The sequence below is a fragment of the Hyla sarda genome, unplaced genomic scaffold (assembly GCF_029499605.1).
Source record: "Hyla sarda isolate aHylSar1 unplaced genomic scaffold, aHylSar1.hap1 scaffold_18, whole genome shotgun sequence".
Lineage (NCBI taxonomy): Eukaryota > Metazoa > Chordata > Amphibia > Anura > Hylidae > Hyla > Hyla sarda.
This window is the reverse complement of record NW_026608445.1, coordinates 1,147,019-1,270,000: the sequence shown is the minus strand read 5'-3', so window position 1 is coordinate 1,270,000 and position 122,982 is coordinate 1,147,019. Positions and strand designations below refer to the sequence as shown.

The following is a 122,982-nucleotide window of genomic DNA, read 5'->3' as shown; positions in this document are numbered from 1 at the left end:
AAAAGACATGGAAAGCCAAGACATTGGCTGAAATATGTCAGTAATTAAAAAACAATTCAGCCCCAGCAAATTAATATAAGCTGGTTTATTTTTCATTGATTGCATACAAAAAGGTCTCATTCTCAAGGTGTCACACAAGACACATCTAATAATGGGTAAAAACCATGACCTTGGTTACAAGCGCAAACATAATGAGTCATATGTACATAAAAACATAAGATGTTACATTGAAATGTATTTGACATCTAATACTGTAAAAGGATATTTTAATATGTATGATAATGTAGTACGTCCTTCAGCGTCAATAATACTGAAATTTATATATGGCCTCCTAAAAGAAGCACATTACTTTACAAATAAACAAGTGATCCATATATATTGTGTTTTAAGGGTAACAACAATAGGGGACAGAACACTAACAATAAGGGACAACCAGGCTTATATGCCAGCCCTACCTTATACACAGGGCTGTCGTTAGGGGGGTACAGCCACAGGGAAGTGGAATTCCTATCGCCCGATGCCTGGGAAATGCAGTTCCGGGCGCTGGACAGGTGAATTTTTCCAGCCCTTAGCCTTCTTCGGGCAAACAGGGCCGGACCTGACAGGTGCGGAGGCACTCAGCAGTCTGTATGGAGCTGGCTCCTGACTCCTGACCACTCTATACTCTGCAGCCCTCAGCTGTTCTCAGTAGCTAGGGGCCGCCGCTAATAGCCAGCATGCAGTTATCACCACGGCTGGCTATTAACCCTTTAGATCACCGCTATCAAAGATGACAGCGGCGTCTAAAGGGACATGTGAATGCCCCTGGTGGTCTTTTGGGGTGGATCGACAAGCCCCCCCCCCCCCGCAGCGTAATCGCAGGGGGGCAATCCACTGTGGAGGTAGCCGGAGGGCTTACCTCTGCTTCCACTTTACTACCCTTTGTGCAAATTCATCACCTCCTCTTTACCACCCCTGTGCCATTTAATCCCCCCGTGCCATTTATTTCCCCCTTTATCCCACCTGTGCCACATCATCTCCCTTTATCCCCCTGTGCCACTTTATTCCCCCCTGTACCAAATCATCCTCCCCCTCATGCCACATCACTTCCACTTTCCTCCTCCCTCTGCTGTTCTCCTTCGCACTCAGCGGGTTTGATGTTATTCTGATGTCCTCTGCGTTGCACTCACTGAGAGTCTGTGAGCAGCGGCGGCTATGGGCACTGATGAGTGAAGCTCCTCATGTCACTTGTCAGTACCTGAAGCCACTGCTACTGCTCTCAGTAAGAGCAGCACACAGGACATCAGGAGAACCTCAAACTGCACCTGAGCCACTGCACCTGAGCCTGCTGACAAGGTAAGAACAACAGTGGGAGGAGGTAAGTTGAAGAGTGATGTGGCACAAGGGGTTGGGGGGATGATTTGACACAGGTGGAATAAAGTGGCACAAGGGGATAAAGGGGGAATAAAATGGCACAGGGGAGGAAGAAATGGCACAGGGGGTGGTAAAGAGGGGGTGATGAATTTGCACAGAGGGTAATAAATGGGGAATGAAATGGCACATGGAGGATCAAGTAGAAAAGATGTGGCACAGGGGTAAGGGGGGGGGGTTGAATTGGCACAATGCACAGGGGGAATAAAGTGGCACAGGGTATAAAGGGGGGATGAAATGATACAGGGGGTTGAAAAGGGGTGATTAAACGGCACTGGGAGATTCTACTGTAATATTGCTTTTTAATCATATTTTATAGGTAATTGCACTCTGGAGTGAGTACAGTACAGTATTCAGTCATTTAGAAAGATTTTTGAGACGTTTTTCCAATAGGGGACATCTCTCAATAGCGGACACTTTTTTATTCCCTGTGAGTGTCCGCTATTGGGAGATTCTGCTGTATTTGCCTCGACCAGGTGCTCCTCACAAGATTTTTGACAATGGAGTGAAAAGAAAAATCAGAAGAGTTGTCCAGGAGCCAAGGACCAGTTGTGGAAAACCTCAAAAAGATCTGGAATTAGGTACTATTGTCTCAAAGAAGCATTTTGTGAGGAATATGGGGATTTATTCAATAGTTATTTCATCCACTGTATACTCTCTGATGGCATTGTATCCTCTGTTTATTCCTCTCATAAATCAGAAATCAAATAAAGAGTAATAGACATCAATGCTCCTCAACATTCATAACGGCTTGTCTGCTGGTAAAAGCAATCTGCACGTTCCTTGCAGCCGATGGTTGTAGCAAAGCAAAATTGCTGTTTTTCAGCCAAGAGTCAGGGAGACAAGACTAAACTTCTCAAGTGCCACAGCCTGGCTTCCAGAACCTAGATTCCCTGTAAAGTGTTACTGTCATTTAAGTTAACCTTTGACATTTTACACAGACACATCAAAAGATTAGATCGGGCGGTGTCTCAGTGCTCAGATTGTTAGATATAGGTGGGTAAAGAACACAGCAGCACATTTCACTTCCTGCCTTGGTGCTCAATCTGCTAAAGGAGGGGGGCTCTATTATACCTAAAATGGAGCAATAATTGAATTGAGCACTAAGCTGAAGGGGGTAGTAGTACTGAGACCCTGAACAATCTAACTTGTTGACATGTCTGTGCAACATGAATAATATAGAAAAAGTACTACTAGTATAGGCTTATAAATTGTGTTGTAAGTGCTTTTGTATGGAACTGAGCCTCTCACCAAGCACACTTTTTTGGAGAGAGTAAAAAGGGGCTTGAGAATTTCTTTTCTTTGTGATCACCTCAACCACTGATTCTTCAAATGTCTCCAACATGACATAAGTGTAAGCCTATATTAGTCATAACAGACGATGTGGGCATGTAACTACTGTGCATGTTTGTGGGTACTTGGAGATCATGGTTTACCTTTACAAAACCCACTGCTCTAATTTAACATACCTAAAAAAAAAAAAAGATGACTTTAAAAAGTATCATTGTGGCTGGTCAAACATCCAGGGCCTATCTGAACCTGGCTTGTAGAGTTGAATTTTTATTAATAAAGTGTTAAAAAAAGAAAAGAAAAAAAAGACTCTCTTTTTCCATTGAGGTCATCACAGGATGTAGTGTAATAAAGTCGAGCAGGCAAAAAATGAAACTTAAGTGTAAAAGCAACATTTTATTCTTAATACAGAACATGAATTTGAATTATTTGTAAACAACCTATGTATAAGATAGAATATACATATACATATCTAGCTATAGCTTGTCTGAATTTGTGGACGAACTTACCATAACATTTGACAAAAGTCCCTTTCAGTCCCAGGAGTATTCCAATAAATGTATTCTAATGGGTCAAAGTAAGATACTTTTCCCAGCTAGCTAGTGGTTAATGATGTACCATATGTGTCCATGTGTAAGACTATATGGCAAGTCTGAAACACAGTGACATCAGTTGGTTATAGCAGGAGGACTCTAATATGGGCGCATGATTGGAAGCCACAGACAGAGGACTGTAGAACAACAAGTACCAAGCAAGAACAAGAATGCAGACATAAGACTAAAAGGCATGGTTGTGATGATTTAGCAGTTTGTGGTTTAAATTTCTATTCAATTGATAATTGAACATAACAACAGTATAATATAAATAATGGTTTTCAATTTGTAGCTAAGGGCCCTATTACACAGAGAGCTTCTTAGCCTTATAGACCAATATCGCCCTGTTCAATAGGGCTAGCAATCAGCTGACAAACAAGCAGACACCTATTTTGTTGGCTGATCACATTGTTTTGATGTGTAATAGATTATTCATTGTAGAAGCAGAGAATTGCATGAACAATTCAGGGATAATATATGTGGGCCTCCTGCATGATAGTGTATTCTCCCAGTGTGACTGTTCCATGTACCATCCTCAAAAAGTTGTCAGGTGGCTTAGTTGTACTGAAGAATTAAAAAAATGTATATATGTGCATTGCACTAAATTTAATGCATACAATAATGTAAAGGGTTAACATTATGTTACATTTCTGTATGTAGAAGAATCATTCTTTGGTCACATGATACTCCTAGCCAATGATTTCAGAAGAAGTCCTTATTCCAAACTCTCGATCACAGGAGAAAAGGGTAACATCTCCTAGCCCTGCACTTGCTAAAACTTCCAGTCAGTCACTGTTATTGACATATATACTTATGTGGGGATCCACGGGGTGTGATGAGGTGAGGTGTATGGGGCCGATGTTGTATTAACCCCTAATTGTTTGTGATGCCAGGGCCTGGTTTTCCCGGTAACCACCCGAACAGAAGCACTGCTATCTCTAGGTTAATCAGGGTAATAATAGTCCAAGACCAGGTTAGGGTTAACGGTAGATTTACTGAGGTAGACAGATGGTAATAGTATTAACAGCTAAACCAGGATCCCAGAGAGGTGACCAGTAACACAGAGGGGACCTTGCAGCTTTCTGGGATTGCAGTGTTTGGACACGCTGACTATAATAGACTTGACTATAGACTTGACTGTAGGTAGTGACAACAGACATAGATGACTTGACTTACTGAAATGTGGCTGTAGGTTAGGATTGAGGGCTCCAGATGTGCTGAACATTTTCTCTGAGATGTCTGGTCTTTACTGTATCTCAGCAAGAGCCATAAGAGCAAAAGAAGAAGAGAGATTGCAGCTCCTCCCTTCCTTATAAAGGGGGGCTGTGCAAGGAGCCCATAGGTCAAGCTGCAGGTCACCTGGTTAGCAGGTGCTCCCTGGGTAACAAACACCTGACAACAACATCATGTGACTAACTCAAAGGTCCTTAAAGGTCCTTTATACCTAATACATCAAATATACAGATAACACAATGGGAGGGACACTGCAGGAGAGCCCCTAGGACACAGAGGGACTCAACCTGACAGGGACCATATCCCATACTGGGATATCACACTTACAACTAGGCCACAAGTTTTCAACCTAGATAACATATGTTTACAATCAAGTCACTGTTCCTATGAATGATATGAGTATATTGTTCTACACAGTTCCTGTCCCCAAGAGGGAGAACTGACTTCATTAGAGAGGAGAAAGTTGAACAAGGATCTCTCTGAATTACACTAATCTTTTCTTCGACCTACAGTCAAAGTTAGTTCTGCCTGTCTGCCATGTCAGGGAGACATCCCTTACATCTTCTGAGTGAAAAGAGAAGTCTACATTTTGCACCTTGCATTACAGTAAGTCAACCTGTGAAAATCATCTAAAGTAGTTTCAGTAACTTTGGAGTAGGAACCAGAGAACATACACCTATATCTGTATCCCATGTGTACATGCTAATTAGCACCTGCAAATTTAGCAAAGCTGCTATGAAAGATGAATATTTGGTCACTGTCCTTTTAATTAGTCTCCTGGCTGAGAAGCTGTAATATTCCAAGCTGAGCCAAAGCAATTGTTTTCTATTGAAATTGCACCATATTTTTGAGTAAAGTTTTACAAGTTATTTCATGGAATTCTAACTTTTACAGGTCTCACGCCGGAAGTTTGTATACGGGAACACTTCACTAATGTGGTAAGCCAGAAGGGTAGTGATATAGGGGTGTTGCAATGATGCTACAAGGTCTGGTGGTATTAACCCTTGGATTGTCGTGATGCCAGGGTGAAGTTTGCTTAGTATAGAAGGCCCTGCCGCCAACCGGGCCAAAAATGTAAGGGAATAAATGGAATGTCCACAGCAGAATTTATGAGATAACTGGAACTTTTACTGAACTTCTTATGCAAACAGTCTTTAAAGTTAAACAGTTTCTCCTGAGGCAACTGGGATGCAGGTTCCTCACAGGCTTGGCTGGGACTAATAGACTTTAGCTTTAAGCAGGCCACTGTGCTACTAATTGTATATGTTGAGTTGGATAGTAGTCACAAAGAATTTGTAGATAGAGCTTTATAACTCACGGTTTTAGTGGCTGCTGGATCTTTAGGCTTTGGCCTAGTTGAGATGAATTGAGATATGCTGATTGTGCTTGCTTGATAGTCCGGAACGAAGAGCAGGAACCAAGAGCAGAAGAGAGCCAAGAGAGAAGAGTGTGAATTTAGAGACTACAGCCCCTTATATAACAAGGGGGCTGGACTAATCCCATTGATTGTCAAGCCTGGAGGTCCTGAACCCAGAGAACTCTGGGTACATCACATGACATTATCACATTACCCCAGAAGGTCATAAACATTTATACCATCTCTATATACATATTGTACAATATACAGAAACACATTTATATGAGGCGAACAAGGGGCAAGCCCTGCAGGAGAGCCCTATGGAATGGAGGGACACTAACTGAGAGGACTCAAGACAGGGACAGGACAAGGTCCTGTAATGGGACACCACACTAACAAATTATGGTTGGGACAAATTATTTACAACAAATACTGGTTTAGATAAATCTCCCCCTAAGTTCCTACCTTTATTAGTATTTGAAGCTGTTAAGGTCAGTGGATCAAAGGAGGGTGGTGTGTCAAAAATCTGAAGGAATATAGCTGTTCTATCTAAGCTACTACTGTATTGTCATTACTTGCACTGTCTCTATGGGAGAGATTTATCAAAACCTGTCAAGAGGAAACGTTGCCCATAGCAACCAATCAGATCGCTTCTTTCATTTTTCAGAGGCCTTCTCAGAAATGAAAGAAGCAATCTGATTGGTTGCTATGTGGGCTACTCAGCAACTTTTCATCTACGCTCTCAGGTCACATTTGGTAGAGATGTTTACCTAGGTCCTTTCGGCCTGTCACAATTGCCCTCTGATGCAAGGCTGCAATATGGTTTTGTATCAGTTTTTCCCCAAACAAAACTAAACAAAAAACTGACAAAACCATATGCAAAATTGTGCAATATAAAAACAGTTTACGGTTTTTATATCTGTGAAATAGTCATTTGACAGCCGTCCACAGATTCCTGCAGCTGGGGTTACTACTACTGCCAACATAGAACAGTCTAATTTCCATGAAGGGAGTAGTAGTTCCTCCAGCTGCGAGTGGCTGGTGAGACTACAGTAGGGCTTATACTACTACTACCATCATGGAACAGAGTCTGTTCCATGTTGAGGGTAGTAGTAGAGGGGCTGAGGGATTGATCACATCGGGTATCACTTCTGAGACCCACTACGTTCATAACTTATTAACCAGATATTTATTTATTCAACTCAGAACTTTATATTCAAATACCCTGCTGGGAGCCCTGAATGGCCGGCACCAGGTCCATTGATGAGAGCAGTAGTAGGAGGGAAGGCTCCTGCCGGGGAAGCAGGCGACATTGCACTGCGTTCCCCGGTCGGCTATCCCTGAAACCACAGTCCGCACAGTATAAGTTTAAAAACCCAGCCGAAAGACATGAATGGCCACTCTGTGCCCCCCTCCCTGTATTTGAATATAAGTACTGAGTTGGAAATATACATCGCTGGGGAGCGGAGGGGTGCAGCCCGCTGCACGCTCCCCTAGTTAATAAGTTATGATCACTGCGGGTCTCAGAAGTGAGACCTGATACAATCAATCCCTCAGCCCCTGTAGTACTACCCCCAACATGGAAAAGAGTCTGTTCCTTGATTAGAGTAGTAGTAGTCCTGCAGCACTGCAGGAGTCCCAGGCGGCTGCAGTGTAAACTGTAAAAAAAAACTGTACAGAACCATGCACAAAACCGTGGTTGACTACGGTTTTGTGCATGCCTGCCATGTAGAGGAAAACATCTTAAAAACAAAAAGAAAAGAAAAAAAAAAGAGGAAAACATCTTGCATGGTTTTCTATAAAACAAGCATGCCACCACTACAGGTATACAATGTCCCCCTCTTCTCTCCTTTTGTTCTGCACTGCAGCTCATAGGTGAACACACAAGGGAAAATGTTACTTTTAGGGTCTATTCACACGTACAGCATTCTGCACAGATTTGATGCACAGGATTTCAAGTCATTCAGGTTACATTGAAATCTGCAGCAGAAAATCCTGCACATTAAATCTGTGCAGAATCCTGTACGTGTGAATAGACTGTTAAAAAGAAAAATTGCTGTCAAAATAAAGTAGACATATGAAACTATATATTTTATAAACTATTAGTATTGTATATATAAACATATATGGCACATTACTTTAAAATAAGAAGAAAGATAAACTTCCCAAATAATATTAGCCTACTTTTACGATATAAATGTAGTACAACTTTTGACAAAGAAAAAAAAAATGTCAGAATTTCGTAGATTTGCTAAACATTTACAGTTATTCTCCAGCAAAATCACACATTACAAAGTTAGTACAGCTGAAAAAAGACACCCGTCCATCAAGTTCAACCAACAATCCAAATTTACAAAAAACTTGGTCATTTAGTGACATACAGACCTGGTCAGCCTTGTCATTAAGGGGTTAAAAGGGACTGACAAAGGATGGGTGTCACTAGTGAAAGGAAGTAGTTACCCGTTTTTTTTCCCTCCCCTTCCTTCCCATCTCCATGGCAATGGATCCCTAGGTGCCGCAGTGGATCCCTAGATGCTCTTAGTGTTGCGGAAGGAGACGACTCTAGTTGTGGCATCTGCAGGAAGGAATAGGATGATACTTAAATATTTCATAGCACTTGTGAAGAATAGATTTTGCAAATACATGCTGTGCCCTGTGGTACTTCATCACTGTGGCGCCTACAGGAAGGTATAAGATAATAGTTAAACAAGGCATCCTAAAACTTGAGATGAATACATTTTGCAATGACTTACTGTGACCTGTGGTGCTTTATCGCTGTATATCTGTGTAAGTGTTCTAAAAAAACATATTCTGCAATGTGCTTGGCTAACTTGGGGATAATAACATAAATGGCCGCCAGCGAATCTCATACAGCCTGTGTTTCTAATGGCTAAATGTGATGCATCTACTCAATGACTACAAGACGCCTGAAGGAAGGCATAAGACGATACCTGCATAAAGCATCCTGACACTTGAGATGAAGGATTTTGCAAAGACTGTGGTACTTCTGATGTGATCTGTGGTATGTCTGCTGTGACCTGTGGTACGTCTGCTGTGGCCTGTGGTACTTCTGCTGTGGCCTGTGGTATGTCTGCTGTGACCTGTGGTACTTATGCAGTGACCTGTGGTACTTCTGCTGTGACATGTGATACGTCTGCTGTGACCTGTGATGCTTCTGTTGTGACCTGTGTTGCTTCTGCTGTGACCTTTGGTACTTCTGCTGTGACATCTGGTACTTCTGCGGTGACCTGTGGTGCTTCTGCTGTGACCTGTGGTACGTCTGCTGTGACCTGTGGTGCTTCTGCTGTGACCTGTGGTACTTCTGCTGTGACCTGTGGTACGTCTGCTGTGACATGTGGTACTTCTGCTGTGACATGTGGTACTTCTGCTGTGACATGTGGTACTTCTGCTGTGACCTGTTGTACGTCTGCTGTGACCTGTGGTACGTCTGCTGTGACCTGTGGTACTTCTGCTGTGACCTGTGGTATGTCTGCTGTGACCTGTGGTACGTCTGCTGTGACCTGTGGTACTTCTGCTGTGACCTGTGGTATGTCTGCTGTGACCTGTGGTACTTCTGCTGTGACCTGTGGTATGTCTGCTGTGACCTGTGGTACATCTGCTGTGACCTGTGGTACGTCTGCTGTGACCTGTGGTACTTCTGCTGTGACCTGTGGTATGTCTGCTGTGACCTGTGGTACGTCTGCTTTGACCTGTGGTACTTCTGCTGTGACCTGTGGTATGTCTGCTGTAACCTGTGGTACTTCTGCTGTGACCTGTGGTATGTCTGCTGTGACCTGTGGTACGTCTGCTGTGACCTGTGGTACGTCTGCTGTGACCTGTGGTACGTCTGCTGTGGCCTGTGGTATGTCTGCTGTGACCTGTGGTACTTATGCAGTGACTTGTGGTACTTCTGCTGTGACATGTGATACGTCTCCTGTGACCTGTGGTGCTTCTGTTGTGACCTGTGGTGCTTCTGCTGTGACCTTTGGTACTTCTGCTGTGACATCTGGTACTTCTGCGGTGACCTGTGGTGCTTCTGCTGTGACCTTTGGTACTTCTGCGGTGACCTGTGGTACTTCTGCGGTGACCTGTGGTACTTCTGCTGTGACCTGTGGTACTTCTGCTGTGACATGTGGTACGTCTGCTGTGACATGTGGTACTTTTGCTGTGACCTGTGGTACGTCTGCTGTGACCTGTGGTACTTCTGCTGTGACCTGTGGTACATCTGCTGTGACCTGTGGTACTTCTGCTGTGACCTGTGGTATGTCTGCTGTTACCTGTGGTACGTCTGCTGTGACCTGTGGTACTTCTGCTGTGACCTGTGGTACGTCTGCTGTGGCCTGTGGTATGTCTGCTGTGGCCTGTGGTATGTCTGCTGTGACCTGTGGTACTTATGCAGTGACTTGTGGTACTTCTGCTGTGACATGTGATATGTCTGCTGTGACCTGTGGTGCTTCTGTTGCGACCTGTGGTGCTTCTGTTGTGACCTGTGGTGCTTCTGCTGTGACCTTTGGTACTTCTGCTGTGACATCTGGTACTTCTGCAGTGACCTGTGGTGCTTCTGCTGTGACCTGTGGTACGTCTGCTGTGACCTGTGGTGCTTCTGCTGTGACTTGTGGTACTTCTGCTGTGACATGTGGTACTTCTGCTGTGACCTGTGGTACTTCTGCGGTGACCTGTGGTACTTCTTCTATGACCTGTGGTACATCTGCTGGGACATGTGGTACTTCTGCTGTGACCTGTGGTACGTCTGCTGTGACCTGTGGTACTTCTGTTGTGACCTGTGGTATGTCTGCAGTGACATGTGGTACGTCTGCTGTGACCTGTAGTGCATCTGTTATGACCTGTGGTGCTTCTGCGGTGACCTGTGGTACGTCTGCTGTGATCTGTGGTGCTTCTGCAGTGACATGTGGTACGTCTGCTGTGACCTGTGGTACATCTGCTGTGACCTGTGGTACTTCTGCTGTGACCTGTGGTACGTCTGCTGTGACCTGTAGTGCTTCTGCTGTGACCTGTGGTGCTTCTGCTGTGACCTGTGGTACTTCTACGCTGACCTGGGGTACTTCTGCTGTGACATGTGATACGTCTCCTGTGACCTGTGGTGCTTCTGTTGTGACCTGTGGTGCTTCTGCTGTGACCTTTGGTACTTCTGCTGTGACATCTGGTACTTCTGCGGTGATCTGTGGTACTTCTGCGGTGACCTGTGGTACTTCTGCTGTGACCTGTGGTACTTCTGCTGTGACATGTGGTACGTCTGCTGTGACATGTGGTACTTTTGCTGTGACCTGTGGTACGTCTGCTGTGACCTGTGGTACTTCTGCTGTGACCTGTGGTACATCTGCTGTGACCTGTGATACTTCTGCTGTGACCTGTGGTATGTCTGCTGTTACCTGTGGTACGTCTGCTGTGACCTGTGGTACTTCTGCTGTGACCTGTGGTACGTCTGCTGTGGCCTGTGGTATGTCTGCTGTGGCCTGTGGTATGTCTGCTGTGACCTGTGGTACTTATGCAGTGACTTGTGGTACTTCTGCTGTGACATGTGATATGTCTGCTGTGACCTGTGGTGCTTCTGTTGCGACCTGTGGTGCTTCTGTTGTGACCTGTGGTGCTTCTGCTGTGACCTTTGGTACTTCTGCTGTGACATCTGGTACTTCTGCAGTGACCTGTGGTGCTTCTGCTGTGACCTGTGGTACGTCTGCTGTGACCTGTGGTGCTTTTGCTGTGACTTGTGGTACTTCTGCTGTGACATGTGGTACTTCTGCTGTGACCTGTGGTACTTCTGCGGTGACCTGTGGTACTTCTTCTATGACCTGTGGTACATCTGCTGGGACATGTGGTACTTCTGCTGTGACCTGTGGTACGTCTGCTGTGACCTGTGGTACTTCTGTTGTGACCTGTGGTGCTTCTGCAGTGACATGTGGTATGTCTGCTGTGATCTGTGGTGCTTCTGCAGTGACATGTGGTACGTCTGCTGTGACCTGTGGTACTTCTGCTGTGACCTGTGGTACGTCTGCTGTGACCTGTAGTGCTTCTGTTATGACCTGTGGTGCTTCTGCGGTGACTTGTGGTACGTCTGCTGTGATCTGTGGTGCTTCTGCAGTGACATGTGGTACATCTGCTGTGACCTGTGGTACTTCTGCTGTGACCTGTGGTACGTCTGCTGTGACCTGTAGTGCTTCTGCTGTGACCTGTGGTGCTTCTGCTGTGACCTGTGGTACTTCTACGCTGACCTGGGGTACTTCTGCTGTGACTTGGGGTACTTCTGCGGTACCACAGGTCACAGCAGAAGTACCACATGTCAAAGCACATGACCGTGCGGCGTCCCTGGTTCCTGCATCCCGGCACGCGCGGCCCCGCTCTCTAGGGCGTGCGCATGCCGGCTTCAGTAAATTTACAGGGCCAGCGCACCGGTAATTGGTGCGCTGGTTCCACACCTACCATTGTCAAATTCCAATAAAAGGCACCTGCCCCTTCCTGCCCTTGCCGGATCTTTGTGCCTTGTGCCTCTGAGAAAGCGTTCCCTACAGTGTTTATTGCCTTGCCAGTTGCCGAACCCTTTGCTACCGTATACTCGCCTGTGAACCCTTGCCGTCTGCCCTGACCTCTGCTACGTCCGACTACGCTCTTGCCTGCTCCCTGTGTACCACGCCATATCAGCCACCAGTGAGGTTGAGTTGCTATTGGGGGATACGACCTGGTGGTTACCGCCGCAGCAAGTCCATCCAGCCTTGCGGCGGGCTCTGGTGAAAACCAGTAACCACTTAGAACTGGTCCCCTGGTACAACCCGTGTCATCGCCTCTCTGGTTCAGAGGATCCACTACCAGTCCTGCCGATCCGCGACAGTAAGATCCGGCCATGGATCCCGCTGATGTTCCTCTGCCAAGTCTAGCGGACCTCACCGCCATTGTGGCCCAGCAAGGTCAGCAGCTGGCCCAGTTGACTGCCATGATGCAACAGCTCCTGCCTGCTCAGCAACAGCCTGCACCTCCACCTGCACTTGCTGCATCACCTCCGCCTGCGGTTGCCACTGGAGTCAGAATCCATTTGTCTCTTCCAGACAAATACGACGGAGATCCTAAACTATGCCGAGGGTTCTTGTCTCAGTGCTCTCTTCACCTCGAGCTACTGTCTGACCTCGAGCTACTGTCTGATCAGTTTCCGTCTGAGCGAGCCAAGGTAGCCTTCATCCTCAGCCTGTTCTCCGGGAGGGCCCTGGCCTGGGCTACGCCACTTTGGGACCGCGCTGATCCAGCCACTGCTTCTGTCCAAAGTTTTTGTCAGGAGTTTCGTAGTGTTTTTGAGGAACCGGCCTGGGTTACCTCTGCAGAGACTGCCTTACTAAACTTGTCCTAAGGAAATTCTACCGTGGGTGACTATGCCGTCCAGTTCCGCACCCTTGCTTCCGAGCTGAAGAAGGGACTTAATTCTGACATTAAAGACGTCCTTTCTGCAAGGGATCTACCTACCACCTTGAGTGACCTCATCCTGCTAGCTACAAGGATTGACAAACGTTTTTCCGAAAGACAAGAGAAACTCCATATTGAAAAGGAAAAAGCTAGTCCTAAACGTTGCCCTCGTCTGACTCCAGTGTTCCAGCGTCCACCTCTACCTGTCTCTGGGTCTTCCGCTGTGGAGGCCATGCAGGTGGACCGGTCTTGCCTGACCCCGCAAGAACGGAGCCGTCGAAGAGACGAGAATCTATGTTTGTACTGTGCTAGTACTGAGCATTTCTTTAAGGACTGTCCTCTTCATCCTCCACGTTCGGGAAACGCCCGCACCTAGTGAATGTAGGAGAGGCATTACTAGGTGTGGATTCTTCCTCTCCACGCCTCATGATATCCGTGCAGTTGTTCCTTTCATCTAAGTCCTTCTTCTCTGCTGCCGCCTTCTTGGACTCTGGCTCAGTCGGCAACTTCATCCCCGCCTCCTTGGTCGACAAGTATCAAATTCCTGTTACCGCCTACCCAAGCCGTTCCTAATTTCTACGGTCAACGGGGAGAAACACTCTGCTACGGTACAATACCGCACCCAGCCCCCGCGGATGGACATTGGGATATTCTATACTGAGACTCTGGAATTTCTTGTTCTTCCCTTCTGCTCATCCAAACTCCTGCAGGGGTTACCATGGTTGCAACGCCATTTTCCTATCTTGAATTGGTCCACCGGAGAGATTCTGCGTTGGGGTTCCTCCTGCTCTGACCGGTGCTTTAAGCCTTCTCAGGCCATGTCGGACTATGTATGTGAGAATTTACAGAGAGGATTTATTAGAAAGTCTTCGTCTCCTGCTGGAGCCGGGTTTTTCTTTGTGTCCAAAAAGGATGGTTCTCTCCGTCCCTGCATTGATTATAGAGGACTCAATAAAATCACCATTAAAAACCGTTACCCTCTGCCACTAATCTCTGAGCTCTTTGACCATCTCAGAGGAGCCAAGATCTTCACCAAGTTGGACCTCCGCGGGGCTTACAATTTGATCCGCATTCGTAAAGGAGACGAATGGAAGACCGCATTTAACACCCGGGACGGTCACTTTCAGTATTTGGTGATGCCTTTTGGACTATGTAACGCAGCCGCAGTCTTCCAGGAGTTTGTGAACGACATCTTCCGGGACCCTCTCTATACTTGTGTTGTAGTATATCTGGATGATATTCTTATTTTTTTGTCCAATCTGGAGCAACATTGAGACCATGTCCGGCAAGTTTTCACCCGACTCAGAAGTAATTGCCTCTATGCTAAAATTGAGAAATGTCTGTTTGAACGTACTTCCTTGCCATTCCTGGGGTATATCATCTCAGCCCAAGGTCTGCAAATGGATCCTGCCAAGTTATCCGCAGTTCTAGACTGGCCATGCCCCTCTGGTCTCCGAGCCAGATCCCTCCAAGCCTTTTTTTCTTGAAGTGGATGCATCCTCGGTGGGAGCTGGAGCGGTATTAACTCAGAAGTCTTCCAGGGGCAATACTATAACTTGTGGCTTCTTCTCTAAGACCTTTTCTTCCGCCGAGAAGAATTACGCCATCGGGGACAGAGAACTATTGGCTATTAAATTGGCCTTGGAGGGATGGAGACACCTTCTCGAGTGTGCTCCTCACCCTGTGACCATTTTCTCGGACCATAAGAATCTAGTCTACCTCCAGTCCGCTCAGAGATTAAATCCCTGTCAAGCACGTTGGTCCATCTTCTTCGCGCGCTTCAACTTCCAGATTCACTGCCAAGAACATCAGGGCTGATGCCCTTTTTCGCTCTTTGGATGTGGTGGGTGACATATCTACTCCTCAACACATTGTCTCACCTGAATGTCTCATCTCCATTGCACCTGTGGACTTACGGCTTCTTCCTCCGGGTAAGACCTATGTTCCTCCTCGCCAGCGACTGCAAGTTCTCTGGCCGGTCATCCTGGGATTAAGAAGTCTCTTCAATTAATTTCTCAAAGGTATTGGTGGCCTTCGCTTGAGAGAGACGTCACAGAATTCATTCAGTCCTGTGCGATCTGCGCCCCTGACAAGACTCCTTGTCAGAAACCTGCCGGCCTTCTTCTGCCTCTTGGTGTTCCAGAGACCCCTTGGTCGCACATCGCCATGGACTTTATCACAGATCTCCCCTCCTCCCATGGTATGACAGTCATTTGGGTCGTGGTTGACCGATTCTCGAAGATGGCTCACTTTGTCTCCCTGCCTGGTCTCCCGTCAGCGCCTCAGTTGGCCAAACAATTTTTTCTTCACATCTTCCGCCTCCACGATCTTCCCAGACACATCGTCTCTGACCGGGGGGTGCAGTTCGTTTCTAAGTTATGGAGGGCTCCCTATGGTCAACTCGCGAGTCAAGCTGGACTTTTCTTCCTCGTATCACCCACAGTCCAACAGCCAAGTAGAACGGGTGAACCAGACTTTGGGAGATTATCTACGCCATTTTGTGTCCGCCCGCCAAGATAATTGGTTGGACTTGCTCCCTTGGGCAGAATTCTCTTATAACTACAAACAATCTTCCACTACGAACAAGTCTCCATTTTTTGTGGTTTATGGTCGTCACCTTCTGCCACCTCTGCCTAGGACCTCTACTCCCTCCTCTGTACCAGCAGTAGAGGATCTTCTTCTGGACTTCTCATCCATTTGGCGAGAGACTCACTCTGCCCTCCTCAAGGCCTCGGCCCGTATGAAGCTCCAGGCCGACAAGGGTCCCTCCAGAATTCCGTCCCGGTGACAAGGTGTGGCTCTCCTCGAAATACATCAGATTCAAGGTACCAAGTTACAAGCTGGGTCCTCGTTACCTAGGTCCCTTCAGAGTTAAGAGCCGCATTAACCCGGTGTCTTACCAGCTCCATCTTCCTCCCTCAGAATTCATAACTCTTTTCATGCTCCCTTCTCAAACCTGCTATCTTTAATCGTTTCTCTCCCAAACTTCTTTCTCCCACCCCTGTCACTGGTACCTCCGATGTTTTTACTGCTAAAGAAATCCTAGCCTCCAAGCTTGTTCGGGGGAAAATATTTTTTTTGGTCCACTGGGAAGGCAGTCTCATTCTCAACTTTCTTGGTACCAAAAAGAGAGGGAGACCTAAGGGGGGGGGGGGGGGGTACTGTCACAGCGAGCGCTCCAGCCTCCACCTCCGGACCGGAGCGCCCGCTGCCTGTGTCCTCCCTTCTGGGGTCCCAGCATCTCCCGGTCAAACACACTGACCGGAGCGCGGGTCTCACTCAGCTAGCGTGGTGGCTGGTCCTTGCTCACGCGCCGTTCAACTCACCTGCTCCCCGTGCGGCGTCCCTGGTTCCTGGGTCCCAGCCTAGAGAGCAGGGCCGCGCGCGTGCCGGCTTCAGTAAATTTAAAGGGCCAGAGCACCGGTAATTGGTGCGCTGGTTCCACACTTCCCATTGTCAAATTCCAATAAAAGGCACCTGCCCCTTCCTGCCCTTGCCGGATCTTTGTGCCTTGTGCCTCTGAGAAAGCGTTCCCTACAGTGTTTATTGCCTTGCCAGTTGCTGAACCCTTTGCTACCATATACTCGCCTGTGAACCCTTGCCGCCTGCCCTGACCTCTGCTACGTCCGACTACGCTCTTGCCTGCTCCCTGTGTACCACGCCATATCAGCCACCAGTGAGGTCAGGTTACTATTGGGGGATACGACCTGGTGGTAAGTCCATCCCGCCTTGCGGCGGGCTCTGGTGAAAACCAGTAACCACTTAGAACCGGTCCCCTGGTACAACCCGCGTCATCGCCTCTCTGGTTCAGAGGATCCACTTCCAGTCCTGCCGGTCCTTGACACTGAGGAGAGGTCTTGGGAACCGGAGGAGAACATCTTGGACCGCAACCTTATCCTCAGGTTTCTGGGCACCAAGAAGAGGGGGAGACCTAAGGGGGGGTACTGTTACAGTGTGCGCTCCGGTCCCCCCTCCTGGACTGGAGCGCTCACTGCCCCTGTCCCGGTCTACTAAGTCCCTGCGCGTCCTGGTCAGACTCGCTGACCGGGAGCGCAGAGTGAACCCCGACGGGGATGCAGTTAGCGTGGTGGGAGGTTCCCGCTCACGCGCCGCATCCCGACACTGTCCCCTACCTTCTGTGGCTCCTTGTCTCCCCTCTGTGTCCCGGCGCGCGCGGCCCAGCTCTCTAGGGCGTGCGCGCGCCAGCTTCATCAAATTTAAAGGGCCAGCGCACCATTAATTGCTGTCTGACCCAAAGTCTTCTATAAATGGTTCCTGCCCCTTCCTGCCCTTGCCGGATCTTTGTGCCTCGTGCCAAGAGAAAGTGTTCCCTGTTATTAAAGTGTTCTCTGCCTGTTGCTGACCCTTGCCCGTGACCACCGCCTCTGAACCCGTGCTGCCTGTCTAGACCTGTTGCTAGTGACTACCGCTTCTGATCCTGTGCCGCCTGCCCTGACCTTTGCTACGTCTGACTACGCTTCTGCCTGTTCCGCGCTATCTCAGCAACCAGAGGGGTTGAGTTGCTATCTGGTGTAACGACCTGGGGGCTACCTGCCGCAGCAAGACCATCCCGCTTTGCGGCGGGCTCTGGTGAAGACCAGTAGCTCCTTAGATTCCGTTCCCTGGGTACGGCCCACGCCATCACTCCTCTGGTCCAGTGGATCCACCTCCAGTCCCCTGTCCGGGCCGTTACACACATTGGTTATGTGTCGTAAAAGTACACTCAATTTGTAGTCTATTTATTTTAAATTAAAGGTATGTTCTCCAGAATGTGATAGTGGAGAGCACTTTACCTCTTCTTCATTTTGAGTCAGTGTCCTGGTGACTCACGGAAATGAAGGGGGGGGGGGGGGGTTTAAATATGTTGCGTATTTTGATTGGATCAGAATGAAGTGGGGAGGCATGAGTCTCCATTTTGATCCTGGCAGCCATGTTTAAAGATAACCCTAAAATACCAAATGATTTAAATGAAATATATTATATTTACCTTCTGTATATAAGCTGTAGACTGTATCACCCATGACATCTGATTTTAACATTTAATAGAGTATTTTAAGATGCATTCTTGTCCTAGTTAGTCATTCTTGTCCTTTATAGTCAGTCATGATCAATAGTTACTTGATGTCCATGGATTCTATCATTTGTAAATAAATCATGGTATAATAAGTGATATATATAATTTCATGGTAATTTGCAGTGATACGTTTCGGAAAGCTGCAGCTGAACTCATTATTTTTCCTTGTTTTGGTTTGCTTTTTCCTCTCAGATACTGTTAAGTCACATTTTCTGTTTTGCATAATGTTTTCCTTTTTAACTACTTTATGTTAATGGTGCAAGTGTATACCCAGCAGAGTAAGGTGAACACAGAAGTCCCAGGTAAAGGACTAGTCTGACTGCAAAGGGGGGAGGTTCGCAAGGGGCCACTTGTCTCAATTCAGTGAAGCATCCCATACCCGTTTTTTTTATTTTCCCCACCTGAACTTGGGACTATTAGGCAGAACACACCATAGGGAGAGATGTCATGTACGGTAACAGATTTCTTTTAGGGGGGAATTGATGAGGATGACCCTTACGTTTCTAATGATTGATCAATAAATTAATATTAAAATGCCATTGCTGCTGGAAAAATATCTGTTCCCTTACCCTTTAACCCAGATACATCAGAATGCTAATTGCAAAACATTTCATCTTATCGCTTTGCCTGTAACTAAGATTAGAGCCTTGAGATGGAGACTATGGGTACAAGACGTCTAAACATTGGACTTTGTGGAAAGATGCTGAAATCTTAAAGGGGTACTCCGGTGCTTAAACATCTTATCCCCTATCCAAAGGATAGGGGATAAGATGCCTGACCGTGGGGGTCCCGCTGCTGGGGACCCCCGTGATCTTGCACACGGCACCCCGTTTGTAATCAGTCCCTGGAGCGTGTTCGTGTTACGGGCGACCACAGTGCCGGCGGCGTGTGATGTCACGCCTCCTCCCCTGTTTGACGTCACGCTCCGCCCCTCAATGCAAGCCTATGGGAGGTGGCGTGATAGCTGTCACGTCCCCTCGCATAGGCTTGCATTGAGGGGGCAGAGCATGACGTCACAAACTCCTTACAGCTTGTGGTCGCTTCCGATCGCGGCTGTTAGGGTTAAACTGCCGGGACCAAAGTTTTCTTCGGTTTCAGCAGTGCGGCAGGCCATCACCCCTACCGGGTATTACACTCAGCACTCCACGATCACGCTGTGGGGTTCTGCTGGGAAGACAGAGGGAGCTCCCTCTGTCAAAACACTTACAGCCCACGGTCACTTCCGAACGCGGCTGTAAGGGTTAAACTTCTGGGACCGAATGTTTACTTCGGTCCCAGCTGTGCGGCAGGGTCCCGGCTGTGTGTTAAACCCGAGTCCCTGCCACAATCTAGTGGGTGCTTTGGTCAGCACCCATGAAAACCATGGACGTGTATACTTCTCCAGGTGCGGGAATGTGCATCCCCCCTGGATGTGTATACAAGTCCATGGTCGTTAACGTGTTAGTTTGGTATTTAGAGCCTTTTTTTGCTTACTCTTGGCGCAGAATTCACCTAACGAGGGGATAATATATGTACCCTCGTATATAAATTATGATAAATGCCCTTAAATGACAAATATATAATCTACTTGCACTATCAGAATCATTAATTAGGCCTAAAACTAAACTTTAATAAATGACAAATAAATTTAGACATAGAGACATATAAATATTTTCAAAAACAGTACAACATTGTGTCTTTCAACCAAATAAGGGACACAAATCACAGGTAAGGTAGGGAAGGGGTAAAGGGTACAGGTGAACCCCTACTCAATAAAGAACCGTACCTAGTCTGATTTCCTTGCCCTCACTAGTCAATAAGTGTGGACAGGGGTTGGGTAATATGAACATTCCTTTATAAAGAATTCATCAACACAACAGGTTTGTATGGCATCTCGTGCTCCCTTACCAACGCGTTTCTCCCTTAGCTAATGACTAGGGTTCATCAGGGAATGGAGGAGAATTTTTTTTTTAAATCATATAAATATCAAGAATTGCAGATAATGTACCGTAGTAGAGTTAAATCAAATAATGCTAAGACACAGTTGAGTGGGTCACGACTGTCAAAAGATAATAACAGTCAAGCATACAAGCTGAGTTCATTAAGCAAATGTGTATAAATCAGTCCATTATTTGATAAGAATGGCCCCTTCCAAAGCGATACCAGCTTAGGGCCGAAGAAAACTCTGTATTAAGTTCACAATGGAACAACAGAAAAGCGAGATGATCCCAGTATAGTTCAGACAGAGCTAAATTAATAGGATATAGATGATCCCAAAAGCAGGTTCAATTCAGGACCTAGACACGCAATCGGAAGATGGTACAGTCCTACAGATTAGACAGTGTTGGCCCATCCTGATGCAAGCCAAGGTACGTCCCTTCTCATACAGTAATTACCTGATAATAAAGTCCCATAAATGGAGCCGTGGTCAGAAAGTAAGACTATGTGTCCCTGTTCATTCGACTCAATGGCCTTCCCCGCCCAGATAGCTCAGACGCATGGACCCACAAGATGGACGCACATCTTGTGGGTCCATGCGTCTGAGCTATCTGGGCGGGGAAGGCCATTGAGTCGAATGAACAGGGACACATAGTCTTACTTTCTGACCACGGCTCCATTTATGGGACTTTATTATCAGGTAATTACTGTATGAGAAGGGACGTACCTTGGCTTGCATCAGGATGGGCCAACACTGTCTAATCTGTAGGACCGTACCATCTTCCGATTGCGTGTCTAGGTCCTGAATTGAACCTGCTTTTGGGATCATCTATATCCTATTAATTTAGCTCTGTCTGAACTATACTGGGATCATCTCGCTTTTCTGTTGTTCCATTGTGAACTTAATACAGAGTTTTCTTCGGCCCTAAGCTGGTATCGCTTTGGAAGGGGCCGTTCTTATCAAATAATGGACTGATTTATACACATTTGCTTAATGAACTCAGCTTGTATGCTTGACTGTTATTATCTTTTGACAGTCGTGACCCACTCAACTGTGTCTTAGCATTATTTGATTTAACTCTACTACGGTACATTATCTGCAATTCTTGATATTTATATGATTTTTAAAAAAAATTCTCCTCCATTCCCTGATGAACCCTAGTCATTAGCTAAGGGAGAAACGCGTTGGAAAGGGAGCACGAGATGCCATACAAACCTGTTGTGTTGATGAATTCTTTATAAAGGAATGTTCATATTACCCAACCCCTGTCCACACTTATTGACTAGTGAGGGCAAGGACATCAGACTAGGTAGGGCTCTTTATTGAGTAGGGGTTCACCTGTACCCTTTACCCCTTCCCTACCTTACCTGTGATTTGTGTCCCTTATTTGGTTGAAAGACACAATAGTTAGTACGGTCGAAAAAAGACATATGTCCATCAAGTTCAACCAGGGAATTAAGGGGTAGGGGTGTGGCGCGATATTGGGGAAGGGATGAGATTTTATATTTCTTCATAAGCATTAATCTTATTTTGTTCCAGGAATGTATCTAATCCTGTTTTAAAGCTGTTAATTGTTCCTGCTGTGACCAGTTCCTGAGGTAGACTGTTCCATAAGTTCACAGTTCTCATGGTAAAGAAGGCGTGTCGCCCCTTGAGACTAAACTTTTTCTTCTCCAGACGGAGGGAGTGCCCCCTCGTCCTTTGGGGGGGTTTAACCTGGAACAGTTTTTCTCCATATTTTTTGTATGGGCCATTAATATACTTATATACGTTTATCATATCCCCCCTTAAACGTCTCTTCTCAAGACTAAACAATTGTAACTCCTTTAATCGCTCCTCATAGCTAAGATGTTCCATTCCCCATATTAGTTTAGTCGCGCGTCTCTGCACCCTTTCCAACTCCGCAGTGTCCCTTTTATGGACAGGTGCCCAAAACTGAACAGCATATTCCAGGTGAGGCCGTACCAATGATTTATAAAGGGGAGTATTATGTCCCTGTCCCTTGAGTCCATGCCTCTTTTGATACATGACAATATCCTGCCGGCTTTGGAAGCAGCAGCCTGACATTGCATGTTATTCTGTAGTCTGTGATCTACAAGTACACCCAGATCCTTCTCTACCAGTGACTCTGCCAGTTTAATCCCCCCTAAGACATACGATGCATGCAGGTTATTAGTACCCAGATGCATAACTTTACATTTATCCACATTGAACCTCATTTGCCAAGTGGATGCCCAGACACTTAGTCTATCCAAGTCATCTTGTAACTTATGCACATCCTCTATAGACTGTACTGTGCTACAAAGCTTGGTGTCATCTGCAAAGATAGAAACAGAGCTGTTAATACCATCCTCTATATCATTAATAAATAAATTAAACAACAGCGGGCCCAGTACTGAACCTTGGGGTACACCACTAATAACCGGGGACCAATCAGAGTACGAATCATTGACCACCACTCTCTGGGTACGATCCATGAGCCAGTGTTCAATCCAGTTACAAACTAAAATTTCCAAACCCAAAGACCTTAACTTACCTGTCAGACGTCTATGAGGGACAGTATCAAATGCTTTAGCAAAATCCAGAAACACTATATCCACAGCCATTCCTCTGTCAAGGCTTCTACTCACCTCTTCATAAAAGCAAATGTTGTACAATGTTGTACTGTTTTTGAAAATATTTATATGTCTCTATGTCTAAATTTATTTGTCATTTATTAAAGTTTAGTTTTATATAATTAGTTACTCTTGGCGCACAAAAAGTTACTTGTGCGCCTAAGCACTTTTTTGGGCGACTTTTGTGGGTACACATAGGTGGAGATTTATCAAAACCTGTCCAGAGGAAAATATCGCTTCTTTCCTCTTTAACAGGGCCTTTGCAAAATGAAAGAAGTGATCTGATTGGTTGCTATGGGCAACACTGCAACATTTCCTCTGGACAGGTTTTGATAAACCTCCCCCATAATATTGCAAACAGCCTTACCTAAGCAACTTTCTGTTTTTACTTTGCAGTGGTTGCAAATTTACGATGTGCGAATGTGCGGAAAAAAAAAATCACAAACCCCTTCGCAAGTCAACTCTAGGTCTGACCTGGCTTACAAAACTGCCTATTGTGAGCACTTTTAAAAAGTCGCAAAAAAAGACTCAAGTCTTGGCTGCAACTTTTCAAGGGAGAGATTTATCAAAACCTGTCCAAAAAAGTTTCCCAGTTGCCCATAGCAACCAATCAAATGACTTATTTCATTTTGCAGAGGCCTTGTTAAAAATGAAGGAAGCGAGCTGATTGGTTGCTATGGGCAACTGGGCAACTTTTCCTCTGGACAGGTTTTGACAAATCTCCCATTAGTATGATAAATATGCAGAACTAAGCAAAACTAAAGCATAAAAAAAAATAAAAAATAAAATAAATGACTTCAGAATTCACTTACCAAAAATAGCAACGATACGTGCCCCCTATGAGGGAGATTTATCATTTCTGTCTTTGGAAAGGGAGTTTTGAAGTCATATTTATTTACTTATTTATGTTTTGCTTTGCTTTTGGTTATGGACATATTTATCTATCACAGGGGGGGGGGGGTGCGGGGGGGGGGGGTGATAACTTTGGTGCACATAAGCAAAACACAATAAATCACTTCACAACAACACTTTGTGGGGGAGATTTATCAAAACCTGTGCAAAGAAAAAGTTTCCCAGTTGCCCAGAGCAACCAATCCGATCGCTTCTTTCATTTTGCAGAGGCCTTGTTAAAAATGAAAGAAACGAGCGGATTGGTTGCTATGGGAAACTCGTCAACTTTCCTCTGGACAGGGTTTGACAAATCTCCCTCTGTATGTTTCCTCCTCTGCAACTGTTCCGCACAAAAAGTCTGTTGCAACTTTTTGTGAGACTTTTTGTGAAAACATTTTTCTTTAAATCAACTGGTGCCAGAAAGTTAAACAGATTTGTAAATTACTTCTATTAAAAATCTTTACCTTTCTAGTACTTTTAAGCAGCTGTATGCTACAGAGGAAATTATTTTATTTTTAATTTCTTTTTCGTCTTGTCCACAGTGCTCTCTGCTGACATCTGATGTCTGTATCAGGAACTGTCCAGAGCAGCATAGGTTTGCTATGGGGATTTTCTCCTGCTCTTGACAGTTCTTGATATGGGCATCAGGTGTCAGCAGAGAGCACTGTGGATGAGACAAAAAAGAAATTCAAAAAGAAAAGAATTTCCTCTGTGGCATACAGCTGCTTAAAAGTACTAGAAGGGTAAGGATTATTTAATAGAAGTCATTTACAAATCTGTTTAACTTTCTGGCACCAGTTGATTTAAAGGGGTACTCCCGTGGAAAACTTTTTTTTTTTTTTTTAAATCAACTGGTGCCAGAAAGTTAAACATATTTGTAAATCCCTTCTATTAAAAAATCTTAATCCTTCCAATACTTTTTAGGGGCTGTATACTAAAGAGAAATCCAAAAAGAAATGCATTTCCGGTGATGTCCAGACCACAGTGCTCTCTGCTGACCTCTGCTGTCCATTTTAGGAACTGTCCAGAGAAGCATATGTTTGCTATGGGGATTTTCTCCAGTTCCTAAAATGGACAGCAGAGGTCAGCAGAGAGCACTGTGGTCAGGACATCACAGGAAATGCATTTCTTTTTGAATTTCTCTTTAGCATACAGCCATAAAAAGTACTGGAAGGATTAAGATTTTTTAATAGAAGTGATTTACAAATCTGTTTAACTTTCTGGCACCAGTTGATTTAAAAAATGTTTTTTTCCCATGGGAGTACCCCTTTAAAGAAAAATGTTTTCTAACAATGCAAGCCTATGGGAGGGTGCGTGATAGCTGTCACGCCCCCTCCCATAGGCTTGCATTGAGGGGGCGGATTGTGACATCACATGGGGCGGAGCCGTGATGTCACAATGCTCCGTCCCTGTGATCGCCAGTAATCAGACCTGGAGCGAACACGCTCCTGGGACTGATTCTAATGGGAAGCTGCGTGCAAGATCACGGGGGTCCCCAGCGGCCCGTACCCCCGCAATCAGGCATCTTATCCCCTATCCTTTGGATAGGGGATAAGATGTCTTAGCATCGGAGCACCCCTTTAAGAAATAGGAAAAGGAGATGATTCAAACGTTTATTGGGGGGCTTATTCACATTTATTCTCTTATTTTCTTACCACTTTTTTTCAGCCCCCTTAGGAGGCTATTCCATGCAATCTTTGGATTGCATACACTGATCAATGCTATGCCATAGCATAGATCAGTGTTCAGGCATGGAGCAGTAGATCGCCGATTGGATGACGAGGATGTCCCGTCATCCAGCAAGCTGATCGGGACATCACAATTCTGTCTCGATAGTCCCAATCAGATCCGCTGAGCTGCCGGGATAGTTTTACTTTCACTTTAGACTCCACAATCAACTTTAGACGGTGGCGTCTAAAGAGTTAATGCCAGGCATCGGCCCGATCGGGGGTGCTCGGCATTAACCCTGCATCCTTAAGTGGTGAAAAGGTGATCTCTAAAGGCATTTTGTAAGCCAGGTCTGACCTGGCTTTTACTTTTGCAACATTTTGGAGGGGTTTGCAACTTTTTTTTTGCCTACATGCGACATTTACCGTTCCTAAATTTGCAACCACTGCAAAGTGAACAAATGAAAGTTGCTTAGGAGTTTGCTACTTTATGCATACCTCAAAAATAACACAAAAAAAGTGCTTAAATGGACATGCGACAATTTGTGTGCCCAGAATAAGCAAAAAAAAAAAAAAACAGCTCTAAATGCAATGATGTTGTATATAATGGTCTTGGCTAATAAGATATCTTGAATGTTTTTATTGAGATTTTTGTTTTATATTAGGACTCTAAAGATCAATAAGATTTTTTTTATAGTTTCATATTATTCATATTAACTATATTTTTTTATAGTTTCATATTAAACTGAGCTTAATAGTCTGGGTGCCAACAGGCTAAATACAAAAGTGTGATATTGTTTTCTGAGATGGAGGAAACCACTAAATGTCCTGCTCAGTGTTGAGGAGACGTTATTGCTGGGTGTTGTTGCATGCATTATAGCACATTATTTAACCACAACCCACACAAACAATTTATAAAGGTTATGATCTAACATGAGGTACTTTACATTTCTCAAGAAAATCTATATTATATCGTAATTGATGCATGCCAATCCTATGAAAAGATCTATTTTTGGAAATTTCAAAATTGTAATTCTCCTATGATGAGTCTTGGAAAGGTCATAAACAAGTTGATATCCTATGACACATTTATTGAGTTATCTACAAGGCAGTTTGGTCATTTAGAGCCCAGGGTCTCAACCTATGGTAAATAAAAACTAAAATAAGAAGGAAGAGCGCTCCATAGCGTAAAACCGCCACTCCAGGCTCCAAATAGTAATAGTAAAAAAACTTACCGAAGGTGGTTGTGTGAACTCGCACACAACAATGGTCTGCGTGAATGAGAGAACAAGTCTGGTCTGCAGCCTCCCCAACCTAGGCAATATTCAACAGGTGAGGACTTCCAAGGGGCGGGGAGGGATATCGGCGCTGACCAGGAATGGAGATGTCCGGTGAGTAAAATATTTTTTATTTAAATGCAACGGGTTTCACCGTACTGAGAGGGCTTCATCAGGATGCCTGATGAAGCCGTCTCAGTACGGTAAAACGTGTTGCATTTAAATAAAAAATATTTTACTCACCGGACGTGTCCGTTCCTGGTCAGCGCCGATATCCCTCACCGCCCCTTGGAAGTCCTAACCTGTTGAATATAACCTATGGTAAATGTTATAAAACGGAAGATGTCCAGCACCAGGAAGGCAGGTAAAAACTTGTTTATTGAGGTACAAAAGTAGCAAACAGCATATCAAGGAGCGTAGAGCCTACGCGTTTCAGGCTGAAGAGCCCTTAGTCATGGCATCCTGTTTACACTTGTTTATGACTAAGGGCTCTTCAGCCTGAAACGCGTAGGCTCTACGCTCCTTGATATGCTGTTTGCTACTTTTGTACCTCAATAAACAAGTTTTTACCTGCCTTCCTGGTGCTGGACATCTTCCGTTTTCTACTATTGCACGTGGAAGGGAACGCCACCCTGCCGGTCTGCAGCACGGAAGCCGGGTTACGGGGATAGAGCAGTACCTGTTACATTGTTGTCTATGGTAAATGTTATGGTACATTAAGTTGTCTACAAGGCATATGGGTTATCTAGGGTACGTTTTGTGCAACAAATACTCATCAAATAATCTCCAGAAATGTCAGTCACTTTATGCCAAGAGGAAACATCTGATGAGAAATTACGAAAGCAACGGGTTTAAGACATCGGCCCTGATTTATCAATCCGTCTAACACAGAAACTGGAGTGATTTTCCCAAGCAACCAATCACGGCTAAGCTTTCATTTTACCAGAGCTTCATAATATATAAAACATGAGCTGTGATTGGTTGCTTGGGAAAATCACTTGAGTTTCTGTCAGAGACAGATTGATAAATCAGGGCCATAGAGTATGTTTTTGTTTATTTCAAGCTCATTGGGGTTGGGGGGGGGGGCTGTGCTAGAAAAATAATGTATTGGTATAAAGATATGTTGGCTTGTAAAAAAAAATTGTAATTTGTAATTTTAGATTATTTGCAATATTGACCGATATAAAGACTATTATTTTACAAGGCTATGAATATATTACCTAGTGCAATGTTGTACTTTATGGACTTGGCTAATAAGATACCTTGAATCTCTAAAGAAGTTTGCAGCCTATAAAAGGAAATGAGAGGTCAGGATGCAATGGTTCTTTGTTCTCACATACTTTTAAAGGGGTTATCTAGGAAAAAACTTTTTTTTATATATCAACTGGCTCCAAAAGTTAAAAAAGATTTGTAAATTACTTATATTAAAAAATCTTAATCCTTTCAGTACTTATGAGCTTCTGAAGTTAAGGTTGTTCTTTTCTGTCTAAGTCCTCTCTGATGACACCTGTCTCGGGAAATGCCCAGTTTAGAAGCAAATCCCCATAGCAAACCTCTTCTAAACTGGGCGTTCCCCGAGACAGGAGTCATCAGAGAGCACTTAGACAGAAAAGAACAACCTTAACTCATAAGTACTGACAGGATTAATATTTTTTAATAGAAGTAATTTACAAATCTATGTAGAAGATGTTCGGCACTGAGTCGCTGTTGCGGGGGGAGGATTCAGTGGTGCTCAGACTCACGTAGAATATGACATCAGTGCATTAGAAGAAAAATGAAAGGTCGGCACTCACCGGATTTCCAATTCAGCAGGTTTTATTGCACAATACTCACAGCCATAGTACAATTCTAGGGGAGACGATGGATGGTAACAAAGGGGGGTACCACAGAGAGGCAATTTACAAATCTGTTTAACTTTCTGGAGCCAGTTGATATATATAAAAGTTTTTTTTTCCTGGAATACCCCTTTAACTGTTTCTGCATCATAGTTACAAAGTCTTTATAGTTGATAAAGAACAGAGTCCATCATGCTCAACCTATATCCACACTGTGAGAGGAATTTATCAATTCACTGGCTGGTCCCGTGCGACGTTTCCTGCAAAAACATTTTTTACCATGAAGTGGTCTGATTTAGATCGCTTTGTCTAGTGGTCACTAATTTATCATGTGTGACTTTTCTGCGAAAAATTGCAAAAAGGCGCACGGACCAGATATAGAAGAAATCACAGGGCAATTCAACCCTGCTCTATATCACTCCATGCGACAATTGTATTAAGGTCATTGCGACTTTTAATACAATTGTAGCAGGGCCTGCTACTTCTCTGTGAAATTTAAACAGAGCAGTTCAGCAGGCATTCATCAATGGCCAATGTGCCATTTGATACATTTAGTGCATGGACACCACTTTCCCCACAACTCTTTTTCATCTAAAGTGAACAAAAACCAATTTCACTTTTGATAAATGTCCCTCTGTGTCCCTACTGAATTGATCCAGAGGAAGGCAAAACATATCAGGTTAATGCCAATTTCCCCATACCTGGGAGGGGGGTTTGGGGGGGGGGGGGATTTCTTCCCAACTCCAACATGGCATCAAAATGAATCCCTATATCAATATTTTGTCCCTATAAATCTAGCATCCATAACCTGTAATGTTGTTACTCTCAAACATTGTATGCAGACCCCTTAGTAGTTCTTTTAAAGTGTACCTGTCATAAACCTTAATACAATGTACATTGGTTAGAAAATGTGTAGATTTTTTGTCCCTGCAGCTATTTCCTGTGTGTCTGTGTGAGGAAATCAAATAAAGGAAGGTTGGGTGGACAAGCAGGGCTCTGTACACTGAGGACAAGCAGGGCTCTGTACACTGAGGACAAGCAGGGCACTGTACACTGAGGACAAGCAGGGCTCTGTACACTGAGGACAAGCAGGGCTCTGTACACTGAGGACAAGCAGGGCTCTGTACACTGAGGACAAGCAGGGCTCTGTACACTGAGGACAAGCAGGGCTCTGGACACTGAGGACAAGCAGGGCTCTGTACACTGAGGACAGGCAGGCTCGGTGCACTGAGGACAAGCAGAGTTCTGTGCTCTGAGGACAAGCAGGGCTCTGTACACTGAGGACAAGCAGGGCTCTGTACACTGAGGACAAGCAGGGCTCTGTACACTGAGGACAAGCAGGGCTCTGTACACTGAGGACAAGCAGGGCTCTTTCCACTGAGGAAAAGCAGCGCTCTGTACACTGAGGTCAAGCAGGGCTCTGCACACTGAGGACAAGCCGAATTCTATACACTGAGGACAAGCAGGGCTCTGTACACTGAGGACAAGCAGGGCTCTGTACACTGAGGACAAGCATGGCTCTGTACACTGAGGACAAGCATGACTCTGTACACTGAGGACAAGCAGGGCTCTGTATACTAAGGACAAGCAGGGCTCTGTACACTGAGGACAAGCAGGGCTCTGTGCAGTGAGGACAAGCAGGGCTCAGTACACTGAGGACAAGCAGGGCTGTAACGAACCGGTTAGGTGACAGGTGGTGGATCCACTGGACCAGAGGGGTGATGACGTGGGCCATGCCAGGGGAACGGAGTCTAAGGGACTACTGGTCTTCACCAGAGCCCGCCGCAAAGCGGGGTGGTCTTGCTGCGGCAGGTAGCCCCCAGGTCATTCCACCCTGTAGCGACTCAACCCCTCTGGTAGCTGAGGCAGACGCGGTACAGGAGGAGCAGGCAGAGGCGTAGTCGGACGTAGCAAAGGTCAGGGCAGGTGGCACAGATTCACAGGCGATAGTCAGGCAACAGTTCAGGGCAGGCAGCACGGGTTCACAAGCGGTAGTCACGGGCAATGGGTCGGCAGCAGGTAAGGGCAACACAGGAACAATAGAAATGCTTTGACTAGGCACAAGGCACAAAGATCCGGCAAGAGCAGGAAGGGCAGGAAACATTTATAGAACACTTTTGGGTCAGACACCAATCAATGGTGTTCTGGCCCTTTAAATTTCATGAAGCCGGTGCGCGCGCACCCCAGAGAGTGGGGATGCGCGCGCCGGGGAACAGAGAGGACACATGGAGCCGCAGGAGGTAAGGGGCGGCATTGTGATGCGGCGCGTGTGCGGGGACCTCCCGCCACGCTAACCGCATCCCCATCAGGGAGGACTCTGCGCTCCCGGTCAGTGTGTCTGACCGGGACGCGCAGGGACGCTGCGGACCAGGACAGAGGCAGTGAGCGCTCAGGTCCAGGAGCGGGGACCGGAGCGCTGACTGTAACAGTACCCCCCCTTTTTGGTCTACCTCTCTTCTTGGTGCCCAGGAAGCTGAGGATAAGACTGCGGTCCAGGATGTTCTCCTCCGGCTCCCAAGATCTCTCCTCAGGACCACAGCCTTCCCAGTCGACCAAGAAAAATCTTCTCCCCCGGATCAATTTGGAAGCCAGAACCTCCTTGACAAAAAAAACGTCCGATGTACGGCCACTGGTCTAAGAGTGGTGACCTTAGGGGAGAACCGGTTAAAGATAGCTGGCTTGAGGAGGGAGACATGAAATGAGTTTGGGACCCTAAGAGTGGAGGGGAGATGAAGCTGGTAAGCCACAGCCTTAATTCTTCTTTTAATCTTGTAAGGTCCCAAGTAACGAGGTCCCAGTTTGTAGCTTGGAACCCTAAAATGGATATATTTGGCCGAGAGCCACACTCGGAAAACATCGGAGGAGCTCTGTGTTTCTTGTCCGCTTGGGACTTCATGCGGGCTGAGGCTTTTAGAAGAGCGGTGCGAGTCTCTCGCCAAATGGAGGAAAAGTCCTGGATGAGCTCATTGACTGCAGGAACAGAAGAAGAAGAAGGCAACGGTAGAGGTGGTAGAGGATGGCGACCGTAGACCACGAAAAACGGTGACTTGTTGGAAGCGGAGGAATTCCTGAAGTTGTAGGAGAACTCCGCCCAAGGAAGAAGATCAGCCCAATCATCATGACGTGAAGATACAAAATGGCGTAGATATTCCCCCAAAACTTGGTTCACGCGTTCCACTTGGCCGTTGGTTTGGGGGTGATGAGAAGATGAGAAATCCAATTTCACTTTGAACCGTCCACAAAGAGCTCTCCAGAATTTGGAAACAAATTGCACCCTACGATCCAAAACAATATGCAAGGGAAGACCATGAAGGCGAAAAATGTGCAGGAAAAAATGTTTCGCCAGCAGAGGCGCAGACGATAATCCTGGTAGTGGTACAAAGTGTGCCATTTTAGAGAAATGGTCTACAACGACCCAAATGACCGTCATACCCTGGGAAGGAGGAAGGTCAGTCACAAAGTCCATGGCGATGTGAGACCATGGGGTCTCAGGGACAGGAAGAGGTTGGAGCAACCCAGCCAGCTTCAGACAAGGCGACTTATCCCGTGCGCAGACTGTACAGGCTTGAACAAATTCTGACACATCCTTAGCGATAGTAGGCCACCAATATCTTCTAGCGATTAGTTGAAGAGTCTTTTGGACACCTGGATGACCCGCCAGCAAGGAAAAGTGACCCCACTTAAGGGCTTCCAACTGTTGGTGCAGAGGTACATATGACTTGCCCGGAGGCAGAAGACGAAGATCCACTGGTGCTACGGTAATGAGGCGTTCAGGTGGAATAATATGCAGTGGAGTATCCTCTTCACCCACTGTGTCTGAAGAGCGGGAGAGGGCATCTGCCCTGATGTTCTTGCTCACGGGACGGAAGTGGATCTCAAAGTTAAAGCGAACGAAGAACAGGCACAAGCGAGCTTGCCGTGGGTTGAGCCTCTGGGCAGACTGGAGATAGGCAAGATATTTGTGAACCGTGTAAACGCAAAAAGGATGGATGGAGCCCTCAAGAGGATGCCTCCACTCTTCGAGTGCCAATTTGATGGCCAACAACTCCCTGTCTCCAATAGAGTAGTTTCTCTCGGCTGGGGTGAAGGTCTTGGAGAAATAGCTGCAAGTTAAGGTTTTGCCCCTAGATGATTTCTGGGTGAGCACATCCCCGGCTCCTATGGAGGAGGCATCTACTTCCAATCAAAAAGGCTTAGTGGGGTCAGGTCTGGAGAGTACAGGTGCGGAGGCGAAAGTGACCTTCAAGGACTGGAAGGCCTCTTCAGCTTGAGAAGGCCAGGATTTGGGATTAGCCCCTTTCTTGGCCAAGGCCACAATAGGAGAAACCAGGGTGGAGTAGTGCGGAATGAATTGCCTATAATAATTGTCGAACCCCAAAAATCTTTGAATGGCGCGAAGTCCAGAGGGGCATGGCCAGTCCAGGACCGCGGAGAGTTTAGCCGGGTCCATCTGTAAACCCTGGGCAGAAATTATGTGCCCTAGGAAGGGCAGACTGGACCGCTCGAAGATGCACTTCTCGATCTTAGCGTAGAGGCGTTTTTTTCTGAGGCGTGACAGAACTTGGCGTACATGTACCCGGTGTTGATCTAGGTTAGAGGAGAAGATGAGAATGTCATCAAGGTAAACCACTACGCAGGTGTAGAGCAAATCTCTAAAGATGTCATTGACGAATTCTTGAAACACGGCAGGTGCATTGCAGAGACCAAAGGGCATCACCAGATATTCAAAATGGCCATCCCGTGTGTTTAAGGCGGTCTTCCACTCATCACCCTCTCTAATTCGGATCAAGTTGTAGGCTCCTCTAAGATCCAACTTAGTAAAGATTCTGGCCCCACGGAGATGGTCAAAGAGCTCCGAGATCAAGGGGAGAGGGTAACGGTTCTTAACTGTGATCTTGTTTAGGCCTCTATAGTCAATGCAAGGACGGAGGGAACCGTCCTTTTTAGCAATGAAGAAAATAATGGCTCCAGCGGGAGAGGAGGACTTCCTTATGAAACCTCTCTGTAGATTTTCACGAATGTACTCCGACATGGCGAGAGTCTCAGGTGGTGAGAGTGGGTAGATTCTACCCCGGGGTGGAGTTGTATTGGGCACCAAGTCGATAGGACAATTGTAGGGTCTATGAGGTGGAAGAAGTTCGGCTTGCTTCTTGCAAAAAACGTCAGCGAAGCAGGGATAAGGCTCTGGAAGACCAGGTGGCGGAGGGACAACGGGGTCTCACTTGACAAGAACAGACTTGAGACAATGGCCAGAGCAAGAGGGACCCCACCTCAGGATCTCTCCGGAGGACCAATCCAAGGTGGGAGAGTGGCGCTGAAGCCACGGAAAACCCAGAAGGAGCTCTGAGGAGCAGAAGGGAAGGACCAAGAACTCCAACGTTTCTTTATGCAAAAACCCGATGCCCATCTGTAAAGGCAAAGTGCGGTACTGCACAGTGGCAGAAAGTCTCTCACCGTTGACTGTAGAAATGAAAAGTGGCTTATGGCAAACGGACCACAGGAATTTGATGCTTGTCAATCAAGGAGGCATGGATGAAATTGCCGGCAGATCCAGAATCCAAGAAGGCGGTGGCAGTGAAGGTAGACTTGGGGGTGACGGAAAGCTGCACTGATACATAAGACATGGAGAGGAAGAATCCTCACCTAGCAACGCCTCTCCCAGGTTTACTAGGTGCGAGTGTTTCCCGAAGAGGACAGTCTCTGAGGAAATGCTCGGTACTGGCGCAATGAAGACACAAATTCTCGCTTCTGCGACGGCTCCGTTCCTGCGGGGTCAGGCGAGACCGGTCCACCTGCATGGCTTCCATGGCGGGAGGCCCAGAGACGGGTTGCGGTGGATGCTGAAAAACAGGAGCCAGACGAGGCTAGCGTCTTGGACGAGCGTTCTTTTTCTCCTGAAGGAGTTCCTCTTGTCTCTCGGCGAAACGTTTGTCGATCCTAGTGGCCAGAATAAGGTTACTGAGAGTAGGTGGTATCTCCCGTGCAGCTAGGACGTCTTTGATTTCACCACTTAGTCCCTTCTTGAAAGTGGCACAAAGGGCATCATTGTTCCAATTCAACTTGGAGGCGAGGGTACGGAATTGGATGGCATATTCATCCACGGTAGAGCCTCCTTGGGTCAGGTTCAGCAAAGCAGATTCTGCGGAGGTAACCCGGGCAGGTTCCTCGAAAACACTCCGGAACTCTTGACAGAAACTCTGGACGGAGGTAGTGGCTGGATCAAAGCAGTCCCATAAAGGTGTAGTCCAGGCCAGGGCCTTCCCGGAGAGCAAGCTGAGTATAAAGGCCCCCTTGGCTCGTTCGGACGGGAACTGGTCGGCCAGTAACTCAAGATGGAGTAAGCACTGCGACAGGAACCCACGGCACTGCTTTGGATCACCGTCATACTTGTCCGGCAGGGACAAGCGGATTCTGGCACTGGAAATGACTGCAGGCTGTGATGAAGCAGCAGGTGCAGGTGGCGGTGATGGCTGTTGCTTAGTAGGCAGGAGTTGCTGCATCATGGCGGCCAACTGGGCCAGCTGTTGATCTTGCTGGGCAAACTGCTGATTCTGTTAAGCCACTACGGTGGTAAGATCCACAAGGCTCGGAAGAGACGTCTCAGCGGGATCCATGGCCGGATCTTACGGTAACGAACCGGTTAGGTGACAGGTGGTGGATCCACTGGACCAGAGGGGTGATGACGTGGGCCGTGCCAGGGGAACGGAGTCTAAGGGACTACTGGTCTTCACCAGGGCCCGCCGCAAAGCGGGATGATCTTGCTGCGGCAGGGAGCCCCCAGGTCGTTCCACCCGGTAGCGACTCAACCCCTCTGGTAGCTGAGGCAGACGCGGTACAGGAGGAGCAGGCAGAGGCGTAGTCGGACGTAGCAAAGGTCAGGGCAGGCAGCAGAGATTCACAGGTGATAGTCAGGCAACAGGTCAGGGCAGGCAGCACGGGTTCACAAGCGGTAGTCACGGGCAACGGGTCGGCAGCAGGCAAGGGCAACACAGGAACAATAGAAACACTTTGACTAGGCACAAGGCACAAAGATCCGGCAAGGGCAGGAAGGGGCAGGAAACATTTATAGAACACTTTTGGGCCAGACACCATTCAATAGTGTGCTGGCCCTTTAAATTTCATGAAGCCGGCGCGCGCATGCCCCAGAGAGCGGGGATGCGCGCGCCGGGGAACAGAGAGGACACATGGAGCCGCAGGAGGTAAGGGGCGGCATCGCGATGCGGCGCGTGTGCGGGGAACCTCCCGCCACGCTAACCGCATCCCCGTCTGGGATAACTCTACGCTCCCGGTCAGTGTGTCTGACCGGGACGCGCAGGGACGCTGCGGACCGGGACAGAGGCAGTGAGCGCTCCGGTCCAGGAGCGGGGACCTGAGCGCTGACTGTAACAATGGCTCTGTGCAGTGAGTACAAGCAAGGCTCTGTACAATGAGTACAAGCAGGGATCTGTACACTGAGAATAATACAATACAGGAATTTAGGTGCACTACTGTGGTAGATGTATACAATGACATTGGCTATCCCTCAACACTGATGTTAAAATTGAGACATTCGCCAGTATATCCTTATATGAAGATCTAGGATATCCCTCAATTTTTTTTTTTACGGGCCACCCCTACAAGATTTTTTTTTATATGTTTCTCATATAGATAACAGTACTGCTATATGCAGCGACTCACAAAGGACATATTCACTGATCATTCTCAGTGACATCTTCTCTGTAGTAGTGCTCTTCTTTCTCCATCTAATCCAGACTTTTTCAGCTACTTACTAGAGGCATTTGTCGGGAGGCTAGAGGCATTTGTCGGAAAAGGGGAGAATAATGCTGGAAAAGTGCAGAGCCTAATATGTTTGTGTTGCAGGTTCTGCCCTAAGGAGTTTTGTCTGGAAGAGATCATCATGATGTCCTGGGCCAGGTAAGGAAGAAAAGAAAAAGAATGTCACTCGTTATGTATAGTGATGAGCGAATCGGACAAATTCGAATTTGTTCCGAATTTCATTAAAAATTAGATTCAGAACAAATCCGAATGTCGCCGCCGTTATAAAAAATTGCTTCATTAACCCCTTAAGGACGCAGGACGTAAATGTATGTCCTGGTGCGGTGGTACTTAACGCACCAGGACGTACATTTACCTCCTGTGCATAACCGCGGGCATCGGAGCGATGCCCGTGTCATGTGCGGCTTATCCCGGCTGCTGATTGCAGCCAGGGACCCGCCGGCAATGGCCGACACCCGCGATCTCGCGGGCGTCCGCCATTAACCCCTCAGGTGCCGGGATCAATACAGATCCCGGCATCTGCGGCAGTGCGCGATTTCAATGAATGATCGGATCGCCCACAGCGCTGCTGCGGGGATCCGATCATTTAGAACGCCGCACGGAGGTCCCCTCACCTTCCTCCTTCCGGCTCCCGGCGTCTTCTGCTCTGGTCTGAGATCGAGCAGACCAGAACAAAAGATAGCCGATAACAGTGATCTGTTCTATGTCCTATACATAGAACAGATCAGTATTAGCAATCATGGTATTGCTATGAATAGTCCCCTATGAGGACTATTCAAGTGTAAAAAAAATGTAAAAAAATGTAAAAGTAAAATAAAAAAAAAAGTGAAAAATCCCCTCCCCCAATAAAAAAGTAAAACGTCAGTTTTTTCCTATTTTACCCCCAAAAAGCGTAAAAAATAAATTTTATAGACATATTTGGTATCGCCGCATGCGTAAATGTCTGAACTATTAAAATAAAATGTTAATGATCCCGTACGGTGAACGGCGTGAACGAAAAAAAAAAGTCCAAAATTGCTACTTTTTTAAATACATTTTATTTAAAAAAAAATTATAAAAAATGTATTAAGAGTTTTTTATATGCAAATGTGGTATCAAAAAAAATTACAGATCATGGCGCAAAAAATGAACACCCATACCGCCGCTTATACGGAAGAATAAAAAAGTTAGAGGTCATCAAAATAAAGGGATTATAAACGTACTAATTTGGTTAAAAAGTTTGTGATTTTTTTTAAGCACAACAATAATATAAAAGTATGTAATAATGGATATCATTTTAATCGTATTGACCCTCAGAATAAAGAACACATGTCATTTTTACCGTAAATTGTACGGCGTGAAAACGAAACCTTCCAACATTAGCAAAATTGCGTTTTTCTTTTTAATTTCCCCACAAAAATAGTGTTTTTTGGTTGCGCCATACATTTTATGATATAATGAGTTATGTCATTACAAAGGACAACTGGTCGCACCAAAAACAAGCCCTCATACTAGTCTGTGGATGAAAATATAAAAGAGTTATGATTTTTAGAAGGCGAGGAGGAAAAAATTAAAATGTTAAAATTAAATTGTCTGAGTCCTTAAGGCCAAAATGGGCTGAGTCCTTAAGGGGTTAAATTCCATTTTGTGCGGGCCAGGGGGGCTAAAATGGTGGCTAGGAATTCTGGAAGGTGAGGACATGAGGACATGGGGCAAGGAATTCTGGGAAGGTGGGTAGGAGGGATCACCCTGAATCACATGTTGGCATGCACCCTGAATCACATTCTGGCATGCAGTCAGCCCTGTGATGTCACAGCCCTATATATTCGGCAGCCATTGCTGAAGACTGGCAGACAGACAGTACAATACAGATCTATTCTTTACAGCGGTGAATCCATTCACCTCAAACTGCATCACTGCAGGCAGGGACAGTTCAGAGAGAGAGAGTATGCTTATTTCTAGTGGAACTTTTTGGGGCGTATTATCCGCAAATAAGTGAAATATATACGCACTCAGCAGTTCTACTTTTTTCCGGTTAAAGCAACTAGGGGCAGTTTGTGTAAAAGCACTAACAGACATATACACTCGATTGTTATACTCATTTCTGGTACAACCGTACTGGGGTGTTTTACTGTAAAAAAGTGAAAAATATACGCATTCTTTTCTGGTTAAAGCTAATAGGGGTAATTAAGTGTAAAAGCACTAGATTGTTATGCTTATTTCTGTTGCAGCCATATAGGGGCATATTGAACTGTGTCCATCCTCGGGCATGCACCTATCCCGCCACAAGTCGGATTTTCATTGGACATCTGGTTAGCCCTGCCAGACAACCCAGATTCCACATCTGTCAACCTATAAGTAAGTCAGGCAGAGAAGTGCTAAGCCGTGCACATAGGAGTGGCAGAGGCCTAAATTCATCAGGCGCAGACAGAGGTCGCAGCAGAGTAGGGGCAGCAGGAGTCGTAGCAAGAGGTCTGAGCTCCCGGTGCCACCATATGGTCTCCTCATGCTGATGCTGCCACCTCCAGGCTCTGTCATTGTGCCGCCATATGGTTTCCTCATGCTGATGCTGCCATATCCAAGCTCTGTCATTGTGCCGCCATATGGTCTCCTTATGCTGATGCCACCTCCAGGCTCTGTCATTGTGCCACTCTGCAGCCTACATAGTCTGCCGCCACCTCCAGGCTGTGTTATTGTGCTGCCATGTGATCTCCTTATGCTGCTGGTACATAAAACTTGTTAAAGGGGCATCCCGGTGGAAAACATTTTTTTTAGGTCTTTTTAAAGGGGTACTCCGGTGGAAAACTTTTTTTTTAAAATGAACTGGTGCCAGAAAGTTAAACAGATTTGTAAATTACTTAAAAAATCTTAATCCTTTTGGTACTTTTTAGCAGCAGTATGCTATAAAGGAAATTCTTTACTTTTTGAATTTCTTTTTTGTGTTGTCCACAGTGCTCTCTGCTATTAAAACATCTTAATCCTTTTGGTACTTTTTAGCAGCTGTATGCTACAGAGGAAATTATTTACTTTTTGAATTTCTTTTTTGTGTTGTCCAGAGCAGGAGAAAATCCCCATAGCAAACCTATGTTGCTCTAGACAGTTCCTGACATGGACAGAGGTGTCAGCAGAGAGCACTGTGGACAGACAGAAAAGAAATTCAAAAAGATAAGAATTTCCTCTGTAGTATACAGCGGCTAAGAAGTACTGGAAGGATTAAAGGGTTACTCAACTGGAAAACATTTTCTTTTAAATCAACTTGTGCCAGAAAGTTAAACAGATGTCTAAATTACCTCTATTAAAAAATCCCAATCCTTCCAGTACTTATCAGCTGATGTATGCTCCACAGGAAGTTCTTTTCTTTTTGAATTTCCTTTCTGCCTGATCACAAGTACTCTCTGCTGACACTCTTTTTTATTATAAAAATACAAAACAATTCCAAAAAACAAGAACACAAAACAAGCTTAACTAGCTACAACAGAAATGTAAAATAAAATAAAACCCTGCCTAACCGGCCAGCCCAGCTTTAATAAATTCCAAAATATACCAAACTACAACTATACTATACCTATACACCTAAGCAAACTATGAAATTCACACTCACACACATAACATAACAAAAAAATAAATAAATAAATAAATAAAAATAAAAATAAAAAATAAATATTATTTGCTCAACTTGGCTAATTAAATGAAATAAATAAACCAACATAAAATTCAGCACCACCTGGCTATAACTCAAAATCATCCATACTTGGGAAAATAAATAAATAAATAAATAAAGCAACAGAAAACATAACACACGCATAATCTCCAAAACTAAGAAAGACACACACACACACATATATTGAGAATGAAAATAACAACAGCATAACTTGGCTTATTAAAAAAAAATAAAAAAAAATAAATAAAAAAATTAAAAAAAAAATAAAAATTAAAAAAAAATTATTAAAAGCACACCTCTGCTTTTTAAATAAAATTCATATATACACAGACAAAAAACACCTATATACAATAATAATACTACATAACTACAACTGGTCCGACTGCCCTTTTCTTATGGCTAATGCAACAATATAAAACAAAATACATGACACAATATACCAACAAATAAATAAAATAAAACAATAATATAAAACAATATACATAGCACAGTATACATACAAATATAATAAATGTGCCTCACAAAAATACCTACAAAAACCCAAAAATAAATCCTACACTAAAACTGTGCCCTCTCCCACACCACCCCTCCTGTACATGGGCCAGTCCATAACCGTTCGTACAGTTCTTAAGTCCAGTCCTTAACTGACCCATGTCAGATCCCTTAAGGAAGAAAGAGAAAAATATATATATATATATATATATATTATAAAAAAATAAAAAAAAATAAAATAAAAAAAAAACAACACCCACAAATGCCCCCTCCCCACCTAGCACTCCAACCAACCAACTAAATACAACCTTACATACAAGACCACAACCCAATTTAGGCCCAAGTTCAGTGCCTGTAAGCCCTTCATACCATATCAGCTGAAAACAAAACAAAAAGCTATGGTGCACATGCAACAGCCCACCCTTACCAGGGAGAAGGATGGCAGATCTGATACACTGAAGAAATGTAAACTCTTTCCCTAACTCCCCCTACTATTCTCCCTAATTCTATCCCTTCATCAAACTGACCCTACTATCACCCTATCTCTATCCCTGTATGCCTTTCCTTAACCAAAATAAAGGTACTCTACCAAAAAGGTCTAGTACCTAGGGCACATCAAAAGAAAACCCTCTCCATAGGAGAGAAGCCCTACTGGTGCCAAGACTGCCATACTCCAAAGACCTGATCTTCCCGAGGTCACCGGTGATGTTCCTACAGACCTCCACCTCGGAGAGGACTTTCTGCTGGGTTGACACTAAACACCGTGCATTCCACGTGTGATACTTAACCACTAAGCTAACTAAAAATAAAGTGCCCCGATCTCGGCCACCGAGGGTCCTGAATGCCCCATAAGCCCACTCCGGATAGGTAAGGCCGGCAAGCTGACTCCAGCCAATGGAAGCGCCCACCCGGTTGTAGACCCCTACGTTAAAGGGACAATGAAGCAGGAAGTGGTCCATGCTTTCCAGCGTGTCCACACACTCTTCTCGGGGACACCCCCGGTCATCAGAGTTCCTGTACTTCAGGTTGTCCCTTACACCTAGCTTCCCCTGAAAGCAGCGCCAGGCCAAGTCCCAAAACTTCTGGGGGATCCTTTTCAAGTTTAAAAGATACAACCCCACCCTCAGATCCCGACCTGGGCAGTCCCTGAGCGCCAGAGGCTTCTGGAAGTGGGTCAACAGAACCCGTTTGTCAAGGAACTGCCTTGACTGGGTCCTGATCTCCCACACTCCCAGACCCCACCGACGTAACGCCTTCAGAGTCGGGGTAGCGTAAGCCGGAAGATATCCATGGGGTGTACGGAGGTCCTTCACTTGCCCTCCTCTCTCCCATTCCTGGAAGAAAGGCCGAAACCATTCCCTGCAGGAGAGTACACACGGAGAAGCCCTATCTTTCCAGAGGTTCGAGATGTTAGCTTTCAAGAAGGTGTTTGTTAAGAACACCACAGGGTTTACCATAGATAAACCCCCTAGTCTCCTCGTACGGTACGTAACCTCCCTCTTGACTAGGTTCAACCTGTTCCCCCATAACAGTTGGAAAAACAGGCTGTAGACCCTAGTGTAGTAAGCCTCTGGCAAGATACATACACTGCCCAGATAGATAAACAAGGGGAGCAGGTATGATTTGATCAGGTGTACCCTTTCTCTGAGAGTCATAGACCAACCCTTCCACTGGTTCACCCTCTGAGTGGCATCATGGAGCTTACCGTCCCAGTTTTTGGTGGGATAATCATCCTGGCCGAATGTGATGCCCAGAATTTTTGCTGAGTCTTGGGGCCCTGGGAGGGTGTCCGGGAGATCAAATGTGGGATCCCCCCCTCCCAGCCAGAGACTTTCACACTTTTCCCGGTTGATCTTGGACCCGGATGCCTCCGAGTAGCGCTCCACCTCTGACATCACCACATCGACCTCCTCCCTCGAGGAGACGAAAATAGTGACATCATCAGCGTACGCCACCACTCTCTGGGTGACATCCAGCTCCACCAGACTCATCCCGACTCCCGCCAACGGCCCACGATCTACTCTCCGGACGAAGGGATCAATCGAGAACACGTATAAAAGCGGGCTCAAAGGACAACCCTGACGGACTCCGGACCCCACCTCAAAAGAGCGGCCAGACCACCCGTTCACCAGTGAAGAAGAGGAAAGGGCAGGACCACTTTTCGACCTTTTCTTAGACTCTGATTGGTCCATGGGGTCCCCGTCTCCGTCCGGCCCCAGTCTAGCCCTGCCCTCCGAGGAAGGTGCCTCCGCAGGACAGGGCCCAGTTCCCCCCAGAGGCTCTCTCACCCTAGGCACCCCGCCCTCACCTTCCCCCTCCAAGGAGGGGGAGGAGATGGTATCGAGGACGAGGTACCGGTTTGACAGGTCAATCAGAGGGGGGGCAGTCAGGCTTCCGTTTTGGACCTGGCCCGTAGTACAAGGCTTAACAGAGGGCTCCGACCTCTTCTTTCTCCCTTTCCTTTTGCCCTTGTCTTTCTTTTTTGGCCTCTCCCCACTCTCCTCATCCACACTTTCATAGTGGGAGGAATCGGAAGGGTCGGCCATATTGCCTTCCTCTCTGCGCAGCCTCCTGATCTCCTCATTCAGCACATTCTCCCCCAGAGCTTCAGTGGTTACAGGGCCAGCTTCAGGACCAGGGGCCGGAGCTACCCCAGTCACCTGGGCACTCTCCAGCTCCCTACTCCTCCTACGAGTTTCCTCCCGCCTTAGTTTGGCGGGGCCCTTTATCCTCGTCACTAGCCCTGTTGTGCCCCCATCCCTGCTCGTACCCTCCCCAGCCGAGGCAACTTCACAGCTCTCCCCGGCCGGAGCAGTCGCAGCACGGGCGAAAGCACTCGGACAACGGCTGAAAGGGTGCCCGAGGACACCACACAGGTGGCACCGGATCTGCCTACAGGATGCGGCCAGATGACCCACCCCACCACACAAAGCACAGACCTGTACAGTACAGGCTGCGCTAAAATGGGTGGGGCTGCCGCACCTGTGACAGACCTTAGGCTGCCCCTGGTAGAAGACCTGGATCCTGTCACGTCCAAGGAAGGCGGCTGACGGAATGTGGGCAACTGTACTACCTGAACGTTTGAGTTTGACGGAAAACGTCCAGGCCCCGGACCAGATCCCGTGCTCATCCAAATTTTTCTTGGGCATGTCCGTCACATCCCCATATCGACCGAGCCAGGTCATGATGTCATAACAAGAAAGTGACTCATTACGGGTCAAAACTGTCACTTTCTTGACTGAGTTCTGACGGGAAATCGCCTTTATAGCAAAATCCCGCCAGCAGGGCTCGTTCTTCGCCACTTCGTAGTTTGACCAGAAGAGTTCGAGACCCTCCGGCCGAACGAAACTGACGTCAAACTCAGACGAACCGTAGGGGTGGATCAGGGCAAAGATGTCACTCGCCCTGAATTCCATCTGGAGGAAGAGCTCAACCACTTTAGCGCGAGGCGGGCACGCATCCTCGCCCCTCCAAATCAGACGGACCACATTCCTACGGTTATTGTCCTGCCCGGGTGTCGGGAGGGACCAGACCACCTCCCCATTCTGCTCTTGGAAAGCCCCCAAACCGTGCCTCTCTATCCAGAAAGACAGGTCGACCTCACCCCTTCCCTCTACCTGGATCGACCTGTCGCCCCTACGCAGAGCCTCCAGGAGGCACTGTTGCAAGTAACCCCCGGGGCCGGACGGAGATGGGGACCCCACCGAATCCCCGGCAGCAACACTGGCATAGCTCCTAGGAGCAGTCACTGCCGGGGGGGCAGCCGGACCAGACCCAGACCCAGGAGCACCATTCACACCACAACTCCCATCATCCATACCAGATGTTGAATTCACACCACCACTACTCCCACCATCATTCACTCCACTGGCACTCCTCCCAATCACAACACTACCACCCCCATCATTCTCACAACCTGCACTCACTTCCTGCCTAACATATCCTGGGCTGGCTGGGACTTGTAGTACCGCCGGTTTTAATACAGGTTTTCTTGCTGGCTTAGCTGCCGCTGGGGTCAACGCTGATGGCTCCTCCTTCATAGGCGATGTTACCACCTGAGTCTGGGGCTGCCCCACCGGGCGCACCCCAGCTCCTCCCACAATGCCACCACTAGGCTTGCCCGACCGCTCAGGCTCTGCTGATGACACTGACGCCCGGACACTCTCCCCCCTCACAGAGGAGTGCCCCGCAGCGCCCGCAGAAACCACAGTACTCGGGGGACTGCCCCCCGAGCACACGGACCGACCTTTCTCTGCTTCCGACGCCCGGACACTCCCCCCCCTCACAGGAGAGTACCCAGCAGCGTCGGTAGCGCCCACAGCACTCGGGGAACCGCCCCCCAAGCACACGGCAGCATAGCTCTTCTCTGGCATTTGGACATGCCCCCCGCCACCCTGGGGCGTCCCAGCAGCGCCAGAGTTGCCCAACATGAGCCCATCCTGCCCTTCCCTACCGGCAGGACGGGTGGGCTTCACATCTATTGCGTCCATAGCCATTTCAGACGCCATTCTATACCCCCCTTGCTGGCCCCGCTCCACCACAGGAACGGCGTCTTGCAGTTTTGGGGGCTCAGCAGCCTGAACCAGCTTTGCAGCTGACCCAGACTGCTGGAAAGGTACGAACATGTACTGCACAGATTGTTGGGTCTTCTGCTTCTTTGCTTTACGCCTGACTTTTCCATCCTCGCACTGATCTTCACCGAAGGTGAAATTCTGGAGGTGGACTGGGGATTCCTGCATGACAATTGCCCTCAATAAACCCCCAGCCTCACTCTCCACATCGTCCTCCTCACTGTCAGTCACAGGGAGCGCCACTTGGGCCGGCTCTATGTAGCTGTCCTGGGTGTCACAGGGCATAGGAACAGACACAGCATCCTCCACCACATGCGCTCCTTCCTCTACCTTCTCCTTAACTCCTTCACTGCCATCCTCACTATCTTCACCGCCACTACTCTCCCCATCATCCACCTCAACCTCCACCTTACCTGGGGATTTCATGGCGGCAAACCTTTCATCATTTGCCAGCTTCTCTCTTAGAAGACCGCTGCCCTCCAGGATCTCTGCCTTCCTCTCCTCCAGCTTGGCAATCTGGGCTTTCAGGGCTGTGATCCTTTTCTTCAGCTCAGGCTTGCTTCTCCTGGACCCAGAGTTTGCCAGACTCTGAGTCCCACGCAGATCTTCTCTTGCAAGCCTGAGCTCTTTACTGCAGCGGTCGTATTCCGCAAAGCGTGCGGCCATGCGGGAGCAGTAGGTCTCACTTGATTCTTTGGGGCCTCTTTCAGCCCACATCTCCAAACTCTTCCTCCTTGTTTTCCTTCCACCACCAGATCTCTGGCTGGCACCTGTTGCTTGATGAGCAGAGCTTGCATTGCTGCAGACTCTGCTGGATCTTCTGCCTCCGGCTGGAACAATGGCTGTAGCAGTTTTCTCTCCACCCCCCGCCAGCCTTGAAGAACGGGGAATGGAGGCCTGAGGCTCCATGCAGGAAAGTTCTCCCAGGGAGCCTGCCACACCCCTGGGAAAGCCTTGATGTAAAATGCTGCTTCTCTGGATGTCTGGAGCTCAAAAGAGACACACCCGACTGCTTCTCACACAGAACTCCTCTGGACTACAGGATGTGCTCTCTGCTGACACCTCTGTCTGTGTCAGGAATTGTCCAGAGCAAGAGAGGTTTGCTATGGGGATTTGCTCCTACTCTGGAAAGTTCCTAAAATTGACAGAGGTGTCAGCAGAGAGCAGCTAGAAAGGAAATTCAAAAAGAAAAGACCTTCCTGTGTATTATACACTGGAGTACTTCCTGTGTATTATAAGTACTGGAAGGATTGGGGTTTTTGTTATAGAAGTAATTTACAAATCTGTTTAATTTTCTGGCACCAGTTGATTTTAAAGAAAATGTTTTTTTAGTGGAATACCCCGTTATGATTTTTTTATATAAGTAATTTACATATCTGTTTAACTTTCTGGCACCAGTTCATAAAAAAAATATGTGTTCCACTGGAGTACCCCTTTAATCTCTCAGATAATTTTTTTTTTTTTCATTTTTAACAAGGCCTCTGAGGCAATCTGAGGCAATCTGATTGGTTGCTATGGGCAACAGGGCAGCTTTTCCTATGCACAGGTTTTTATAAATCTCCCCCTTAGAGTAGAAATCATTTTCCACAAGGCACTTTAATGTGGGCATCCATCAAGGGAAATAAAAAACCTGTTGTAAAAATATTGAATCCCAATCCTGCCTTTCTGGCATCAGTTGATTTAAGAAAAAATGTTTTCCAACGGAGTACCCCTTTTAAGATCTCTGTCAGAAGTTCTGTCAATGTCTCCCAAGGTCCTGTCCTTGGCGGCCTTCTCTTATTCTTCTATGCCCAGGCCTTGACAAACTCTGTTGATTTCTCAAACACCTCAATCTAATATATATTGTACTTATGACTCTCCATAAGCACAATATATTAGATTGAGGTGTTTGAGAAATCAACAGAGTTTGTCAAGGCCTGGGCATAGAAGAATAAGAGAAGGCCGCCAAGGACAGGACCTTGGGAGACATTGACAGAACTTCTGACAGAGACCTTAAAAGGGGTATTCCGTTGGAAAATATTTTTTCTTAAATCATCTTGTGCCAGAAAGTTAAACAGATTTGTAAATTACTTCTATTAAGAAATATTTACCCTTCCAGTACTTTTTAGCATCTGTCTGCTACAGAGGAAATTCTTTTCTTTTTTAATTTCTTTTTTGTTTTGTCCACAGTGCTCTCTGCTGTCAGTTCTGTCCATGTCAGGAACTGTCCAGAGCAGCATAGGTTTGCAATGGGGATTTTCTCCTGCTCTGGAAAGTTCCTGATACGGACATCAGGTGTCAGCAGAGAGCACTGTGGACAAGACAAAAAAGAAATTAAAAAAGAAAAGAATTTCCTCTGCTGCTAAAAAGTACTGGAAGGGTAAAGATTTTTTAATAGAAGTCATTTACAAATCTGTTTAACTTTCTGGCACAAGTTGATAAAAAAAAATGTTTTCCACTGGAGTACCCCTTTAAATGGGCACTCTCATTAACCTCTTCAGGACGAAGGGTGTATGCATATGCCCTGCATCCTGAGTTCTTAAGGACGGAGGGCGTTTGAATACGCCTGTGGGAATTCCAGTCCCCGCCGCTAGCCGGTCGGGGACTGGACCGGGATGACTGCTGATATCTATCAGCAGGCATCCCGTGCATATGCCCAGGGGGTCCTGAGACCGATGATTTTCGGCGGATCCGGGCCATACCGGTGTTCGGTTACCTGGAAAATCAGGGGGATTGGGGTTGTCCAAGACACCCCCGGTCCCCCTGAAGGGATAGGAGTTAGGTGGCAGGGGTGCCAACCCTCATATCCCTGCTATTGGTCATCAAGAAGTGACGACCAATAGCAGATCGGGGGCGGGGGGGGGTTAAAGTTCGGTTCCCCCATCCTGCCCACCGAAGGCACTCCGGGCAGAACGGGGGAACTGTAGCGTGACCGGCGGCGGCGGTGGAGGTCCCTTACCTGATCGGCTGCGGCGGGCTGCGATTACGTGCGGCTCCCTCGTGGCTCCCTGGTGAAGACTACGGAAGTCGGTGAGTAGTTGCCTAGCAACATCTGGGGGGGGGCTAAAGTTTGGAGATCACTATACAGTGCTTTCTAAACTGTAGCCCTCCCAGATGTTGCAGAACTACAACTCCTAGCATGCCCAGACAGCCGCTTGGGCATGCTGGGATTTGTAGTTTTGCAAGATTTAGAGAGCGGCAGTTTGGAGATCACTTTGCAGTGATCTATAAACTGTAGTCCTCCAGATCTTGCAAAACTACAACTCCCAGCATGCCCAAGCGGCTGTCTGGGCATGCTAGGAGTTGTAGTTCTGCAACATCTGGGGGCTACAGTTTAGAGAGCACTGTATAGTGATCTCCAAACTTTAGCCCCCCAGATGTTGCTAGGGGCAGGATGGGGGAACCGAACTTTGTCTGGGCATGCAGGGATTAGTAGTTTTGCAACATCTGGAGGGCCACAGTTTGGAGATCACTGTGCAGTGGTCTCTGAACTGTAGCCCTCAAGATGTTGCAAAACTGCATATCCCAGCATGCCCAAACAGCCGTCTCGCCATGCTGGGACTTGTAGTTGTGTACCTCCAACTGTTGCATAACTACATCTCCCAGCATGCACTTTGGTGATCAGTACAGGCTGGGAGTTGTAGTTTTGCAACAGCTGGAGGCACCCTGGTTGGAAAATACTGAGTTAGGTAACAGAACCTAACTGAAGGTTTTCCAACCAGTGTGCCTCCAGCTGTTGCAAAAGTAGTTTTGCAACAGCTGGAGGTTTGCCCCCCCCAATGTGAACGTACAGGGTACATTCACACAGGCAGGTTTACAGTAAGTTTCTTGCTTCAAGTTTGAGCTCCGGCAAATTTCCTGCCACAGCGCAAACTCCTAGCGGGAAACTTACTGTAAACCTGCGCCAGTGCTAATGTACCATAAAAACACTACACTACACTAACACATAATAAAGGGTAAAGCATACATATACACCCCCTTACACATCCCCCCTCTCCCAAATAAAAAAAAATACATTGTACGGCAGTGTTTCCAAAATGGGGCCCCCAGCTGTTGCAAAACAACAACTCCCAGCATTTCTGGACAGCCACTGACTGTCCAGGCATGCTGGGAGTTTAGCAACAGCTGGAGGCACCCTGCTTGGGAATCACTGGCGTAGAATACCCCTATGTCCACCCCTATGCAATCCCTAATTTAGGCCTAAAATTCGCATGGCGCTCTCACTTCGGAGCCCTGTCGTATTTCAAGGCAACAGTTTAGGGTCACATATGGGGTATCGCCGTACTCGGGAGAAATTGTGTTACAAATTTTGGGGGACTTTTTATACTTTTACCCCTTATGAAAAGGAAAAGTTGGGGTCTACATCAGCTGATTAGTGTAAAAAAAAATGTTTTTACACTAACATGCTGGTGTTGCCCCATACTTTTTATTTTCACAAGAGGTAAAAGGAAAAAAATAAAATAAAATTGGTAACGCAATTTCTCCTGAGTATGGAAATACCCCATATGTGGGCGTAAAATGCTCTGTGGGCACACAACAAGGCTCAGGAGTGAGAGCGCACTATGTACATTTGAGGCCTAAATTGGTGATTTGCACAAAGGTGGCTGATTTTACAGCGGTTCTGACATAAACGCAAAAAAATAAATACCCACAAATGTGACCCCATTTTGGAAACTGCACCCCTCACAGAATGTAACAAGGGGTATAGTGAACTTTAACACCACATAGGTACTTGACGAATTTTCGTTAAATTTGGATGGGAAAATGAAAAAAAAATTTTTTTCTTATACTAAAATGCTGGTGTTACCCTAAATTTTTCATTTTCCCAAGGGGAGATAGGAAAAAATCCCCCCAAAATTTGTTACCCCATTTCTTCTGAGTATGGAACTACCCCATATGTGGATGTAAAGTGCTCTGCGTTTGAACTACAATGCTCAGAAGAGAAGGAGCACCATTGGAATTTTGAATTTAAATTTTTCATTCGCACAGCCCACTGTTCCAAAGATCTGTCAAACACCAGTTGGGTGTAAATACTCACTGCACCCTTTATTACATTCTGTGGGGGGTGTTGTTTCCAAAATGGGGTCACATGTGGGGAGGTCCACGGTTCTGGCACCACGAGGAGCTTTGTAAATGCACAAGGCCCCCGACTTCTATTCCAATCAAATTCTCTCTCCATAATCTCAATCGCGCTCCTTCTCTTCTGAGCATTATAGTGCGCCAGCAGAGCACTTGACGTCCACACATGGAGTATTTCCATACTCAGAAGAAATGGGGTTACAAATTTTGGGGGGCATTTACTCCTATTACCCCTTGTAGAAGTGTAAAATTTGGGGAAAAACCAGTATTTTAGTGGGAAAAAAAATCATGTACACATCAAACTTTAACTAAAAGTCGTCAAACACCTCTGAGGTGTTAAGGCTCACTGTACCCCTTGTTACGTTCCCTGAGGGGTGTAGTTTCCAAAATAGTATGCCATGTGGGGGTTTTCTTGCTGTTCTGGCACCATAGGGGCTTCCTAAATGTGACATGCCCCCCAAAAACCATTTCAGAAAAACTCACTCTCCAAAATCACATTGTCGCTCCTTCCCTTCTGAGCCCTCTAGTGCACCCACAGAACACTTCACATTCACATATGAGGTATTTCCTTACTCAAAAGAAATTGGGTTACAAATTATAGGAAGATTTTTCTCCTTTTACCCCTTGTAAAAATTCAACAAACTGGGTCTACAAGAACATGCGAGTGTAAAAAATGAAAATTTAGAATTTTCTCCTTCACTTTGCTGCTATTCCTGTGAAACACCTAAAGGGTTAACACACTTACTGATTGTCATTTTGAATACTTTGAGGGGTGCGTGCAGTTTTTATAATGGGGTCATTTGTGGGGTATTTCTAATATGAAGGCCCCTCAAATCCACTTCAAAACTGAACTGGTCCCTGAAAAATTCAGATTTTGAAAATTTTGTGAAAATTGGAAAATTGCTGCTATATTTTGAAGCCCTCTGATGTTTTCCAAAAGTAAAAACATGTCAACTTTATGATGTCAACATAAAGTAGACATAATGTATATGTGAATCAATATATAATTTATTTTTGATGTCCATTTTCCTTATAAGCAGAGAGCTTCAAAGTAAAAAAAAAATGCTACATTTTCTAATTTTTCATAATTTTGGAATTTTTCATCAAGAAATTATGTAAATATCGACGACATTTTACCACTAACATAAAGTAAAATATGTCACGAAAAAACGATCTCGGAATCAGAATGAAAAGTAAAAGCATCCCAGAGTTATTAATGCTTAAAGTGACAGTGGTCAGATTTGCAAAAAAAGGCCTGCGTCCTTAAGGTGAAAAATAGCTGCGTCCTTAAGGAGTTAAGGGTACGTTCACACATACGCAGATTTGATGCTCAGGATTTGATGCACAGGATTTTCTGCTGCAGATTTCAATGTAAACTAAATGTCTGAGCACAGCTTCTAATCTGCAGTTACAAATCCTGCACATCAAATCTGTACAGGATCCTGTACGTGTGAACGTACCCTAAAACTATTTTTTGGTATTGCACTCCTTATGGTAAATAACAAAATCTTTCAAATGTACTTTGTTTTAAAAAAATATTTAGTTTTCTATGTTTTATTTGTGTTTAAAAAAAAGCTGCAACTAGGTGTCTTCCTACTTGACCAGAGCACATTTTCCCCCATCTTTTGTATAGACTTTGGACTCCTACTGGCCTGGCAGAAGTCCAAACTCAGGAAATGCTGAAGGGTGTGTGTGCAGCCTTATCCAATCTGAGCTCACCTCACACACTGAACTGCTGTGGACTGTGTGTAGCAGAGTGAGGGAGGAAGTTATCCCCTGTATGGCTTCAGATGATGTCATGCCAGCTGAGTAGTGCCCCTTTCCAATCTGTGAATCTGACTGAGACCGAGGAGAGAATACAGAGCAATATCAAGGTAGCAAACAAATAAAAATAAACGGCAGGGGGTTGTTTATCATGATGAGGGCAGTGAACTGGGAGGATTATAAAATTTAACAAGATCATGAAAGGTATTCTTTAAATACAATGCTGTGGAATCTCCATGCGGAATTCCGCACAGAAATTCTGAGGTGATAACATAGCCTTTACATAGCAAGATGTATACCGGCACTGCTACACTGTTTGGATCCTTACTGCAATCAGGTGTCTGGATCTCTCACACCTGGACATAGAGCCCCTTCGATAAAGACTTCAGTAGTGCTCACAAAATAAAAGTAGGGCAATAATTTGATTCAATAGAAAAAAGATGGAGCACATATCACAAATTTGAATGCTATATTCACTTTATTGCTTCATTCGTGGTGAACAGTAAAGGGAAGAGGGGGAGGGTGGATGACTGCTTCGGAGGAACTTCAGGCAACGGTCTGTATCATGCTTCATCAGGCCCTAAGTCACAGGGCTAGAGGGAGTGTTTTAATACATGATAGGTGATGACGTACAAGTGTAACAGGATCGGGAAGACACACAAAATAGGCATACATACAAATACAAAGTGATGAAAAAAAAACAATACATCTTTTCTGCGAATCTAGTCAGATGCATCACAGTAACTTTTATATGAAAACTCCCATTTCAATGTATTCATTACGGCCCAATGGCCCCGTTGCATTTGTACGAAGAATACATCTGGATTCTTGTAACAGTAACTGTTGATGCATATCTCCGCCATTAGTGGACTGTTCTATTGTCTCAAGAAACATAAATTTAAATGCTTTTGAATTTCCCTCATGGTTTGTGCACATATGCTGAATAAACCTAGTACAACCTTTCTTAGTTGTTAAAGAGCGTACATGTTCTCTTATCCTTTGGTAAAGAGGTCTCTTCGTTTTTCCTATGTAGTATCTCCCGCACAAACATATGAGGGCATACATAACATAGGCTGTTTTACATGTTGCAAATTGTCAGAATTTTACCAAAGTACAGTGCATAGTGAAAGTATTCAGCCCCCTTGAACTTTTCGACATTTTGCCACATTTCAGGCTTCAAACATAAAGATATAAAACTGTAATTTTTTGTGAAGAATCAACAACAAGTGGGACACAATCATGAAGTGGAACAACATTTATTGGATATTTAAAACTTTTTTAACAAATAAACTAAAAAATTGGGCGTGCAAAATTATTTAGCCCCCTTAAGTTAATACTTTGTAGCGCCAGCTTTTAGTCGCTTAGGGTATGTCTCTATCAGTTTTGCACATCGAGAGACTGACATTTTTGCCCATTCCTCCTTGCAAAACAGCTTGAGCTCAGTAAGGTTGGATGGAGAGCGTTTGTGAACAGCAGTTTTCAGTTCTTTCCACAGATTCTCAATTGGATTCAGGTCTGGACTTTGACTTGGGCATTCTAACACCTGGATATGTCTATTTGTGAACCATTTCATTGTAGATTTTGCTTTATGTTTTGGATCATTGTCTTGTTGGAAGACATATCTCCGTCCCAGTGTCAGGTCTTTTGCAGACTCCACCAGGTTTTCTTCCAGAATGGTCCTGTATTTGGCTGCATCCATCTTCCCATCAATTTTAACCATCTTCCCTGTCCCTGCTAAAGAAAAGCAGGCCCAAACCATGATGTTGCCACCACGTTTGACAGTGGGGATGGTGTGTTCAGGGTGATGAGCTGTGTTGCTTTTACGCCAAACATTATGTTTTGCATTGTTGCCAAAAAGTTCAATTTTGGTTTCATCTGACCAGAGCACCTTCTTCCACATTTTGGTGTGTCTCCCAGGTGGCTTGTGGCAAACTTTAAACAACAATTTTTATGGATATCTTTAAGAAATGGCTTTCTTCTTGCCACTCTTCCATAAAGGCCAGATTTGTGCAGTATATGACTGATTGTTGTCCTATGGACACAGTCTCCCACCTCAGCTGTAGATCTCTGCAGTTCATCCAGAGTGATCAAGGGCCTCTTGACTGCATCTCTGATCAGTCGGCCAGGTCTTCGTAGATTTGCAGTGGTCTGATACTCCTTCCATTTCAATATTATCGCTTGCACAGTGCTCCTTGGGATGTTTAAAGCTTGGGAAATCTTTTTGTATCCAAATCTGGCTTTAAACTTCTCCACAACAGAATCTCGGACCTGCCTGGCGTGTTCCTTGTTCTTCATGATGCTCTCTGTGCTTTAAAAGGGTTGTGCGCTGCCCTGGCTTTCGGAGCTCCGCACGCAGCGTCCGGAAGTTCATTACTCCGAACGCTTTGTGCGGGCTTCCGTGTTTGCGGCCGCCGGGCGTGACGTCACGCCCGCCCCCTCAAAGAAAGTCTATGATGTCACGCCCAGCAGCCGCGAACACGGAAGCCCGCACACAGCGTTCGGAGTAGTGAACTTCCGGACGCTGCGTGCGGAGCTCCGAAAGCCAGGGCAGCGCACAACCCCATTAAACGGATCTCTGAGACTATCACAGTGCAGGTGCATTTATACGGAGACTTGATTACACACAGGTGGATACTTTTTATCATCATTAGTCATTTAGGTCAACATTGGATCATTCAGAGATCCTCACTGAACTTCTGGAGAGAGTTTGCTGCACTGAAGATAAAGGGGCTGAATAATTTTGCACGCCCAATTTTTCAGTTTTTTATTTGTTAACAAAGTTTGAAATATCCAATAAATTTCGTTCTACTTCATGATTGTGTTGATTCTTTACAAAAAATTACAGTTTTATATCTTTATGTTTGAAGCCTGAAATGTGGCAAAAGGTCAAAAAGTTCAAGGTTTCACTATGCACTCTACCTCCCAGGTTTATTTCATTCTTTCTTGAATTAAATTCACAGACTGAACAATTACCGCATGTGAATAACCCTTAGGTTTTCGTGCAGACAGCCAGTCTTTTTTTTTTTTTTTTTCACTTGTCTGCCTTTTTCTTATCTTAAGGTGATCCTGAATGGTTCAGTTTTTTTCTGTAATTTACTACTGGTTTCTTTTCTGTTATGCTTTTTAAGTCCTCATCACGCTATAACATAGGCCAATTTTTAAAGGGGTAGTCCAGTGGTGAAAAACGTATCCCCTATTCTAAGGATAGGGGATAAGTTTGAGATCGCGGGGGGTCTGACTGCTGGGGCCCCCTGTGATCTCTCTGTACAGGGGCCAGGCTCTCGGCCCAGATAGCGGGTGTCAACCCCCGCTCGAAGCTCGGCCGACACGCCCCCTCAATACATCTCTATGGCAGAGCCGGAGATTGCCGAAGGCAGCGCTTCGGCTCTGCCATAGAGTTGTATTGAGGGGGCGTGTCCGCCGCCTCGTGCGGAGGTCGACACGCCCCCTTCCCGTGGGCTGTCGGGGCTCCATACAGGAGATCGCAGGGGGCCCCAGCGGTTGGACCCCCCCGCGATCTGCAACTTATCCCCTATCCAGTAGATCTTGCAGGTGGGGGTAGGGGATGGTGATTCCCAAGCCGCTTACCAAAGTTGGTTGTGCGCCCACACACAACAAGGTTAAGAGCAGAAGAGATATGGAAGAAGGTCCACTGCAGCCCTCCTGGGTGAGAGTAAAATCAAAAACGAATGACCAGGGAGTCAGGAGTTTGTCTGGCGCAGAGAGGAACCATCAGGCAGCCAAGTAAAATCAATGGATTTATTAGATGCAATGCGTTTCGCTGCGCATGCGCAGCTTCATCAGGCATGACAAGGGAAGGCTGGTAACAGATATATATACCTCCAGAAATTAACCATTAGAGTGCTTTTTGAAAGAGTTGTTACATAGAATTACATATCCATGTGACAATGTATGAAAAAAATATATAAATAGATATAAATAAATATAAATAGACAAACAAAAATCACAAAAATAATAATAAAACAGCAATATAAAAGCACAATGCAATCCTATAAACATAAATATATATATATATATATATATATATATATATATATATATATATATATATAATATAATTATCGCATGTGGTGTGAATATAACACCACAAGCGACTCAAGAAGTCACACCGCTTAGTCACCGGTGCGGCATTCAACAACACAAGTTGGATATTATTTAAAAAATGTATATGATATAAAGAGTTATGTATGTTAATTCAAAGGATAAAAAAAATTTTTAATTGTATATCGCTGCCTTATTAAAATAAAATAAAAAATAAATAAATGACAGTGCGGTAAACCAAATCGCAACTGACCAGAAGGGAATGTATGAACACTACTTGGAAAAAAGATGAACTAGAATGACTAGTGCGGTATTGAATACAGCACCCGGCAAAAACGCAGGGTGTGAATATTCGTACAAAGATTTTTCTTCGTTCCTTCTGTGCTGTTCACCCTGGAGCGCCCCACTGTGTATTCATTATTCCTTATGTTTTATTATCTAAGTTCTGTTTATTTTCCTTTCCTTTCTACATATAAATACTTTTGTATTTTTTATTTATTTATTGTTTGTAAATTTGGATCTTTGTACGAATATTCACACCCTGCGTTTTCGCCGGGTGCTGTATTCAATACCGCACTAGTCATTCTAGTTCATCTTTTTTCCATGTAGTGTTCATACATTCCCTTCTGGTCAGTTGCGATTTGGTTTACCGCACTGTCATTTATTTATTTTTTATTTTATTTTAATAAGGCAGCGATATACAATTAAAAAATTTTTTATCCTTTGAATTAACATACATAACTCTTTATATCATATAAATTTTTTGAAATAATATCCAACTTGTGTTGTTGAATGCCGCACCGGTGACTAAGCGGTGTGACTTCTTGAGTCGCTTGTGGTGTTATATTCACACCACATGCGATAATTATATATTATATATATATATATATATATATATATATATATATATTTATGTTTATAGGATTGCATTGTGCTTTTGTATTGCTGTTTTATTATTATTTTTGTGATTTTTGTTTGTCTATTTATATTTATTTATATCTATTTATATATTTTTTTCATACAGTGTCACATGGATATGTAATTCTATGTAACAACTCTTTCAAAAAGCACTCTAATGGTTAATTCCTGGAGGTATATATATCTGTTACCAGCCTTTTTATTATTTGTTAGTGTAGTGTAGTGTTTTTAGGGTACATTCACACAGGCAGGGGTTCACAGTAAGTTTCCTTGAAGGAAACCCACTGTAAACCCGCCCGTGTGAATGTACCCTGTACATTCACATGGGGGGGGGGGGGGCGCCCCAAACCTTCAGCTGTGGCAAAATGACAACTCCCAGAAGGCACTGATGGACCGTACATGCTGGGAGTTGTAGTTTTACAACAGCTATAGGCACACTGGTGGGGAACCACTGAGTTAGAAAACAGACTCTAGCTCAGTGATTCCAACCCATGTGCCTCCAGCTGTTGCAAGACTACAACTCCCAGCATGTACAGTCTGTCAGTGCACTCTGGGAGTTGTAGTTTTGCAACAGCTGGAGGCACACGGGTTGGAATCACTGAGTTAGGAAACAGACTCTAGCTCAGTGTTTCCCAACCAGTGTGCCTACAGCTGTTGCACAACTACAATTCCCAGCACGGCCAGACAGTCAGGGATGCTGGGCGTGTAGTTCTGCAATATCTGGCCCTTCAGATGTTGCAGAACTACAACTCCAAGCATGCCTGGACAGTCTGGGCATGATAGGAGTTGTAGTTATGCAACAACTAGGGAAGAACAGTGGCCTCCAAACTGTAGCCCTCCAGATGTTGCAAAACTACAACTCCAAGCATGCCCAGACTGTCCAGGCATGCTGGGAGTTGTAGTTCTGCATCATCTGAAGGGCCAGATATTGCAGAAGAACACGCCCAGCATCCCTGACTGTCTGGGCATGCTCGGAGTTGTAGTTTTGCAACATCTGGAGGGCTACAGTTTGGAGACCACCATATAGTGGTCTCCAAACTGTGCCACTTCAGTTGTTGCAAAACTACAATTTCCAGCATGTCCAGACAGTCAGTGCATGCTGAAAGTTGTAGTTTTGCAACATCTGGAGGATCACAGTTTAGAGACCACTACAAAGTGGTCTCCAAACTGTGACCCTCCAGATATTGCAAAACTACAACTCCCAGCATGCCCAGACAGCCTTTGGCTGTGTGGGCATGCTGGGAGTTGTAGTTTTGCAGCTTTTGGAAGACCACAGTGAAGATCACTTATCGCCATCTTCACTGCAGCCTTCTCAGCCGCACTTTCCGGCCGCCGCTCCTCCTTCTGCAGCCGCTGCTCCGGGATGCCGCCAATGCCGCCTCCTCTGGTCCGGGTAAGCTGGGCCATGCCCCCCTCCCTCTCCACCCGTGTTCCCCCGCTCTGTACCGACTTCCGATCGGTGGCCAGAGCGGGGGAAATTAACTCTAATCCCCCGCCCCCCTCCTGCCATTGGTGGTCAGCCTGACCGACCAATGGCAGGGGATAGGAGGGGTTGGCAACACTGCCACCTCGCTCCTATCCTTTAGGCTGGTTGGAGCTGTCTCTGACAGCTAAGATCAGTCTTATTTTCTGGGAGATCGGGTCACCAGTGACCCGATTTGCCCGGCTCGCGGCAAATAGCAGGTCTTAATTGACCTGTGATTTGCTGCGATCGCCGATATGGGGGGGTCTTATGACCCCCCTAGGCATTGCCATGGGATGCCTGCTGATAGATATCAGCAGGCATCCTGGTCCAATCACCGCCCGGCGAACAGCAGTGATCGGAAATGCCGAGGGCGTATGGATACGCCCTCCGTCCTTAAGTGATGGGACGCGAGGGCGTATGCATACGCCCTTCGTCCCCAAGGAGTTAAACTTTCCACCTTTTATTCACTTTTCAAACAGTTGCAGTCTGGATTGTGACTTGACCGCTCTACTGAAATTATTTTTAACCATGGTCAGTAATGATCTACTAACTGCTTCACATCATTATCCTTTGTCTCTTTTTGTTGTCTATCCTCAGCTATTTTCAACACAGTTGACCACTCTATGTTAAAAACTCTCTTCTCCTTTGACATATTTTCTATTTTGGAGAGACCAAAGAGGAAAAAAAGGCACACGCGCCCCTAGAGCAGTACTACCAAGTGGTGTTGCGCTCAGGGCACAACACCATGTAGCAGATAAATCAGTGGAAATCTGTCAGCAGCCTTGATCCTCCGGTCAGGTCCTTGCTCACCGGTTCAAACAGTATCGGCCAGAAAATAAAAAAAAAGTGGATCTTCGCCAGGCGCATTAACAGTGTGGAATTAAAATAGGGATGTTCCAAGTTAACATCACATCGCTTTATTAGGCACAAAAAGCAACGCGTTTCCTGCCCGTAACGGGCACTTCATCAGGCAAATGTGCATATTTTATATTTTGATTCTCTGCACTGCTGGTCCCTTCAATAACTATTCATTGCCCCGTAAATTCAGCTTTAATTATTAGCAATGGCATACCGTATAGGGCTCTTTGCAACCTGTCTCCTCCATACAAGTCTTATATACTCTTCTAATACTTTTCCTACATACTTGACAATCCTTGCAAGACTTACTATGTGTTTCCGTGACACAGCTATCTCCAAGATTTTACCCATGTATCCCTCTTACTCTGGAACTCTCAGATGACATCAAACTCTCACCCACCTTCAAAAGCAAAAAGAAAACCCATCTCTTTAGAAAAAAATGCAAAATACAATTTATCAAGGGGAGATTTATCAAAACCAGTGCATAGGAAAAGTTGCCCATAGCAACCAATGAGATTGCTTCTTTCATTTTTTTCAGAGGTCTTGTTAAAAATTAAAGAAGCGATCTGATTGGTTACTATGGGCAACTTTTCCTCTGGACAGGTTTTGATAAATAACCCTGCTGCCTCTATCCTCACATAGAAACAGCTTCTTCCCTCTGGGGTGGTACACCTGTCAAACCATAACACCGGTGTCCTAAGGCAAGCACATGGAGGATACAAACTTCCCATGGAGCAGAAGGACGAGCTCAGAGAGGACATAAACCTCTCATCAAGCAGAAGGGCATATATTGTAGATTTTAACAATGTGTTTTTTTTTCACGGTTTTCATATTTCATGTTGGACTGTGTAATAAAGCCTTTTTCTCCTTTCAGCAAATAAAGTTTAGTTTTTTTCATAGGGACACTATCACATTCTAGATGCCACATCTTACACAATTTGGATTTGGCGGTGAGAAATACAGTCAGATTGCACTGTCTGGTGGCTAAGAGTACTGTATGACACCCAAAGCTGCTCCAAAAAAAGCTCTCTAAACGTATTAATATATCTATTCTTAACCTCACTATGTGTACCAATATAATTTAGCAGAGTAATCTCTTTAACACTTTTTTAGTGGACAGAACAGGAAGTTAAGAGCTCGCTTCTTACCATAAGCCTTCTACTACCATACCAGGAAACATGAACATCTGGATTGTTTTTGTCTTTTCTGCTTATATTCAGAGTAAGTCAAAAATCTAAATATTTCCATTTACTAGCAAAATTCAGCAATAATGTGATTGTTATCGTTACTACTACGTGGCTTTTCTCATTGTGCTTCCAATTAAGTTGTACAAATATTCTAAGAGTGGATAAATATATAAGAAAATTAGATATAGACTTAAATGCATATATATAATTTTAAAAGGACATAGGAAGATAAATAGTTAGAGGACATAAATATTTTTAAAACATTGATTTCTATATAAAATGTTTATAGATGATGTAAGATATATGGATATTTATACATTGGTCGATAATTTGAAAAATGAAAGAAAACAAAATAGATAAAGTCATAGAGATAAAACATTATCGGTTTAGAGAAAGGCAACAACCCCAATAAGGTTTATCCTTTTCATACTCAAGATTATACACAGTATTCCATGTGTGGTCTGGATAATGATTTGTATAGGGGAAAAAATATTTTTTATTAAGTAGCAGTTTTACCCAGTGTTTCATTATTTAGTGCAATTTTGTACATTTAGTTGTTTTAGTTTACTGGCTTTATGGATCAAGGCTTGACTGCTGGTGCCCGAATCTATGTTTTGGATGGATGGATGGCTAGATAGAAAGATAGGAAATTTATAGTGAGAATCACAAGTAAGTAAATATAGTTAAATACATTAAGACATGCACGAAAGCCGATAGACAGAATAGAAAATGGTGCAGCAATCCAGAGTAGATGTGCGTTGCAGTCAGACCCTTCAGGATTCACATTAATCTTGAAAAAGTTGCAGCTCTCCTATGGATAATGAGGCAAAAACATAACAATTTATTAACTCCTATTTAATTTCAATGTAATCTTTAGCCCAACATAAGGACTTTCTTACACTGGTGTAAAAAAAGCCCTTTTGTGGAACTGAAACATCACATTAAAATTGGTACATATTTGCATTTAAATAAATAAATTCATAAATTGGATAAATAAATCCATAAATTGATTTATAGATTGATAAAGTATTTACAGAGATAATACATTTATAAATAATTAACTAAAAATGTATATGGAACTAGAGTTTATAGATAGATAGATAGATGACATAAAAGCAAAACTCATGAATATATAGTAGTTATAATAGTAGAGTATTGGAGTCTACACTGCCTATGTGTCCGATTTAAAGTATGAATGTGCAACATATATGTGGGAGAATTATCATTGTGTGTTTAGCTACACATGTTTTTATAACATGTTAGGTGAACATTGCACCTAATTTTTCAAAAGTCGCACTCGGTGTGTTAAATTTTGCGTGCGTACTCGTGTGGGATTTTTGTTGTAGTAAGCAAGTTTTGTAAGTGAACAAATTTACTGGTATTTAGTTGTGACATTTTGTGCCCTCTGCAACAAATTTGCAACATTTTTAAGAATGTTACACATAATAAATTCACAACCACTGCAAAGTCAAGGGGCAAAACTGTTAAAGGAAACAAGTTTGACAAAAATTACTTCAGCACAAAAAGTCGCAAAAAACATTGATGCAACAAATGAGCAACTTTTTTAAAACAAGAAATGCTTGAGAAATCTCCCCAAATTTTTTTTTCTATTTTTATTTTTTTTATTTGGTCATGAACACATTTTTGTGGAAGATCCCAAAGTCATAAATTCACTATATTAACATTCAAGGATAAACTATCTATTTTCTTTGCACATATTGTAAAACATAAATATAGGCATTGGAAAAAGGGCACCTTATCTTTATTATAATGATGCATGTATTTTTTTTTCTTCCAATAGGTATAATGACAGCTGAAAATATCCCTAATTTTTCACATGTCCACTTTGTAGAAATGGGCAAGAACACCAATATATCATGTAACATTACTAAAGGTATGAGTAACTTACAATGGTACAAAGAGAAAGAAGATGGGGGATTAGAGTTCCGGACTGCATGTCACACATCCAACAGAGATAATAGATATCAAGCCATTTGTGACGATAAATCTGGACAGACTATGAAGATTATAAATGTCAGTAAATCTGACTCTGGGGTGTATTATTGCTCAATGTCAGGACTGGAACAGAATTTCCATATAGCGGGCACACTAATAGTTACAGGTAAGATCCTATCTATCTATATATACATCTAATTAAATGTTTGGACCCAAAAAAGTGATTGTATACTCAGGAGTCCAAAAAAATTATCAACACTATAAGAAATCATTTCTTGGTATTTATTATTCTCTGATTGTGCTGGTTGGCTGCTTTTTAGCTTAGATCCAAAACACAGAGCTGTGATCTGACTGTAACTAAGTCACAGTCCCCCGAGGTAGTCTGAAAAACAACAACTTTACTATTGGTTCACACTGATACTCGCTCTCTCCTCTGCAGCTCTAAATCCTCAGTAAATATTAGTTTATTCTGTTAGATTAAGCTAAATATAACAATCTTCCAGTTGTATTGATTTAGAAAATGCTTCCTTGTCTAGATGTTTTTACATATGTGTTATGGCCCCTGGAACCTGGCTCCTACTATATTCAGGCCCTAGGCAATAGGATAACCGGAAGCACAAAAAATAAAAGTTAAGGTGCTTAAATAGTGATGTGCAAACTATATATCAAACAAATTCAATAACAAAGATAAAAAAACACGTCTCACCGACTAAAATTGCTACCAAATGGACTTGAGGTTATTGTTGGACAGGCAGCTCAACTTTATTGGCCTCAACAGCTGCTGCCTAGCACTGGTGACTAAAGTCATGGGATGTATTAAAAGAGGCATAGTGGCTGGTGACAGGAACATAGTTTTGCCTCATAAAAAAATCAGTAGTCAAACCACATTTTGGGCACCTGTATATGGGGACTATTTACCACCACCTGTTGCCTGCTACTGTTGGGGACTACCTTTCTCCATCTGCTATTACATTTTCAAAAAAAGTGGTATGTTGTTTGTGAATATTTTCATTTTTTTTATTTTTTGTGTTGCTGTTAAGGCTAGGTTCACACAGCCGTTTGAATCTGACCAGTTAAGGGTTGCCTTTTTTTTTTAAGGAGAGCCGATCAGACCCTGAAACGGGTCTGATGCAAATGGCTACTACCAGATCATGAAGGACCCCATTCACTTACATGGGGTCCGTTAGTGACCCGCTAATTAAACAGGATTTTAGTGGAGAAAAAAAATTAGAACTTGCACAATTTTTTTTCTCTGCTAAAATCACGCCCCTCTGGCCGGATTGCCAACTGAACTCCGAATAGCAGAGTCCACCGGCAAAGTGACCAAGGCATAATGTGTATGTTTACGGCTTGATGATTACACCATAAGCATTATCTGTTTGGTAGATAATACATAGGGGTAAACTTGTATTTCAGTATGGTAACCAGAACAGAATTGCACACAATGGGGAAGATTTTTCAAAAACCTCTGCAGAGGCAAACTTAACCAGTTTCCTATATCAGATTGCTTCTTTCATTTTTCAGAGTCCTCTTTAACCCCTTAACGACGCAGGACGTATATTTACGTCCTGTGCCGGCTCCCGCGATATGAAGCGGGATCGCGCCGCGATCCCGCATCATATCGCGTGGGTCCCGGCGCTAATCAACGGCCGGGACCCGCGGCTAATACCACACATCGCCGATCGCGGCGATGTGCGGTATTAACCCTTTAGAAGTGGCGGTCAAAGCTGACCGCCGCTTCTAAAGTGAAACTGAAAGTATCCCGGCTGCTCAGTCGGGCTGTTCGGGACCGCCGCGGTGAAATCGCGGCGTCCCGAACAGCTGATCGGACACCGGGAGGGCTCTTACCTGCCTCCTCGGTGTTCGATCGACGAATGACTGCTCCGTGCCTGAGATCCAGGCAGGAGCAGTCAAGCGTCGATAATGCTGATCACAGGCGTGTTAATACACGCCTGTGATCAGGATGAAAGATCAGTGTGTGCAGTGTTATAGGTCCCTATGGGTAAAAAAAAAAAAAAGTAAAAAAAAAGTGTTAATAAAGGTCATTTAACCCCTTCCCTAATAAAAGTTTGAATCACCCCCCTTTTCCCATAAGAAAAATAAAACAGTGTAAAAAAAAATAAAAATAAACATATGTGGTATCGCCGCGTACGTAAATGTCCGAACTATAAAAATATATCATTAATTAAGCCGTACGGTCAATGGCGTACGCGCAAAAAAATTCCAAAGTCCAAAAAAGCGTATTTTGGTAACTTTTTATAACATTAAAAAATGAATAAAAAGTGATCAAAAAGTCAGATCAAAACAAAAATCATACCGATAAAAACTTCAGATCACGGCGCAAAAAATGAGTCCTCATACTGCCCCGTACGTGGAAAAATAAAAAATTATAGGGGTCAGAAGAGGACATTTTTAAATGTATAAATTTTCCTGCATGTAGTTATGATTTTTTCCAGAAGTGCGACAAAATCAAACCTATATAAGTAGGGTATCATTTTAACCGTATGGACCTACAGAATAATGATAAGGTGTAATTTTTACCGAAATATGCACTGCGTAGAAACGGAAGCCCCCAAAAGTTACAAAATGGCGTTTTTTTTCGATTTTGTCGCACAATGATTTTTTTTCCCGTTTCGCCGTGCATTTTTGGGTAAAATGACTAATGTCACTGCAAAGTATAATTGGTGATGCAAAAAATAAGCCATAATATGGATTTTTAGGTGGAAAATTGAAAGGGTTATGATTTTTTAAAGGTAAGGAGGAAAAAACGAAAGTGCAAAAACGGAAAAACCCTGAGTCCTTAAGGGGTTAAAAATGAAATAAGTAATCTGATGGGTTGCTATGGGCAACTGGTCAACTTTTCCTTGTCACAGATTTAGAAATTTGTGTGATTAAAAAAAATAAAATAAAAAATAAATTTGAAATTAAATAAGAGATGAAAACACAATTAATATAACAAATAAAGACTTATTACAAAAAATGTAACCCCATATATACATCCCCCTCCCTAATAAATTAGCCCACCCACCAACCTACCCAGTAATCAAAAAAGCGGTGTGTGGAAGGGGTAGGAAAATAGTGTTTTTTTTTCTTTGAGTGGAAACTGTAACACCATGCCGTGATGGAGGCCGTTCTCCAGAACAGACTTTGATATTTTTGATTACCGTATTTATCGGCGTATAACACGCATTTAGGCAAAAATTTTTAGCCTAAAGTCTATCTGCGTGTTACACGCCGATAAGCCGCTGCAGTTCAATGATTTAAAGCGGGCGCTTTAAATCAATGAACTGCAGCGGCTTTTGCAGGTGCAGAGACCTGCCGTCGCTGCTGGCTTCTCTGCCCCTGCCTGTCCTGGGGTCTAGAGCCCTGCTGCCACCGCTGCTATTGGCGCTGCTGCCCCTTCTCTCCCCCTAGCTATCGGCAATGGGGCAGCGGCACTGATAGACAGAGGGAGAGAAGGGGCAGTGGCACCCATTGCCGGCGCCGCTGCCCCATTGCCTCCCCCATCCCCGGTTGTATAATTACCTGTTGCCGGGGTCGGGTCCGCGCTGTTTCTGGCCTCCGGTGTGGCGTCCCCTGCATCGTTGCTATGCGCTGCAAGACGCAATGATGAGTGACATCACTCGTCATTGCACCCTGCAGCGTATAGCAACGACGCAGGGGACGCCACACCAGAGGCTAGAAGCAGCGCGGACCCGACCCCGGCAACAGGTAATTATATAACCGGGGATGGGGGGAGGCAACGGTGCCGCGGTTGTCGGAAATGAGTGCCGGTTCCGGCAGCGGTGCCGATAGCAGGGGGAGAGAAGGGGCAGCCGCGCCGATAGCAGGGGGAGAGAAGCGGCGACAGCAGGGCTCTAGACCCCAGGAAAGGCAGGGGCAGCGACAGCCTCTCTCCCCCTGCCTTACCTGGGGGTTTCTGTGGGGTCAGAAACAGTGTATCGGGGTATACACATGCACACACACGCACCCTCATTTAACCAAGGATATTTGGGTAAAAAAAATTTTTTTACCCAAATATCCTTGGTAAAATGAGGGTGCGTGTTATAGGCCGGTGCGTGGTATACCCCGATAAATACGGTAAGTCCTCAACAGGGGGAAGAGGGCGCCCAGAGCCAAAGACAGTTGCTGACAACTCTCCAGATAAGAGATAAAGCTTCGGATTCAACTTCTAATTGCTTATCTCTTATCCGGAGGGTTCGATGGCCACGATGGTGGCTTCTGCTGGATGAGCTTCTGGGCTTCTGCTGGATGAGCTTCTGGGCTTCTGCTGGATGAGCTTCTTGTGGTGCCTGTGAGGGACTAGGAGCCGCATCTGCAGGACTACTTTGCATGGTTGCTGGTCTTATAGAGACGCTTGCATCTTCATCCAAGAGCATCTTTATCCAAGTATGTCGGTGTTCTACAGGGTCCTCCATGAACTGGTAATTTCCACTTGTACTGTTTTAAGAAAAACTTTTTTTTAACCCCTTATGGACAATTTTTTTTCCAGTTTTACTGACTGGAGCTTCAAACCCCCAATCGGACAGCGAGGAGGCAGGAAAAGGCCCTTCTCTAAGCTAATTGAGACAATGCGGTTTGACCGATCGATCAGCTCTGTTGAATTGCCGGGATTTCTTTTATATCTCTTTATTTTAGAAGCTGCAATAAACTTTGATCACAATGCCCAGGATTAGAGATGGGTCCCGGGGGCTGATAGCTCCTGACCCCGCATCACAGAAAGGGAGTCGGACGAGGGTGTACAGGTACACAATTTGTCACCATGAAGTTAAAAATAAATAAATAAATACAAAAGCATACTTACGAACAAAGTTTCCTGGTAGCCAAAAGGAAGCTTAGATGCTCCTCGTATGGAAGGTGTTGCCTTTTAGATGGCAATGATCCACTTGTTTCATAATGTTTGTAGGACTTCATATTAGTAGTCTCTGGTTGATTTCCAGTTTGTTCTCAAATCTTTTACTGTAAAAAATGTATTGTTTTAAATACACATTAATTTAAGTTGCAGATTTTAGGTCACATAAAAAAAAAAAGCACACAACGTTTTACCCATTTTGCTACCTGAGCTTACATTTTTGACATTGCCATCAACTTTGATCATGGCTTCTAAAGGTTTAATGCCGGGCATCGGCAAAAAAGGCAATGCCCGGCATTAACCCTGGGTCCTGACTGCTAGCAGTCATCACCTACCGGATTTGAAGAGTGCTCAGCATGTGAGCACGCTTCAAACAGCTACCAGGGTGTACAAGTACAACATGCGTTCTTAAGTACTAGGGTGCCGGCCCAGTGAATTTGGCTAACCATGAAGTAACCATGAGGAGAGTTGCACTTTTTTCAACTGCCGAGGGCATCCACAAGTGAAAGGTTGGATGAAAAGTTTAGGTAAGACAAATAGCATACCTCTGTAATTAAGATATTCAGATCCACGGACATTTTACTGGCAGGCCTTTTATTAGGCATGGTGCAATATATATATATATATATATATATATATATATATATATATATATATATATGAGATGTGCCACAGGTGTGGAGATTATGGTGTTGTGGAGTTCACGAAATGGCCGATTTGCCTCTCCCAGAGCATTTTCTCCACTTCCTCCTTAATTCCTCTTCATTTCCGCGCGAAGCTTAAAATGTCAAAAATCAAGATTTTCCTCTCGAAAATTATTCCCCTTGAATTGTCAATCCCAATGTCCTAGTGCCAGATGTTAATATTTGATGTTCAATTGTCAGATGTTGTTTGGGTGTCTCAGTGCCAGATGTTATTATTTGATGTCCTGGTGCCAGATGTTATTATTTGATGTCCCGATGCCAGATGTTGTTATTTGATGTCCTGGTGCCAGATGTTGTTATTTGATGTCCCGATGCCAGATGTTATTTGATGTCCTGGTGCCAGATGTTATTATTTGATGTCCCGATGCCAGATGTTGCTATTTGATGTCTCGTGCCAGATGTTATTTGATGTCCCAGTGCCAGATGTTATTTGATGTCCCGGTGCCAGATGTTAATATTTGATGTCCCTGTGTCATATGTTAATATTTGATGCCCCAGTGCCAGATGTTAATATTTGTCCCGGTGCCGATGTTATTTGATGCCCCGGCGTCAGATGTTATTATTTGATGTCCTGGTGTCAGATGTTATTTGATGCCCTGGTGCCAGATGTTATTATTTGATGCCCCAGTGTCAGATGTAAATATATGATGCCCCAGTGCCAAATGTTAGTCTTTTATGTCCCATTGCCAGATGTCCATAAATTGATGTTCTATTGCTAGATGTTAAAGTTGCAGATGTTCATCTTTAAAAATAAATAACAATAATTAGTAATTTAGTTATGACCTACATAAATATAACTGTATAAGCTGTAAGAATTCTTTACACTGTATGTTATATTAACACCTAAATGCACACATTAAGTACACTGGTTTACATGTAGTAAGTGTAAAGCACAAAACTGTAACAGTGCAAAAAACGAATACATTTTTGTAAGTGGCAAATGAAGGCCACTAGCAGTTCACCCCCGTCCAACAGCAAAAGAGATATAGGTAGGCAACAGAGGATTCTGTAACTTCTCAGCACTGTCAGAAGACACTGAGGTTATCTAGATTTTTCTTTTACAATGGTTAAGGCATAGGATAAAGTACTGGGTCTTCCACCCCTGTTGCTTTTAATTGAGATTTACAATATGTCCAGCAGTATAGAATATTTTGGATATTCACATTAAGAAGTTTTCCAGAATTTACAGATATAGCTAACACCACTACCTTGATTGGAAATGCCCTACCGTATCCATGGTGTAGTACACTATGGGAATGTACTTTATGCACAGGCGCAGGGACTCTTGTCATTGGCTTTATACTTTATACATTGGCTGCTGAAGAAAGGGCTGCTACTCCCTGAAATGCATCAAACTATTTGATTTTATTCATTATAATATTGTCGTAGTATATAATTACTTGAACTAAACTTTGGAGACATGAGGACGCTAAAAACATCATCAGTGTCTGCTGCCACAGACCTGGAAACAACTATAATCTATCGAGGACCACAGAAATATTTTGCCATACATGAGGAATGTCTGTTGCCACAGACTCTGGATACCTATAATCGATTCAGGACCATAGCACTATCTATGAATATATTCAGGATCTACGATACTTACCATCCAGATTCCGCTACAACGCAGGGCTCTGCTTCAGCTATACGGGCATTACTGGACCTGTAGTTCTCTTATGAGACTACAGCGGCGAGTGGTGAAATACACCAAAAATCAGTTTTCTCTGTTTTTTATATAACTAACTTTGGCCTAAAGATGGGAACTATTGGACTTGTAGTCCTCTGAAAGTGAAATCCGCTGCATAACTGGTACATTTTTTCAGATCTTTTATGGAATGATCTCTAGCCCAAATAATATTATTATTATCACACAGTGACAGGCACTATCGGACTATTAATCTGCTTACAGTAATATATGCAGTTTTGGTTTATACAGTATTTTAGATCAAACTCTTGACTAAACTGTTACATTTTAACTCTGCTGTGGCTTATAACAGAAAGTTCACTAATTGGTAGAAATAATGTATTTGATTTTTATTTTATATATATATATATATATATATATATATATATATATATATATATCTATATATACATACATATATATATATATATATATATATATATATATACTGTGAAAGTATCCATTAAATAGTAGGAGTTCACAAGGGCCCTGCGACCCCCCGTCTATTATTAACAATATTTTACTTATGTATTCTTTTTATTACTCTCATCATTTTAAGATGTCAATACATTTTTTATTTATATATGTACCACTTAGAGGACTGCTATATTTTTTGCTGTATATTTACCTACATTCTGCCTTTGGGAATTGGCAGACACCTCGGTTGTAGATGAGTAATGTGAGCTGCACCCAGACATATTTTTGTGAAGGGTGTAAAAAGTGCCCAGACAATGTAGTAAGTGCATTTGTGTGAGGGCGGCCATGATGTTGTGTTGCTGTGCTCACATTGGTGGCAGCTACATCTGTGGATTATTTCATACATGAGTGTTCTTACACATGGCCATGCATTAAAAAGACAGTGCCAAAACTTTCCCAGGTGTAGGGGAACCACAGGCAGCAATATTAGTAAATTTTATTAAAAAAAGAACTTGCCATAAACATGTCAGAAGTTTAGATGTGTGGGGATCAACTAGAACGAAGAGGAATAAGCAATCGTCTGAGTCTTCACCTCTTTGCTTCTGCTTGTGACCAGAATGCTGAGAGAGCGGTATAAGGGCTCAGTGATAGACTATAGACATTCACTGTGTCCATATACCATGTGATCGGCTTTCTGATGGGAGACAAGTGAAAACAAAGGGGTACATTCTAGTGATTGGAGGGGGTCTCAGCACCTGTTCCCTACCCATCTCTACAACATGTCAGAATTTTGCTAACCAAACAGGTACACGTTAAAGGTAAACTAAAACCTGCACTAAACCCAATACACAGGGTAATGGTGGGGTGGGTGAAACAGATTAAAACAAGGTATCACTTACCCGGATCTGCAGTCTAGTTTCGGAGATACCTTGTTGTATTAGCCTCCATTGCGCAAAGTCGACAAATACAACAGTTATCTCCGGTATGGGGCCACGGATCCAGGCAACTTGTTGTAATCCGGTTTGCTCATACTGTAACCCTGTGTATTGGATTTAGTGTGGATGAAATGGCTGTTAGTTTCTCTTTAAGGTAGATGGATCTTTTGTCATTTTATAGGCATGTAAAGGCGACATTTATCAGAGTGGATCTTGTATACTTACTGCTTACTACACTGTGGTCTTGCAGCAGCAGCAAAAGAGAGATCTCAGCCAAAAAATAATAAGAAAAAAGACAACACGAAGAAACATATTTCCATGGATACAAAGTTGAAAAGAATATTTACTTCCATTGGTACCCAGAGGTTAGTTCTCCCACCCTCCCTCTCTTTTTGTTATTGGACCGGTGGTGTTTTCGGTCCACTTGTTTTTTGTTGTGCGGAAAGGCTTTATTCTAGTCTATAGAGACCATCTCCTGTAATCAGATTAACTGCCCGCCGATCCGGCTATAACTAACAATTGGAGGGTGTCGCAGCACTGAGACCCCGATCTTAATGACATTTCAAAAGTTTATGCAAGTGACAGTAACACTTTAAAAAAAATAAATAAATAAATAAATAAAAAAAGGATTACATTTCTCAGCTATTCTTGCACAAAAAACAGACTAAGACCTCCGTTTTAAAGATCCGTTTGATGTTCTGTTATGAAAACCCTGAAAATCAGCCATTAAACGTCCGTTAGAAAATCCCATACATCCGTTAGAAAATCCCATTATAGTCTATGGGATTTTTACATTATACGTTTGAATCCGTTATAGTCCGTTATTAATAACGGATGTTATTTTGTGACGGAAGATAGTAACGGGAGAAACAGTGCATGCATTATTTCTTGCGTTCATTCTGCCATCACAAAATAATGTCCGTTATTAATAACGGACTATAACGGATTAAAACGGATAATGGAAAAATCCCATAGACTATAATGGGATTTTCTAACGGACGTACGGGATTTTCTAATGGACGTTTAATGGCCGATTTTCAGGGTTTTCATAACGGAATATCAAACGAATCTTTAAAACGGATTAATTTTATAGTGTGAAAGCAGCCTAAGTCTGCTTTTTAGGGTCACATACAGATACCTTAACTACAATGTGAGGATTACCCCAACTTGTAGGCCTCTCCCACTAGTGGTCGCAATTTTAGGGCTCCCACTTTTTCCTGTATTAAGAAGCGGGTGAAGCTGAGCCTCCCCACACCTAATGTTTCCAAGCATTATCTCTAATGTACCCTGAAGACAACCACAATGGCCCTTAACACCCCCCCAACACTAAGGTTCTACCAGGAAAGGGGACAATCCATAAATATTCTATTTGCCTGGAGGTCCAGGGCTTTTTGGCATCCGCTTCCTCTTTCTCTCTGAGGCTGAAGTGAAAACAAAAACCATTAGTCACAAACAAATTCTCAATTTATTGAAGAAGGGAACACAAAAAAAGAAAAAAAGACATGACAAGCCCTCAATGAAAAGACTCACCACGGTTGTGGACATGACAAGCCTCCAATGAGAAGTATCACAACCGTTATGGACATTGGGTGGTATTTATCAACAGATTTATGTGTTTTTTTCCCGTAACTTTGGCGCAATTCTTTGGTGCAGTGTCTTTTTGCGCCAAAGTTTGTTGCATTCTCTCCACTGTTATTTTTTAAACTTGCTCAAAATCACATGGTCATGTGTGTGATTTTTGCTTTGGTCCATAAATACATAATTTGCGCAAATCGATCTTTGGTGCAATTTTGAGTCTTTAGGGGGGTTTTTTGGGGCGCAATTCACCACCAAGAAATTTTGTACATGGAAAACACACATAGCAATGTCAGAAAATGAAAAGTCGTCAAAATAAATAAAAAAAAAATTTTGTGAAAGCAGCGACACCTCTAGGGCTGTGCACTACTGTCCTGTGACATGGTTGTCTCTGAGGGACCTTCACCCTCCATTGAGCCAGCATTGGACATGGCCACACAGGTTCAGGAAAGGTAAGCACTAAAGGTAACAAGAAAAAAAACACTCAAGTTAAAAATAAAATCCATTTCACATGGTGGCTATTAACAACACAAAAGAAAATAACTCACTTCACTTGCTGATATACTGCAGGAGGGACTCTGGAATGGCTGCTCTACAGGGTAAAATATGATGTCCTCTGTGGCGGTAAGTTCTGTGTAAAAGGCGCTGTGAACAGTGTTTGCGCTAAAATTACTAACAACGTGCGCGAAATGATACATTTGGTGCACATCCGCAAAAAACAAAGTGAAAAAAAAAAGAGTAAAAAGAAACTGTCAACAGGCAAAATTGATAAATACATCCTCTCTTCCTCTTTCCGGTCCATTTCTCTCTTCTCACTAGATACATAATAGAAAATAACCAATTAAAGAAACAGTACACGTGAAAAAAAAGCAGCACTTGGCACAGCAAACTGATCCTCCTGCCACAAATCCAAACCTTCCATATGGGGTATAAGGCAGTAATCGTTTCGCATCCAAACAAACTTGGTGGTGCAAGCTTTTATCAGGAAAATGCAGACTTATCAACCATGTAAGTATGAAGAAGGAAAAGTGCACTCACCAAGAATGTTGCTTCATTTGTGTCTTTTAATGTTCATCTTATCATAACAACAAGCGCAACATGGTGTGCAGGGAAAAAGCACGAAGGGAGGTACTTGCTTTCTTCCTGCACGCCATGTTCTGCTTGTTGTTATGATAAGATGAACCTTAAAAGACAAAGATGAAGCAACGTCCTTGGTGAGTGCGCTTTCTTCATACTTACACAATTAGAGAAACAGATCAGGATGTCATGATTTATGGTCCCTGACCTGTGATTCCCTCATAATCACCCTCTACAAAACGGTCTCCATTATCCTTTAGATATTTGGAACATCTTCTTGTAGGACACCCATATAACATCAGTGTTATTGTCACTCCAAAACAGCTTTATCTGTCCCCAATATAATAAGAAGACTCCTTTTCTCATTGTATCACATCTAAAGTTAAAATAAAGGGGAACCTGAGAGGAAGTGTCAAGTTGTGGTGAAATGTCCTGTGTCTTTCATCATGTGTCCATGAGGCCAAGCAACTTCTGTCAACTTATATCTGGAATATTTCCCAGAAGGCTTATCTAGAAGCCTTGGCAGCAGCTGCCTGGCACTGATCACTAAAGTTGAGTTTACTGTCTACCAGTACCCCCAAGTCCTTTTCTGTAGAAGTTTTACCTAATGTTTTATTATTTAACAACACAAAAGGAAAAAAGATCACTGCACACTGTCACGATTCGGCTGGCAGGAGGTGGATCCTCTGTGCCAGAGAGGGATTGGCGTGGACCGTGCTGGTGGACCGGTTCTAAGTTGCTACTGGTATTCACCAGAGCCCGCCGCAAAGCGGGATGGTCTTGCAGCGGCGGTAGCAACCAGGTCGTATCCACTAGCAACGGCTCAACCTCTCTGACTGCTGAAGATAGGCGCGGTACAAGGGAGTAGACAAGAGCAAGGTCGGACGTAGCAGAAGGTCGGGGCAGGCAGCAAGGATCGTAGTCAGGGGCAACGGCAGGAGGTCTGGAACACAGGCTAGGAACACACAAGGAAACGCTTTCACTGGCACAATGGCAACAAGATCCGGCGAGGGAGTGCAGGGGAAGTGAGGTATAAATAGGAAGTGCACAGGTGAACACACTAATTAAGCCAACTGGGCCAATCAGCGGCGCAGTGGCCCTTTAAATCGCAGAGACCCGGCGCGCGCGCACTCTAAGGAGCGGGGCCGCGCGCCGGGACAGGACCGACGGAGAGCGAGTCAGGTACGGGAGCCGGGGTGCGCATCGCGAGCGGGCGCCACCCGCATCGCGAATCGCATCCCGGCTGGCAGAGGTATCGCAGCGCACCCGGTCAGCAGGTCTGACCGGGGCGCTGCAATTGCGAGGATGTTGCGAGCGCTCCGGGGAGGAGCGGGGACCCGGAGCGCTCGGCGTAACAGTACCCCCCCCCCTTCGGTCTCCCCCTCTTCTTGGAGCCTGAGAACCTGAGGACCAGACTTTTGTCTAGGATGTTGTCCTCAGGTTCCCAGGATCTCTCTTCTGGACCACAGCCCTCCCAATCTACCAAAAAAAATCTTTTCCCTCTGACCGTCTTGGAGGCCAGTATCTCCTTCACGGAGAAGATGTCAGAAGAACCGGAAACAGGAGTGGGAGAAACAAGTTTGGGAGAGAAACGGTTGATGATGAGTGGTTTAAGGAGAGAGACATGGAAGGCATTGGGAATACGAAGAGAAGGAGGAAGAAGGAGTTTGTAAGAGACAGGATTAATCTGGCACAAGACTTTGAAAGGACCAAGATAGCGTGGTCCCAGTTTGTAACTGGGGACACGAAAGCGGACATATTTAGCGGAGAGCCATACCTTGTCTCCGGGAGCAAAAATGGGGGGAGTTCTTCTTTTCTTATCGGCAAACCTTTTCATGCGGGATGAAGCCTGTAAAAGAGAATTTTGGGTCTCTTTCCATATGGTGGAAAGATCACGAGTCACTTCATCCACAGCGGGCAAACCAGAGGGCAAGGGAGTAGGGAGGGGGGGAAGAGGGTGACGGCCGTACACCACGAAAAATGGGGACTTAGCAGAAGATTCAGAGACTCTGAAGTTGTATGAGAATTCGGCCCATGGTAGAAGATCTGCCCAGTCATCCTGGCGGGAGGAAACAAAATGCCGTAAATAGTCACCCAGGACCTGGTTAATTCTTTCTACTTGCCCATTGGATTGGGGATGATAAGAAGAAGAGAAGTTTAATTTAATCTTGAGCTGTTTACAGAGGGCCCTCCAGAATTTAGACACGAATTGGACGCCTCTATCCGAGACGATCTGCGTGGGCAAACCGTGAAGACGAAAAATGTGTACAAAAAATTGTTTTGCCAACTGAGGCGCTGAAGGAAGACCAGGAAGAGGAATAAAATGTGCCATCTTGGAAAATCGATCAACGACCACCCAAACAACAGTGTTGCCACGGGATGGGGGTAAGTCTGTAATAAAGTCCATACCAATCAGTGACCAAGGCTGTTCGGGGACAGGCAGAGGATGAAGGAGACCAGCAGGCTTCTGGCGAGGAGTCTTATCCCGGGCACAGACAATACAGGCCCGCACAAAATCAACAACATCCGTCTCCAGAGTCGGCCACCAATAGAAACGAGAGATGAGTTGCAAGGACTTTTTGATGCCCGCATGGCCTGCGAGGTGGGAGGAGTGACCCCATTTGAGAATCCCGAGACGTTGGCGTGGAGAAACAAAGGTCTTCCCTGGAGGGGTTTGCCTGATGGAGGCTGGAGAAGTGGAGATCAGACAGTCAGGAGGAATGATGTGTTGCGGAGAGACCTCTACTTCCGAGGCATCCGAGGAACGAGAGAGGACATCGGCCCTAATGTTCTTGTCGGCAGGGCGACAATGAATTTCAAAGTTAAAACGGGCAAAGAACAACGACCACCTGGCCTGGCGAGGGTTCAGCCGTTGAGCAGACTGGAGATAGGAGAGATTCTTGTGATCGGTGTAAATGATAACTGGAAATTTTGATCCCTCCAGCAGATGCCTCCATTCCTCAAGTGCCAATTTAATGGCCAGTAGTTCTCGATCCCCGATGGAGTAGTTTCTCTCCGCCGGAGAGAAGGTCCTAGAAAAAAAACCACAAGTAACAGCATGCCCGGAAGAATTTTTTTGTAGAAGGACCGCTCCAGCTCCCACTGAGGAGGCATCTACCTCCAATAGGAAGGGTTTAGATGGGTCAGGTCTGGAGAGCACGGGAGCAGAAGAAAAGGCAGATGTTACGCCGAGCGCTCCGGGTCCCCGCTCCTCCCCGGAGCGCTCGCTTCACTCCCTCCGCTGCAGCGCTCCGGTCACGTCCTCTGACCCGGGGCGCTGCGATCCTGCTGCCAGCCGGGATGCGATTCGCGATGCGGGTAGCGCCCGCTCGCGATGCGCACCCCGGCTCCCCTACCTGACTCGCTCCCCGTCTGTTCTGTCCCGGCGCGCGCGGCCCCGCTCCCTAGGGCGCGCGCGCGCCGGGTCTCTGCGATTTAAAGGGCCACTGCGCCGCTGATTGGCGCAGTGGTTCCAATTAGGGTTTTCACCTGTGCACTTCCCTATATTACCTCACTTCCCTTGCACTCCCTTGCCGGATCTTGTTGCCTTAGTGCCAGTGAAAGCGTTCCTTGTGTATTCCTTGCCTGTGTTTCCAGACCTTCTGCCGTTGCCCCTGACTACGATCCTTGCTGCCTGCCCCGACCTTCTGCTACGTCCGACCTTGCTTCTGCCTACTCCCTTGTACCGCGCCTATCTTCAGCAGCCAGAGAGGTGAGCCGTTGCTAGTGGATACGACCTGGTCACTACCGCCGCAGCAAGACCATCCCGCTTTGCGGCGGGCTCTGGTGAAAACCAGTAGTGGCTTAGAACCGGTCCACTAGCACGGTCCACGCCAATCCCTCTCTGGCACAGAGGGTCCACTACCTGCCAGCCGGCATCGTGACAGCAGACTTGAGCCGTTTAAATGCGTCTTCCGCTTGGGGAGACCAGGACTTGGGATTGGCATTTTTCTTGGTTAAAGCCACAATAGGAGCCACAATAGTGGAAAAGTGTGGAATAAATTGTCTGTAATAATTGGCGAACCCCAAAAAACGTTGGATAGCACGGAGTCCAGAGGGGCGTGGCCAATCTAAGACGGCAGAGAGTTTATCCGGGTCCATTTGTAATCCCTGGCCAGAGACCAAGTATCCTAGGAAAGGAAGAGATTGACATTCAAACAGACATTTCTCCATTTTGGCATAAAGTTGATTGTCTCGAAGTCTCTGAAGAACCATGCGGACATGCTGGCGGTGTTCTTCTAAGTTGGCAGAAAAAATCAGAATATCGTCCAGATACACAACAACACAGGAATATAAGAGATCACGAAAAATTTCATTAACAAAGTCTTGGAAGACGGCAGGGGCGTTGCACAGGCCAAAGGGCATGACCAGATACTCAAAGTGTCCATCTCTGGTGTTAAATGCAGTCTTCCATTCGTCCCCCTCCCTGATGCGGATGAGATTATAAGCACCTCTTAAGTCCAGTTTGGTAAAGATGTGGGCACCTTGAAGGCGATCAAAGAGTTCTGAGATAAGAGGTAGGGGGTAGCGGTTCTTTACCGTGATTTTATTAAGTCCGCGGTAATCAATGCAAGGACGTAGGGAGCCATCTTTTTTGGACACAAAAAAAAATCCAGCTCCGGCAGGAGAGGAGGATTTGCGGATAAACCCCTTTTTTAAATTTTCCTGAATGTATTCAGACATAGCAAGAGTCTCTGGAGCGGATAGAGGGTAAATTCTGCCCCGGGGTGGAGTAGTGCCCGGGAGGAGGTCAATAGGACAGTCATAAGGCCTGTTAGGGGGTAAAGTTTCAGCTTGCTTTTTGCAAAATACGTCAGCATAGTCCATATAAGCCTTAGGGAGACCGGTTACAGGGGGAACCACAGGGTCACGGCAGGGAGTACTGGGAACCGGTTTAAGACAGTCCTTGAAACAAGAAGTACCCCACCTCTTGATCTCTCCTGTGGACCAATCAAGGGTTGGGGAATGGCGTTGAAGCCACGGTAATCCAAGGAGAATTTCGGAAGTGCAATTGGAGAGGACCAAAAACTAAATTTTTTCGTGATGAGGTCCGATGCACATTAGGAGGGGTTCCGTGCGGTAACGCACGGTACAGTCCAATCTTTCATTGTTAACACAATTGATGTAGAGGGGTCTGGCGAGACTGGTCACCGGGATGTTGAACCTGTTGATGAGAGAGGCCAAAATAAAATTTCCTGCAGATCCGGAATCCAAGAAGGCCATAGTAGAGAAGGAAAAGGTAGAGGAAGATATCCGCACAGGCACAGTAAGGCGTGGAGAAGCAGAGTTGACATCAAGAACTGTCTCACCTTTGTGCGGAGTCAGCGTACGTTTTTCCAGGCGGGGAGGACGGATAGGACAATCCTTCAGGAAGTGTTCGGTACCGGCACAGTACAGGCACAGATTCTCCATGCGGCGTCGTGTCCTCTCTTGAGGTGTCAAGCGAGACCGGTCAACTTGCATAGCCTCCACGGCGGGAGGCACAGGAACGGATTGCAGAGGACCAGAGGAGAGAGGAGCCGGGGAGAAAAAACGCCTCGTGCGAACAAAGTCCATATCCTGGCGGAGCTCCTGACGCCTTTCGGAAAAACGCATGTCAATGCGAGTGGCTAGATGAATAAGTTCATGCAGGTTAGCAGGAATTTCTCGTGCGGCCAGAACATCTTTAATGTTGCTGGATAGGCCTTTTTTAAAGGTCGCGCAGAGGGCCTCATTATTCCAGGATAATTCGGAGGCAAGAGTACGGAATTGGATGGCGTACTCGCCAACGGAAGAATTACCCTGGACCAGGTTCAGCAGGGCAGTCTCAGCAGAAGAGGCTCGGGCAGGTTCCTCAAAGACACTTCGAATCTCCGTGAAGAAGGAGTGTACAGAGGCAGTGACGGGGTCATTGCGGTCCCAGAGCGGTGTGGCCCATGACAGAGCTTTCCCAGACAGAAGGCTGACTACGAAAGCCACCTTAGACCTTTCAGTAGGAAACTGGTCCGACATCATCTCCAAGTGCAGGGAACATTGTGAAAGAAAGCCACGGCAAAACTTAGAGTCCCCATCAAATTTGTCCGGCAAGGATAGTCGTAGGCCGGAAGCGGCCACTCGCTGCGGAGGAGGTGCAGGAGCTGGCGGAGGAGATGATTGCTGAAGCTGTGGTAGTAGCTGCTGTAGCATCACGGTCAGTTGAGACAGCTGGTGGCCTTGTTGCGCTATCTGTTGCGACTGCTGGGCGACCACCGTGGTGAGGTCGGCGACAACTGGCAGTGGAACTTCAGCGGGATCCATGGCCGGATCTACTGTCACGATTCGGCTGGCAGGAGGTGGATCCTCTGTGCCAGAGAGGGATTGGCGTGGACCGTGCTGGTGGACCGGTTCTAAGTTGCTACTGGTATTCACCAGAGCCCGCCGCAAAGCGGGATGGTCTTGCAGCGGCGGTAGCAACCAGGTCGTATCCACTAGCAACGGCTCAACCTCTCTGACTGCTGAAGATAGGCGCGGTACAAGGGAGTAGACAAGAGCAAGGTCGGACGTAGCAGAAGGTCGGGGCAGGCAGCAAGGATCGTAGTCAGGGGCAACGGCAGGAGGTCTGGAACACAGGCTAGTTACACACAAGGAAACGCTTTCACTGGCACAATGGCAACAAGATCCGGCGAGGGAGTGCAGGGGAAGTGAGGTATAAATAGGGAGTGCACAGGTGAACACACTAATTAAGCCAACTGGGCCAATCAGCGGCGCAGTGGCCCTTTAAATCGCAGAGACCCGGCGCGCGCGCGCCCTAAGGAGCGGGGCCGCGCGCGCCGGGACAGGACCGACGGAGAGCGAGTCAGGTACGGGAGCCGGGGTGCGCATCGCGAGCGGGCGCCACCCGCATCGCGAATCGCATTCCGGCTGGGAGAGGTATCGCAGCGCACCCGGTCAGCAGGTCTGACCGGGGCGCTGCAATTGCGAGGATGTTGCGAGCGCTCCGGGGAGGAGCGGGGACCCGGAGCGCTCGGCGTAACACACACCCACTAGAAAGATATCACAAATATAAACATCTTTATTGTACAAAAATACAAACACATGAAAAGAAGTTAGATGAGACAACAAGGACATCTAAAAACAATTAAAATCTCCCAAAGTGAGCAAACCACAACTTGGGGAGGGGCCATGAACCCCCTACTTAACCTGTCCTGCAAGATCACAAAAATCAAACTGCCACTGCATGTATGCACACTGAAATGAGTCTAGAAACATACTAGAACACAAATAATAAATACCTATAATATACAAAAGAATAAACAAAAAGGTAAATAATATAAGTGGCAAACCACAGACGGAGGAGCAGTTGTATACAGTTGCAGAACAGGACAGCCAGGACCTTATTATTTAGTACATTTATTTACAGCCCAAATGCATAACTTTACAGTTATCCACATAAAACTTAATTTGCCATGTCTGTGCCCAAGCCACTAGCTTACCCAGATCCCTCTGTAATATTATGTTATCCTCCTCTGTGGTGATCACCTTACCCATTTAGTGTCATCTGCAAATATAGAAATTCTCCTCTGTAATCCCTCTACAAGTTCATTAATAAATATATTGAAAAGAAGTGGACCCAGCACTGACCTGTGTGGTCCCCACTTGTAACTGTCACGCAACCAGAGAAAGTTCTATTAATACTCACCCTCTGCTTCCTGTCACTGAGCCTGTGCAGAAAAAATTTTGACCATTTGCCCATAGCAACCAATCAGATTGCTTCTGCAACTTCCAGCATGCCCAATTGCAGTTTTGCAACTGCCTGAGGCACCCTGGGAGACACTGGTGTGTATATATATTTGCTTACACTGTGGGACTGGGGGACCACTCTGAGCACTGCTGGAGATAATGGAGCACTCCGTGTAGGGCCAGTGCAAGGATTTTTGCCTACAGAAGTGAAGCTACATTTTGGCGCCGCAATACCCCCCCCCCCCCCGCCCACCTCCTGACAACAGAACTCGCTATACAGTGCCCCAATATAGTGCCAATGCCTCATATAGTGCTTAAAATATGCAGTACCCCTATAAAATGCCTGGTGCCCCATATATGCAGTGCCCCCATCCTCCATATAGTACCCAATATATTCAGTGACCCCATATATACAGTGCCCTTGCTGACTGTCCACATATATACAGTGCCCCCATATAGTGCTCAATATATATCTTGTGAAACTCACACTCTTCTCTGGCCTTTGTAGTCTACTCTGCTGCTTCTGACTTCACTTCAGCTCAGACCAGCAGCATGATCCTCCGCTCCGCTCCCACCATACTATGCTTCTGTGTGATGGCACAGTCTTCCAAAGCCTTAGGACGCAGTGGCGTTGCTGGGGTTGGTGTCACCCGGTGCGGTAAAAAATGGTGTCACCCCATACAACCCTCCCCAATGTAATCTTATAGCCTGTTTGAAAAACACCAGAGGTGAAGCGCGCTTTGGAATTTTTTTTCCAGTGTAATATTCAAATATACCAATTGCCACGTAATGGAAAAGTGCTAAAGATGTTTTTACCATGTAAAACTAAGCCTACAGCATTTATGGGACATAGTGAGGAGAATACACAATGATATCAGTGATTACAGGTGACGTCTTCTCTATAGTGAGGAGAATACACTATGATATCAGTGACTACAGGTGACATCTTCTCTATAGGGAGGAGAATACACAATGATATCAGTGATTACAGGTGATGTCTTCTCTATAGTGAGGAGAATACACAATAATATCAGTGACTACAGGTGACATCTTCTCTATAGTGAGGAGAATGCACAATGATATCAGTGATTACAGGTGACGTCTTCTCTATAGTGAGGAGAATACACAATGATATCAGTGATTACAGGTGCCGTCTTCTCTATAGTGAGGAGAGCACACAATGATATCAGTGATTACAGGTGACGTCTTCTCTATAGTGAGGAGAATACACAATGATATCAGTGACTACAGGTGATGTATTCTCTATAGTGAGAATACACAATAATATCAGTGACTACAGGTGACGTCTTCTCTATAGTGAGGAGAATACACAATGATATCAGTGATTACAGGTGACGTCTTCTCTATAGTGAGGAGAATACACAATGATATCAGTGATTACAGGTGACGTCTTCTCTATAGTTAGGAGAATACACAATGATATCAGTGATTACAGGTGACCTCTTCTCTATAGTGAGGAAAATACACGATGACATCAGTGACTACAGGTGATGTCTTCTCTATAGTGAGGACAATACACAATGACATCAGTGACTACAGGTGACGTCTTCTCTATAGTGAGGAGAATACACAATGATATCAGTGACTTCAGGTGACGTCTTCTCTATAGTGAGGAGAATACACAATGATATCAGTGACTACAGGTGACGTCTTCTCTATAGTCTTCCCTTATCTAATTCAGATGGTACATACCACTGGGTCCAGCTAAATGTTCACTCAGCAGAACTTGACGCTCAGATGGCATTGGTTCATTACTTTGTCAGCGGAGTCTGATCCTCTATATGAAAATGATAATTAAAGGAAAACTGTCAGCTTGCCCCCCCCCCCGCACTAACCAGTGGTAATGGATGGTATTGCGGGACGCTGATCAGTTTGATGCTTATCGTGCCCGGATCCGCCGCGCCGTTCTTCTATTTTTGGTATATGCTAATTAGCTGCTATCTTGCAGCTGCCGGGCTAACTGGAGCTCTGACATCAGCGCCACCCAGCTCACCAATATTCCTCCCCTCCCTCCACCTCTCCCTCTTCTCCCCGCTCTATAATGAATAGGGAGAGGCCGAGGAAGGGGAGGAATATTGATGAGCTGGGGGGCGCTGACGTCAGAGTGCCAGTTAGCAGCTAATTAGCATATTCCCAAAAAATAGAAGATTACGTCCGAACGGCGGGACGGATCCGGGCACGGTAAGCATCAAACGGATCAGCGTCCCCCGCACTACCAGACAGTACCGCTGGTTAGTGCGGGGGGAGTAAGCTAACAGTTTTCCTTTAATATAATGCTGCCACACACAGTGCTCTCTGAATATAATACTACCACACTGTTACGCCGAGCGCTCCGGGTCCCCGTTCCTCCCCGGAGCGCTCGCCTCATCCTCGTTGTTGCAGCGCCCCGGTCAGATCCACTGACCGGGTGCGCTGCGGTCCCGCCTCCAGCCGGGATGCGATTCGCGATGCGGGTGGCGCCCGCTCGCGATGCGCACCCCGGTCCCCGTACCTGACTCGCTCTCCGTCGGTCCTGTCCCGGCGCACGCGGCCCCGCTCCCTAGGGCGCGCGCGCGCCGGGTCTCTGCGATTTAAAGGGCCAGTGCACCAATGATGGTGCCTGGCCCAATCTTCCCAATTAGCTTAATTAGTTTCCACCTGTGCACTCCCTACTTATACCTCACTTCCCCTGCACTCCCTTGCCGGATCTTGTTGCCCTTGTGCCTAGTGAAAGCGTTCCCTTGTTTGTTCCTAGCCCGTGTTCCAGACCTCCTGCCGTTGCCCCTGACTACGATCCTTGCTGCCTGCCCCGACCTTCTGCTACGTCCGACCTTGCCTTTGTCTACTCCCTTGTACCGCGCCTATCTTCAGCAGTCAGAGAGGTGAGCCGTTGCTAGTGGATACGACCTGGTCACTACCGCCGCAGCAAGACCATCCCGCTTTGCGGCGGGCTCTGGTGAAAACCAGTAGTGACTTAGAACCGGTCCACTAGCGCGGTCCTCGCCATCCCTCTCTGGCACAGAGGATCCACTACCTGCCAGCCGGCATCGTGACAGTAGATCCGGCCATGGATTCCGCTGAGGTGCCGCTGTCAAGTCTTGCCGACATTTTCACGATGATCACCCAACAAAATCACCAGCTGGCATACTTGTCCTCCGTGAAACAGCAACTGAAGTCACAGTTACAGCAGCTGCTGCCACTGACACAGCAGCTGCAACTGCAACAACCATCTCCTCCGCCGTCTCCTGCAACTCCTCCGCAGCGTCCGGCCATGGATTCCGCTGAGGTGCCGCTGTCAAGTCTTGCCGACATTTCCACGATGATCACCCAACAAAATCACCAGCTGGCATACTTGTCCACCGTGACACAGCAACTGAAGTCACAGTTACAGCAGCTGCAACTGCAACAACCATCTCCTCCGCCGGCTCCTGCAACTCCTCCGCAGCAACCGGCCGCTCCTAACCCCTGCTTGTCCCTGCCGGACAAATTTGATGAGGACTCTAGACTCTGCCGTGGTCTCCTTTCTGGAAAGGCCTTGTCTGGGGCCACACCACTCTGGGACCGCAATGATCCTGCCACAGCCACAGTCCAGTCCTTCTTCGCTGAGGTCCGTGGTGTCTTCGAGGAGCCTGCCCGAGCTTCTTCTGCCGAGACTGCCCTGCTGAACCTGGCCCAGGGTGTTTCTTCCGTTGGCGAGTACGCCATTCAGTTCCGTGCTCTTGCTTCCGAGTTGTCCTGGAATAGTGAGGCTCTCTGCGCGACCTTTAAAAAAGGCCTATCCAGCAACATTAAAGATGTTCTGGCCGCACGAGAGACTCCTGCTAACCTACATGAACTCATTCATCTTGCCACTCGCATTGACATGCGTTTTTCCGGATGGCGTCTGGAGCTCCGCCTGGATATGGACTTTGTTCGCACGAGGCGTTTTTTCTCCCCGGCTCCTCTCTCCTCTGGTCCTCTGCAAACCGCTCCTGTGCCTCCCGCCGTGGAGGCTATGCAAGTTGACCGGTCTCGCTTGACACCTCAAGAGAGGACACGACGCCGCATGGAGAATCTTTGCCTGTACTATGCCGGTACCGAACACTTCCTGAAGGATTGTCCTATCCGTTCTCCCCGCCTGGAAAGACGTACGCTGACTCCGCACAAAGGTGACACAGTTCTTGATGTCAACTCTGCTTCTCCACGCCTTACTGTGCCTGTGCGGATATCTGCCTCTACCTTCTCTACTATGGCCTTCTTGGATTCCGGATCTGCAGGAAATTTTTTTTTGGCCTCTCTTATCAACAGGTTCAACGTCCCTGTGACCAGTCTCGCCAGACCCCTCTACATCAATTGTGTTTACAATGAAAAATTGGACTGTCTCGTGCGTTACCGCACGGAACCCCTCCTAATGTGCATCGGACCTCATCACGAAAAAATTGAGTTTTTTTTCCTCAGGTTCTTTGGCCCCAAGAAGAGGGGGAGACCCAAGGGGGGGGGTACTGTTACGCCGAGCGCTCCGGGTCCCCGTTCCTCCCCGGAGCGCTCGCCTCATCCTCGTTGTTGCAGCGCCCCGGTCAGATCCACTGACCGGGTGCGCTGCGGTCCCGCCTCCAGCCGGGATGCGATTCGCGATGCGGGTGGCGCCCGCTCGCGATGCGCACCCCGGTCCCCGTACCTGACTCGCTCTCCGTCGGTCCTGTCCCGGCGCGTGCGGCCCCGCTCCCTAGGGCGCGCGCGCGCCGGGTCTCTGCGATTTAAAGGGCCAGTGCACCAATGATGGTGCCTGGCCCAATCTTCCCAATTAGCTTAATTAGTTTCCACCTGTGCACTCCCTACTTATACCTCACTTCCCCTGCACTCCCTTGCCGGATCTTGTTGCCCTTGTGCCTAGTGAAAGCGTTCCCTTGTTTGTTCCTAGCCCGTGTTCCAGACCTCCTGCCGTTGCCCCTGACTACGATCCTTGCTGCCTGCCCCGACCTTCTGCTACGTCCGACCTTGCCTTTGTCTACTCCCTTGTACCGCGCCTATCTTCAGCAGTCAGAGAGGTGAGCCGTTGCTAGTGGATACGACCTGGTCACTACCGCCGCAGCAAGACCATCCCGCTTTGCGGCGGGCTCTGGTGAAAACCAGTAGTGACTTAGAACCGGTCCACTAGCGCGGTCCTCGCCATCCCTCTCTGGCACAGAGGATCCACTACCTGCCAGCCGGCATCGTGACACACACACTTTATCCTCTGAATAGAATACAATCGCACACTGTATCCTCAAGATATATAATACTACTACACACTGTGCTCTCTGAATATAATACTACTGAACACTGCGCTCTCTGAATAGAATACTACTGCACACTGCGCTCTCTGAATATAATACTACTGCACATTGTACTCTCTGAATATAAACCTGGCATACACTGTACTCTCTGAATATAATACTACTGCACACTGTACTCTCTGAATATAATACTACTGCACATTGTACTCTCTGAATATAAACCTGGCATACACTGTACTCTTTGAATATAATACTACTGCACACTGCGCTCTCTGAATATAATACAATCGCACACTGTACCCTCAAAATATATACTACTACTACTACACACTGTGCTCTCAGAATATGATACTACTGCACACACTGTACTCTCTGAATATAATTGTCACGGATCGGCAGGCTGGAGGTGGATCCTCTGTGTCAGAGAGGGTTTGGCGAGGACCGTGTCGGTGGACCAGTTCTAAGTAGCTACTGGTTTTCACCAGAGCCCGCCGCAAAGCGGGATGGTCTTGCAGCGGCGGTAGCAACCAGGTCGTATCCACCGGCAACGGCTCAACCTCTCTGACTGCTGAGATAGGCATGGTACAAGGGATAAGGCAAGAGCAAGGTCGGACGTAGCAGAAGGTCAGGGCAGGCAGCAAGGATCGTAGTCAGGGGCAACGGCAGGAGGTCTGGAACACGGGCTAGGAACAAACAAGGGAACGCTATCACTAGGCACAAGGGCAACAAGATCCGGCAAGGGAGTGCAGGGGAAGTGAGGTATAAGTAGGGAGTGCACAGGTGGAAACTAATTAAGCTAATTGGGAAGATTGGGCCAGGCACCATCATTGGTGCACTGGCCCTTTAAATCTAGAGAGCTGGCGCGCGCGCGCCCTAGAGAGCGGAGCCGCGCGCGCCAGAGCATGACAGCCGGGGACCGGGACAGGTAAGTGACTTGGGACGCGATTCGCAAGCGGGCGCGTCCCGCTGTGCGAATCGCATCCCCGACGGCCATGACAGTGCAGCGCTCCCGGTCAGCGGGACTGACCGGGGCGCTGCAGGAAGAGAGACGCCGTGAGCGCTCCGGGGAGGAGCGGGGACCCGGAGCGCTCGGCGTAACAGTACCCCCCCCCCTTGGGTCTCCCCCTCTTCTTGGAGCCTGAGAACCTGAGGACAAGACTATTGTCCAGGATGTCGTCCTCAGGTTCCCAAGATCTCTCCTCTGAGCACTCGACTACAAAGGGTCCAAGATAACGTGGTCCGAGATACAAACTGGGGACACGGAAGCCGAAATACTTGGCGGAGAGCCACACGAAAACAGGAGGAGCTCTTCTCTTTTTTCCGGCAAGCTTCTTCACCCGGGATGAGGCCAGCATGAGGAATATCAGGGTCTTTTTCCAGATGGTGGCGAAGCCCCGGGAAACCACATCAACAGCGGGCACACAAGAAGGCGTGGGGGTGGGGAGGGAGGGAAGAGGGTCAAGCCCGGCACGGGGCAGAGTGTCAACAGGACGGGAGCCGTGAGGAGGAGGCACAGCATAGTCCAGACAGGCCTTGGGGAGGCCAGGTAAAGGGGGAGACACAGAGGCTTGACTGACGGGACTGGGAGCAGACGTGAGGCACTTCCTGTGGCAAGAAGCACCCCAGCTCCCGATCTCCCCGGTGGTCCAGACAAGGGCAGAAGATGGGGGTTGGAGCCATGGCAGACCGAGGAGGACTTCAGAGGAGCATTTGGGCCAAACAAAAAGTTCCATGCTGAAGAGCAGGGGTTCTGTGCGGTAACGCACAGTGCAGTGTAGAAGTAAATCTTCTTTCTTCCTGCGGCGAGTCCTCTCTTCAGGGGTCAGGCGGGACCGATCCAGTTGCATAGCCTCCTCGGCGGGAGGCACAGGGGTGGATTGCAAAGGATACTGTAAGAGAGGTGCTCCGGGCGGTGTGGCACATGGCAGGGCCTTCCCAGGCAGGAGACCACGGCAGAGTCTAGAGTCCCCATCAAATTTGTCCGGCAGGGACAAGCAGAGGTTAGGAGCGGCCGGTTGCTGCGGAGGAGTTGCAGGAGCCGGCGGAGGAGATGGTTGTTGCAGCTGTAGCTGTGACTGAAATTGTAACTGAAGCTGCTGTATCTGTGACTGAAGTTGCTGTGTCACGGTGGTCAAGTATGCCAGCTGGTGATTTCGTTGGGTGATCTTTAGGGCTTGCTGGGCGATCACCGTGGAAATGTCGGCAAGACTTGACAGCGGCACCTCAGCGGAATCCATGGCCGGATCTACTGTCACGGATCGGCAGGCTGGAGGTGGATCCTCTGTGTCAGAGAGGGTTTGGCGAGGACCGTGTCGGTGGACCGGTTCTAAGTAGCTACTGGTTTTCACCAGAGCCCGCCGCAAAGCGGGATGGTCTTGCAGCGGCGGTAGCAACCAGGTCGTATCCACCGGCAACGGCTAAACCTCTCTGACTGCTGAGATAGGCATGGTACAAGGGATAAGGCAAGAGCAAGGTCGGACGTAGCAGAAGGTCAGGGCAGGCAGCAAGGATCGTAGTCAGGGGCAACGGCAGGAGGTCTGGAACACGGGCTAGGAACAAACAAGGGAACGCTATCACTAGGCACAAGGGCAACAAGATCCGGCAAGTGAGTGCAGGGGAAGTGAGGTATAAGTAGGGAGTGCACAGGTGGAAACTAATTAAGCTAATTGGGAAGATTGGGCCAGGCACCATCATTGGTGCACTGGCCCTTTAAATCTAGAGAGCTGGCGCGCGCGCGCCCTAGAGAGCGGAGCCGCGCGCGCCAGAGCATGACAGCCGGGGACCGGGACAGGTAAGTGACTTGGGACGCGATTCGCAAGCGGGCGCGTCCCGCTGTGCGAATCGCATCCCCGACGGCCATGACAGTGCAGCGCTCCCGGTCAGCGGGACTGACCGGGGCGCTGCAGGAAGAGAGACGCCGTGAGCGCTCCGGGGAGGAGCGGGGACCCGGAGCGCTCGGCGTAACAATAATACTACTGCACACTGTGCTCTCTGAATATGATACTACTGCACACTGCACTCTCTGAATATGATACTACTGCACACACTGTACTCTCTGAATATAATACTACTACACACTGTGCTCTCTGAATATAATACTACTGCACACTGCTCTCTCAAAATATAATACTACTGCACACTGTGCTCTCTGAATATGATACTACTGCATACTGCACTCTTTCAGAATATAATACTACTGCACACTGTGCTCTCTGAATATGATACTACTGCATACTCTGCTCTCTGAATATGATACCACTGCACTCTCTGAATATGATACTACTGCACACTGCACTCTCTGAATATGATACTACTGCACACTGCGCTCTCTGAATATGATACTACTGTACATTGTACCCTCTGAATATAATACTACCACACACTGTACCTTTGGAATATAATAATACCACACACTATACCCTCTAAGTATAATACTGCCACACATTGTGTCCTCTATATATAACACTACCACACACTGCACTCTCTGAATATGATACTATTACATACTGCGCTCTCTGAATATGATACTACTGCACACTGCACTCTCTGAATATGATACTACTGCACACTCTGCTCTCTGAATATGATACTACTGCACACTGCGCTCTCTGGATATGGTACTACTGCACATTGTACCTTTGGAATATAATAATACCACACACTATACCCTCTGGGTATAATACTGCCACAGATTGTATCCTCTATATATAACACTACCACACACTGCACTCTCTGAATATGATACTACCACACAATGTACCTTTGGAATATAATAATACCACACACTATACCCTCTGAGTATAATACTGCCACAGATTGTATCCTCTATATATAACACTACCACACACTGCACTCTCTGAATATGATACTACTGCACATTGTACCCTCTGAATGATACTACTGCACAATGTACCTTTGGAATATAATAATACCACACACTATACCCTCTGAGTACAATACTGCCACAGATTGTATCCCCTATATATATATATTACACTACCACACACTGCACTCTCTGAATATGATACTATTACATACTGCGCCTCTGAATATAACCTTGTCATACATTAAACCTTATATGATACACCATACCTCACCCTCACATATAGTGGTAATGCCTCCTGACCTGTGCAGGGGTAATACGCACAGTGATGTCACAGTACAGCGATGAAACACCCAATAATGTCACAATACAGGGATAATATATACAGTGATGTCACAATAAAGGGGTAATACACACAGTGATGTCACAGTGTAGGGATAATACACACAGTGATGTCACAGTGCAAGGATAATACACACAGTGATGTCACCGTACAGAGATAATACACACAGTGATGTCACAGTGCAAGGATAATACACACAGTGATGTCACAGTACAGGGATAATACACACAGTGATGTCACAGTACAGGGATAATACACACAGTGATGTCACCGTACAGAGATAATACACACATTGAGGTCACAGTACAGGGATAACACACACAGTGATGTCACAGTACAGGGATAATACACACAGTGATGTCACAGTACAGGGATAATACACACAGTGATGTCACCGTACAGAGATAATACACACATTGAGGTCACAGTACAGGGATAATACACACAGTGATGTCACATTACAGGGATAATACACACAGTGATGTCACCGTACAGAGATAATACACACATTGAGGTCACAGTACAGGGATAACACACACAGTGATGTCATAGTAGGGGGATATACACAGTACAGGGATAATACACACAGTGATGTCACCGTACAGAGATAATACACACAGTTACATAGTTACATAGTTAGTACGGTCGAAAAAAGACATATGTCCATCAAGTTCAACCAGGGAATTAAGGGGTAGGGGTGTGGCGCGATATTGGGGAAGGGATGGGATTTTATATTTCTTCATAAGCATTAATGTTATTTTGTTCCATAAATGTATCTAATCCTGTTTTAAAGCTGTTAATTGTTCCTACTGTGACCAGTTCCTGAGGTAGACCGTTCCATAAATTCACAGTCCTCACGGTAAAGAAGGCGTGTCGCCCCTTGAGACTAAACTTTTTCTTCTCCAGACGGAGGGAGTGTCCCCTCGTCCTTTGGGGGGGTTTAACCTGGAACAGTTTTTCTCCATATTTTTTGTATGGGCCATTAATATACTTATATACGTTTATCATATCCCCCCTTAAACGTCTCTTCTCAAGACTAAACAATTGTAACTCCTTTAATCGCTCCTCATAGCTAAGATGTTCCATGCCCCATATTAGTTTAGTCGCGCGTCTCTGCACCCTTTCCAACTCCGCAGTGTCCCTTTTATGGACAGGTGCCCAAAACTGAACAGCATATTCCAGGTGAGGCCGTACCAATGCTTTATAAAGGGGGAGTATTATGTCCCTGTCCCTTGAGTCCATGCCTCTTTTTATACATGACAATATCCTGCCGGCTTTGGAAGCAGCAGCCTGACATTGCATGCTATTCTGTAGTCTGTGATCTACAAGTACACCCAGATCCTTCTCTACCAGTGACTCTGCCAGTTTAATCCCCCCTAAGACATACGATGCATGCAGGTTATTAGTACCCAGATGCATAACTTTACATTTATCCACATTGAACCTCATTTGCCAAGTGGATGCCCAGACACTTAGTCTATCCAAGTCATCCTGTAACTTATGCACATCCTCTATAGACTGTACCGTGCTACAAAGCTTGGTGTCATCTGCAAAGATAGAAACAGAGCTGTTAATACCATCCTCTATATCATTGATAAATAAATTAAACAACAGCGGGCCCAGTACTGAACCTTGGGGTACACCACTAATTACCGGGGACCAATCAGAGTACGAATCATTGACCACCACTCTCTGGGTACGATCCATGAGCCAGTGTTCAATCCAGTTACAAACTAAAGTTTCCAAGCCCAAGGACCTTAACTTACCTGTCAGACGTCTGTGAGGGACAGTATCAAATGCTTTGGCAAAATCCAGAAACACTATATCCACAGCCATTCCTCTGTCAAGGCTTCTACTCACCTCTTCATAAAAGCAAATTAGATTGGTTTGACAACTTCTATCCTTAGTAAACCCATGCTGGCTATCACTTATAATACAATTATCCCCTATGTATTCCTGTATGTAATCCCTTATAAGTCCTTCAAACAATTTACCCACAATGCACGTTAAACTTACCGGTCTATAGTTTCCTGGGGAAGACCTAGAGCCCTTCTTGAAGATTGGCACCACATTCGCCTTGCGCCAGTCCCTTGGCACAATACCAGACACCATAGAATCTCTAAATATCATGAACAGGGGTACAGATATTACTGAACTTACCTCTCTAAGAACTCTTGGGTGTAGTCCTAGTAGGGGGATATACACAGTACAGGGATAATACACACAGTGATGTCACAGTACAGGGATAATACACACAGCAATATCACAGTACAGGGATACACACAGTACAGGGATAATACACACAGTGATGTCACCGTACAGAGATAATACACACAGTGATGTCACAGTACAGGGATAATACACACAGTGATGTCACCGTACAGAGATAATACACACATTGAGGTCACAGTACAGGGATTATACACACAGTGATGTCACAGTACAGGGATAATACACACAGTGATGTCACAGTACAGGGATAATACACACAGTGATGTCACCGTACAGAGATAATACACACATTGAGGTCACAGTACAGGGATAATACACACGATGATTTCACAGTAGAGGGATAATACACACAGTGATGTCACAGTACAGTATAATGCACACAGTGATGTCACAGTACAGTGATAATGCACACAGTGATGTCACAGTACAGGGATAATACAAACAGTGATGTCACAGTACAGGGATAATACACACAGTGATGTCACCGTACAGAGATAATACACACATTGGGGGAGATTTATCAAAACCTGTGCAAAGGAAAAGTTGACCAGTTGCCCATAGCAACCAATCAGATCGATTCTTTCATTTTGCAGAGGCCTTGTTAAAAATGAAAGAAGCGATCTGATTGGTTGCTATGGGCAACTGGGCAAATTTTCCTCTGCACAGGTTTTGATAAATCTCCCCCATTGAGGTCACAGTACAGGGATAATACACATGATGATGTCACAGTAGAGGGATAATACTCACAGTGATGTCACAGTACAGGGAAACTGCACACAGTGATGTCACAGTACAGGGATAATACACACAGTGATGTCATAGTACAGGGAAACTGCACACAGTGATGTCACAGTACAGGGATAATACCCACAGTGATGTCACCATACAGAGATAATACACACAGTGATGTCATAGTAGAGGGATATACACAGTACAGGGTTAGAACTCACAATGGGGTGAGGATTGGCAGGGGTCAGGGCACAGTATTTATAGTGTTACCTATGTAACCTGCCTGTCATGCCATCACCCACTGTTCACCTGCACTCTGGTCCTTCCTCTGACCCCAGCAGGCCTCCGTATGAGTCTATGATCACATGACCAGCAGGGGAGGAGCTGAGCTGGAGGTTGAGATCGCTGTGTGTATGGCAGTGTTTCCCAAGCAGGTGCATACAGATATAGCAAAACTACAACTCCCAGCATATCCAGACAGCTTTTGGCTATCTGGGCATGCTGGGAGCTGTGGTTTTCAACAGCTGGATGCAAACTGCTTGGGAAACACTGCTATAGGAAGGCAGTGAAGGGGTCCATATGTGTACACATAGGACACAACAGAGCAGGTATATTTCCCCTCCCCTGGATCTCCACTGATGGCAGGAGCGGCTCACAGTTGGGGGCCCGGCTGTATGAGTCATCTGTGACTGTGGGGACTCATAATGATGCGCACAGTCCTGAAGCCGCCGGCCACCGCGGTGCCTGTCACAGGAGGGGGGGGGAGGGGTGTTCAGCGGTCGGGATTGCTGCCCCCATGAAAAGTGCCTTATAGGAAAAACCGTCCCTGGCTGCAGCGCAGTGGACCGGTGGGGCTAAAGGGCTAGCTGCTTTGGGCCCCCAGGAATGGCAGGGCCCAGGGCAGCTGCCCCTTTTGCCCCGTGTTAAAGACGGCCCTGCCCAGCATGTCTGGACAGCCAAAGGATGTCTGGGTATACTGGGAGTTAAAGTTTGGCAACAGCTGGAGGCACCCTGGCCTAGTAAAATAAAAAAGTACCAACCTGCTATCCTCAATGACTGGCAGATAACTAAGGGTAGGGTCACACTTAATGAATCCGCAGCATATTTTACGCTGCAAATCCGCCGGTGACCCAACCCATTTTGTGCCTCCAGCTGTTGCCCCCCCCCCCTTTTCCCCCACTTCGCCCATGACCTGCCTGCAGCGGCAATCTGCTGATATGAGCAGCCACACGGGACAGAGCAGCTGCAATGTCTGAGGGCACTGCGCATGTGCAGTGTACTCAGACAACATGACTGCTCCGCGATGTCTGAGTGGACTCGATGACTCGCAGGTCCCCTGTGTGGCTGCTCGTAGCAGGCTAGGGGGGGAGGTGGGGGAATTGGGGGTGACAACAGCTGGAGGCACAAAATGGGTCGGGTCACTGGCAGATCTGCAGCGTAAAATATGCTGCGGATCCGTTACGTGTTACCCTACCCTGAACCTAGAACACGTTGCAGCAGAAATAGTAGAAATAGAATCCTGATCGTTTGGATAGGGGATGAGATGTTTAGGGGCGGAGTACCCCTTTAACCCCTTAAGGACTCAGGGCATACCTGTACGTCTTGAGTCCTGTTAACAGGGTTTAAACCGTTCTCATGACAAGAGAACACTTTAAACCCAGTGGGTCCCAACTGATATCAGCAGCCAGGACCCAGAGTTAATGCCAGGCACCGCCGATCAGGCAGATGCCCGGCATTAACCCTTTATCAAAGTTAGTTGCGGCGTCTAAAGCGAAATTTAAAACTATCCCGGCAGCTCAGAGGAGCTGATCGGGACTATCGCGACAGAATCGTGATGTCCCGATCAGCTTACTGGATGACAGGAGGGTCCTCACCTGCCTCCTGGTCGTCCGATTGGTGATCTACTGCTCCAAGCCTGCTCAGCAGGCTGGAGCAGCAGAGCGCCGATAGCACTGATCAATGCTATGGCATAGCAGTGATCAGAGTATGCAGTCAGAAGATTGCATGGTATAGCCCCTAAAAAAAAAAGTTAAAAGTGTTTAAAAAAAAGAATACATGTGAATAAGCCCACCCTTAATAAAAAGTTGAATAACCCCCTTTTCCTATTTTTTTAATAAAATAATGTAATAAAAAAAAATCATATGTGGTACTGCCGCGTGCAGAAATGTCCAAACTATTCAAACGGTCGATGACTTAAATGTAAAACAATTGTGACATTTTGCTCCCTTCATATACCATAAAAATATTAATGAAAAAAGCTATAAAAACTACAGACCATGGCGCAAAAAATGAGCTCTCATATAGCCCTGTATGCAGAAAAATAAAAAAAGAAGATAGATTAAGCATTAAGAAGATATTAAGCATACTAATTTTGGTGCATGTGGTTATAATTTTTTTAACCCCTTAAGGACTCAGGATTTTTCAGTTTTTGCACTTTCGTTTTTTCCTCCTTACCTTTTAAAAATCATAACCCTTTCAATTTTCCACCTAAAAATCCATATTATGGCTTATTTTTTGCGTCACCAATTCTACTTTGCAGTGACATTAGTCATTTTACCCAAAAATGCACGGCAAAATGGAAAAAAAATCATTGTGCGACAAAATCGAAGAAAAATGCCATTTTGTAACTTTTGGGGGCTTCCGTTTCTACGCAGTGCATATTTCGGTAAAAATTACACTTTATCATTATTCTGTAGGTCCATACGGTTAAAATGATCCCCTACTTATAAAGGTTGGATATTGTTGTACTTCTGGAAAAAATCATAACTACATGCAGGAAAATTTATACGTTTAAAAATTTCATCTTCTGACCCCTATAACTTTTTTATTTTTCCACGTACAGGACGGTATGAGGACTCATTTTTTTGCGCCATGATCTGAAGTTTTTATCGGTATGATTATTGTTTTGATCTGACTTTTTGATCACTTTTTATTCATTTTTTAATGGTATAAAAAGTGACCAAAAATGCACTTTTTTTGACTTTGGAATTTTTTTGCACGTACGTCATTTTTAAGCGCACTGCATAGAAACAGAAGCCCTAAAAAGTTGCATATGGCGTTTTTTTTTTCCATTTCACTCCACAAAGAATCTTTTTTTTTGTTTCACCGCGGATTATGTTATAAAATAAGTAATGTCATTACAAAGTACAATTGGTGATGCAAAAAACAAGTCCTTATATGGGTCTGTAGGTGCAAAATTGAACGTGTTATGATTTTTTAGAAGGTAAGGAGGAAAAAACAAAACATTTTTGAGTCCCTAAGGTGAAAATGGGCTGAGTCCTTAAAGGGTTAAGGGCAAGATGGGTTATGCCCGAAAGGGAATAATAATAACAATTATTATTACAACGGGTCAGAATTGGGTGAATTTGAGGCTATTGTTTATTTTTTTAAGTTAAAATGTTTTAACAATAGTAAAATAAAACAAAATATAAATTAAGCGGCAGATGAGCAGGATACTTGGCACCACTTAGAATTCCGGACTGGTAAATGGCTTGAAAGTGTGTACGTCCCCTTTAACTGCTATGAGAGCTATATATGTGGTGCTTGCACGCTGGGGGTATAGCAAATCACAATGTATCATCAAAGATAAAGAAATGCGGAGCACTCACCCAAGCTTCTTCTGCAGTGGTAGTTTATTGCAAAACTTACAACATACGGGTACATGGGTGGGGGAGCTGTGTAGGAGGGCGCGGGGGTATCGACCCGGTCACGGACCGTTGCGCGCTTCTGCGCTTCGTCAGACCGGCAATATCAGACCAGGTCTGACGAAGCGCAGAAGCTCTCAACGATCCGTCACCGAGTCGATACCCCTGCGTCCTCCTACACAGCTCCCTCACCCGTGTACCCCTATGTTGTAAGTTTTGCAATAAACTACCACTGCAGAAGACGCTTGGGTGAGTGCTCCGCATTTCTTTATCTTTAATGATACAAAATATAAATTAAGTATCACTGTTATAACACTGACCCCTAGAATAATGATATCATGTTAATTTTATTGAGGTTGGCCCTTATCACAAGAGTAACGATTATGGGTCCAGAATCTCCTCCAGTAGGTGGCACTGTTCAACAAGAGATTTTTATTCTCAGAATGAACTACTGTACTTTGCATATTCTTTTTACATTTGTCATTTTTAAAAAGGCTGCAAGGCAGCTGAAACGTTGCATCCCTGTAGGCTTAAGATAAAAAAAAAAAAAAACAGTGGTCATCGACGTAGTGCACCAAATCCGACATAGTCCTCCACATACACATATCTGAAAGACAAAAGCTGGAATGCTGTGTTCACACTTAATATTTTCATTATGCCTTTTAAATAAAAATGCTGTTTGAGATAACAGCCTCTCACCACTCCCGCTCCTGGCTGTATCTTCAGTTGCAGTGCCACCTCTAGTGACCATCATGTGACCTCTAGAGGCGGGGCTACAGAAGAAGAATGCAATCAGGAACAAGAGAGGTTAGAGACCTGTCACCAGAGAGTTGTCACATACCGGCAGGACTGGTAGTGGATCCTCTGAATCAGAGAGGCGATGACGCGGGTTGTACCAGAGGACCGGTTCTAAGTGGTTACTGCTTTTCACCAGAGCCCACCGCAAGGCGGGATGGACTTGCTGCGGCAGTAACCACCAGGTCGTATCCTCCAGTAGCAACTCAACCTCTCTGGTGGCTGATATGGTGTGGTACACAGGGAGCAGGCAAGAGCGTAGTCAGACGTAGCAGAGGTCAGGGCAGGCAGCAAGGGTTCACAGGCGAGTATACGGTAGCAATGGGTACGGCAACTGGCAAGGCTATAATCACTGTAGGGAACGCTTTCTCAGAGGCACAAGGCACAAAGATCCGGCAGGGGCAGGAAGGGGCAGGTGCCTTTTATTGGGAAATCACAATGGGAGGTGTGGAACCAGCGCACCAATTACCGGTGCGCTGGCCCTTTAAATTTACTGAAGCCGGCACGCGCGTGCCCTAGAGAGCGGGGCCATGCGCGCCGGGATCCAGGAGCAAGTGAGATGAACGGGGACGCGGCGCGTGAGCGGCGACCAGCCGCCTCGCTAGCCGCGTCCCTGCCACAGTGTGACCCGCGCTCCCGGTCAGTGTGTTTGACCGGGAGACGCCGGGACCCCAGCACGGAGGACACAGGCAGCGGGCGCTCCGGTCCGGAGGTGGAGACCTGGAGCGCTCGCTGTGACAGTACCCCCCCCCCCCTTAGGTCTTCCTCTCTTTTTGGTACCAAGGAAGTTGAGAATGAGACTGCGGTCCAAGATGTTATTTTCAGGCTCCCAAGACCTTTCTTCAGGACCGCAGCCTTCCCAATCGACCAAAAAAAAATCTTTTCCCCGAACAAGCTTGGAGGCTAGGATTTCTTTAACAGTAAAAACATCAGAGGTACCAGTGACAGGTGTGGAAGAAAGAAATTTGGGAGAGAAGCGATTAAAGATAGCAGGTTTGAGAAGGGAGACATGAAAAGAGTTATGAATTCTGAGGGAGGGAAGGACACCGGATTAATGCGGCTCTTGACTCTGAAGGGACCTAGGTAACGAGGACCCAGCTTGTAATTTGGTACCTTGAATCTAATGTACTTCGAAGAGAGCTACACCTTGTCACCGGGACGGAATTCTGGAGGAGCTCTACGACTCTTGTCGGCCTGGAGCTTCATACGGGCCGAGGACTTGAGGACTGCTGTGTGAGTCTCTCGCCAAATAGATGAGAAGTCCAGAAGTAAATCCTCTACCGCTGGTACAGAGGTGGGAGCAGAGATCCTAGGCAGAAGATGACGACCATAAACCACAAAAAATGGAGACTTGTTGGTAGCGGAAGATTGCTTGAAGTTATATGAGAACTCTGCCCAAGGGAGCAAGTCCGACCAATCATCTTGGCGGGTGGACACAAAATGGCGAAGATAATCTCCCAGAGTCTGGTTCACCCGTTCTACTTGGCCGTTGGACTGTGGGTGATACGAGGAAGAAAAGTCCAGCTTGACTCCGAGTTGACCACAGAGAGCCCTCCAAAACTTGGAAACTAACTGCACCCCACGGTCAGAGACGATGTGTCTGGGAAGACCGTGGAGGCGGAAGATGTGTAGAAAAAATTGTTTGGCCAACTGAGGTGCGGACGGGAGACAGGGCAGTGAGACAAAGTGAGCCATCTTCGAGAATCGGTCAACCACGACCCAAATGACTGTCATACCATGGGAGGAGGGGAGATCCGTGATAAAGTCCATGGCGATGTGTGACCAACGGGTCTCTGGAACAGGAGGAGGCAGAAGAAGGCCGGCAGGTTTCTGACGAGGAGTCTTGTCACAGGCGCAGATAGCACAGGACTGGATGTATTCTGTGACGTCTCTCTCAAACGAAGGCCACCAATACCTTTGAGAAATTAATTGAAGAGACTTCTTAATCCCAGGATAACCGGCCAGAAGGGAAGTGTGACCCCACTTGAGGACTTGCAACCACAGGTGCAACTGAGATGAGACATTCAGTTGAGACAATGTGTTGAGAAGTAGATGTGTCGCCCACCACATCTGAAGAGCGAGAAAGGGCATCTGCCCTGATGTTCTTGGCAGCGGGACGAAAGTGAATCTGGAAGTTGAAGCGGGCGAAGAAGATGGACCAACGGGCTTGACGGGGATTTAATCTCTGAGCAGACTGGAGGTAGACTAGATTCTTATGGTCCGATAAAATGGTCACGGTGAGGAGCACCCTCGAGAATCCCCAATAGCATAATTCTTCTCGGCGGAAGAAAAGGTCTTAGAGAAGAAGCCACAAGTTATCGTTTTGCCCCTGGAAGACTTCTGAGTTAGTACCGCTCCAGCTCCCACCGAGGACACATCCACTTCAAGATAAAATGGCTTGGAGGGATCTGGCCGGGAGAGAACAGGTGCAGATGCAAAGGCGGCTTTCAGGGACTGAAAAGCCTCTTCAGCGTGAGGAGGCCAGGACTTTGGATTGGCACCCTTTTTAGTTAGAGCCACAAGAGGAGCCACTAGGGTGGAATAATGAGGAATAAACTGTCTGTAATAATTGGCAAAACCCAGGAATCTTTGTATAGCTCGGAGACCAGAGGGGCGTGGCCAGTGTAGAACTGTGGATAACTTGGCAGGATCCATTTGCAGACCTTGGGCAGAGATGATATACCCCAGGAATGGCAAGGAGGTACGTTCAAACAGACATTTCTCAATTTTGGCATAGAGGCGGTTACTTCTGAGTAGGGTGAGAACTTGCCGGACATGGTCTCGATGTTGCTCCAGAGTGGAGGAAAAAATAAGGATATCATCCAGATATACTACAACACAAGTATAGAGAAGGTCCCAGAAGATGTCGTTCACGAACTCCAGGAAGACTGCGGGTGCGTTACATAGTCCAAAAGGCATCACCAAATACTCAAAGTGACCGTCCCGGGTGTTAAATGCGGTTTTCCATTCGTCTCCTTTACGAATGCGGATCAAATTGTAAGCCCCGCGGAGATCCAACTTGGTGAAGATCTTGGCTCCTCTGAGACGGTCAAAGAGCTCAGAGATTAGTGGCAGAGGGTAACGGTTTTTAATGGTAATTTTATTGAGTCCTCTATAATCAATGCAGGGTCGGAGAGAACCATCCTTTTTAGACACAAAGAAAAACCCGGCTCCAGCAGGAGACGAAGACTTTCTAATAAAACCTCTCTGTAAATTCTCACATACATAGTCCGACAGGGCCTGAGTCTCTAGAGGTGAGAGAGGATAGATTCTGCCCCAAGGAGGTGTGGAGTCCGGTAACAGGTCAATGGGACAGTCATACGGCCTGTGAGGAGGAAGAGTCTCCGCTTGTTTTTTGCAGAAGACGTCCGCAAATTGATGGTAAGGCTTGGGGAGACCTGGTGACGGAGGAACAGGCAGGACTTGTTTGATAGGAGATGGCTTGAAGCACCGGTCAGGGCAGGAGGAACCCCAACGCAGAATCTCTCCGGTGGACCAATTCAAGACAGGAGAATGGCGTTGCAACCACGGCAACCCCAGCAGGAGTTCGGATGAGCAGAAAGGAAGAACAAGAAATTCCAGAGTCTCGGTATGGAATATCCCAACGTCCATCCGCAGGGGCTGGGTGCGGTATTGTACCGTAGCAGAGAGTTTCTCCCCGTTGACCGTAGAAATTAGGAACGGCTTGGGTAGACGGGTAATAGAAATTTGATACTCGTCGACCTAGGAGGCATGGATGAATTTGCCAGCTGAGCCGGAATCCAAGAAGGCGGCAGCAGAGTAGAAGGACTTAGATGAAAGGAACAATTGCACGGATATCATGAGGCGTGGAGAGGAAAAATCCACACCTAGTAATGCCTCTCCCACATCCACTAGGTGCGAACGTTTCCCGAACGTGGAGGACGAAGAGGACAGTCCTTAAGGAAATGCTCAGTACTAGCACAGTACAAATACAGATTCTCGTCTCTTTGACGGCTCCGATCTTGTGAGGTCAGGCGAGACTGGTCCACCTGCATGGCCTCCACAGCGGAAGACCCAGAGACAGGTAGAGGTGGATGCTGGAACACTGGAGGCAGACGAGGGCAGCGTTTAAGACTAGCTTTTTCCTTTTCAAGATGGAGTTCCTCTTGTCTTTCGGAGAAACGTTTGTCAATCCTTGTAGATAGCAAGATGAGGTCACTCAGGGTGGTGGGCAGATCACGTGCAGGAAGGACGTCTTTAATGTCAGAATTAAGTCCCTTCTTAAAGGAAGCACAAAGAGCTTCATTATTCCAGTTCAGCTCGGAAGCAAGGGTGCGGAACTGGACGGCATAGTCACCCACGGTAGAATTTCCTTGGGACAAGTTTAGCCAGGCAGTCTCTACGGAGGTAACCTGGGCCGGTTCCTCAAAAACAATACGAAACTCTTGACAAAAACTTTGGACAGAAGCAGTGGCTGGATCAGCGCGGTCCCAAAGCAGTGCAGCCCAGTCCAGGGCCCTCTCGGAGAACAGACTGAGGATGAAGGCTACTTTGGCTCGCTCAGACGGAAACTGGTCAAACAGTAGCTCGAGGTGATGAGAGCACTGAGACAGGAACCCTCGGCATAGTTTAGGATCTCCATCGTATTTGTCTGGAAGAGACAAACGGATTCTGGCTCCAGTGGCAACCGCAGGCGGAGGTGATGCAGCAGGTGCAGGTGGAGGTGCAGGCTGTTGCTGAGCAGGCAGGAGCTGTTGCATCATGGCGGTCAACTGGGCCAGCTGCTGACCTTGCTGGGCCACAATGGAGGTGAGGTCCGCTAGACTTGGCAGAGGAACATCAGCGGGATCCATGGCCGGATCTTACTGTCACGTACCGGCAGGACTGGTAGTGGATCCTCTGAACCAGAGAGGTGATGACGCGAGTTGTACCAGGGGACCGGTTCTAAGTGGTTACTGGTTTTTACCAGAGTCCGCCGCAAGGCGGGATGGACTTGCTGCGGCGGTAACCACCAGGTCGTATCCTCCAGTAGCAACTCAACCTCTCTGGTGGCTGATATGGCGTGGTACACAGGGAGCAGGCAAGAGCGTAGTCGGACGTAGCAGAGGTCAGGGCAGGCAGCAAGGGTTCACAGGCGAGTAAGGAGTTAGTACGGTCGAAAAAAGACATATGTCCATCAAGTTCAACCAGGGAATTAAGGGGTAGGGGTGTGGCGCGATATTGGGGAAGGGATGGGATTTTATATATATAGCAATGGGTACGACAACTGGCAAGGCTATTATCACTGTAGGGAACGCTTTCTCAGAGGCACAAGGCACAAAGATCCGGCAGGGGCAGGAAGGGGCAGGTGCCTTTTATTGGGAAATCACAATGGGAGGTGTGGAACCAGCGCACCAATTACCGGTGCGCTGGCCTTTTAAATTTACTTAAGCCGGCACGCGCGCGCCCTAGAAAGCGTGGCCGCACGCGCCGGGACCCAGGAGAAAGGAGCGCTGCGCGGGGAGCAGGTGAAATGAACAGGGACGCAGCACGTGAGCGAGGACCAGCCGCCACGCTAGCTGCGTCCCTGCCACAGTGAGACCCGCGCTCCCGGTCAGTGTCTTTGACCGGGATACGCCGGGACCCCAGCACGGAGGACACAGGCAGCGGGCGCTCCGGTCCGGAGGATGAGACCGGAGCGCTCGCTGTGACAAGAGTATTTAGTAACCAGCCATGTATATACATGGCCGGTTACTGTATGGGTACCAAGGGGTTAAAGCGCAACTGTCATGAGGTTTGGGGCATATAACCTAACCACAGTCTGTGTATGTTGTGTACAATATGTATCCAGCCTTACTCTTATCTCTCTTATTACGGCTTTCATTATCCCAAAAAATGCTTTTATTTGCAGATACTGACAGTCGGATAGGCATGGCCAGGAATTCGCTATGCCCCGGGACCGCCACGCCTATCCCCTGTCCCCTTTATCTTTCATATGTGAGTGCTTTACAGAGTGAGCGCTCTCTACCTCTAGTGAATGTAAAAGCAGTGAATATGATTGGTTACTGACGTGTATCTTGAGCGCATCAAGAACGTATCAGTTACAACCAATCACAACCTGAAACGTGTGCATCCTGTTTGGTATCGGCCAATGCTAGTTACGCACGTCTGGTGTGACTTGATGACATCGGCAGACGTGTATACCGTGCACCGCGCATGCGGAAAAACTTCTTTGGAATTTCATCATGCCCGCACCGGAACTTATGTTTCATTCTGGCAAGAGCCGATGATCTTCGCAAGTCCCGCATTGACTCGCGCATGACCACTGACTTAATGTTTGAGTGTTGGCGCAGTAGTCTATTGCTCTTGCGCAGGGCATAAACATGAGCAAAATAGATGATTGTGTTGTCTTGCTCATATGTTTACTGTATCTACGGCATTCTATTTTGTATTTACTGGGTATGCCTTCTGCATTCTGCTCATGTTTATGCCCTGTGCCGGCACTCAAACACTCAAACTCAAACAAGTCAGCGGTCATGCTTGAGTCAATGCGGGACTTGCGCAGATCATCGGCTCTTGCCAGAATGAAACATAAGTTTCGGCGCATGTGCAGCACATGCGCAATGATGCGGGCATAATTAAATTCCAAAGAAGTTTTTACCATGCGCGGCGCACGGTATACACGTCTGCCGATGTCATCACGTCACACCAGACGTGCGTAACTAGCATCGGCCTATACCAAACAGGATGCACACGTGTCAGGTTGGGATTGGTTGTAACTGATACGTTCTTGATGCGCTCAAGATACACGTCAGTAACCAAACATCGCGGCCATTAGCTGGACTCCCTTGATAAAGTCAGCGTAGTCTGACACAACACGAGGGGGGGGGGGGTGGCGGATGGCAAGCACCTAAATTTTAACAGCAGCGGCAAATGCCAGCTTAAACTAAGTGTGCAAGTCCATAGCATATTGCTAACTACAACAGAGTTACGCAATACTCATTTGGACATACACAGTAATCTACTTGAGCATAGGCTGTGTTTTTAAACAGCACTTTACACGTTTTTTTGTCTTCATTTATTTTAATGAACTGAATAAAGCATTAAAGTTTTATAGAAGGGGGGATTTCGAGTTTTAGGGTTAACCCCTTTTAGGGGGGCACCCCTAAAAGTTGTTGTTCATACCATTGCCCTGGAATTCTCGGGGGTCTTTGTTGTTTAGAGGAACAAAGAATGTCGCACTGACCGGTCCAGGATAAAACTTCTTTATTTAAGACTAGTTAGCGGGTGTACGGATCAGCATAGTGGGAGCGTCTAAACGGGATGGATGGTATCCGTTTCGTGTGCTGAGCACACTTTGTCTGCCAACGCTCACAGTTGGGCGTGGGGGAGGAAACTATATCCACATCTGCACAGGTGGGGCTTACAACATGTTATACAAAAGTAAGCAATACAAAAAACATTACAAAAATTTACTAAAATTATTTCTATCATTGTGTCCTATAGGACCCAAGGTTTCTGATTTAATTATCCACCTTGCCTCGCATTGCAAGAGTTGGATTCCACAATCTCCTCCATTCTTGGGAGGGTTAAAGGGGTACTCCGCTGCCCTGCTTCCGGAGCTCCACTCCCCAGCGTCCGGAAGTTTATTGTTCCGAATGCTGTGTGCGGGCTTCCGTGTTCAGGGCCGCCCCTTGTGACACCACGCCCGCCCCCTCGTGACATCACGTGGGGCGGCCCTGAACACAGAAGCCTGCACACAGCATTCAGAACAATAAACTTCCGGACGCTGGGGAGCGGAGCTCCGGAAGCAGGGCAGCGGAGTACCCCTTTAATAACTTGCAGGCCGGCAAACAACTGCAATCTCCATTGTGGAATACTTTTATGTGGGCAATGAGTCGTGGGGCACCATGTCCAGGACGGACATAATAAAAATGTTCCGTATACGGGTAACAAGGTGTCTAATGGTTTTTCCCACATAAAAGAATCTGCAAGGCCATGCACTAAATAAATGGATCAACAGGTTATAAATTGATTAATAACGTGAGTATACCCTCCGAGTTTAACTGTTCTGGACTTGATGTTGTGGACTTGTGGACAGAATTACAGTTACCATATGCAAAGTTCCCTCTGGGGGTCCTCTTCTCCAACCATGTGGAGTGTTTATTAACATCTAACATAGGTGACGCGAGGGCATCACCCAGAGAGGTAGTTCGGCGATGGGTGACTAGGGGCTTCCTGACAGCTACACTCCAATCTCTGGTTCGGATTCAAGTATGTACCAAAACCTGCAAATTGCTGAAGATATCCTAGAATTTAGGTTGGAATTAGCAAAAGAGGAACAAAATCTTGATGGGGTATCTGTATTTGATTTGTGAATAGTACGTTTAGGTTGAAGTAGTTTTTCACGAGGGACCTTCTCACTACGTGCAAAGGCATCATCAATAACATTTTCTGGATCTATTTTTTAATTCTTGGCACTGTGAAAGAAAGGAATTTCTGCTACTATTTATGCGTTTCAATCTAAGAAATTGTCACTATGGTATACTCTTTGTTGTGTGGATTGGATGGGAACTGTGGTATTCCAATAATGTGTTTTTAGCAATCGGTTTACGGAAACCTTGGGTTGTGATAGAGTTGTGCGTAATTTTTATAAGGACATCTAAGAATTCTAGCTATTGATCTCCGAAGTTAGATGTGGAAGGCATGTTGACATTATTGAAATTTAGATATGCGACAAATTCCTCAAACCTGTCACGAGTGCCCTACCATGCGATGAGGACGTCATCGACGTACCTAATAAAAAGCTTAACGTTACTAACAAAAAACATAGTTACACTCAAAAATGAAAAGAAAAAGATGTACATAGGTACAGGAGACCGGCGTGCCCATAGCAGTGGCGGTCACCTGCCTATACCATCTGTCCTCAAACTTAAACTCATTATGGGAAAGAATAAACATAAGGGCTTCACTCAGAAAGGAAATTAATTCAGAGTTTTTTCCAAGTTGAAAAGGAGTTTGCAAATAGCCTGTACACCCGCATCATGAGGGATGCAGGTGTACAGGGATTCAACGTTGATAGATGCAAGATGGTAGCTATCACTCCAGGAGAAAGACTGTAACTGCTGCAGCAGGTCACCTGTGTCTTTTACGTAAGTGGGCATAGAACTTAATAAGGGTTTAAGTAGCCACTCAAGATACTGGGACAGGGGTTCTGTCGCAGAGCCGATCCCGGACAGGGGTTCTGTCGCAGAGCCGATTCCTTTCTTTCACAGTGCCAAGAATTAAAAAATAGAACAATTATAAAAAGAAAAGAGGTGCGCTCCTGGTGTAATACTGCGGGATGAACAAGAAAGGTGTATGGATAAATTGCACCTTACCGTGTGGTGTTGTACTAAGAGTACAACACCTGAGATGACATGTAAACTCGCTCAAGTCGATGACTGGTGGCAGCCTCGGTGTCCGATTCCCGTAACTTCTCAGTCCGGTGTTGAAAGTATTAAAAGAACAAAAGGTGAGAGACTATCCGATGGTGCCTTCCTGAATAACTCAAAATTGCCGTGAGTTTAAACAAGGAAATTTTATTGGAAATAGTGCACTATTTCCAATAAAATTGCCTTGTTTAAACTCACGGCAATTTTGAGTTATTCAGGAAGGCGCCATCGGATAGTCTCTCACCTTTTGTTCTTTCAATAAGAATAAAAAAATAGACTTCTAGCCAGAAATTATCCAGAAAATGTCATTGATGTTGCCTTTGCACGTATTGAGCTGGTCCCTTGTGAAAAACGACTTCAACCTAAACGTACTATTCACAAATCAAATACAGATACCCCATCAAGATTTTGTTTCTCTTTTGCTAATTCCAACCTAAGTTCTAGGATATCTTCAGCAATTTGTAAGTTCTGGTACATTAATCAATTTATAACCTGTCGATCCACTAGTGTATGTCATCATTTGTCCTTGCGGATTCTTTTATGTGGGAAAAACCATTAGACACCTTTTTACCCGTAAAGGGGAACCTTTTTATTCTGTCCATTCTGGACCTGGTGCCACACAACTCATTACCCACATAAAATAATTCCACAATGGAGATTGCAGTTGTTTAAAGCTTGCTGGCCTGCAAATTATTAACCCTCCCAAGAATGGAGGCGATTGTGGAATCCAACTCTTGCAATGCAAGGCAAGGTGGATAATTAAATTAGAAACCTTGAGTCCTATAGGACTCAATGATAGAAATTATTTGAGTTAATTTTTGTAATGTTTTGTGTATTATTTGATTACTCACTTTAATATCACGTGTTGTAAGCCCCACCTGTGCAGGTGTGGATATAGCCTCCTCCCCCACGCCCAACTGTGAGCGTCGGCAGATGAAGTGTGCTCAGCAAACGAAACAGATACCATCCGTCCCGTGGAGACACTGCCACTATGCTGACTAGTCTTCAATAAAGAAGTTTTATCCTGGATTGGTGAGTGCGACATTCTTTGTTCCTCCACCCAAGATAATTGCCTCACTCTATCAGTGTCTGCACCGCTGCAGGTCCCGTATTTGGTTCCCACCCTGTCAGCTTGGTCCGCATGTATCTAGCTACACCTGTGCTCCTTTTGAAGTGCCGGCCTTCTGTTTGCTGTTCATAAACCAACAATACACTCTCAATTATTTATTTGTATTGAGCAACTAAACTCTAACCTGGCAGTACAGATGCTTCCATACGACTCAGTATACTCCACTGCCTTTAGGTTACTGATGACCTCTACTCAGTCTCAGTGGAGGATACCTCCCTGCCATTGATTTCTACAATTGGACGTAGAACTCCTGTGGTCTCCTGCTTGCAGATTATAAATGCACTGGCTTTTTAGTAAGATTTTTGGGACCGTGAGCCTTAAGTTACACTTTTGGGGAGAAAAAAGGGTCAGGAGCTTTTTCTATAATTTTAAATGATGTTCCTAATTATTTTAATCTTTTTTTCAGAGCAATATCCAAAGAAACCTACCTTGTCGATACTTTCATCAGTGGCTGACAATAATGAAGGCTCAAAGTCAGTTGTCCTCCTGTGTGTTGCTTTTAACTGGACAAAGCAATGGCATTCCATTGAATGGACCTTGAATGGGACAAGGAAAGAAGGCTGGATGACTCTTGATTCAGATGGGAGTTTAAGGAGCTTACTGGTTATGTCTGAAACTATTCAAAATTTAGAAATTACTTGTTACATAAAGGAGCGAAAAACTGGTGAAATGATCTCCTCAAATTTCACAGAAAAATCAGCAGGAAGTGATGGTAAGAAGGTATCCAACCACTAAGACACCCACCAATCAGAACATTAAAATATTTAATAACATCAATGTCTGAGGTGGGAATACCCCTGTAATGTATTTTAAAACCATTACATCAGCAAGATTCCAACCTAAAACCCTCCAAGAATTTGCAACCATTGCAATCTTTAGTTTCAACCCATCTACAGTTAAAGATAAAATAACGGATAGATTTTTGATTCCACGTATAGCATTATTTCATGTATATACTTCCTACACAAAACTAGTTGTCTCCATGCTCATAGGCGATAAATAAATCCTATGTTGTTTGATTATTTGGTCCCAAAGCTATTAGTACAGAATTGTGGACTTGAAAACCAAATGTTGGTCTGGAGTAGACTTTACTAAATAAGGAGAAGCTGTAGAAGCCTTTGTAATTAGAAGCACAATATATCTTGTCTTTAAGGAACCCCAAGAAGCAAGATGTTGATGAGATGGCTAAAGGTCTTTCCCAGTAGATTGGCCATAGAAGAGTTCTCAATTTTTTACTATTCTTTTTGTTTCAGCTGAGACATCAGCCAGTGACTGTTATATTGTACTGTATGTGGGATTACCCATCATTATCTTAATCATCGTTATACATCAGATTATTCTTGCCATCAGACGAAGAAATTTGTCTAAAGATGCTCCTCGCCAAGACACTCGACAAGGTACGTCTTCCATAAAATGTTGGCAGAAAACCTCTCGTTAGATACATGTCTTCTAATTGTGACTCCAGTCTAGGTTAAATTTTTCATGTCAAGTATCCTATTATAGAATTGTGCAATGATAAAGGGGAAATCAGCAGCTAACATCTGCCGGTAAAGACGAACATCAGATATTCGTCCAAAGTCCATAATTTAACTGGTTAAATACAGTGATCTATACAGATTAAAGCATTTGAACATTAAATGCTGCTATTCCCTAGTGTCTAGTGGTCCCATAGCCCCACCACCGATGTAATCGTGGGGGGTGATGGGTTGCTAGGGGAAAAAAATAGATTTTAAAAGTGTAAAAAGAAAAATCCCTCGCCCAATAAAAATTTTCATCATCCCCTTTACCATTTTTTTTATAAAACACTGTAAAAAACAAACAAACAAACACATATTTGGTATTGCCACGTGCGCTATTATCCGAACTATTACATTTCTACATTCCTGATCCCACACAGTCAATGAATTAATTGGTAAAAAATTTCAAACACCAAAATTGCAAATTTCTGGTTGCATCACATCCCAAAAAACATGTAATAAATATGGGGCCAGAACTACACAAAAAGTGATACCAGTAAAAACAACAGCTCATGGTGCAAAAAATAAACACAGCTCCGTAGGTGGAAAAAAAAAGTTAGAAATGATTTCCTTTTTTTTCTTTCAAATATATCTTAACCATAAAAGGAAAAGGAAACGTTTTGGTATTATTGGAATCATACTGACCCATAGAATAAAGGTTGCATGTCAGTTTTACCATATTGTGAACTCTGGAAAGATTATTGCCCCCAAAAATTGTACAATTCCATATATATACACACATATATATATATATATATATATATATATATATATATATATATATAATTATTATAATTTTTGCCCTACATATAACTTTATTCTGGCTTCGTTATACGTTATGTAATATTTAAAAAAAAGGGTACCAATGGAAAGAACAACTTGTCCCGCAAAAAATAAGCCCTAATACAACTCTGTCAGTGAAAAATAAAAAAAGCTATGTGTCTTAGAAGGTGAGGAGAAAAAAGGCAAGCCAGAAATAAAAAAAATAGCTGGGTCATAAAGGGGTTAGGTTTCAAACCCCAACCCCTCTCCTATGTATAACATCCATATAGAAGTGATGGCAATATAGACCACTATTGCAGTGACATACAAAATTCCCAGAGAACAGTGACAACCAGAGTGCCTTCTATAAAATGGCAGCCACATTCCCTCATCATTACTGTCAATTACAATCGCTGAGGCCCCGTTTTGGAGATCACAGGGGGTTCCAGCGGTCAGACCCCCCGCGATCTATGATTTATCCCCTATCCAAAGGATGATTATATTTCACTGCACTACTCCATTAAATTCAATATACATAACAAAAAAAACTAAATATTATAAAAATGTTATGACGCATTTTCTTGGCCATTATATGCTAGTAAACATTTTGTCACATACATTTTTTTTTCTATTATTTTCAGAGCGCCATGTGAGATTTTGTCCTGAAGATGAATCGGTAAGTATGAAAATACTTTTACTTTTAACCCTTTTAATGCTGAACATGAGTGTCTTATCTGTGTTAGTGAATTTGTGCAGAATGCCGTATAATACATGTATGTTTGTAAAATGCATAGAGAAAAAGAAAAACAGCCGCACATCCACAATTTGTATTTTGATCTACATGCTTCCCAGCAAACACTTCAAACATTAACAGGTTGTTAGTATACATTTTGATAAAAAAGTACAAGCCCACTCGCCACCACCACCGCAACACCATGCCCACAGGGGGGAAGCGATCCAGTGGCCTGGCAGCCCCACTGCTGCCCGACCAAGCCCCTGGCTCCAGGCCACACCACCCCACAGGCAAAGCATCACAGTAACAATGACCAATGTGAATACCTACCAAGTGCTCCCTGCCAGAGGGCTGGGAGAATGCTAGAAGGATACCCTACCTGTTAGGCTAGGTTCAGACTACGGAATCTCCAGGCAGAAAATTTACGCCCGGAGATTCCGAATGCGGCCAGCGCTGACTGAATCAGTCGGCGCTAGGACCGTGCGGACACTGCAGTCTCCAGTAGACTACAATGTGTTCCGCGCGGATTTCCACCTGAAGAAAGAGCAACCCCTTTCTTCAGGCGGAAATTTCCAAGCGGATTTTCCATTCACAAATTGCGCTTCACAAATTCCAAAGTGTGAATTTGTGAACGGAAACCCATTCACTATACAGTACATTTTAGCAAACGGAATTTCCGCCTGCAATTTCAAAGCAGAATTGCAGGTGGAAATTCCATAGTCTGAACCTAGCCTTAGTGTTTGAATTTATGCTGAGAAGCAAGTAGATCAAAATACAAATTGTGGATGTACGGGTGTGTTTCTTTTTCTCTATGGGGGACATTTATCAAAGCATTTAGTAGGTTTTTTGCTTAAAATTGTCGCAAAAAAGTCGCACTTGCCACTACTCTCTTTTTTTTCTGCGAATTTTTGATTTTGCAGTGTCCTAGAAAAATCTTGCTTACCAAAGCAAAAAGTGATTTTTGACTTGCAGTGGTCAGAGATATAGAGGGACATTTATCAATGTTTGCTTATGTATTCTTTTTTAGTAATTTTTTCCTTACTTTTTTTTTTTTGCTTATGTGTGACTTATTTATCAACTGGTTTCAGCCTGTTGATAATTTTCTTTCACATAAGCAATTTTTCCTTTTTTACTTTGGTAGTAGCTTTTTCTGCTCCATGTTTGAGCTGGAGTAAATTTTGTCAATTTTTAACCCTGTTGCGACTTTTTCTTTGTGCAGTTGCGACTGTCGCAATTAATAAATACCTGACTACCCGTAGTCCATTTTAAAATTATTACTACGTAGTTAATTTTTGGAAAACTTGCTTTTCTCGCTTTCCAGTCAAAATGTTGCACGGAAAATTTTATTCTAGGCCTTTAAAACCTTTATAGGCTATAAACAAAGACATAGGCCACCATGGTCCCCTAGTGGGATTAAAAATAGCTAGACAAAATTAAACAATAAAAAAAAAAGTTTAACAAAATAAATCCAATTTTATTTGAAAGTAATAAAAAAAATATATAAATGGCCTTGCTATGGACCTAGTTCCATACTGTAGTAACTATGGGGAAGATTTATCAAAATCTGTGCATAGGAAAATTTGACCAGTTGCCAACAGCAGCCAATCAGTTCTTCTTTTATTTTTCAGATTCCTTTATAATATTTAAAGAAGCAATCTGATTGGTTGCTATGAGCAATTCCTTTAATTATTCTCCCCCCAAAGTGATCAAACGTTAGTGCAGCAGACAATCTAAAATGGTTACATAGGGGGAGATTTATCAAAACCTGTCCAGAGGAAAAGTTGATGAGTTGCCAATAGCAACCAATCAGATTGCTTCTTTCATTTTTCAGAGGCCTTTTCAAAAATGAAAGAAGCGATCTGATTGGTTGCTATGGGCAACTGGGCAGCTTTTCCTTTGGACAGGTTTTGATTGATAAATCTACAACATAGTAACTGTGGGAGATTTATCAAAACCTGCGTAGAGAAAAAAGTTGACCAGTTGCCCATAGCAACCAATCAGATTGCTACTTTTATTTTTCAGAGGCTTTTTTCTTAAATGAGAGAAGCGATCTGGTTGCTATCCGCAACTGGTCAACTTTTCCTCTGCAAGGCTATTTATCCACAGCAAGGCTACTTATATGTATTATTTTTCCTTTTCTAAAGAGTTAATTAAGGTTTTGAATAAACATTTACACATAAAACATGGTCAATAGTGTAATGAACAGAAAGCAATTCAAATGCAGGGTGAAAAATAGAAGTAGCCATTGAGCAGGGATCAGAGTATTCATATGTATATTTAATAATGAACTAAACACTAAGGCATCTTTCACACTACAAAATTCTCTGTTTTTAAACATCAGTAAGAAGTTCCGTCTGAAAACCAACTGAAAATGTCAGTAACAAAATCCTATACGTCCGTTAGAAAATCCCATTATAGTCTATGGGATTTTTCTAATAGCCGTTTGAACCCGTTATAGTCCGTTATTGATAATGGACGTTATTTTGTGACGGAAGATATTTCGGAAGAAAATAGTTCATGAACTTTTTTCTTCCGTACTATCTTCCGCGACAAATTAACGTCCGTTATCAATAACGGACTATAACAGGTTCAAACTGCTATTATAAAATCCCATAGACTATAATGGAATTTTCTAACGGACGTATAGGATTTTGTTACTGCCGTTTTCAGCTGGTTTTCAGACGGAACCTCTTACGGATGTTTAAAAACGGAGAATTTCGTAGTGTGAAAGAAGCCTTAAATTAATGACATTCACCATGAGGTGTCAATGTATTAAAACACTTTAACCTCTTAAGGACCAATGACGTTGTGGAACGTCATGGCACCCTGGGCTCCAATGACATTCCACAACGTCATGGCGTTTTCCGGTCTCTGCCGCTCGCCGAGCAGAGATCGGAACCGGGTGCCTACTGAAATCCTTCAGCAGGCATCCAGGGCAAATGCCGAGGGGGGCCACGTAGGCCACGTAGGCCGAGGGGGGCCACGTAGGGGAAATCGCCCTTGCGATCTGCGGCGATACCGGGCTGATCAGGTCTCTGGGACCCGACCGCCCGGTAATTTTGCATGATCCCGGCGGTCACAGACAGCCAGGACCATGCTGGAGCCTAGGAGCGAGGTGGCAAGCCTGCCACCTCCTCCGATCCCCTGCGATTGGTCGGTTAGTTAACGGTTACTTCCTCCCGCCCTGCCCGGCCCCTTGAAGTCTAGAGAGGACGGGAGGAAGACCAGAGGACGCGGTGGGGGACGGGGGAGTGCTGGGGCCCGGCCCCGGTACTTACCTCTTCCCTGAAGACCCGGATCCCGGCGGCGGAGACGGCGGCAGCGGCGACAGGTGAGTTGATCTTCAGCCACGGTCGGGCCCTTTACAGCAATGCACGTCGCCGTAAAGCGACATGCATTGCTGTAATGGGACCCTGTATACTACAACTCCCAGCATGCCCAGACAGCCCTTGGCGTCTGGGCATGCTGGGAGTTGTAGTTTTGCAACATCTGGAGGTCCAGAGTTTGGAGACCACTGTGCCCTTCCAGATGTTGCAAAACTACACATCCTCAGCATGCCCTTACTGTCCAGGCATGCTGGGAGTTGTAGTTCTGTAACATCTGGCCCTTCAGATGTTGCAGAACTACAACTCCCAGCATGCCTGGACAGTTTTGGCATACTGGGAGTTGTAGTTTTGCAACATCTGGAAGGGCACAGATTGGGAGCCACTGTATTAGTGGTCTGCAAACTGTAGTCCTCCAGATGTTGCAAACTACAACTCCAAGCATGCTGGGAGTTGTAGTTTGGCAACATCTGGCTCTAAAGATGTTGCCGAACTACTACTCCCAGCATGCCTGAGAATGTTTGGAAGTTGTGGTTTTGCAACATCTGGAGGCACACTGGTTGGGAAACATTGTCTGCTTCCTAACTCAGTGTTTCCCAACCCGTGTGCATCCAGCTGTTGCAAAACTAGAACTACCAGCATGCACTGATGGACTGTGCATGCTGGGAGTTGTGGTTTTGCAACAGCTGGAGGTCCCCCCCCCCCCCCCCCTGTGAATGTACAGGGTACATTCACATGGGCAGGGGGCTTACAGTGAGTATCAGGCTGCAAGTTTGCGATGCAGCAAATTTTGCGTGGCAGCTAAAACTCGCTGTAACCCCCTGCCCGTGTGACTGTACCCTAAAAACACTACACTACACTACCACAAAATAAAATAAAAAGTAAAAAAACACTACATAAACACATACCTCTACACAGCCCCCCTCCCCTCCCTAATAAAAATGAAAGCGTCTGGTACGCCACTGTTTCCAAAATGGAGCCTCCAGCTGTTGCAAAACAACAACTCTCAGTATTGCCGGACAGCCGTTGACTGTCCAGGCATGCTGGGAGTTTTGCAACAGCTGGAGGCACCCTGTTTGGGAATCACTGGCATAGAATACCTCTATGTCCACCCCTATGCAAATCCCTAATTCAGGCCTCAAATGCGCATGGTGCTCTCACTTTGGAGCCCTGTCGTATTTCAAGGCAACAGTTTAGGGTCCCATATGGGGTATCGCCGTACTCGGGGAAATTGCCTAACAAATTTTGGGGGGGCTTTTTCTCCTTTCACCCCTTATGAAAAGGTGAAGTTGGGGTCTACACCAGCATGTTAGTGTAAAAGAAAAAATGTTTTACACTAACATGCTGGTGTTGCCCCATACTTTTCATTTTGACAAGAGGTAAAAGGGAAAAACGCCCCCCAAAATTTGTTATGCAATTTCTCCCGACTACGGAGATACCCCATATGTGGGCGCAAAGTGCTCTGGGGGCGCACAACAAGGCCCAGAAGGGAGAGTGCACCATGTACATTTGAGGTGATTTGCACAGGGCTGGCTGATTGTTACAGCGGTTTTGACAAACGCAAAAAAAACAAAACCTCACATGTGACCCCATTTCAGAAACTACACCCCTCACAGAATGTAATGAGGGATGCAGTGAGAATTTACCCCCCACTGGTGTCTGACAGATCTTTGGAACAGTGGGCTGTGCAAATTAAAAATTTTGTACAGCCCACTGTTCCAAAGATCTGACAGACACCAGTGGGGGGTAAATGCTCACTGTACCCCTTGTTACATTCCTCAAGGGGTCTAGTTTCCAAAATGGTATGCCATGTGGGGGTTATTTTGCTGTCCTGGCACCATAGGGGCTTCCTAAATGTGACATGCCCCCCGAGCAAAATTTGCTCTCAAGAAGCCAAATATGACTCCTTCTCTTCTGAGCATTGTAGTTCGCCCGTAGTGCGCTTCAGGTCAACTTATGGGGTACCTCCATACTCAGAAGAGATGGGGTTACAAATTTTGGGGGGTATTTTCTGCTATTAACCCTTGCAAAAATGTGAAATTTGGGGGGGAAACACACATTTTAGTGAAAAATTTTTTTTTTTTTTACGTATGCAAAAGTCGTGAAACACCTGTGGGGTATTAAGGCTCACTTTATTCCTTGTTATGTTCCTCAAGGGGTCTAGTTTCCAAAATGGTATGCCATTCCTGTTCTGGCACCATAGGGGCTTCCTAAAGGCAACATGCCCCCCAAAAGCCATTTCAGAAAAACGTACTCTCCAAAATCCCCTCGTCGCTCCTTCGCTTCTGAGCCCTCTACTGCGCCCGCCGAACACTTTACATAGACATATGAGGTATGTGCTTACTCGAGAGAAATTGGGCTACAAATATAAGTATACATTTTCTCCTTTTACCCCTTGTAAAAATTCAAAAATTGGGTCTACAAGAACATGCAAGTGTAAAAAAATGAAGATTGTGAATTTTCTCCTTCACTTTGCTGCTATTCCTGTGAAACACCTAAAGGGTTAAAACGCTGACTGAATGTCATTTTGAATACTTTGGGGGGTGCAGTTTTTATAATGGGGTCATTTATGGGGTATTTCTAATATGAAGACCCTTCAAATCCACTTCAAAACTGAACTGGTCCCTGAAAAATTTTGATTTTGGAAATTTTGTGAAAAATTGGAAAATTGCTGCTGAACTTTTAAGCCCTCTGGTGTCTTCCAAAAGTAAAAACTCGTAAATTTTATGATGAAAATATAAAGTAGACATATTGTATATGTGAATAAAAAAAAATATTTGGAATATCCATTTTCCTTACAAGCAGAGAGCTTCAAAGTTAGAAAAATGCAAAATTTTCAATTTTTTCATCAAATTTTGGAATTTTTCACTAAGAAACGATGCAAGTATCGACAAAATTTTACCAATAACATAAAAGTAGAATATGTCACGAAAAAACTATCTCGGAATCAGAATGATAGGTAAAAGCGTCTTAGAGTTATTAATGCTTAAAGTGACAGTGGTCAGATGTTCAAAAAACGCTCTGGTCCTAAGGTGTAAAATGGCCTGGTCTTTAAGGGGTTAAAAACAACTGTAGAAAAATATATTTTTTTTTTACATCCCACCAAAAGTAATCCCATGTACACTTCTTGGGTCCTTCTGAAAACCTTTTGTGACTACCTTGATAGAAATCATGCATAAATTAGTTCAGCCTTCAGGTGCTCCGGTGGGCTGGAAAAGGTGGATACAGTCCTAGGAAAGAGTCTCCTAGGACTGTATCCACCTTTTCCAGCCCACCGGAAAGCTGAACTAATTTATGCAGGAAAAGTCATCAACTGCCGAGCCGAGAAGTTCGTGACGAATCGAATTTACTGTAAGTTCGCTCATCTCTAGAAATCATAGTACAGCCTGCCTATGGAGTTTCGAATAGAACATTGCCAGTTTGACATATGTATTACAGAAAACTGTATAAGCATTAAAGCAACTGCATATTGAAGCCCCCTAGGGAACCTAAAAAAAATTCCTTACAAAATATAAAATGGCTTTCATTTTTTATTTTTTTATTTACATAATTTGTATAATTTGTAATAAACAAAAAACATTTGCTGTTTTAGCCATCTTCAAAAAGCAGTAAACAAGTGTAATGTTTCTCCAAATGTTACCAGTAAAAGTTACAGATCAGTATGCAAAAAATGAACCATCACACAGCTCCATAGTTAGAAAAAACAAGTTATATTGCTATGCAAAGCAAATAAAATAATAAAAAAAATTAAAGGTGATTTATCAAGCTGTTTTTTTTTTTTTTTTTTTTTTTTTGCCAGTAACAACCAACCAGAGTTTAGCTTTCATTTAACAAGAGAGTTTTATGAAAGCAGAAAAACATAAAAAAATATGTGTGGTGTGGTGTAAATATATTGATGAAAAATGCCCTTAATAGCTGACATTCCCTTTTTACTGTTATTTATTTAAACTTACAGCAATTGCCATACATTTTTCTATTTGTAAGTGTAATTATTGTTAATTTTCTTATTTCTGATTTTTCAGGTGACTTACGCTGCAGTAAAATAATGAAGCATCATTAAAAAATTTATTTTGGAGCCATCAATCTTAATTTTATTTTTTTTTTACTCCGTGCCCAATGTATTTAAACCATGTTGTCCTAGAGAACTGTATTACAGGTTAAACTCGAAAAAATTTGAATATTGTGCAAAGTTAATTTATTTCAGTAATGCAACTTAAAAGGTGAAACCAATATATGAGAGAGACTCATTACATACAAAGCAAGATAGTTGAAGCCGTGATTTGTTATAAGTGCTATGATGATGACGACTTACAGCTCTTGAAAACCCCTAAGCCCCCCCCCCCCCCAATTACTATGATTTGGGGAGCCATGTCATCTGCTGGTGTTGGTCCACTGTGCATTCCAAACACTGTGAACGCGCTGCGGGGGTCGGCCATGTCCCCTCATGTCGTCAGGCCATGCCCCCTCAATGCAAGTCTATGGGAGGGGGCATGGCAGCTGACTGTAATCTGATCTCTGGGCTGAATTTTTAGAGGGTCTGTATTAGTTAAAGGAATCTGGTCTGGGGGCTACACTTTTTAGGGAGGTCTGGTCTGGGGTCTGTGTTTTTCAGGGGGTCAGGTCTGGTGGTCTGTATTTGTTTAGGTGATCTGGTCTGTTCATTTGTGGTCAGTTTTTTTTTTAGGGGTTTTGGTCTGAAGTATTATATTTTTCTAGGCCTCTGTATTTTTTAAGTGGTCTGGTCTGCAGACTGTATTTTTCAGGGTATAATGTGTCAGGCTGTGGGTCTGTATTTTGTAAAGGATCTGGGGTTTGTATTTGTAAGTGGTCTGCTCTTGGGATCTGTAATTTTTTTTAGTGGTCTGGTCTTGGGTCTGTATTTTTCAGGGGTTTAGGTTTGGGGTTCTGTAATTTTATGGGGGATCTGGTGGGGGGTCTGAATGTTTTTTAGGTGATCTAGTCTTTGGTCTGTATTTTTAGGGGGTCAGGCCATTAAAAGGTTTGGCATCTGAATTTCTTTGTTTTGCTGTAGAAGCTGGGGATTTTTGTGAAAGCCAATGTCAAAAGTCATCAGAAGAAGTTTTTATAGTGGTCTGGAAAGAAAGGGAACTGGATTATAGAGGAACATATAAATCCTTGATTTTCCATGAAATAATCATAGAGCATCTTTACTTAAAAGTCAGTATTGCAATGCTCCACTTTTATTCCTCCTGGAAATATTCCTTCTTTATGTACAATGTCTAGCCTACATGGAGTTTTTATTGTTATGCTAGTAAATAAAATCGACTATGGAGCTACAGCTATAAAACAAAGCCATACATAAAGTTGCATGTGAACTGCAGATGTAACTCGATATGTAAAATCAATCAATTACCCTACAATAAGTCTTGTTGTTGATTTGACCCTACAAGGTATGATACTGTCAACAATATCTGAACACTGTCAGACTGTGTTGGGGCACATCCCCAATACACAAATAAGACATTGTCAGTAGAAATAACAGAGGAACGCAATGCAGAGTTTAATGACAATATGCTCCAGAATCTGTTATTTAATTGGAAATACAAAATGTTATTAAAACAAACATGTCAGGAGCAGTGTCAGGTACTAATACTCTGCCAACGGCCTGTGTAGACCTGATATCTGATCATTGTATAGCGATTTTATTGGTTAGCATGTACAGTACTTGTTCCTAACTGAAAAAGTAACACCTGTCCCTGATTGTCTAAATATGTTTTTCTGTTCCACTTTTGTTTTCATTGTTGTGTTCAAAGATTATTTTAACAGGTTTGCAATTTGCCTTTTTCAGCAAACTTGCCTGGTTCTGTAGATATCTCTTCTCACCCCTCTTGTTGACAGCTGGTAGTCATAGTTCCTGTCCACCAGCTCTGCTTTAGAAGCAGTGTTATATATATATATATATATATATATATATATATGCATATATGTATGTATGTATGTATGTATGTATATATATATGTATATATATATATATATATGTATATATATGTATGTATATATGTATGTATATATATATATGTGTATATATATATTTGTATATATATGTATATATATATGTATATATATATATGTATATATATATATATGTATATATATATGTATGTATGTATATATGTATGTATATATGTATGTATATATGTATGTATGTATGTATATATATGTATATTTATATATGTATGTATGTATGTATGTATATATATGTATATGTATATATATATATGTATGTATGTATGTATATATATGTATGTATGTATATATGTATGTATGTATGTATGTATGTATATATGTATGTATATATGTATGTATATATGTATGTATATATGTATGTATATATGTATGTATGTATGTATGTATATATGTATGTATGTATGTATATATGTGTGTGTGTATATATTATTTATATTTACCAAATTATCAGTTCATCAAATAAAATGAAAATAATCTTTATTACCGTATATACTCGAGTATAAGCCGACCCAAATATAAGCCGAGGCCCCAAATTTTACCCCAAAAACCCAGGAAAAGTTATTGACTCGACTATAAGCCTAGGGTGGGAAATACATCATCCCCCCATGTAATCATCCAGACCCCCTTCATCATCACCGTCTGTCAATCCCTTCATCAGTGGTCTTCAACCTGCGGATCTCCAGATGTTGCAAAACTACAACTCCCAGAATGCCCGGACAGCCATCGTCTGTCCAGGCATGCTGGAAGTTGTAGTTTTGAAACCTCTGGAGGTACGCAGGTTGAAGACCACTGCGGCCTTCGTCATCATCCCCCCCCTTCATCAACACCGCCTGTCAATCTCTTCATCAGTGGTCTTCAACCTGTGGACCTCCAAATGTTGCAAAACTACAACTCCCAGCATGCCCTGACAGCCATCGGCGAAGGCCGCAGTGGTCTTCAACCTGCGGACCTCCAGAGGTTTCAAAACTACAATAACCAGCATGCCCGGACAGACGATGGCTGTCCGGGCTTGCTGGGAGTTGTAGTTTTGCAACATCTGGAGGTCTGCAGGTTGAAGACCACTGATGAAGGGATTGACAGGCGGAGAGTTCATTCGAGTATAAGCCTTGGGGGGCGTTTTCAGCACGAAAAATCGTGCTGAAAAACTCGGCTTATACTCGAGTACATATGGTACATGCTGAAACCCATTAAATGTAAATCAAAATAGTTTATCTGTGTATACATATATATATTTTTTTAAATTTACATTTAATGGGTTTCAGCATGTAATATAGATTCTTTTCATTTAATTTAATAAACTGATAATCAGTTTTTTTTATTTCTAATCAATGACAATGATACCTTGTTAAATAAACAATAATAATATTTTTTTTATATGTTGTATTCTTTTGCTTGTACTATGTTTTACTTATTATATTATTTTCCATACATTCTGGAATTGTTAACGTTAAATCCTTAAGAAAGTGACATAACAATAAAAATAATAATCCTGTCTTCGTTGCCTCATTATAATACCAATTTACAACAAGTATAATGATGTTTGTCCTCGCTGATCAGTCCATTGAGAAATACATTGCCACAGTGTATCCCACGAGGTTAACTTATTCCACGTAGACAATGTCTAGACTGAAACTTGTAATGCTCAAAAGGAAATAATGACATAATTACTATAACCGATGCATAAACATTGAGTCAGATGATAATTACAAATTTAATAAGTTATTACAAATTCAACAGAAGTACAAAGTCAAACTACAAGGTTTAAGAGTAAAGTAAAAGACTAGCAAGAATAACATGAAAGAGCACCCCAGAAACATCAAATAATGCTGACAATGCAAATAATAATGCTGCATCATGAAGATAAATACAAAATATGTTTTTTTCCAGATGTTTCAAAACACATCAGTTTCTGCTGAACATTCCATTATACACCTTATCTACACAGATACACAACCTCCTGATGAGCCTTGTTGCGGTAGAACAACAAAATTTCACTGTACGGCACATAGCCAACACTGCACAAGCAGATTTATAAAGTCCAGCGCCTCTTAAGTAATGTCCCACTGTTGTTTATATTAG

At 45.1% G+C, this 122,982-nt stretch overlaps 1 protein-coding gene and 1 long non-coding RNA gene across 4 annotated transcripts; one reads left to right on the top strand and one right to left on the bottom strand.

The window, feature by feature from the left end:
- Positions 1-60,743: 60,743 nt before the first annotated feature.
- LOC130313962 (uncharacterized) lies at positions 60,744-94,680 on the bottom strand. 2 transcript variants are annotated; one of them, XR_008861754.1, is made up of 3 exons: positions 93,909-94,680; positions 67,119-67,273; positions 60,744-61,169 (listed from the first exon to the last, which is right to left on the bottom strand). It is a non-coding gene; the product is annotated as an uncharacterized LOC130313962 (long non-coding RNA). The 2 variants fall into 2 exon arrangements; XR_008861755.1 differs by lacking the exon at positions 93,909-94,680 and adding an exon at positions 67,712-67,803.
- LOC130313961 (uncharacterized) lies at positions 62,344-120,810 on the top strand. Of its 2 annotated transcripts, XM_056552686.1 has the most exons (5): positions 62,344-62,480; positions 108,987-109,292; positions 109,834-109,977; positions 111,501-111,535; positions 118,938-120,810. In XM_056552686.1, exons 1-5 carry the CDS (start codon positions 62,378-62,380, stop codon positions 118,959-118,961), a joined length of 612 nt encoding a protein of 203 aa, XP_056408661.1. In that variant the 5' UTR covers positions 62,344-62,377; the 3' UTR covers positions 118,962-120,810. The 2 variants fall into 2 exon arrangements, with proteins under 2 accessions (XP_056408661.1, XP_056408662.1); XM_056552687.1 differs by lacking the exons at positions 111,501-111,535; positions 118,938-120,810 and having other exon boundaries at positions 109,734-109,964.
- Positions 120,811-122,982: the final 2,172 nt, after the last annotated feature.

What these genes read in the sequence shown, in the direction of transcription:
- LOC130313961 (XM_056552686.1), top strand. Translation starts at nt 62,378, where the DNA reads ATGAAGATTATAAATGTCAGTAAATCTGACTCTGGGGTGTATTATTGC. An exon ending in GGGCACACTAATAGTTACAG is followed by an intron (nt 62,481 to 108,986) that starts GTAAGATCCTAT and finishes TCTTTTTTTCAG; the next exon opens with AGCAATATCCAAAGAAACCT. An exon ending in AAAATCAGCAGGAAGTGATG is followed by an intron (nt 109,293 to 109,833) that starts GTAAGAAGGTAT and finishes TTTTTGTTTCAG; the next exon opens with CTGAGACATCAGCCAGTGAC.